The sequence below is a fragment of the Streptopelia decaocto genome, assembly GCF_964273445.1.
Source record: "Streptopelia decaocto genome assembly, contig: HAP1_SCAFFOLD_147, whole genome shotgun sequence".
NCBI lineage: Eukaryota > Metazoa > Chordata > Aves > Columbiformes > Columbidae > Streptopelia > Streptopelia decaocto.
This window is the reverse complement of record NW_028116874.1, coordinates 46,162-187,775: the sequence shown is the minus strand read 5'-3', so window position 1 is coordinate 187,775 and position 141,614 is coordinate 46,162. Positions and strand designations below refer to the sequence as shown.

Here is a 141,614-nt window from a genome sequence, read left to right as displayed (position 1 = left end):
CATCCTAAATACAGTATCTCGTATACAGCACCCCAGAAACAACATCCCAGATACAGGATCCTAGATACAACATCCCAGATACAGTATCATAGATACAGTATCCCAGATACAGTATCTCAGATACAGCACCCCAGATACAGTATCCCAGATACAGTATCCCAGATATAGCACCCTAGATACACGATCCTAGATACAGCATCACAAATTCAGCATCACAGATACAGCATCCTAGATACACCATCTTAGATATAGCAACTTACATACAGCATCCCAGATACAGCATCCCAGATAGAGCATCCCAGATACAGTATCCCAGATACCGTATCCTATATATAGTATCCCAGGTACAATATCCCAGATACAGCATCCTAGCTACAGCATCCCACATGGAGTATCCCAGATACAACATCCTAAATACAGCATTGAGATACAGCATCCCAGATAAAGCATCCTAGATACAGTATCCTAGATAGAGTATACCAGATACAGTATCGCAGACACATCATCCTAGATACAGCATCCTAGATACAGCTTTCCAGATTCATCATCCCAGATACAACATCCTAGATACAGCATCCAAGATACAGTATGCCAGATACAGCGTCTTAGATACAGCATCCCAGATACAGCATCCTAGAACAGTATCCCAGATACAGTATCCTAGAAAAAGGATCCTAGATACAGCATCCCAGATACAGCATCCCACATATAGCATCCTAGGTATAGTATCCCAGACACAGTATCCTAGGTACAGTATCCCAGGTACAGAATCACAGATACACCATCCTAGATACACCAGCATAGATACAGCATCCCAAATTCAGTATCCTAGATACAGCATCCCAGATACAGCATCCTAGATACAGTATCCCAGATACAGCATCCCAGATACAGCATCCTAGATACAGTATCCCAGATACAGCATCCCTTATACAGCATCCTAGATACAGCATCCCGGATACAGCATCCAAAATGCAGCATCCCAGATACAGCATCATTCATACAATATCCCTGATACAGTATCCTAGATACAGTATGTCAGATAAAGTATCCTAGATACACCATCCCAAATAGAGCATCCCAGATACAGCATCCTAGATACAGCATCCCAGATACAGCATCCTAGATACAGTATCCCAGATACAGCATCGTAGATACAGCATCCTAGATACAGTATGGCAGATACAGCATACAAGATACATTATACTAGATACAGTATCCCAGATACAGCATCCTAGATACATCATCCCAGATAGAGTATCGTAGATACTGTATCCCAGATATAGCATCCTAGATGCAGCATCCCAGATACAGCATCCTAGATACAGCTTCCTAGATACAGTATCCTAGATACAGCTTCCCAGATTCACCATCCTAGATACAGCATCCCAGATAGAGCATCCTAGATATAGTATCCCAGATACAGTGCCCCACATCCCAGATACAGAATCGTAAATACAGCATCCCTGATACAGCATCCTAGATACAGCATTCCAGATACAGCGTCCTAAATACAGTATCCCAGATAAAGTGTCCTAGATACAGCATCCCAGATACAGCATCCCAGATACAGTATCCCAGACACAGCATCCGAGATACAGCATCCTAGATACACCATCCTAGATACAGCATCCCAAATTCAGCATCCTAGATACAGCATCCCAGATGCAGCATCCTAGAGACAGTATTCCAGATACAGTATCCAAGATATAGTATCCCAGATACAGAAACCCAGATACAGCATCCTAGCTACAGCATCCTAAATACAGTTTCCCAGATTCAGCACACTATATACAGCATCGCAGATACAGTATACTAGATACAGTATCCTAGATACAGTGTCCCAGATACAGCATCCTAGATACAACATCCTCGATACAGCTTCCCAGATACAGCATCCCAGATAAGTATCCCAGATACAGCATCCTAAATACAGAATCCCAGATACAGCATCCTAGATATAGTATCCCAGATACGATATCCCAGATACAGCATCCTATGTACAGCATCCCATATACAGCATCCTAGATACAGCATCCCAGATACAGCACCCTAGATGCAGTATTCAGATACAGCACACTAGGTACAGCATCCCAGATACAGTATCCTAGATACAGCATCCTAGATACAGTATCCCAGATACAGCATCGTAGATACAGCATCCCAGATGCAGCATCCTAGATACATTATCCCAGATACAGAATCCTAGATACAGCATCCTAGATACAGTATCCCAGATACAGCATCCCAGATACAGCATCCCAGATACAGCAACCTAGATACACCATCCTAGATACAGCATCCCAAATTCAGCATCCTATATACAGCATCCCAAATTCAGCATCCTAGATACAGTATCCCAGATACAGTATCCTAGATACAGCATCCTAGATACATCATTCTAGATACCATATCCCAGATAAAGCATCCCAGATACAGCATCCTAGATACATTATCCCAGATACAGCATCCTAGATACATTATCCCAGATACAGTATCCTAGATACAGTATCCGAGATATAGTATCCCATATACAGTATCCCAGATTCAGCATCCCAGATACAGCATCCCACAGACAGTATCCCAGATACAGTATCCCAGATACTGCATCCTAGATACATTATCCCAGATACAGCATCCTAAATACAGCATCCCAGATATAGTTTCCTAGATACAGCATCCTAGATACAGCATCCCAGATACAGCATCCTTGATACAGTATCCCAGATACAGCATCCTAGATACAGCATCCCAGATAGAGCAACCTAGATACAGCATCTGAGATACAGCCACGTGGGCGCCTGCACAGTGGAGCTCAGCGGACTTGAGAACCACTGGGCCGTGTGAGGATCAGACACGTACAGAGCAGCTTTGCGTCTCCAATGCCGAGGGTGATGTGCTTTGTTCTGCAGACATCAGATTGGGATGTTAAGGAAGCTGGACCTGCCTTGGTGTTTCCTCCTCCCGCAGTCGCATTTCTGGTTCTGTCTGTCCAGCTGTGCTCCTCTCCCGCACCAAGTGCTGATCGTGGGGCTCGGGGTGGGGGGGGCAGGGAGGCCGGGGGGTCCGTGGGCTTCAATAACTTTTGTTTGGGGTTTTTCAAACGCCTCTGTTCACACATATAAAAACTGATTGCTGCAGTGCTAATGAATGAACAGGAGGATGAGCAACAGGCTGCAGAAACTGTTTGGGTTTTGGTTTATTGAAAAATTATTGTTGAACTCAAAACACAATACGATCTTGCAGTGGTCTTCTAATACCTAGTGACAGCTTTTTAATGTACTGGTTTGGAACTTTGAGATGATACTGGATATGGAGCGGCTGTTCATTGTGGAATATTGCAGGAGCAAACTCTTGCATTTCAGCATTCCTGGCAGATCTGCAGCTCGATCAAGACCTCAGGCTGTTTGGTTTAATCAGACTTTTGTAGATCCCACCTTCCCTGGTCAAAGCACCGGCTGCCAATGTGTTTGCTGGTGTTGTCACTGTTTCTGAACAAAGCCGGCAGAGGCGGCAGCTCTACTGGTGGTGTCTGTTTATTGAAACATGGGTATCTACAGGAACTTTAACCTGAGAGCTCAGAAAGCTGTGGGCCGTGGTGTATCTTTGTAAAGTTTGTAGATTCTTCCGCAGATATTCTTCCGCCAACGAGCACGGAACGTTTGTGAGTGTGACCTGCCGTGCGGTGAGAAGGAAGAAAGATGTGTGAGCTAAAGCAGCAGGAGGCTGCAGCCGTGTGAGGGGGGCGGGGCCCGGGGCGGGCGCGGACGGGATTGGCTCCTGCGCGGGATGGGCGGGGCCACGCTGCAGAAGCGCGCGGGCCGAGGAGCGCGTGCCGCCGGTGCGGCGCGGGAGCGGCGCGCGAGGAGGGGCGGGGCCGGCGGTGAGCGAGGGGCGGGCGGACACCGGGGAGACTGGGCGGGGCCGCCCCGGTCCCGGCGAGGGGGGAGGCTGGAGGGGGAGGGACGGGCTGGTTTGGGCAGGAGGAAGGCGAGGGGCAGGCAGCCGCGACAGCGCGGCCCGGGCCGGGCCGAGAAAGGGCCGAGGGGGAAACACGCGGCGGCGGTGAGGGAAGGAGCCCCGGGCTGAGCGCTGCGCGGGGCTCGGGCGGGGCCGTGGGGCGGAGGGGGAGCCCGTGGGGACACCGGGCAGAGGGAGGAAACGAGCGGGAGGGGCAGCGCCGGGGCGGAGCGGCGCGGGCGGGGCCGGGGCCGCCGGGGGGGCGCCAGGGGCGCGAGGGGCGGGGGGGAGGGGCCGGGAACGGGGGGAGCGGCGGAGGAGCCGGAGGGCGGGACGGCGCGGGGGGAGCTTGGGCGGGAAAGGCTGAGGGACCGCAGGGAGGGGGGACATCGGGGAGGCTTTGGCGGGAAAGGCTGAGGGACCGCAGGGAGGGGGGACATCGGGGAGGCTTTGGCGGGAAAGGCTGAGGGGCCGCAGGGAGGGGGGACATCGGGGAGGCTTTGGCGGGAAAGGCTGAGGGACCGCAGGGAGGGGGGACATCGGGGAGGCTTTGGCGGGAAAGGCTGAGGGACCGCAGGGAGGGGGGACATCGGGGAGGCTTTGGCGGGAAAGGCTGAGGGACCGCAGGGAGGGGGGACATCGGGGAGGCTTTGGCGGGAAAGGCTGAGGGGCCGCAGGGAGGGGGGACATCGGGGAGGCTTTGGCGGGAAAGGCTGAGGGGCCGCAGGGAGGGGGGACATCGGGGAGGCTTTGGCGGGAAAGGCTGAGGGGCCGCAGGGAGGGGGGACATCGGGGAGGCTTTGGCGGGAAAGGCTGAGGGGCCGCAGGGAGGGGGGACATCGGGGAGGCTTTGGCGGGAAAGGCTGAGGGACCGCAGGGAGGGGGGACATCGGGGAGGCTTTGGCGGGAAAGGCTGAGGGGCCGCAGGGAGGAGATGGCGTCGGGAGGCTGCAGTGGGCAGTGCTGAGGTAGCTCAGGACGGGGTGGCACTGAGGTTGGTTTCAAAGGGAAATGCTGAGGTACCTTGAGGAATGGACGCTGGGCTGGGAACTGTGAACACAGCAGGCTGGTTCAGAGAGTGTTCATGACAGAAATTTGTGCAGTGAAGTATTCCAGCAAAGAGAGGGAGAAGAGCAGAACAGATCAGGGCTCCCAGGACGCCTGCAGGTTTGGGGACAGGGATGACGAGGTTGTTAATCCGGTCCTAACTGTTTCTTTTCTGTCCCTCTCTTGCAGCACCGCACTGAATGGAGGAGCAAGTGGACGGGAAGCTCCTGGCCACACACAGATCACATTTGTTACTGTCGCCCTCAGAGACCCGGAGATCCAAACCGTTCCCATGGTGCCTTGAAGCAGCCTGTGCTCATGCGCTTCTCCAGGGAGAAGGCGGAATGGCAGTGACGGCCACGTTAAGCCACAGGGTGCACACTCTGCAGCTTTAAGCCCAGCTCTGCGTTAGCTCACACCTGCGATTTTGCGCCGCACACGCAGATTTGAGTTGTCGCTGGCTGTTGCAGCGTTTGGCTTTGGTGAGGACAGCGTGTGTTTGTCAGCAGTTGGTGTAGGTGGAATCTTGAGGAGACAGCGATATTTCCGTGCCAGAACTGGTTGGTGTTTGCACGGTATTGTGGCGGTTGTTCCCGCAGGCGATCAGTGCTGGAGTGTTATTGCAGGATGAGGGCATTTTGGAGGCTTGTCTGTGAGATGCACTAGAGGCAGCAGCTGAAGGCGAAAGGCTGAGGTTTGGAGAGTTTGTCGGTGGGTTTTGGGTGGTTGTCAGCTGAAGAGTTGGCTGTTTGCAGGTGAGGTGTAGGCAGAGGGTGAAGCTGACTTTGCTTGTGACATCTCTAACCCGTGACATTGGGGTCCAGCAAGTACCAAAGAGCAGGTGAGGACCGTGGGCATTGGTGCTGAGCTGTGACATCTCTAACCCGTGACACTGGGGTCCAGCAAGTACCAAAGAGCAGGTGAGGACCGTGGGCATTGGTGCTGAGCTGTGACATCTCTAACCCGTGACACTGGGGTCCAGCAAGTACCAAAGAGCAGGTGAGGACCGTGGGCATTGGTGCTGAGCTGTGACATCTCTAACCCGTGACACTGGGGTCCAGCAAGTACCAAAGAGCAGGTGAGGACCGTGGGCATTGGTGCTGAGCTGTGACATCTCTAACCCGTGACACTGGGGTCCAGCAAGTACCAAAGAGCAGGTGAGGACCGTGGGCATTGGTGCTGAGCTGTGACATCTCTAACCTGTGACACTGGGGTCCAGCAAGTACCAAAGAGCAGGTGAGGACCGTGGGCATTGGTACTGAGCTGTGACATCTCTGACCCGTGACACTGGGGTCCAGCAAGTACCAAAGAGCAGGTGAGGACCGTGGGCATTGGTACTGAGCTGTGACATCTCTAACCTGTGACACTGGGGTCCAGCAAGTACCAAAGAGCAGGTGAGGACCGTGGGCATTGGTGCTGAGCTGTGACATCTCTAACCCGTGACACTGGGGTCCAGCAAGTACCAAAGAGCAGGTGAGGACCGTGGGCATTGGTGCTGAGCTGTGACATCTCTAACCTGTGACACTGGGGTCCAGCAAGTACCAAAGAGCAGGTGAGGACCGTGGGCATTGGTACTGAGCTGTGACATCTCTGACCCGTGACACTGGGGTCCAGCAAGTACCAAAGAGCAGGTGAGGACCGTGGGCATTGGTGCTGAGCTGTGACATCTCTAACCCGTGACACTGGGGTCCACCCTGAGCAGGACACGTGCGGAAGCTGTGCTGCAGGGAGGGCAGAGCTGAGGGGAAGGGCTGTGCGAGGGGCTGGTGCCAAGGCAAGGCGGGCGCGCTGTGGGTGTGGGGAGGTGTCAGCCCCGGACTCAGCCCCTGTCTGACTGTAGTGCCCTTGGGCTGGTGTAGCTCAGTCCTCCCTGTGTTTCTCTTCAGGGGAGCAGCGTGCAAAGGAAAAGCAAGGAAGGAGGTGAACCTGTGAGGAAGAGTGATGGATAAAGAGGGTTGGAGCGCACCTGCCAGTCAAGAGGGATCAAGAAAGAAGACACCGGCGGTGGAACCGCAGGTCAGGAGAGCTCAAGGAGGGAGAAAGGTGATTGTGGCCGTGTGGGTTTTTCTAGCTCACACACCAATGAAAACAGTTTGGATAATAAAAGAAATGTATGCAAAACCAATAATTAAAGGCAGAGAATGTTTATATGCTATGTATGGGGTAGACCTGAAGGTATATTTCTTCCTACAACAAAGGAGAATTCACAATGGTAATTAACTGAAGATGTGAATTTCCAGATTGCATTGGCAACATACGCAGGGAACATATCAGTTTATTACCCTCAGCATAAACTGTGGGCTGAAATTGGTAATTTAGTGTTGTACAGCAACTGCTGCTGTCAGCAACAACCAGTAAGCGACAAGACTGTATTTACTGATGCCTCTGGTCGCTCACGTAAAGTTGTAATGACGTGGCTAAACTCAGATACCCAGTGCTGCAAACACAAGGTAGGAAAAGAGACCAAGGGTCCAACAAGTTCTTGAGCTGACAGCTGTTGGGATCGCTTTGAGGTGTTCTGTAACAAACCTCTGAATGTTGGAACTGGCTCATATTATGCAGCTGGCGTACTTAACCGCCTGGAAGCTTCTTTTCTTAAGGAAGAGGATAATCCTCTTTTGATGGCTGAATTGAGAATGCTATGGTTTCTAATAGACCATAGACATCATGGTTATTATGCAATGCACACCCGCTCTCGCACGGCCCTTCCAGGACCACTTGCGGAAGGCAATAGGAGGGCCGATGCACAAGCTGTGCCGCTCACTGTGCCTCAAGCCTTGGAGCAAGCTAAATGATCACATAAATTCTTTCACCAGAGTGCAAAGGCGTTAAAACGGCAATTTCAAATTACAGTGGATCAGGCCAGGAGCGTTCTTTTGTCCTGCCCTGATTGCCAACACTTGGCCCCCGTGCCATCCACAGAGGGTGTTAATCCAGGAGGGGTTACTGCCAATGAAGTACGGCCAACTGATGTAACGCATTGTTCTGAATTGGGTAAATACGTACGTGTTTCTGTAGACGCTCATTCCAGATTTCTCGTTGCTGCTGCACGCGCTGGTGAAAGAGCACGAGACGTCTGTAACACTGGTTGACATGTTTTGCTGTTTGAGGAATTCCACGATATGTAAAACCAGAGGAAAGCGGAACGCACGCTCAATTAGAGGAGGGATTCCCCGAGTGCCCAGTGCGCTGTAATAAAAGTGCCTGCTTTTTAACACTTTCAAAACAGTGTTAAAGAGTCTGTTTGCCGACTTTTCGGTATCGTTTTCTGGCGACGAGGATGGGATAATCTGCCTGACCTCCCGTGGATCCCAGGATCTCTGGGACCTTGTGCCGGCACCGGGGAATTCCCGGAAGGGACCACGGATCCTCGGACCAGCTCGGGACGCGGGTAAAACCCCATCAGTGAGATACGGCACTTTCATTGTCTGGTTGGGTTGGTGCTGCCTGCGCGGGACGTGGGCGACACCAGCGCGTTGGGTCTGCGCATCCGCGTCTGCGCATTTTGTAAACTGGGTAACTTGAAAAAAGAAAGAAATAAACAATTAAAGAGAAAAGTGAGAAAACAATAAATAAAAGAGAAAAACGAGGGAACAGTAATTTGCTAAAGGTACCGTTAGTGATTTTGCTGTTTGTGCCTTAGCAATTGTATAATTGTTTGTGTCTTTAGTGGTTTGTTGTTGTTGTTACTTGTGTCTTGGGTGATTTTACAGTCCAGTACTTACGGTTCACCAATCCTCTGTTATTGTGATTGTGAAGTAGGTCGTGGACAATCGGCAGGAGGATTCGGGAGAAATCCCCCCCGGGCTGTGTTTTCTGACATTGGAAAAGGATCGTTTGCTGTTCAACAGGGCGTCAACCAGGGAGAATCTGATTGAATACTGTAATTAATGGCGGCCACTGTAAATAATATTAATATGCTGCGCAGGTCTAGGTGGGTATACTTTGAGATGCATAGTACAGTAATGTGGTACATGTAGTATATAGTAAGATATATATTTTAAATCATATATTGCCCATTACATAAGGCATATTACACAATACATAATGTTACATATGCATTGTCTTTATCCCCTTCAGATCCATTTGTTTTGAAAAAGGATAATCAGGGAAAGAAATGGAAACCAGTAAGAGGTTTGTTGAAGAACAGCTATTGGTGTAGAATACACAGAGAACATGAGATCAGAATTGTCCCTCGGTCAGTCCAGGGTGGACGATTGAGACTGTATTTACCATTGTAAAAACAAAGCTTTCCCCCCTTAATTTTTGTCACGTGTTGTAATTAGAATTAATAGAGATATTGGAGCCCGTCCTAGCTAAACTGGAAAAAAGACAGCAGCCATGTGTATTTTTAAATAAAGATTAAATCAAATCTGCTCCCTCATTATCTTTAAGTGTTTTACTGTGCTCACCTCCCTCCCAAGGTTTTGTGTCTGTTGTATCAAGGCCTGACACCCACGGCCACAGTGGATGAATCACCGTGGGCACAACACCAGAACCCGCCTGTTCGTGTCCAGGATATCCACTGCAGCAGACACTGTTAGTAAAAGAGCACGTCATGGAACTGAAAAACCATCTAATTGTGTCATTATGCACATTCACTGCTCTTTTTTGTACTTTATACCCATTGTAGCTTTTTAAAATGAAACAGTTTGAAAAGGGTTTCTGTTTTGGCTCTGCACACGGAGCCTGATTTTCCTTCTCTAGGGCCTTTCACCCGGTTCACCACACTCGTGTGATCATTGTGCTGCACGTGGGCAAAATCAGCCGTGCCCTGTGTTTCTCCTGGAAAATAGTAAGAACGCTTTTATCCTTTGCTATACAGGAGGTGGTTGGACTTTTCTATAGCAGATTCGATCACTTGTTGTAAAGCAATGAAATAAATAACTTAGGCTTTTTCTATGGATAAACAATGTTTAATCCAATTCCTTAATTGTATTCCTTAAACACATGTTCATTAGAGCATAAGCAAAACAGCGCTGGGTGTGCGGAGGATTCGCTCCGCCCAACACGCACACCTTTAAACAATAAGAGGTGTGCTTAAATACAGTAAGGTGTTACATATTCATAATGACCCCAGGAACGCCTGTACATATTCATAACCTTTCCCGCTTCTTATTAAAATGAGTCTCAGAACCATTTCCATAGTCTCCTCCTTGACCCTCCCCTGCTCGCCTGCGCAGTGTCACTTGGTGGCTTTGAGGAGGGGTCTCTATGGGACTCTATGGGTCTCTATGGTCTCTGTGCTCTCTATGGGTCTTTATTGGACTCTACAGATCTCTATGGGTCTCTATGGGTCTCTATGGTCTCTATGGGTGTCTGTGGGTCTCTATGGTCTCTATGGGTCTCTGTGGTCTCTATGGGTCTTTATGGGACTCTACAGATCTCTATGGGACTCTATGGTTTCTGTGGGTCTCTATGGGACAATATGGTCTCTGTGGTCTCTATGGGTCACTATGGTCTCTATGGTCTCTATGGGTCTCTCTGGTCTCTATGGGTCTCCCAAGCTGCCAAGTCGACCGAAACCAGACTGGCCCCCTTTTGCTGTAACTCTTGGCTGTCTTGTCTCCTCAAGGTTACAGCTGGTGCTGTAAAACTTCTGATCTCAGCATTCGATGAGGTTCTGGTTTTTCTTAACACAACTGGTTACATACAGCTCTAAACTAGATACGCATTATGTGGCTTAAAGCGTTAGTTCGTTAGTAGGCCCTTATTATGTGGTTGGTTAACCCTGAAAATGTTAGCTCCCTCTGTCAATATAACCTCATAAACAAGTTTCAGAACTTTTTACATAGAACTTACCCACCTTTTCCTTTTCCAGGTTCAGAGCCCGAGCCTCATTTGGTTGTATCTGTAAACATGAAACATCTCAGCACGAATCACAACTGCATTTCTCACCGACAGAAGTGCCTGAACTCCACAGCTTGCCTGGCAGTGCAGAGAGCAGGAACTGCGGTGAGTCCTGGGCCCTTGGGGACATTTCACCCTGTTTTGTGTGCCAGTCCCTCCCTGCTCCCTCCTCTTTCCTGCTGTGCCCTTCTTCCTCTTCATCTCTTCTCCCTCTGTCCCTCTGCTGCTTCCTCACCTATTCCTCCACCCTTCTGAATCTCTGTGCAGGGTTTCTCGTATCTCCCTCTCCATCTCCACCCCTCTGTGTTCTCACCATCCCTGGTTTCTCTTTGTCGTCATTCTGGTCTGTTGCTCTGTCCTGCTCCGTGCCCCATCATTTCTCACTGTATCCCTCTGTCCTGCTCCGTGCCCCATCATTTCTCACTGTATCCCTCTGTCCTGCTCCGTGCCCCATCATTTCTCACTGTATCCCTCTGTCCTGCTCCGTGCCCCATCATTTCTCACTGTATCCCTCTGTCCTGCTCCGTGCCCCATCATTTCTCACTGTATCCCTCTGTCCTGCTCCGTGCCCCATCATTTCTCACTGTATCCCTCTGTCCTGCTCCGTGCCCCATCATTTCTCACTGTATCCCTCTGTCCTGCTCCGTGCCCCATCATTTCTCACTGTATCCCTCTGTCCTGCTCCGTGCCCCATCATTTCTCACTGTATCCCTCTGTCCTGCTCCGTGCCCCATCATTTCTCACTGTATCCCTCTGTCCTGCTCCCTGCCCCATCATTGCTCACTGTATCCCTCTGTCCTGCTCCGTGCCCCATCATTTCTCACTGTATCCCTCTGTCCTGCTCCGTGCCCCATCATTTCTCACTGTATCCCTCTGTCCTGCTCCGTGCCCCATCATTTCTCACTGTATCCCTCTGTCCTGCTCCGTGCCCCATCATTTCTCACTGTATCCCTCTGTCCTGCTCCGTGCCCCATCATTTCTCACTGTATCCCTCTGTCCTGCTCCGTGCCCCATCATTTCTCACTGTATCCCTCTGTCCTGCTCCCTGCCCCATCATTTCTCACTGTATCCCTCTGTCCTGCTCCGTGCCCCATCATTTCTCACTGTATCCCTCTGTCCTGCTCCCTGCCCCATCATTTCTCACTGTATCCCTCTGTCCTGCTCCGTGCCCCATCATTTCTCACTGTATCCCTCTGTCCTGCTCCGTGCCCCATCATTTCTCACTGTATCCCTCTGTCCTGCTCCGTGCCCCATCATTTCTCACTGTATCCCTCTGTCCTGCTCCGTGCCCCATCATTTCTCACTGTATCCCTCTGTCCTGCTCCGTGCCCCATCATTTCTCACTGTATCCCTCTGTCCTGCTCCCTGCCCCATCATTTCTCACTGTATCCCTCTGTCCTGCTCCCTGTGCCTGTTCCTGCCCCTCTTCTTTTTCACTCCCTCTCCATCTTGCTGCTCACGCCAGGATTTTTCCCCAATCTCCATCCTGCCCCCAACCCTTATTGTTGTTTGTCTCTCCTGCTCCCTCTCTGTCTTTCTGCCTGTCTTCCCTTTCCCTGTTCTTCTTTCTCCATCTCTGTCCAGATTACTGCCCCTTTGCCTTCTTGATGTCTTTCTATCCTGTTTGTCTTTCTGTCCTGGTTTTCTTTCTGTCTTCCTTGCCTGTTCCCAGTCCCATCCCCTCTCACTATATCTCCCCTGTCCAGCTGGCTCTGCCTTTTCTTTGTCTTCTCTTCCTCTTTCCTGCTCCTCAGCCCTCTTTTCCTCTTCCTCCAGCTCATTGCTGCATGTTTTCCCTTTCCAGTCTCTTCATTTTGATCTGAACTTTGCTTTGTTTCTCAGTCCCTTTGTTCTGTTCCCTACCTTTCTTTTTGTCTCTCCATCTGTACATCCCCCTCCCTGTCTTTCTCTACCCCCTTCCTGCTTCTCCTCCTCCCCCCTCCCCATCCCTCTGTCCTGCTCCTCAGCGCTGCTGTTTCTTCCTCCCTGTCTCATCAGCTCCTTGTCCCTTTCTGCCTTGATCTCTCCATCTCTCCATCCTTGTCCCTGTGTGTTTCTTTCTCTCTGGGCTCCTCTGTCTTCTCTCTTGTCTCATTTGTCTCTCTCTAGTCCTCTGTCCTTCTCCCCAGCAGCTTCAACGGAATGACCAGGTGTCCGTGCACTCTGGTGTTTCCTCATCCCTGCCCTGGGGAAGATCTGTGTCTGTAGGGCTGGGGATCATTTAGGAGCTGGTCTCCTTGTGCAGACAGCAGAGCTGGGTGCAGCTACAGCAGAGGTTGTTCTCAGCTGCTGCTTATGCAGCTTGTTGGAAGAGCGGCTGTGGTTCTTCTTTGGAAGGGAGGTTTCTTGTTCTGTGCTTACTGCTCCTCGGGACCCTGCACAGGATGGTGTTGGGGTCTGCAGGGACGGGTGGGACCTGCTGTGGTTCCTGGTGAATGTGAACTCAACTTGTCCTGATGGCCTCGAATGAAACCAGACTGACTGTAGGTGGATTTCTTCCCAGATCCTGTTCCAACCTCCGTGCTCAGTGCTAAAGAACAAGAGACCTTGTGCTCTTTTCCAGACGTCAGTGGCTGTGAATCAGCTGAGAACATCCTGCCTTAGGTAACGGGCAGGTGGTCTGTGATCAGGGCTGTGGACTTGAATGGCCGTGCTTTCATGAACGTTTCCTGGTCTTGCCGTTTCAAAGCCCTTCCTTCTCCTGGAAATTTAAGACGGCATTTCTTATTCTGAGGTTCAGACGGGAGTTGGACTTACTGTTGAACGGCTGATATAATGTGCTCCCTGAGGAGCACATCTTGCTGTTTTGTTGTTTTCCAACACCGTCTGACCTTTGGTCAGCAAGAGGAAGAGTGGTTGACAGAGTCTGTTATCTGAGAGCAACGTGTTCCTGTACCTTTCCCTCTTTCTGTGGTGAAGGATTCCTTCCCTTGCAGAGAGGACTGCGAGACCCGCTCCTGTCAGGTGGGACTTTGCCTCCAAACGAGGTGCAGCCTCTTCCATTGTGACATCACCCACTGCCGTTGTGTCACAAAGCAGCATCAGCGCTGAGGTCGGCACAGCAGGGGATGAGACCAGGGGTCTCCCTGCGCCTTGGTCACTCTCGATCTTGAGGGAACTGAGATCGCAGAGTTTCTGGCTCACTCCCGAGCGAGCGAGATGCTTGTTACCTGCACCTCAGCAGGTACCCAGAGACACCCAGAGATGGCTGAACGTCTGAACTGGTATGTTGGGAATATTTTCTGCTCCTTCCCCAGGTGTTTTTTCCACCTCGTCAGCTGGGTGGGTGGAGGGTGGACAGGAGAGGAACACGAGGGCAGCCTGAGAGCTGGGTCTGGAGCTGCTGGAAGGCAGCAGCCGCCTTTCAGTCTCTTCATGAACGCGAGGGCTGGGCCCAGAAAGCCTTTGATCTCTGCAGAATGAGGGACAGGTCCATTTTGGATGGGACAGAGAGAGTCCCAGGGGTGGCCCAGACACAGCCTGCCGCAGTAATTGTGAGAGCTCAGCTCCGTCCTGCATTGTGCTCTGCAGGGTGGGTTCTGTCCCTGAGCCTGCTTGGTTTTCCTCTCCACGGGGACCAGAAGGACACCCCCGTGTCCTCTGTTGGCCGTGGGTCTGACTTGTGTTCCTGACAGAGGAGGTTTCCTTGGGAAACCTGGTCAGCTCCTCACCAGGGCTCTGCCTCAGGAAAGGGGCTCAGGATCCTCTGAGGGGTGCAAGGAGTTCTCTAGGAGAACAAAAGGGGTTGTTTATTCCTGATGAGTGTCGCTGTGAGCCTGTTGAGAGCCTCCTGGAACAGGCAGGAGGAATTTCCCCCTTGCAGAGCGGTGTGTGCTGTGTCTTGGCAGATCAGGCTCAGGGCAGCAGGGCCCAGACACCAGAGTTTCTTTGGCGCTTCCTTGGTGCCCGTTGCTTGCCAGCACACACTGACATTCAGCCACCCTCCCTCTTTCCAGTCTGCATTTGTCTGCAGTTCTGCCAAGAGAAGGGCCAGAGATAACCCGGCTGCTAAAGAAACGCTGCGAGAGGGGAGACACACACCCCCCTGGCAGCTGTTGGACTGTAGGGGCACAGGCTGAACCTTCTCTTGAGAGGGTGGAGAACAGGAGCAGCACAAGTGTCCATCGGACGCTGGGCAGGAGAAACAGGCGTCTGTTATGTCCTTCCATTTCCAGTGAATCCCTCTCCAGCCCCACAGATGTGAAGTGTGGACACAAGTCCTGTTGCAACTCCTGCTCTTAGTCCGGAGTCAACCTTGAGCCCTTTGTCCCTAAGGAAACAATCTTGCCATGACAAATCCCGCACTGGTGCAGCTGGTGACACCTCCAGCAGTGACTGGAGCTGGTGCAGGACCAAGCCAATGCACACGGCAGGAACGCCAGGCTCCAGGGCTGCAGTCCCTGCTGCTGCTCTCCAGTCTGCTGCTGACCTGCACGGGAACCGCCAGCTTCACCAGCCTTTTCTTTATCTGCTCTGCAGGACGATGAAGGCTCTCAAGGCAATGACCCTTGTGCTTCTTCTCGGTCTATGCTCTTTCGGTGAGTCTCTGCAGATCTCCAACCTGAGGACGGTGCTTTAGGAGGCACTCGGGGCTCCATCCTGCCCTGTTCCACTTCCCCCGCTGTGAGCAGAGGGGCTCAGCCAAGAGCAGAAAGTCCCCACAGAGCTGTGCCGGTCCCTGCTCCAGCGGGACGGGTGTGGGTGCGGAAGGGCTGAGTTGCCTTCTCCAGGAGGGCTGAGCCAGTTCCCTTCAGCCCAGGGAGAGGCCGTGGCTGAGCTCTCCTGCCCCAGGGGCTGAGAATCTTCTGCAGGACAAGGAGCACAGTCCAGGGCAGGGAACGTCCGTCTATTGCGGAGCCCGTACGCCATGATGGCCACTGTCAAAGGCAGCAAGAGGAGAGACAACTATGGCACTTGGGAGAGACACAGAAAGGGGAGCGGGCAGGCCGAGGCACAGCCCAGCCTTAGACCGAGTTCTAAGCTCTGGTGTGTTTCCACAGGTGTTTACCACGTGGGACGACTTGGTGCCTTAACCCCCTGGAGCACTGCAGACCTGAGCGAAACCCTGCCCCTGCCAGACCAGCTCCGTAAGCTCCAGGAACAGCTTTATCATCTGCGCTGGAGCGCAAAGGATGTCACTGAGCGGGCTCTGCAGGAAGGACTGAAGCAGGCAAAGCTCCCAGGCGTTACCGGACGGGTAAGGGCACAAGGCAGAAGGATCTGCTCAGGGGTTTTATCCTCCCTCCAGCATGTATCCTACTCCATTCCCTGTCACAGCCAACAGGCTGGTGCTGCTGGAACAAGTGCTGTCATGGCCATGCTCCCTTTTCCTGTTGCTCCACACTTCCTTATGGGGAAGAGAGAGCGTGACGGGAATGCCAGCTGTCTGAGTCGGACCTTCCTCTGTGCCCAGATCTCGGGTCCTCCTCAAGGGAGGGCTGGAAAGAAAGAATGGTCTCAGAGGTCCAGAGTTAAGCCAGGCCTATCTCATGCCCAGAAGGCTTGTCTGTCCGTGCTGCCTGGCCTGGGGCGTCTCCACAGGAACAGCCCCTTCCCGCAGCTCCAGCATTCAGAGCACTGGAGTGACCAGCCCCCCCTTTCTGATCCCGACAATCACAGCAGAGCAAACCTGGGAGGCTTCCAGGCAGTGTGGGCGTTCCCTCCATCTGAAACGGGCCTTGTCCCCGCTCACCTTGGCTGGCCTTGCAGGGAGCTGCTTGCCCCGGTCCTTCTCCTTCCAACAGGCGCTCTCCTTTGTGTTCCCTCCCAGGCTGTGCACGAGATCATTAATCAAGCTTTGGAGAAGCTGGAAGAAATGCAGGTCCCGATGCCGGATTATGCCCTGAAATCAGCAGGTATTGTGAGATTGTACAAACAAACCAGTTCCAAAGCGCCTCCTGTCCCGATTGACAAGATGGGCATTGGAACGTGCCCAGGGGCAGGAGAGAAGGGGCAAGAAGTCAAGGGTCAATTTGTGCCCTATAAGTGACACTGACAGAGCCTGTAACGGGCCAGACCCCATGGGAAGCACAGAAAGGCTGGTTCACAGTCTTGTCTTTTGCCACGGCCAAATCCGACAGTTTGATGACCCCTACCGTGTGTTCCAGAGCGGTCGAGCCAGTAAGAATAAGGGGAACCCACTGTAGGACATGGATGACAACTGAGAAGCCTTTTTCAAGTCAAGAGTGTAATATTCCTCCTGACACTGCCTGATGATCATGCTCATCTTTCAATTTCTAGGGGCAGCCATCATTCATCCCAAGACTTCTCCATCCTTCCGGACTGGCAAAGCAAAGTTCTTCTTTTATTCGCTGCCGGTGATGGATTACATGAGGTCTCCTGAGCTGATTCTGGAGGTAGGAGCACCAAGAAGCAGTAACACAAAGGTTGGGAGAATGAACCACACACGCTGCTCCGAATGTTCTTTCCCCGTCTTTGCTCCTCGAAGCTTCTTTTCCTTCCCCCTTCCCGCATGGACCTGCTCTCCGCCTGTGTCTCCCTGCTGAGTGTTTCTTGTCCTTTCAGCCGGACAATCATCCTGGCAACTGCTGGCCCTTCCCAGGGAGTCAGGGACACGTGTTCATCAAGCTGTCCGTGCCGGTCATTCCCAGAGCCGTCACCATGGCCCATGTCTCAGGGACAGCGTTCCATGGAGAAAGCATCTCCGGAGCTCCCAAGGACTTTGCTGTCTATGTAAGTGATTTCTCTGGAGTCGGGGGCAGGCGGTTGCACAGCATTTCTGAGCAGGGGTTGAAGATGGGTCAAAGAGTCCAGGGGCCCGAAGCTTCCTCCTGGCTCTCAGAACAAACAGGCTCCTTGGAGTCACTCCCTTCCCATTGTATTCCTCTTTTATTCAATGTACCACTCGAAAGGAAGCTTCTGGGGCAAGATGCTACTCCAGGAGGCACAAGGCAAAGGAGCTGGACAGTGCATGGTCCTAAACCTTCTTGTCTTCCAGTCCCAGTGCATTTGTGATCCTCAGGTCACCTCCCTCTCACTGGGAGCGTCTGCTCCTTTTCTGACAGGCAGCCTGGACTCGCTGAGTGGGCAAGTGTGACGTGCTGCCCACCTGCAGCTCTTCGTCTTGTCCTGTGCTCACGGTCCTTGGACTCCGTAGCTGAAATAACCCCGTACTTCACCGGCTGAAGTTCAGTCTCCCGTGGTGCACCAGACGCTCTGTTTTCTCCACCCATCTTTCTGTAGGGCTTCAAGGAAGAACACGAGGAGCAGGGAACGTTCCTGGGACAGTTCACTTTCCTGGCGGCGCTGAATCCCAGTCAGACCTTCCAGCTGAAGGTATGGGGACACAGAGGGAGGAGAACTGCAGGAGAGGAGGAGAAATGCGGCTGCATGGGGAGAGGCTTCCCTGCCAAAGGGTACAGGCAGCCCCGTCCTTGAGCGAGTGCCACGCTGCCTTTCTTCTGCTTTAACTTCCTGGTGGCGGATGGCTGCACTGCCATCTTCTCTTTCATTTTGGGGTTAAACTTCAGTGCTTAGAAGCGCCACAGTTGAAGCTGGAATCAGCTTGACTGTCTGGACCCCAAGTGCACACAAGCGGCCGCATCCCGTAGGATGCAGGACTGCTGGTCTGCCAGTTAGACACAGAAATACTGGGCTTCCTGAGGGTTCTGTTGGTGCTGGCAGTGAGCAGTGACAGGGAGGCCATTCTGTTTCCGTGGCTTTCTGGAGAAGGCAATGAGACATGTTGGGATAAAAGCCATTTTTGAAGCTCCCCATTGGGATTAAAAGGCATTTGGGGGCTCCCCATTGGGATTAAAGGCAGTTTTAAGGTTCCCCATTGAGCCCCATTGACTCCAATTGACCCCCATTGACTCCCATTTGTCCCCATTGACTGCCACTGACGGCCATTGACCCCCATTGACTCCCATTGACCCCCACTGACTCCCATTGATCCCCATTGAAACCGATTGATTCCCATTGACCCTCACTGACCCTCATTGACTCTCATTGATCCCCATTGACTCCCATTGACCCCCATTGACTACCATGGAACCCCATTGACCCCCATTGAGAAATTTGTTGGTTTTGAGTCTTCCCAGAGCAAAAATTGTCAAATTTAAGGTGAAATTTGTCAGTTTTGAGGTGAAATTGTACACCAGCACTGGGTCTTCTGACTGTGGAAGCCTGTGCCCCAAAGCAGGCGAGAGCTTTCCAGTGTATTTGCTGAGGCACCTGGTCGCTGTTGCTTCCTTGGCTGTTCTCATGGCCCAATGAGGGAACATCTGGACCATGACAGGTCAAAAGCCCCGCGGGGCAGCAGGAAGGAAGCTGCTGGTCAAGGCCGTCGCTGCGGCACTTCTGTCAGTGCTCACGGGCCAGAGAGGAAAAGGCGACTCATTTCTTCTTGTCCTTGCAGAACGAGCTCCCTGGGGTCGTGAATTACATCAGGCTGCAAGTGCTGAGCAACTGGGGCCACCCGGACTACACCTGCCTGTACCGGTTCAGGGTGCACGGTGATCCGCCCAAAGACGGGGGAGACACGGCAGTTTCACCTGTCAATAAATTCCATTAATGTTCACCCAGTCGAGTTCCCTTCTGCTTTGCCTGTGATGCTGCCTGGTCCTCCCTGAGCTCACTGGAGCTCCCCATCCTTCTCTCAACCACCAGCTTATGGGAGACTTCAGGAGTGCACAGCAAGATTGTCATTATTAGGGAAAATAAGAAAACTGAGTCACAAACCTGCAGAAAGCCTGACATGCACACACTTGCTGCGACACAGGAACATCAGCAAGGCCCTGCCTGGACACCAGAGATTAAATTAATGGACAGGTTTCCTGTGCAGGAATAAATTATGGATCGACTGAATGGAACCATCTGTTGTTACCTGTTTTCACAAGAGGCACATGGTGCTTCAGCTGCCATCTTTCAGCCTGTTGCCGATGAGAAAATGGAAGTGTGGTTTTTTGTAAGAAGGAAACCTTAATTGGAAAGTTGGTTCATGGACTTTTTTGCCTCTCTGGGCATGTATGGACTTAATAGCCCAGGAACCGTTACAGAGTGATTAGCAAAGCAATCCCAGGACACTTAAAGATCCCATACCCACCCCAGTCTGTCCTTCCTTTTGACCCCAGCTCCCCAAGGCAGGAGCAGGCAGGGCAGTCGTGCGCTCGGGCCGCACCAGGGAGGAGAGAGCAGGACCAGCGCTTGGCAGCCGGGGCTGGGAACAGCAATCTGTGCTCTGAGCTGGGGCTTAGTCCATGTGCAAGCCCAGCACGGGTCCAGATACCAAACTGAGGGTGTCGGTTCACCCTGGTGCCACACACACGGCACCTTCTTCCATCGCCTCCTCCGATGAGCTGTTTTGCAGCCCCTTCCAGCTCAGCCCAGCTCAGACACCTGCACTCTGGCTCAGGGCTGCCTGGGGCTGGTGACCCTCGGGGCAGCAGCAGGAACTGCTCTGACCCTGGTTGTGGGGCTGTCCCTGGGCTGAGCCCTCGGGCCCAGGGCTGCTGAACTGGGCCATGCTGGGGCCCAGGGTGCTGAGGTCAACAGGTCCCCCTGTCGATTTTCTCATAGATACCCACAGGGACCAAAGAGACCATAGAGACCCACAGAGAGCCATAGAGACCCACAGGGACCATAGAGACCCATAGAGACCATAGAGATCCATAGAGACTCATAGAAGCCACAGAGAGCCATAAACACCCATAGGGACCCACAGAGACCATAGAGACCCATAGAGACCCATAGAGATCCATAGAGACCCATAGAGACCCATAGAGATCCGTAGAGACCCATAGAGACCATAGAGACCATAGAGACCCACTCTGCGACTGTTGCTGTTCTCCGTGGGGCAGCGTGGTGCTCAGCAGGCACAGCCAGAGCTGTTCCTGTGCCAGGAGAGGACTTCACACGGAGCCTTGGCTGATGGTGACAGTTCCCACCAGCCGTCCCGCTCTGGAAGGTCGAGGGGACACTGACTGGTTGTCACTTGCCTTGCAGGAACAGGATTGACCAGCAGGAGGGAGGCAGGACCGGAGGGTCCATGAGGTCAGAAAGCACATCAGACAGCTGGTACAGTCATGGTGACAGCAGAGGGAGAACAGAAAGAGATGTAGTGACCTGGCTGGGCCAATGCTGCTGATGTGACACCTGCCACACAAACACAGACACAGATCCATCACCACATGATGGAGAAGGCAGAAGTTAAAACACATGAAGCACCGTGGATCAGCTAGAAACCATCCAGATTACACGTGGGAAGGACGATCTACCTGGTGACAAGAACATCACCTGACAAAGGATGCAACAGGGGAGCACTGGCAAATGAAAGATTAGTTAATTTGGATTAGCAGCTGACCTAACAATATCAAAACTAAATACAAATTCTGGATGGCTCCCTATCAGCATAACAAGACATGTGCAGAAAGAACTGAACAGGAAGAATAAATAAATTGGTATAATATGTGTGAAATGTCAATGGCACAAAAATGCACCCTCCCGGCAGAAACTAAAGCTGCACTATTTTTCTAAAAATGCAGTACATTTATTATAAACATTCAGCCAGGGAAAAGTTGGGGTGACCCTTCCCATTAAAAATGTTTTTATTTCATGTGGCTGTTTGATGGCGTCAGTGTGGAAAGTTTTTCTGTCCCTTTAGTCTCTGTAGACAGACAGAGGCCTCGGTGGGTCCTGAGGAGGCGGGAAAGGTGCCTGGGAGGGAGGAGAGCACGGGGAGATGGGGACAGAGGGGCAGACAGAGCAAAGAGCCGGTGCTGGCACTGAGGACACTGCTGCTGTGCAGGGGCTGCTGGGGTCACAGCCCCAGAGCAGTGACAGACATGAACGGGCCACTGGCTTGTGCTGGTCACAGTATCACACAGTATATGGTCCCTTGTGGAGCAGAAATCCCCCTGCAGCCTCTGGAGCTCCACGCAGGAGCAGGTTCGCCACCACGACGGTCCTTTCTGCACCCCTTGTTCCACCCCACGGGCGTCGGGCTCAGGTCCCACACGATCCAACACGTCCTCACCAACCACCGCTCCCCTTCCCGCCCTTTGGTGTCACACACAGACAGTTGCCCGCAGTCCATGGGCCACCCCTGTGAAACGCCCATGAAATGTCACAACAGCCGTTGAGCTCCTGGAGCCCGTGGCTTTGGGCTCCGTCTGTTCCGTGGCCACTCCGGACAGCACTGGTGTCTGTTCATGGGGTCACGGGCACCAAACCCAGCTCAGGTGGGAACCGAGAGGGTCCCCTTGTGTTCAGGCCCAAAGCGCCACCTGTAGCATCTGCCCACCCCTTTGAGTGCCCAGAGCCTCCTTCCTGGGGCCAAATCCTCATGTTTAGGGTCCCAACGTGTCTTTTATCACCCATGGCCTTTGCTCAGGGCCCACAGCTTCATTTTTAGGTGGGCTTCGTTGCCTGGCAACAACCAACCAGAAGTCTATGGGGAGTCAGTGGACCCAGGACAGCCAATCACATTTGAGGAGGCGGGGTGAGTCATATGACTGATAGGTAACCAGCCAATCAAGCTTTGAGGTCTGCAGGAAAGGCGGTGAGAGTTGAAGGAGCTGAGGAGTGTTCAGGGCCGGGCTGTGCTGGCTGCACCAACCACATCTGGTGGGAGTGCAGTACATAGATGATTGACATGCAGACTGACCCATCACTTGATAGGAGGAGCCAATGGGAAATCCCAGACAGCCAACCAGAGGAAACAGGGCCTCAGGAAAGGCGGAAAATGTGGGGGGGAGTAACGCCTCAGGCAGCCAATCAGAGAGAGCATCACTTCAGAGCAGGGTGGGCCCCAAACCAGGGCAGAGTCACAGCCCAGGCAGCCAATCAGCTGCAGGATCAGCTCAGGGGAGGAGACTGACAGCCGTCCCGACCAATGGTGTCGCAGCCCAGGCTGAGCTTTGCCGTGGCCACCCTGGAGCTGCCCCACGGCTGAGCAGCCCCGGCCCAGCCCTGGGGCCCTTTTTCCTCCCTCTGGGGCCCTGGGGCTGTTGTTGCTGCCTCTGGCTCAGGTGTGCGTGGGCTGCTCTGGCCTTGTTCTCCTGGGCGGGGGAGGGGGCAGGGGGCACTTGCTGGAGAGGAGCTGCTGGGGCTGGAGCTGGAGAGAGCAGGAGAAGGGGAAGCAGCTGGAGGGTGAAGTGCAGGGATCCCCACAGCTGCTGCTGCAGCTGCACAGAGACAGCTGCCCCTCTGGTGAGGAAGAGTCCCTGTGAGCAGCCTCAGCAGAGCAGATCACAAACGTGCCCCGCAGGGTCCGTGTCAGTGAGGAAAATTACTGTACGGCCGTAGAGTGTGTGTGTGTGCGTGTGCGTGTGTGTGTGTGTGTGCGTGCGTGCGTGTGTGTGTGTGTGTGTGTGTGTGTGTGTGTGCGTGTGTGCGTGTGTGTGTGTGTCTGGGAAGCCTCGTGCGGTGAGAGCTGTTGGACACCCGTGTGTTCCTTGGGTGGAGGACGGGCAAGAGACTGGAGCTACAGCAGAGGAAGGGAGGAAAGGACAGACAGACACAGACAGGAGGGCCTGAGCTCCACAATTTGCCTGGCCATGCAGAGAGCTGGAGCTCTGGTGAGTCCTGGGTCATGTCACCTCTTCTGTGTCCCCGTCCCTCCCTGCCCGCTCCCCTTTCCTCCTGCTTCCTCTCCCTCGTTCTGCCACTCTTCCTATTTCTCGGCTGATTCTTCTTCCATCTCTGTCCACATCCCTGTCCCTGTTTCCCTCTTGCTGTTCATAGAGACATAGATGTCACAAATTCACACTCATAGTCACAGAGCCACAGCCACAGAGTCAAAGAATCACAGTCATAGAGTCACAGTCACAGATGTCACAGTCACGGATGTCACAGAGTTACAGTCACAGCCACAGGGTCAGAGTCCCAATCACAGAGTCAGAGTCATAGAGTCACAGAGTCAAAGAGTCACACTTAGAGTCACAGAGACACAGAGTCACAGTCACAGGTTCAGAGACACAGAGTCATAGTTGTGGTCACAGAGTCAGAGTCACATATGTCACAGAGTCACAGGCACAGGTTCAGAGTCACAGAGTCACAGATGACAGAGTCTCAGATGTCACAGAGTCACAGAGTCACGGTCACAGGGTCAGAGTCAGAGAGTCGTAGTTGTGGTCACAGAGTCACCGTCACAGAGTCACATATGTCACAGAGTCACAGTCACAGTCCCAGAATCACAGTGTCACAATCACAGAGACAAAGTCACAGAGTCCCAGTCACACCATCACAGTAAGAATTTCACATTGTCACATAGTAACTGAGTCACAGGGTCACAAACAGAGAGCAGAATCACAAAGTCCCAGAGTCCCAGTCACATAGTCCCAGAGCCCCAGAGCCCCAGATGTCACATAATCACATAGTCACATAGTCACAGGGATACAGTCAAAGAGTCACGGTTACACAGTCACACTCACAGAGTCACAGACAACACAGAGTCACAGACTTCACGGAGTCACAGAGTCACAATCATGGGGTCAGAGTCAAAGAGACATAGTTGTGGTCACAGAGTCACAGTCACAGAGTCACAGATGACACAGAGTCTCAGTCACAAAGTCACAGATGACACAGAGTCACAGATGTCACAGAGTCACAGAGTCACAATCATGGGGTCAGAGTCACAGTCATAGTTGTGGTCACAGAGTCACAGAGTCACATATGTCACAGAGTCACAGTCACAGAGTCACAGTCACAGAGTCACAGTCACAGAAGACACAGAATCACAGATGTCACAGAGACACAGAGTCACAATCACAGGATTAGAATCACAGAGACATAGTTGTGGTCACAGAGTCACAAAGTCACAGAGTCACAATCATGCGGTCAGAGTCACAGAGTCATAGTTATGGTCACAGAGTCACATATGTCACAGAGTCACAGTCACAGGGTCAGAGTCACAGAGTCACAGTCACAGAGTCACAGATGACACAGAGTCACAGATGTCGCAGATTCACAGTGTCACAATCATGGGGTCAGAGTCACAGAGTCATAGTTGTAGTCACAGAGTCACAGTCACAGTCACCTGCTGATCGTCAACCGTCAGCAGTCCTACAACAGAAGGGTCATCTGAAAGACCAGGCAAATCAGACAGCTGTTCAATTTTCTCAGTGTCCACAGCTGCTGTACCAAATGCCCACCTATACCCTTTTGGGTCCTTAAAATGCCCTCTCCTGAGGTAGTCTATGCCAAGGATGCACGGAGCATCTGGACCAGTCACAATGGGATGCCTTTGCCAGTTTTTTCCAGTTAGGCTCATTTCAGCCTCTACAACAGTCAGTTCCTGGGATCCCCCAGTCACTCCAACTATATTGATGGATTGTGTTCCTTTATAATTAGAAGGAATTATTGTGCACCGAGCACCAGTGTCCACTAAAGCTTTGTACTCCTGGGGGTGTGTTGTACCAGGCCATCGTATTTGTACAGTCCAATAAACTCTGTTATCCCTTTCCTCCACCTGGTTGGAGGCAGGGCACCTCTAATTTCTGTTTTGCACAGTCTCTGGGTGTGAATTAGAGGTTCCTTCAAGAGCATCAGAATCTCTTCTGCTCCTTTTGTAAACTGGAGCAGCCACCTTCCTAGGAGTTTTTCCTTTGATCTCACGTACTCGTTCCTGAAGTTCTGAGGTAGGTCTTCCATGCCACTTATTCATGTTTTCTCCTTGCTCATGTAGGAAGAACCACAGTGAACCTCTTTTTGTGGGCTGCCTCTGTCCTCTCTCTCGAGACTGGAAACACCTTTTCCTAACAGCTGAAACACAGGTTTGTGCAGGTCGTGAATGGTATGTGTCTTCTCTGAGTTCTTTGATTTCTTGCAATAGCTTTTCAAACCGGTCATCAGATTTTTCACAGTTTCTCCACAGCAGAGACACAAGCCCATAGAGAACCAGCAAGGCTGTCCTCAAAGTTCCGGAGCTGCTCAATCACTTCAATAATACAAAATATACAAACCCAATCTTGAAAGTCTCAGCAACTGCAGAGCCGGCACCCAAAGTCCTGGATTAGACTCTGCAGCCAACCGGAGCTGGATTCAGTCTCTCACTAGGCCTCAGTTCGCAGGGACGACTTGCAAGGTCCTCTCCTAATGTCGGTCATAAGCAGAAGGGAAAAGGCAAAAAAAGGGACGAGATCCTCGTGATCTCCCACTTTTATATGAAGTATTCACGTGAATGGAATGTTATACACAGTTGGTCAGTTTCTTGGTCACTTGTTTCTCGTCGCCCCTCTCGCGAGATGTCCATCCGTGCTTATCAATAAGTTTGCATTCCATTGCTATATTTACCAAAACATGTGTCTGGTGCTCCAGGAAAATGCAGCTAATATGAAAGCTTTAGCTGACAGGCAAATTCACTAAAAGAGTAACTTGTTTTAAAAAACAACAGGACAAGTCGTTAGCAGTGCAGGTCAGAGCGGCTTCCAATCATCTCCTTCTTTAGAAGTGCTGTTTCGTCTTAAGCTTTCAGACTTTTTTTCTAATTTTTGGTGCATGCTTTCTTCTACCTCTCCCAAAATCACTGAGTCGTGTATGAACTAGTGGCACATCATGCTGGGGGATGGTGGGGACACGTTGGCCTTCCACTTAGGGTGGTGTAGATGTTGAGACTTTGGGATTTTCTTCTTTTCCTGTGCTGACATAGGACATGAAAAGAATGCCTACTTTTTCCAAGGATTTGTCTGCTCCCTAGGCTGAAACCAAACTGCATGGAGGGGGGAAGAAGTGTGCTAGGGGAGCAAAAGGAGATGGAGAGCTTGCAAGGACCTTGTTAGGGTCCACTCAGCGATGGACTCGTGATGGTTCATTTACGTTCTTCTCGAGGCACAAAATTAAGGCATCTGAAACGCCAAGGGCTTAGAATGCAATCAAACAGTGTTACTTTATTATTTTGCCCGTAAAGCGGCACGTGATAGCGAGAGAGTAAGAAAACAGGAAAGGAAAAAGAAACAGGGAAAGAAGAAGGCAAAGAGGGGAATGAGGACTGGTTTACCAGCAGATGAGTTCCAAAGGTGTCCGTCCCTCTGGGGTCCAGTCCCGTGGAGTCCTGCCGGTCCTCCATGGTGGTTTGGGATCCTCTGGTGGGGAGATCTCAATGACGTCCAGTCAGGAACCATCTTTATACTTCTTCACCCCCCCTCGCTCCCATTGTTTCAGGCCAATCTCCACCTTTGGTTCTCAATCCGGGCTTAACTGTGCAGGCTCGAAAAGTCTTTGCCTCTCTTGCCAGCGCTTGTCTGCGCCTGCGTGGCCTGCACTCAGGGCTATCTCTCTGGTCCATTGGGTGACCTCAGGACCCTTGGCCAGCTTCTGGGCATGCTCTTTTTTGTTGTCCTTTGTTCGAGGGAGCGGGTGAGGGACAAGGTGTGACTGAGGCTGCAGGTAAGAATCCATCTTCTGGACGGCAGCGATTGTCCCTGGGTCAGAGAGACCCATCTAACAACCCCTTTTAGGAGGTGGGGGCTAGCTTGGCTGAAGCAGCAGGCAAACTCCACACAGCAGCCATTGTTAGCAGTAGCCTTCCAGGCTGGAGACCCCTGTGCAACACAATGCTTCTCCTCAGGCCTCTGTCTAAGTCACTGTCAGTCTGTGCTGGATGGCGATGTTCAGGCAGATCCTGGTTTTGGACCGACTCTTACAGACCTGGAGCAGATTCTGAGAGTTTGCTGTTCCAGAAAGGTTTGGCTGGTGCAGCAGCTGAGAGGAAATGGCCAGCTATGATGGGTCCCCAGAGCGATGCTTTGGGACCGGTGGCACGTGCATCTCCCTAACCAGGCAGTAGAATGCACTTTGGGCCCGGTAGAAGGAAGGTGGCAGAGGCAATGCATTGGAGAGCTGGCAGGATGAAACTGGGAGTTGGATGAGGCCACCTCCTTTAGCAAGTGAGTCAGTGAACAGCTCACAAGTACTGTAAAAGCGCACCTTGGGAGAACCCTGGTTGTCACTAAAGGGGGAAACGGTAGATTCGATTGCTGAAAACGGACTGTGTGGTTTTGTGGATGTGGCTTCAGCCTTCTTCTTGGAAGGAGGCTCATACCTACTTAAGAAAACTCATGACGATCGTGTTGAAAACAAAGTATCAGTGTGGTGAGGCTGTAGAGTGGCCCTTGGTTTGTACTGCAAACAAGCTCTGAATGCGGATTCTTGCAGGTGCAGCGGAGCAGGCAGCAGCATCTGAGCAAAGCTCTGGGGGACGGGGTCCTGTGTGCTGGGGACAGCTTCCCTCGCCATTCTCTGCTCCCTCCTCCTTCAAGCAGGGGCTGCCCCACGCCGCGCACAGCCAGTCCCAGCCGGGCCCGGAGGTGGGTGTCTCCGTGGCGACCGCCGGGCTCTGTGATGTGGGCACCTCGTCATAACCAGAGGCCATTGTTACATGGGGTTGTCATAGCCAGAGGCCATTGTGACACGGGGGTCCCCGCCCTGACCGTGGGGGTATTTAAGGAGCGAGAGCCCTGGGGTGCTCACTCCCAGGAGAGCAGCTTCTCAGGAGCAGCAGCTTCTCAGGAGGCAGCATCTCCCCTGGGTGCCCGTTGCAGCTCTTTGGTAGACGAGACCCAAGATGCCCATCGACGAGGAGGCGAACGCCCACTCCCAGCCCTTGGGGCTTCCCCCCTTGCTCCACAGGCCACAGGGGAGGGACGGGACAGGGCAGGAGGGAAAGGCCGGTGGTTGGACGGGGCCGCAAGCAGCTGCTGCAGTGCCGGGACTGCCACCTCCATCCCCTGTGTCCTGCTCCTCCTCCTGCTCGGAGGTCAGACACAGCCTGGGCCAGCACAGCATCCAGAGCACCTCGGTCACCACCTCGGTGCGGGAGCGCGTCCAGGACCACCGTGAAGGTCCCCAGGAGGGGTCTGGCTGGCCTCGCAGCACCAACACCGAGGCAGCAGCAGAGGCAGAGTGCCCAGCACCTGCCCCACAGGGCCCCACAGCCTACGACGCAGCTCTGTGGGACACAGCCCAGCGCATCTTCAAGGAGAGCTTGCGCAGGGCTGTGGCTGAGATCATGGGAGCTGGCCAGGAACCGCAGGAACAGCAGGACCTGGCCCAGCGCATGGATGTGGAGGATGAGAACAACAAAGAGGGGTGCGAAGGCGGAGACATCTTCATCCCCAGCATCTGGATCAACCCCTTGTTCCAGGAGCACCTCCAGGACACCCCTGCAGGTCCCCAGGAGGGGTCTGGCTTGCCCAGCTGCACAGACACGGAGGCGGAGGCAGAGGCAGAGCGCCTGGAACCTGTCCAGCAGAGCCCTGCAGAGGACGATGTGGACCTGTTAGACATTGTGGAGCACATCATCAGTGAGGCCGTGCACAGGGCTGAGGCTGAGATCCAGGGACCTGGCCAGCAAGCGGTGGAACAGCGGGACCTGGCCCAATGCGTGGATGTTCCAGTGGCAGCACCAGCACCTGCAGGACTTGAAGCCACTGAGGCTCGTTTGGCAGGAGACAATGAGGGACAGGCCAGCACAGCCCCTCTCGTCCCAGCTGCAAAGGACAAAGAAGAGAACACAGTTTCTCCAATGTCTGCAGAGCATGGAGGAGAGACCAGCACAGACATGGCCTGCCCAGCGCAGGGCCCAGCTCCACGGCGACGGCCTTCCCGGTTCCGGAGGGCGCTGCGGGCTCTGCGCAGGGCTTTCCGCTGCAGCTGCACCGCGGGACAGCAAGAGGAGTAGAGCCCGGCTGCCAGCGCCACGCGGGTGCCTGCGCAGCGTCCACGCCAGGGATGGGTGCATGGACAGTGACCGCGGGATTCACCTGCCCTGAGGACATGGTGCTGCCAGCCTCTGCTCGGCCTTGCATTGTTTTTAGAAATCATTAAAGCCAATTAAAAAAATGACAGTTTTCCCCCTGTGCTCATCTGTTCCTGCTCCACCTCGGGACAAAGAAGGCTGCAGGAAATCTCTGTCCTCGGGGTGTCCCGGCATTGGTTGCGGGAAGCCCTGGGCTGGTGCTGCCGCAAGCCGGCGGTTTGGCTGGATCCCCCTCAGGCTCCCTTCCCACCCGCCTGTCTCCAATTCCAGTCAAGGACTTGGAACATTTGAGATCTACTGCCGACTTGGCCTGGTTGACCTGCACCGTACGGCATCCCCTTCGTCTCACAAGGAACCTCCCCATTGCGGGGGTGTTTCGGAACACCTCCATGAGCCAATTGCCCCTCCATTTTTAAGTCCCTCGCCTCCATGGTGCTGGTGCTCTTCCATCAACGGCAGCAAGTGCAGCACTGTACCCTGTTAGTGAGTCCGTCCCGGCAATGCATAATCTTGGCTTTCGTTCCAGTCCCACCATCAGGGCATTCCCACTGCCCTTGGTCTCTCCTTTCACAGCCATGTCAATAACTTGCCAGGAGCAATCACAAGCCTTGTGTCTCTCATTCTCTGGACCACCACACAGCTCGGGGATGCCAGCAGCCCCTTCCCTTAGGGACTGCTGCATGGCAGGGTGCTGAGCTCTTTCATGGATTCTCTGAATTAGTTTCACTTGTTTTTCTTCACAGCTGATAAGAATTTTCTCTGTACAGCCCATCCAGGGTCCCTTGCCCTAGAGACTGGAGGTCGTAGGTGTGCTCTGCTTCCCCTAGCCCAGCTGTGGGGCCCAGGAACAGCTGCACTGTGTGTCCTTCTGCACTTGCCTGACTTTTTTTCCTCCAAAGCTCAGCTGTTTGCCCCTCTCCCACAGGCTCTAGTCCCTGGAGGCTCTGCGCTCCAGGTGGAGCAGCAGCAGCTGGGTGTTACACAGTATCACAGTTTCACAGTATGTTTGGGATTGGAAGGGACCTCAAAAGATCATCTAGTCCAATCCCCCTGCTGGAGCAGGAACACCCAGGTGAGGTCGCACAGGAACATGTCCAGGCGGGTTTTGAACGTCTCCAGAGAAGGAGACTCCACCACTTCCCTGGGCAGCCTGTTCCAGGCTCTGCCACCCTCACTGAGAAGAAGTTTCTTCTCAAATTTAAGTGGAACCTCTTGTGTTCCAGCTTGATCCCATTACCCCTTGTCCTATCATTGTTTGCCACCGAGAAGAGCCTGGCTCCATCCCCATGGCACTCACCCTTTATATATTTATAAACATTAATAAGGTCCCCCCTTAGTCTCCTCTTTCCAAACTAAAGAGACCCAGCTCCCTCAGCCTTTCTTCATAAGGGAGATGCTCCACTCCCTTAATCATCTTCGTTGCCCCACGCTGGACCCTCTCCAGCAGTTCCCTGTCCTTCTTGAACTGAGGGGCCCAGAACTGGACACAATATTCCAGATGTGGTCTCACCAGGGCAGAGTAGAGGGGAAGGAGGACCTCTCTCGATCTACTAACCACCCCCCTTCTAATACACCCCAGGATGCCATTGGCCTTCCTGGCCACAAGGGCACAGTGCTGGCTCATGGTCATCCTGTTGTCCACCAGGACCCTCAGGTCCCTTTCCCCTACACTGCTCTCTAATATGTAATCTCCCAACCTATACTGGAACCTGGGGTTGTTCCTGCCCAGATGCAGGACTCTACGCTTCCCCTTGTTAAATTTCATTAGGTTATTCCCCGCCCAACTCTCCAGCTTTCCAGGTCCCGCTGGATGGCAGCACAGCCCTCCGGCGTGTCAGCCACTCCTCCCAGCTTGGTGTCATCAGCAAACTTGCTGATAGTACACTCTATTCCCTCGTGTAAATCGTTAATGAATATATTGAATAATATTGGCCCCAGCACTGCCCCCTGAGGCACTGCACTAGATACTGGCCTCCAACTAGACTCCGCACCATTGACTACCACTCTCTGGCTTCTCTCCCTAAGCCAGTTTGCAACCCACCTCACAACTCTATTGTCCAGACCACACCTCCTCAACTTAGCTGTGAGGATGCTGTGGGAGACTGTGTCAAAGGCTTTACTGAAGTCAAGGTAGACCACATCCACCGCTCTGCCATCATCCATCCACCTTGTTACATTCTCATAAAAGGCTATGAGGTTGGTCAAGCATGACTTACCCTTGGTAAAGCCATGCTGACTGCCCCTAATAACCCTCTTATCCTTGATATGCCTTGAGATGGCACCAAGGACAAGCTGTTCCATTACATTCCCAGGGACAGAGGTGAGGCTGACCGGTCTATAATTACCCGGGTCCTCCTTCTTGCCCTTTTTGAAGACTGGAGTGACATTTGCTTTCCTCCAATCCTCGGGCACCTCTCCCGTTTCCCAAGACTTGGCAAAGATGATGGAGAGCAGTCCAGCAATGACTTCAGCCAGCTCCCTCAGCACCCACGGGTGCATCCCATCTGGACCCATGGATTTATGGATGTCCAGACTATTTAATTGCTCCCTAACCCAGTCCTCATCGACTAAAGCAAACTCCTCCATTGACCTGGCTTCATCCGGGGTCTCAGGGGTACGGGGCTCCCCAGGACAGCCTCCGGCAGAGTAGACAGAGACAAAGAAGGCATTCAGCAATTCTGCCTTCTCTGTATCTTCTGCCACCAGGGCACCCACCCCATTCATCAGTGGGCCTACATTGCCTCTGGTATTAGTTTTATCTGCTATGTATTTGAAAACATTCTTTTTGCTGTCCTTGAGCCCTCTCACCAGCTGTAATTCTAAGGAGGCCAATTTCATCCCCAAAGGGCTGTGGGGCATTGAACAGGCTGCCCAGGGCAGTGCTGGAATCACCATCCCTGGAGGGCTGGACAGACGGACATGAGGTTCTCAGGACATGGGGCAGTCCAGGGTGGGTTATGGTTGGACTCGATGATCTTGGTGTCTCTGCCAACCAATATGATTCTGTGATTCCGTTCTCCAGTTCTCTTGTTGGCTGCTTGAGCTTTTTCACCCCCTGCTGTAATCAGGTCACACCAGGGTTGGACACAAGGAGCTGTGAAACCTGCGTTGCGGTGCTGGACGATTGTTGGTGGTGAGTACAGCGCTTGGGTCACCAGAGCTGTCCCTTCATCCTCCTTCAGCAGCACTCAAGCAGTTTGGAGGAAGCCAATCCTCAAGAACTCGCTGGGAAAGGCCAAGCCAGGAAAAAGGAAAGGTTGATTGCAGGAAAGGATGAAATATATATGCAGGGAGCACTAAGTCAGAAAAGGCTTCCCACGGATGTGCGAGCGAGATGCCCTGGAGCTGTGCAGCACTGTGCGAGGAGGACAGCCCATCCAATGGACCAAATTCCCGGCTAAACCTGAATAGCAAGAAACGGGTATCAAATGCTCAGGCCTGTTCAAGGATTGTTGAGGTCCCATTTCTTCTTTAGTCACTAAAAGGTGTCGGGCGGATGCTGCAGCACTGGGGGGAGATGCAGGGTCTGGTCTGATTGAAGCGGTTTTGGCCGGGGATCCGGTGCGTGCAGGGAGGTGCATTCACTGCAAAACGGCGGCTGTTTTTGGGGGTGAGACCAGAATCCATGGAGTGGGAGATGGGGCTGCAAGAAGCATCTTGTAATATTGCTTCCAGACTGATTGTGGAGGATGGGAGCAGGACAGAGGGACGTGACCAGCGACGGCTCCTTCCTGCTGGTAGAGCTCAGGAGGGGGAAGGTGTAGCCTCAGCCTCTCCCTCTGCACCCTTTTTCGCTCTCCCTCTGCATTGTGCCAGTCGTGCAGGGGTGGCTGGACCAGCCTGAGCCTCTTCCTTCAGATGCCAAGTCTCAGGGCCCAAACAAGGGGGTTATTTCCTGGGGGGCTCAGCAGCACCTCCTGACCCTGAGCAAGAGGTGGTGGGTGAACCATCCCTGAGACATCCCAGGCCAGGCTGGACGGGGCTCTGAGCACCCTGAGCTGGTGAAGATGTCCCTGTCATGGCAGGGGGGCACTGGGTAGCTGGGAAAGTCTCAACCCAAATCATTCTATGATTTCCACTTCACAGCAGCAGTTCACTGTTGTGCCGGGTGCCGATAGCTCTGTCCCTGCCCCTCCACCTGCTCTGGGTCACCGCAGGCCGGCCCGGCTGCTCCCAGGCTCAGCTGGGGCTGTTTAACCCTGACAGGTCTCACCTGGAGCCTGGTGGGTCCATAAGCACCCACTGGGCTCTTTGTGGGCAGCTCCCCTTATAAACCAGCAGCCTGCTTGTGCTGAGGGCTTTTTCTTTCTTTCTTTTTTCCCCCTTTCTTTTTCACTTTGTCTTTCAGGAACCTCACCTTGGAGGTGGGGAGGGTTGGGCTTTGCTGCCTGTGGGTCTCTAGGATGTAGTATCAGGATTTTCTACCCTTCCCAGCACTGCCAAGCAGGTAAGGACACAGCAATGAGCTGCTTCTGCTCCCCCATGGCTGGGCTGGGCTCGGGGGCTCTGCAGTCAGGAGGTGTCCCAGCCCTGTCCTCCTCCTGTTTGCCATCCCAGATGAAGGACGATGTCGTCACGTAGCTCTGGAGTGGCCCTGGGGCTCGGTTCCCAGCCCAGCTGCAGCAACTCTCTGATAGCGCAAAGAAACTCTGTCCTGGCGCTGAACGTCCGTGCGTCCCGGAGCCGCTCGCTCACCCTGCTCAGCCGCGAGGGATTCGGCAAAGGCTTCAGCGGGTACGTGGCTGTTGGGGTGTGCACAGGGTCTCACCTCGTGTTTGTCCCCAAGGGAACGTGTCTCCTCTCTGGGATGGGTGTAGATTCACGGTCTCAGCACCGGGAGCCTCGCAGGGTGCGGGCTGCTGTTCCCCTGTGTTCAGGGCAGAGCTGGTGTCCCTGCTGTCCCTACTGCCCTTGTGGCTGAGACTGGGCAGTGCTGACATCCCAAAGGCCACCAGCTCACGCCTGTGTCCCCGCTGCTCTGCCAGGAGCTTCTGCAACGTGAGCGATGTGTTGGGGGCTGATCTGTTGGACCGCAGCTGCTCCATCCCCGACCCACAGCTGGTCCGGAGGATCGTGTCCCAGGTGGAGTTCTACCTTTCCGATGAGAACCTGGCCAAGGACGCTTTCCTGCTGAAACACGTCCAGAAGAACAAGATGGGCTTTGTCAGCATCAAACTGCTGACGTCCTTCAAGAAGGTAGGTGGTTTCCGGTGCCGGCCAGCGGGGCTGGAATTGGCCTTCATGTGGAGGGTGTCCGTGTGTCTGGGTGTCCTCTGGCTGCTTCTGCTGGGGTGTATGGGGAGGTCCAGGTTGCCATTTCCAGAGCCCATTGGGAATGTTCTCCTGCAAACCCCTAAGATGCTCATGTGGCATGGGGACGTTGCTTTGCTGTGGTTTCAGGTTGATGGGGTCGCAGCCTGCCCAGACAGCAGGCTTAGGGTGGTCCCTGCCTGAGACGCTCATGGGGACGTGGTGACCCCCGTCTCTTCCACGGGTGAAATACCTGACGCGCGACTGGCGGCTCACGCTCTACGCCCTGCGGTTCTCGGAGCTGCTGGAAGTGAACGAGGAGGGCACCAAAGTGAGGCGGCATGTCCCCATCCCCAAGTCCCTGCTCAGCATCCCCCCCAGCAAACTGCTGCTGGCCTGGGAGCTGCTGCCCCGCGAGCAGGACGCGCTGTTGCCGCTGCAGAAGAACTTCCTGGAGACCATCATGAGGATGTTCAGCCCCTTTGGCGCCATCGCCTCCATCCGCATCCTGCGCCCGGGCCGCAAGCTGCCCTCGGCTGTGCGCAAATACGCGTCGCGCTTCCCCGAGCTGCTGAGCCGGTGCTGCGCGCTGGTGGAGTACGAGAGCCCGGAGAGCGCCCGCAGAGCCCTGGAGGAGCTCGGCCACCCGGGCAGCCAGAGCATCAGGGTGGTCCAGCTCAGAGGGAAGGGCTCCAAGAAGAAACCGGAGGCGGTGGAGGAGCTGGTGGATCATCTGGGTTGGAAAGCGCAGGCGACAGCCGCGACGTTCCCCTACGGCCTCGATGGCTCCCTGCTCGGCAGCGCTCGGGAGCTGAACGGTGCCTCAGCGTTGCCATCGCTCCTCCTGAACAAGGAGCCCTCGGAACCCACCTGGCCCAGCAGTGACTTCAATCCCAGCGACTGGAGCGACACCTTCACCGGATCGCTCCTCTGCAGCGACCTCTTCCCTCCCTTCGACGCCAACGTGGGCAGCGGCAGCTGCTCCAGCCCCGAGAGCCCCCGCGGTGCCTGGGGCAGCGGGGCGCCCGCCGGGGCCCCCTGGGCCGGCAGCTCCTCTCGGGATCCCAAACCCCGCCCGGGATCCCCCCAGCAACAACCGGGGTGTCCGAGCTCCTCGGGCTCTGCGACGGGGTCCTGCGCCTGCCCTGCGGCCACAATGGCACCGGCGGCTTCTCCAGCAGCATTGGGAGGGGAGAGCTCGTCCTGCAGCGCTGAGGCTTCTCTACATTTGGGTTTGGGGATTCTTTTTTTCTCCTTTTCTCTGTGCCCCCCCAGAGCTGTGGTGGGTGCTGCAGCTGCTCCAGGGACCCGAGTTTTGGGCCAGGATGAAGCTCGGGGTGCTGAGCGGCAGCGGGGGCTGCACCGGCTCCAGCGTCCGGGATGGGGACTCAGTGCAGCTGCTGCCGGCCGGACCCGCGGAGCTGGGTCGCCGGGTGCTCCATGGGCCCCAGGTTGTGGAGCTGGGGTGGGAAATGAGCAATAAAGGGAGATGAGATTTCCAGGCAATTTCTGGCCAGTGTAGTGATAGTTTGGTTGGTTGCAGGACCAGGGAGGGGAAAAACAGCTGCCCAAGGTGCAGCCAGACAAGGGCAGGAGGGTCCCTGCCCTGCAGCGCCTCCCTCGCCATTCTGGGGCTGATTTGGGGTTATTTTGCTGCAGCAGGGAAGCAAAGCTGGGTCTGTGGTTCCCAGTGCCCCTTCACCCCACCCCACACAGGCACAGAGCAGATCCAGAAAAACAGCATTTAATTGAAAGCGAAAAAGAAAAAAGGTCCCATGAAAGCCACGCCAGCCCCCCTCCCCCCTAATGCAGCATCCCGCCCTCCCAAACCCCTCCAGACCCCCCCAATGTAGCATCGTATCCTCCCTAACCCCTCCAGACCCCCCAATGTAGCATCGTATCCTCCCTAACCCCTCCAGACCCCCCCAATGTAGCATCGTATCCTCCCTAACCCCTCCAGACCCCCCCAATGTAGCATCGTATCCTCCCTAACTCCTCCAGACCCCCCAATGTAGCATCGTATCCTCCCTAACCCCTCCAGACCCCCCCAATGTAGCATCGTATCCTCCCTAACCCCTCCAGACCCCCCAATGTAGCATCGTATCCTCCCTAACCCCTCCAGACCCCCCCAATGTAGCATCGTATCCTCCCTAACCCCTCCAGACCCACCCCCAATGTAGCATCGTATCCTCCCTAACCCCTCCAGACCCCCCCAATGTAGCATCGTATCCTCCCTAACCCCTCCAGACCCCCCAATGTAGCATCGTATCCTCCCTAACCCCTCCAGACCCCCCCAATGTAGCATCGTATCCTCCCTAACCCCTCCAGACCCCCCCAATGTAGCATCGTATCCTCCCTAACCCCTCCAGACCCCCCCAATGTAGCATCGTATCCTCCCTAACCCCTCCAGACCCACCCAATGTAGCATCGTATCCTCCCTAACCCCTCCAGACCCCCCCAATGTAGCATCGTATCCTCCCTAACCCCTTCAGACCCCCCCAATGTAGCATCGTATCCTCCCTAACCCCTCCAGACCCCCCAGTGTAGCATCGTATCCTCCCTAACCCCTCCACCCGCCTCCCTAATGCAGTATCCTGTCCTCCCTAACCCCTCCAACACCCCCCCCCCCACCCTGAACCCCATCCCCTGCTCATGTTCTAATCCCCCCCTCCCACGCCCGTCCCACGCTTGCTGGGGGGCTCAGATTCGGGGCTTTGTCCCCGTTCGTGGCCCCGTTTGCAGCCCCGCTGCTCTGCTGGGGCAGCCTGGGACTGCGGCTGCTCCACGTCTGCCCTGCGCTTGCTGGGGGGCTCAGACTCAGGGCTGTGCCCCCGTTTTTGGCTCCGCTTGCGGCCCCGCTGCTCTGCCGGGGCAGCCTGTGGCAGCTCCACTGTTGTGCTGCGCTTGCTGGGCGGCTCGGGGCTCTGCCCCCGCTCGGGGCTCCTTTTGCGCCCCAGCTGCTCGTTGGTCGTTGGCAGGTGCTGGGGCCGCGCCAGTGAGCTGGAGTCCCGCTGGGGCACGGCGGCCATGGTGACACCGGGCTCATCGCGCCTCGGGACATTCTGCTTCAGGGCATCTTTTTGAGGGCTCTTCTTGGGGTCCCCAGGGGCTTTGTTGCTGGGGGCAGCCGAGCAGCTGGGGCGGACATGGCCGCCCGGGGTTGTCCCCGCAGCGGTGGCCTTGTCGGAGATGCTGAGTTGTGCAAATTGCATCTCCAGGTTTCGGATGGCAATTGGCAGCACCGGAGTGACTGCGGCCACCGCTGTGCCCTGGTGGTTGTACCATTGTATGCGGAAGACACGCGGGTCGAAGCAGCACCCACATGGTGCCCTCAGCAGCCCTGTGAGGGGGAGAGGGAGTTGTCATGGGCTGGGGGACCCTCCATGGGCTGGTCCCCATCACCAATGTCCCCTGGGTCTGCTGGTGGCCGGGACATCCCCATGGGGTGAGCTGCTGTGCAGGGAACGGGGCTGCAAAGCGGGAGGAGACTCGGTTCTGGGAGGGGAAATGGGAGAGATGGCCCTGGGTACTGGGGAAATGCTCAGAAAATGGGATTTTCTGGGCACACATGACCCAGGGCAGGGGTGGTGGGTGCTGGGAGTGCCCGGGGTCGGGATGGCGAAGGGGCCGAAGGTGCCGGGTGTCCGAGCAGACGGGGAGCCAGGGGTGCCGTACCTGCTGGTGGGGCCTGGCGGGGCGCCCAGGCTGCAGGGCTGGGCTGCTGCTGCATGGTTGGTGGGCGCAGCGGGGCTGAGCCTGCAAGAGAGACAGGAGCCATGGCCGGCGCTCGTCTCCGCTCTTGCCCCCATGAGCGTCCTGGGCTGCAGGGGTCGGGGTGGGTTCCTACCTGCGGGAAAGAAGTTTTGGGGGAGCACAAACGGCTGTAGTAGCTGCAGGACCAGGGGAACGCGGGAGCTGTTCGCTCGGAGCACCGTGGTCGCTCTGACCGTTGGTAACTAAGGACTCTTTGGGGTGTCCCAGGAGGGAATGTTGGGGCTCCCCGTGTTCCGCCCCAGCCCAAGAGCCTCCCCAGCTCCTCCTGGGCAGGGAAAGGGTTCAGGGGGTTCGGTGGGTGGTGGGTACAAATGCTTTTTGCTTCAAATATTATTTTCCCGGGGGAAAAGGAACAAGTCGATGCAGCCGAGCTGTGTGTGGGGACCAAGCTGCACCTTGTGCCACACAGTGAACACGTTTGTGACCATTGCCTTTAATTCTGTGTGCTGCAGTGATAGTGAACACGTTTGTGACCATTGCCTGCGTTTCTGTGCAGTGATAGTGAACACGTTTGTGACCATTGCCTGTGCTTCTGTGCGCTGCAGTGATAGTGAACACGTTTGTGACCATTGCCTGTGTTTCTGTGCAGTGATAGTGAACACGTTTGTGACCATTGCCTGTGTTTCTGTGCGCTGCAGTGATAGTGAACACGTTTGTGACCATTGCCTGCGTTTCTGTGCGCTGCAGTGATAGTGAACACGTTTGTGACCATTGCCTGTGTTTCTGTGCGCTGCAGTGATAGTGAACACGTTTGTGACCATTGCCTGTGTTTCTGTGCAGTGATAGTGAACACGTTTGTGACCATTGCCTGCGTTTCTGTGCGCTGCAGTGATAGTGAACACGTTTGTGACCATTGCCTGTGTTTCTGTGCAGTGATAGTGAACACGTTTGTGACCATTGCCTGTGTTTCTGTGCAGTGATAGTGAACACGTTTGTGACCATTGCCTGCGTTTCTGTGCGCTGCAGTGATAGTGAACACGTTTGTGACCATTGCCTGTGCTTCTGTGTGCTGCAGTGATAGTGAACACGTTTGTGACCATTGCCTGTGTTTCTGTGCAGTGATAGTGAACACGTTTGTGACCATTGCCTGCGTTTCTGTGCGCTGCAGTGATAGTGAACACGTTTGTGACCATTGCCTGCGTTTCTGTGCAGTGATAGTGAACACGTTTGTGACCATTGCCTGTGCTTCTGTGCGCTGCAGTGATAGTGAACACGTTTGTGACCATTGCCTGTGTTTCTGTGCAGTGATAGTGAACACGTTTGTGACCATTGCCTGTGTTTCTGTGCGCTGCAGTGATAGTGAACACGTTTGTGACCATTGCCTGTGTTTCTGTGCGCTGCAGTGATAGTGAACACGTTTGTGACCATTGCCTGCGTTTCTGTGCGCTGCAGTGATAGTGAACACGTTTGTGACCATTGCCTGTGTTTCTGTGCGCTGCAGTGATAGTGAACACGTTTGTGACCATTGCCTGTGTTTCTGTGCAGTGATAGTGAACACGTTTGTGACCATTGCCTGTGTTTCTGTGCGCTGCAGTGATAGTGAACACGTTTGTGACCATTGCCTGCGTTTCTGTGCGCTGCAGTGATAGTGAACACGTTTGTGACCATTGCCTGTGTTTCTGTGCAGTGATAGTGAACACGTTTGTGACCATTGCCTGCGTTTCTGTGTGCTGCAGTGACAGTGAACACGTTTGTGACCATTGCCTGTGTTTCTGTGCGCTGCAGTGATAGTGAACACGTTTGTGTCCATTGCCTGTGTTTCTGTGCAGTGATAGTGAACACGTTTGTGACCATTGCCTGTGTTTCTGTGCAGTGATAGTGAACACGTTTGTGACCATTGCCTGTGTTTCTGTGCAGTGATAGTGAACACGTTTGTGACCATTGCCTGTGTTTCTGTGCAGTGATAGTGAACACGTTTGTGACCATTGCCTGTGCTTCTGTGCAGTGATAGTGAACACGTTTGTGACCATTGCCTGTGTTTCTGTGCGCTGCAGTGATAGTGAACACGTTTGTGACCATTGCCTGCGTTTCTGTGCGCTGCAGTGATAGTGAACACGTTTGTGACCATTGCCTGTGTTTCTGTGCGCTGCAGTGATAGTGAACACGTTTGTGACCATTGCCTGTGCTTCTGTGCGCTGCAGTGATAGTGAACACGTTTGTGACCATTGCCTGTGTTTCTGTGCGCTGCAGTGATAGTGAACACGTTTGTGACCATTGCCTGCGTTTCTGTGCAGTGATAGTGAACACGTTTGTGACCATTGCCTGCGTTTCTGTGCGCTGCAGTGATAGTGAACACGTTTGTGACCATTGCCTGTGCTTCTGTGCGCTGGAGTGATAGTGAACACGTTTGTGACCATTGCCTGTGTTTCTGTGCAGTGATAGTGAACACGTTTGTGACCATTGCCTGCGTTTCTGTGCGCTGCAGTGATAGTGAACACGTTTGTGACCATTGCCTGCGTTTCTGTGCGCTGCAGTGATAGTGAACACGTTTGTGACCATTGCCTGTGCTTCTGTGCGCTGCAGTGATAGTGAACACGTTTGTGACCATTGCCTGTGTTTCTGTGCGCTGCAGTGATAGTGAACACGTTTGTGACCATTGCCTGTGCTTCTGTGCGCTGCAGTGATAGTGAACACGTTTGTGACCATTGCCTGCGTTTCTGTGCGCTGCAGTGATAGTGAACACGTTTGTGACCATTGCCTGTGTTTCTGTGCGCTGCAGTGATAGTGAACACGTTTGTGACCATTGCCTGCGTTTCTGTGCGCTGCAGTGATAGTGAACACGTTTGTGACCATTGCCTGTGTTTCTGTGCAGTGATAGTGAACACGTTTGTGACCATTGCCTGTGTTTCTGTGCAGTGATAGTGAACACGTTTGTGACCATTGCCTGCGTTTCTGTGCAGTGATAGTGAACACGTTTGTGACCATTGCCTGCGTTTCTGTGCGCTGCAGTGATAGTGAACACGTTTGTGACCATTGCCTGTGTTTCTGTGCGCTGCAGTGATAGTGAACACGTTTGTGACCATTGCCTGTGCTTCTGTGCGCTGCAGTGATAGTGAACACGTTTGTGACCATTGCCTGTGCTTCTGTGCGCTGCAGTGATAGTGAACACGTTTGTGACCATTGCCTGTGTTTCTGTGCAGTGATAGTGAACACGTTTGTGACCATTGCCTGTGTTTCTGTGCAGTGATAGTGAACACGTTTGTGACCATTGCCTGTGCTTCTGTGCGCTGCAGTGATAGTGAACACGTTTGTGACCATTGCCTGTGCTTCTGTGCGCTGCAGTGATAGTGAACACGTTTGTGACCATTGCCTGTGTTTCTGTGCAGTGATAGTGAACACGTTTGTGACCATTGCCTGTGTTTCTGTGCAGTGATAGTGAACACGTTTGTGACCATTGCCTGTGCTTCTGTGCGCTGCAGTGATAGTGAACACGTTTGTGACCATTGCCTGTGCTTCTGTGCGCTGCAGTGATAGTGAACACGTTTGTGACCATTGCCTGCGTTTCTGTGCGCTGCAGTGATAGTGAACACGTTTGTGACCATTGCCTGTGTTTCTGTGCAGTGATAGTGAACACGTTTGTGACCATTGCCTGTGCTTCTGTGCAGTGATAGTGAACACGTTTGTGACCATTGCCTGTGTTTCTGTGCGCTGCAGTGATAGTGAACACGTTTGTGACCATTGCCTGTGCTTCTGTGCGCTGCAGTGATAGTGAACACGTTTGTGACCATTGCCTGCGTTTCTGTGCGCTGCAGTGATAGTGAACACGTTTGTGACCATTGCCTGCGTTTCTGTGCAGTGATAGTGAACACGTTTGTGACCATTGCCTGTGTTTCTGTGCAGTGATAGTGAACACGTTTGTGACCATTGCCTGTGTTTCTGTGCGCTGGAGTGATAGTGAACACGTTTGTGACCATTGCCTGTGTTTCTGTGCGCTGCAGTGATAGTGAACACGTTTGTGACCATTGCCTGTGTTTCTGTGCGCTGCAGTGATAGTGAACACGTTTGTGACCATTCCGTGCGTTTCTGTGCGCTGCAGTGATAGTGAACACGTTTGTGACCATTGCCTGTGCTTCTGTGCAGTGATAGTGAACACGTTTGTGACCATTGCCTGCGTTTCTGTGCGCTGCAGTGATAGTGAACACGTTTGTGACCATTGCCTGTGCTTCTGTGCGCTGGAGTGATAGTGAACACGTTTGTGACCATTGCCTGTGTTTCTGTGCAGTGATAGTGAACACGTTTGTGACCATTGCCTGTGCTTCTGTGCGCTGCAGTGATAGTGAACACGTTTGTGACCATTGCCTGTGCTTCTGTGCGCTGCAGTGATAGTGAACACGTTTGTGACCATTGCCTGTGTTTCTGTGCGCTGCAGTGATAGTGAACACGTTTGTGACCATTGCCTGTGTTTCTGTGCGCTGCAGTGATAGTGAACACGTTTGTGACCATTGCCTGCGTTTCTGTGCGCTGCAGTGACAGTGAACACGTTTGTGACCATTGCCTGTGTTTCTGTGCAGTGATAGTGAACACGTTTGTGACCATTGCCTGTGTTTCTGTGCAGTGATAGTGAACACGTTTGTGACCATTGCCTGTGTTTCTGTGCGCTGCAGTGATAGTGAACACGTTTGTGACCATTGCCTGTGTTTCTGTGCAGTGATAGTGAACACGTTTGTGACCATTGCCTGTGTTTCTGTGCGCTGCAGTGATAGTGAACACGTTTGTGACCATTGCCTGCGTTTCTGTGCGCTGCAGTGATAGTGAACACGTTTGTGACCATTGCCTGTGTTTCTGTGCGCTGCAGTGACAGTGAACACGTTTGTGACCATTGCCTGTGTTTCTGTGCGCTGCAGTGATAGTGAACACGTTTGTGACCATTGCCTGTGTTTCTGTGCGCTGCAGTGATAGTGAACACGTTTGTGACCATTGCCTGCGTTTCTGTGCGCTGCAGTGATAGTGAACACGTTTGTGACCATTGCCTGCGTTTCTGTGCAGTGATAGTGAACACGTTTGTGACCATTGCCTGTGTTTCTGTGCGCTGCAGTGATAGTGAACACGTTTGTGACCATTGCCTGTGTTTCTGTGCGCTGCAGTGATAGTGAACACGTTTGTGACCATTGCCTGTGTTTCTGTGCAGTGATAGTGAACACGTTTGTGACCATTGCCTGTGTTTCTGTGCAGTGATAGTGAACACGTTTGTGACCATTGCCTGCGTTTCTGTGCAGTGATAGTGAACACGTTTGTGACCATTGCCTGCGTTTCTGTGCAGTGATAGTGAACACGTTTGTGACCATTGCCTGCGTTTCTGTGCGCTGCAGTGATAGTGAACACGTTTGTGACCATTGCCTGTGCTTCTGTGCGCTGCAGTGATAGTGAACACGTTTGTGACCATTGCCTGTGTTTCTGTGCAGTGATAGTGAACACGTTTGTGACCATTGCCTGCGTTTCTGTGCAGTGATAGTGAACACGTTTGTGACCATTGCCTGTGCTTCTGTGCGCTGCAGTGATAGTGAACACGTTTGTGACCATTGCCTGTGCTTCTGTGCGCTGCAGTGATAGTGAACACGTTTGTGACCATTGCCTGTGTTTCTGTGCAGTGATAGTGAACACGTTTGTGACCATTGCCTGTGCTTCTGTGCGCTGCAGTGATAGTGAACACGTTTGTGACCATTGCCTGCGTTTCTGTGCGCTGCAGTGATAGTGAACACGTTTGTGACCATTGCCTGTGCTTCTGTGCGCTGCAGTGATAGTGAACACGTTTGTGACCATTGCCTGTGCTTCTGTGCGCTGCAGTGATAGTGAACACGTTTGTGACCATTGCCTGTGTTTCTGTGCAGTGATAGTGAACACGTTTGTGACCATTGCCTGCGTTTCTGTGCGCTGCAGTGATAGTGAACACGTTTGTGACCATTGCCTGTGTTTCTGTGCGCTGCAGTGATAGTGAACACGTTTGTGACCATTGCCTGCGTTTCTGTGCGCTGCAGTGATAGTGAACACGTTTGTGACCATTGCCTGTGTTTCTGTGCAGTGATAGTGAACACGTTTGTGACCATTGCCTGTGTTTCTGTGCGCTGGAGTGATAGTGAACACGTTTGTGACCATTGCCTGTGCTTCTGTGCAGTGATAGTGAACACGTTTGTGACCATTGCCTGTGCTTCTGTGCAGTGATAGTGAACACGTTTGTGACCATTGCCTGTGTTTCTGTGCAGTGATAGTGAACACGTTTGTGACCATTGCCTGTGTTTCTGTGCGCTGCAGTGATAGTGAACACGTTTGTGACCATTGCCTGTGCTTCTGTGCGCTGCAGTGATGCAGAGACAGGAAAAAGGGACGCGAGGGGGTGTCACACAGCCGTGTTGCCCAGACCTCACTCCAGCAGTCCCCTGATCAGGAAACCCGAGCAGCCCTGGATCCCCCTCGGAGGGGCTGAGCTTTCGTGACACTTGGGAGGAGACGGAACCCACCACTGTGTGCTCCCCAAAAAAAGGGCTGGATGCTGCACATCTGCCCAGGTGCTGGGACTATTTGTGCTCTGCAGGACCCCGGGGATCGGGTCAGTACACCGTACATGGACCATTTGGCACCACCAAGGACATCATGGGAGGAACAAGAGGGCTTTTGCTCCCGCTATGTGAGCCAGGACAAGCGAGCAGGAGGCCAGAGCTCTGCGGTGGCCCGTATGCTGTTAATTAATCGCACTGTTCTCTATTAGCGAGGCACCGCTGGCCGCGAGGCTGGCTGAGCCCGTGTGCCCACTCGTGGCGAGGACTCTCGTTGGGGGCGTGAAGACAACCGGGCTTCTAAAAACATCGACCTTTATTTCATTTTGGAGCCAACCCGCCCCTCGACGCCTCCGCTCGACTCGCAGCCGCGGGAAAGGGCTCCTCAGCCCTGTCTGTAGGAATTGGCCTTGTGTTTGGGCAGGAAGGGGAAGCTGGTAGGTACAGGGCCCAGAAGCATCTCGCTGGAAGAAAGAGAAGAATAAAACAAAAAAATAAGGAGAGGTTTGTGTTCAGTGTGTTAGTAACAGAACCAGTTTTACAAAATGTTCCTGAAAGGATGAATCAGTTTTGTAAACTGTCCCTGAAAGGATGTTCGAGCATATCGTCTTCGAGTATACTCTTATCTTAACAACCTAGCTTTTATCTTAGCCTAAATACACATAGAGTGAGGAGAAGTACATGCAGTATCTCCGGAGGTTGAGCAAGTCAGCAGTTATCTAGCTATAGAAGTAGTACGCCTGTGCAGTACCCAAAGGTGAAAGGGACAGAAGTGATAAAGACTACTTACTTCATCCTGAAGACCCCCTGCAGGACCACCAGAGGACACTGCACATGATCAAAACAGTTCCAAGATGTTGCAATCGATGTTGCAATCAATGTTGAGTAACCGTTACGTATCTTAATGAATATATGACTATGTATGTGAATGGACTGTATAAATACTGTGTAACTTAAACTAAGCAGGGAAGCCAGCTTTGGGTGCGAACCCCTGGTTTCCCAGCGCTGAAATAAAGCACCACATATAACTATGCCCGTGGTTATGTGTCCTGATTGCTAACAAGTGCACCATACACAGTTGTTTGATGGCCCCGTGGCTCTATAGCGATGGTGACTACACTCAGGTTTCTCAAATCAAGACTTTAATCTCCCTGAAAATGAAGGCTGCTGCACAAAAGCACCCACAGTGCTGAGCTTCAGCCCCAAACCACAGCCCCGGAGGGACGAGCCCACCCGGTCAGGGCAACGTCCTTCTCGCCGGGGAGTCCCCAGGGTCGGTGCCGGGTTTGGTGACCTGACCGCGGCGTCACCGCTGGCCGGGACGTGCCAAAACCAACACGAGCCTCCGAAAAGCTGCTCCCAACCTCTCGCTGTGCGTGTGCGGAGCCAGAACCCTGCTCGTGCCAAACCGCATTAAGGTCAGGTCCCAAAATGATGTAAGTCAGCGCTAGCGCGATCACATTTGGCCTCGCTTAAGACTTGAACTATCTCACACTTTGGAACACGCTGTATTTTCAGTGCACAGTAATTTTCTTTAGAGTTGAGGTGGTTTAACATATTTCCTGGTTGCTGGTTCAACTAAAACTTTCCATAAGGTGACTTTGTGCTCTGCCTTGTCCCTTCCCACCCATTTTACTGAAATTCAACGCTTTCTTACCTTATTTTAATCCAACCATCCACGTTCTGGCTTGCCATCAGCGTCTCCAGATAGTCTCTCCCATGTAGTAAGGCGGTCGCTCGTTAATTTTCTGAGGTAGGTGTTCTAATAAGCCCACTGGGATGTACCTGCAGTGAAACGCAGCAGCGGTGGGTGCGGTGGGTGGACAACGCGGGTTCCTGTGCTGAGCGACCCCGGCCGGCAGAGTTACCTGCAGAGGAACGAGAGCCATTCCAGCAGGAGCTTCCTCGTCTTCTCCACCCCCTGCGTGTCCGAGCCCCAATGCTCGAGGCCGTAGCTGGTGAAGTCCTTGAGGAACCCAAATCTCTCACTGGAAGAGATATCCCAGTGGCGCTGCTCCTTAATTTCAGTGAAAAGCCACGGTTTGATGAGCGCCCCTCTGCAGCAAAGAAGTGCATTGTTATTCCCCTCACTGATGCTTCTGAACACGCCAACTAATCTAAGAGGCTTTCCAGCACTCATCTGCCCGCCAGCGCCGCTTGAATCTTTATCTCAATTTCAACAGGAACCTGCTGGACGTTCCCACAGATGCAAAGTGATTTTACCAACTTTCAAAGAGTACTTTCACCAAGAAGAAACTTCTGGTGTTTCGGGTCTGTTCAGGTATTTAATTCCCTTTTTACTCTTGCACTGATGGAGCTCAGAAGCGAGGGGGGAACACAAGCACTTGCCTTGCGATCATGATTCCCGAAACGCCCATCTGCAGGGCTAGATTAGCATCTTCATAAGACAAAATATCACCGTTTCCTGTCCAGAAGAGAGAAGCCGGAGGTCAGAGCGATACAGAGGGCAAGTCAAGCTGAGCGAATCCAGGCATGGGAGAAAATTCACAAAGGACACGGGGTCCAAGAGCCAGACTGGCCAAAGAGGCCCCGCAGCTCACGTTCTGAGCCCCCCAGGGATGTTGCTGACACTCCACCTCCCTCAGGCTGATCCTCTTGAATTCAACACGCAGCACTTCTACTCCGGCCGTGGAGCTGGCGGAGAAACCTGCAGTGAGACCCCAAAAAACGCCCGGAGGAGGCAGAGCAGACTGGGAATAACGGGCTTCAGCAAAGGAAATGACACGGGCAGGGGTCAAGGATCCCTCTGGAATGAGGTTTATTGGGCTGAAAGCTCCCTCCCAGAGCACCGCAGGGACCATCTCCCTTTGTCATGCACGCAAAGCTCAGAAACACCCACGAAGACGCTCCCCGCACCTGAATTTTTCACTGTCATGAGCAGAAAACACTAGAAGCTCGTACGCAGCTCGGCAAGGTGTTTAAAAGAGCCGCTGGGCTGCGGGGAGTGGTAAAGTCACCCCCGTGTTGCGCAGAGTTCCCGGACACCGGCCAATGATCCCTGTACCGTGACCATGGACGCTCCCCACTCGTGGATCTTGGGGGTTATTTTGTGAGCAATGTTCATCTTCTCTTGCACCCCCGTCCGTATCTCCACAGTCAGCGGGACGTCCGGCACCTGCAGAAATGGAGGGTGAGGCAGGAGTCGGCTCCATCAGCTCATCCCCCGCTGCCGGCAGATGCGCCGACTCACCGAGTTCATCCCTCGGACCATCTGTTCAAACCTGTTGGTCCGAGTCATCAGGGCGCAGCCTCCTCCCTGGGGGACAAAAAGCGGGAGAGTCAAGATTTTCTGCCTCCTCGCATAGTGAAGATGCTGCTTGGAGCTGCTCCACAGCAGCTCTCTGCTCAGGGGATGCAGCTGAGACTTGGAGCATCCCAAGACTTTTGGAGCACCTCAAGACTTTTGGAGCATCTCAAGACTTTTGGAGCATCTCAAGACTTTTGGAGCATCTCAAGACTTGGAGCACCTCAAGACTTTTGGAGCATCTCAAGATTTTGGAGCATCTCAGGACTTTTGGAGCATCCCAAGACTTTTGGAGCATCTCAAGACTTGGAGCATCTCAAGACTTTTGGAGCATCTCAGGACTTTTGGAGCATCTCAAGACTTGGAGCATCTCAGGACTTTTGGAGCACCTCAAGACTTTTGGAGCACCTCAAGACTTTTGGAGCATCTCAAGACTTTTGGAGCACCTCAAGACTTTTGGAGCATCCCAAGACTTGGAGCATCTCAAGACTTTTGGAGCACCTCAAGACTTGGAGCATCTCAGGACTTTTGGAGCATCTCAGGACTTTTGGAGCATCCCAAGACTTTTGGAGCATCTCCAGACTTTTGGAGCATCTCCAGACTTTTGGAGCACCTCCAGACTTTTGGAGCACCTCAAGACTTTCGGAGCACCTCAAGACTTTCGGAGCACCTCAAGACTTTTGGAGCATCTCCAGACTTTTGGAGCATCTCCAGACTTTTGGAGCATCTCCAGACTTTTGGAGCACCTCAAGACTTTTGGAGCATCCCAAGACTTTTGGAGCATCTCAAGACTTGGAGCAACAGGACTCACAAAGTGTGCTAGAGAACATCTTACCTTCTTGTAGACCAGGTCAATGGGACACCCCACGTTGATGTCTACAAAGTCTACTTCAATTGTCTGGATCAGGAGCTCTGCACATTTGGTCATTGTGTCTGGAAACGCCCCTTCCAGCTACCAAAGAGGGGACAGGTTGCCTGAGTTCAAGAAGCAGCTTTTCTCTTCAGAAGCGAGTTATCATTTTTTTAGGTTATCAAGGTGGCAGCACTCACCTGCACCCCAAAAATACCTTCAGTGTGATGGCGTTTGAGGAGAGCCCACTCGGAGGACTGGCCCTGGAGCAGGTTGGTGCACACAGCCATCTCTCCGCAGGTGACGTCCACCCCAAAGCGCTTGCAGATCCTTCGGAAAGGGAGGTTACCACACTGGGAGAGACAGCAGAGACGTGGTTCTTCAGATCTGCCCTGCTCCAAATGTGGAACAGCAACATTTGACAAGAGGAGAGAATGATCTACTCACCGTGGTGAGTGGAGCCAAGTAGAGCTGGCCTTGGATTTCCAGCTGGGAAACAAGAGGGATGGAGGAAGATATTCCAGTCAGCAAGTTTATCACTTGCCGTGAGTATAACTCAGTGGGAAAACCAGAAGATCACCATTTTTGTTCAGGAACCTCGGATATTCCCTGAGAACGTATCGTTTGGATGAAAGAAGCAGAAACTGAACCGCTCCAGTTGTTTTCACTGCTCGGCTTGGAGAAAACTCAAAGCAGTTACAGACCGAGGGATGCGAGACTGGCTAACGGGTGCAAGGACAGAGGTGACGAGGAGGAGAGGCGGGAGGTGACAAGGAGGAGAGGAGGGCATCGTGCAGTGCAAACCAACCAGCCCCAGCCTCCACTCTTCCAGCAGCTCGTTTCCACCCTCACCAACAGCTCAGCTCCTCCACGTGCAAGGAGCCGCAGCTTCTCTTGCTTCTCCCCCTCCAAGGACACCACCACGACCCCAAGAGCCCACCTTCCCGCATCCCGCCCCTCACAGCAGTAACACGGTCCCCAGGCAGCTCTGTCCTCTGCCTCTCACCCAGCCCAGAGCTCCCTCCTGTCTTCCCAAGCACAATCTCAGCCACTTGACAAGAGACGGCAGCCCTCAACCAAACTCTCACCTTCTTCTTCTCGCATGCCCGCAGCTTTATAAGATCTTCATCTGTCACCGGGCCGGCTGTTTTGATGGAGGAAGGCTCCTCGCCACTCTGCCAGGCGTCTGGTTTGGGATCTTCTCCCTGCTCTGGTCGCACAGGACATTCGGGGCCGTCTCCCCGGCCCTCCTGGGTTGTTGTGCAGTTGGGCACCTCTTGCTCCTCTGCAGAGCACCCGGTGGCTTTGCCGCCCTTCCCACCGTCACCGTGGGGTTTGGCCAGACCGCGGAGATACTCATGGGCCTTCTTGAAGTTAAACTTCTTCTTGTGCAGCTGGTGCTGGAGGTCCTTGGAGAGGTTGTTCCTCACCAGCGTCTTCCCTTCCCACTGCTTGGCCAGGTCCGCGTTGACGATGTTCTGGTAGCCGGCGCTGAGGTGGGACTGGGCAAAGCGGCAGGTGACACCGTAAACGCACTTGCCGAAGGTTTGGAAGAGCACGCAGCTGCGGCCCAGGTCACCTGGCTTCGCGGCCACATACTCGCCGACATAGTGGAGGAAGCGGCACCGCGCGCTGAAGTAGCACTTCTCTGCACAGCCCTTAAAACGATAAAGAGCGGGGTGAGACCTCTGCCCTCTGCTTCCCCACCCAGGCATGCCAGGGTTGGAGACACACGAGCCATAGAGACAAAGGGGGTGAACTCCTGGAGAGGAGACCTCAAGAGACAGGCCTGACTTGTCTCTGGATTTTTTTGCCCAGGGCTGGTCTTCAGCCTCACTTGCCATGGGACGGGTGCCCTGGTCTCCCTGTGGACACGTCTGCTGAGTGTGTCCGTCTTTGCCGTGTACATAGCGCAGGTTTCTGCTGTGGACGGGGGGAAGGGGATGTCCAGGGCCAGTGCAAGCAAAGGGGAGAACAGGGCGTGTTCCCCAGCCCAGACATGAGGGAGAAATCGTTGGCCCTGAGGGTGGTGAGAGCCTGGCCCAGGTACCCAGAGAGGTGGTGGATGAACCATCCCTGGAGACACCCCAGGCCAGGCTGGACGGGGCTCTGAGCAGCCTGATCACGGTGAAGATGTCCTTGCTCATGGCAGGAGGTTGCACTCGATGTGCTTTGAAGGTCCCTTCCAAACCAAACTATTCTGTGATTCTATGTGAGAACAATCCTGGTTTCTCAGCCGAAGAGAGAGCGAGGTCCACACCACAAGGCTGCTGACAGGAGTCTTCATTTGCTCTTTATGGATTGTTTTCCTTCTCTTTCAGAAGGTGCTCCTGCAGCTCTTCCTCTGCAGAAGAGCTGCCAGTAGTGTTGAGCAGTGTGGACAGAAATCAGGTTCCTCCAGCTTTTCAGCCTAAGAATGCAAATCCAGCTGTGAAGGGGTTCGCTCAGCACTTGGTTCCCTGACAGCCCCTGGACTCTCTTTTTCAGGCACAAGATGGCCCCAAAAAGAACTGGTTTGTGATGGACAGGCAGAGGATGCAGTTCTTGAGGGACACGAGGTGCTTCCGAGTCATCCTCCTGTTGCTCCTGGTGGCTCTTGGCATTTACTCTGCGACCTCCATGCCAGGGTGGACAACACGGGCAAAGGGATGGATGGAGGTGGGTGGCTCCTGCAAGGGAGCGCTGCTGACAGCGGCTGGAGAAATCACGGCTCTTCTGCTTCCGTGCAGGGCGACCCAAAGAAAGAGCAGCTTGTGCCGTGTCTCCTGGGGAAGCCTCCCCGGGGAGCCCCGGCAGCTCTGGTGGTGGAGACTCTAACGGGGAATTGTTCCCTTTCAGGAGCAGATCTGTGGGTCTGCGATCGAACAGAAGACCCGGAGGTAAGAGCTGTTTCCTGAGCTGGAACTGGGTCTGTGCAGAAGCCTCAGCCAACACCTCGTGCTACCTGCACCCATTTTCCTAAAGCCAGGGCTCCCGTCCTTCCCTCTGGCCTTTGCATTGCTCAGCCTGGTGAGGAGGGAAGCGCTGGCAAAGCCGGGCGAGCACCCGTGTCTGTGCTCCGTGCTGAGCTCCGACGCTCCCCAGAGGGGATGGACATCTCTCTGACGAGATCTGCTTTCCTGGTCCTTCAGCGATTACCAGGCTTTGCTGGCAGCACAAACTCACACTATGCGGCGTCTGCTGCGGGAGGTGGCTCAGCTGAGGGTGCAGCTCGTCAGCGCGAGGAAGGTGAGCGTGCATTTGGGGAAGGAGGTCTGGCTGGGCAGAAGCCCCGAGAAAGCCTCCTTGGGGCTGTTGGTGGGCTTGGACTGCTGACCGTGCTGTTCCTCAACCAGGCAGCGTCCGAGGCGGCTTCGCAAGTCTCCGTGGAGACGTCTGACTGGGCCCTGCAGAGCGCTGGTACGGACACAAGCAGCCCAGCCGTGCTCCCGGCGCTGCTCTCCAGACTGGTGATGAGGACAGGACTGAAAAACGAGGACCTGGCAGCGGCCCCACGGGTCGCGTCTGAGCACCGAGTCCTCCGCTCGCAGTCATCTGCCCCCCCGTCCTTCCAGGTGCCGCCATCGACACGCGGAGAACTTCCCAGACCTACAGCTGCCAAGGGAATTGGATCTGCAGCGTTATACAGCTGTTTCATGCTGCCAGCCCTCCTGAGGCTGTTCTGCAGGTAGGGCAGCAGAAATCCTCAGTGCTGGTTTCCTTCCTTCCTGGGAAGTTGGGGTCTGATCTCAGGGGCATTTCCCAGCTGCAGCAGACCCCACAGACACCCGGTGCCTGCGCTGCAAGCTCCAGGAGCAGTTGTGTTGGCCCCAGCGCTCTCTCACGCTTCATTTCTCTGCTGTTCTGGGTGCAGCCGGATGTTTCCCCAGGGAACTGCTGGCCTTTCCAAGGGCGTCAGGGCCAGGTGCTCATCCGGTTGCCAGCACGAGTCCACCTGAGCGCCGTCACCGTGCAGCACGTCTCCAAGGAAGCCTCTCCCTCTGGGTCCGTCATCAGCGCCCCCAGAGACGTCGCCGTCTTTGTAAGTGTCTGCTGGGCGCCTCTGCCATGGGGCCAAGCCGTGACAGTGACTTTGTGCATCCCCGGAGGTTTGTGTCCCGCTCTCTCCTGAGCCCAGCCGTGCCCTGGCGTGATACTTCAAGGGCTCCAGAGGTTTCCTTGCTCTCAAGACTTAGTCTGGCCAGGGCACCTCAGGGTTCTTCACCAAAACTCCAGGCGGAGACTGAGCTCCAGCCCAACCAGTACCAGACGAGTGCTGGGCTCCCAGGAGAGGCTGGAGCGGGACGGGGCTGATCCAGCGCGTGCGTCCCCGCGGTGCTGGGATGAGTCTGAGCTGCTCTCCTTGTGCTTTGCCCCTGAGGGACTGGATGCGGATGGAGAAGAGGAAACTCTGCTTGGGACGTTCATGTACAACGTGGCGAAAGAGCCCATCCAGACGTTCCCGCTGCAGGTACGGTCCGTATGCAGGGGAGAGATGCCGGGAGCAAAGCAGGTTTGCCCGCACGTCCGCAGCAGGAAGAGCGTGAACGCTTTCTCGCTGGGCACGGGGGCCCGCAGCACTTTTGGGAGCTGGTTCCTGCGCCGGAGCCGGGCTGGCAGGGGCACATCCATTGACTGCACTCTGGCTCTTGACGCCTCCGTTTCCTTTTGCCTCTTTTCTTCACAGGCTCTTCCCAGAGCCTCTTCACACGTCAAATTTCTTGTCAAGAGCAACTGGGGAAACCCGAAGTATACCTGCATTTATCGAGTGCGGGTTCACGGGAAGATGGCGAAACCAGAAAGCCTCAGCTGACACCAGAGCAGAAACAAAGGCAAAAAATAAAAAATGCTGTGTCTGTTCAGATCGGTGTAGAAGATTTGCAAACCCGATTCCCCACCCCATGAACGTTCCTGTTCTTGATCTGGCTCATCTGTGTCAGAGGTTCGTTTGTGTCGGGTTAATGAGTGTCGACGTGGAATTTTGAGGCGTTTTGCCCCTTGCTGTTCTGCCCTCCCTCGGCACTGGCATTCCAGGGCTGGGAGGGTTGGAACTCTGTGTTCCTGGAGCTCCAACAGCGTGTAGGATGGGCAGGGGCTCGGGGCAGCTCGCTGACGGGCAAGAGCGTTTCCTGGGGGTTGCTGGAGGATTCCGAGGGGCTCCTGAGAGACGGGGCTGGTGAGTGGGCGTCCCGGGATGCCGTTGGGGTTCTCCTGCCATTGCATGCCACTTGTGCCACGCTCAGGTGCCACGCTATCCAGTGCATCCTCAGTAACTACCCCTCCTCCTCTGTACTTCCATGTGTGCACCGCTATAATCCCCTTCATCTATTGGCCAGGGTTTGCCCTTCGTAAATTATTTGTTACATGAATTAACAAATGAATTTATTAATAAATGAATTTAACTCCAGCTAGCAACCACATCCATAGTAGCTGCTCTCTCACTCCCCACCTCCAAATCGGGGTGAGAATCAAAAGGGAAGGGACGATCTTGTGGATTGACATAAATAGAGAAATAACCTCAAGACCACTGGAAAGTTACCTGAAGAACAACTGCAGCCAGTTATTAGTAGCATCCCTCAGCGACCAGCACTCGGGCCAACATCTTTATTCTCCTTCTCAATGGTGTGACGCAGTGCACTTTCAGTTCCTTTGTGGGAGATGCAACGTTGGGCAGAGGCCCTGAAAACATTCCCCTGGTTCAGCCGGCCTTGAACAGGAGAGTGAGACAAGGTGATGTTCAGGGCTCTCTTCAAACCCGAGTTATTCTGTGATTCCATGAATCTTCACCTTGGAGAGGGTTTTGAAAATGGAACGTGTGGAGGAAGAAGGAAGAAAAACCCCAAAAAATAAACAGAGGAAGAGAACTAAAAAGTGTCAACATAAATACAGCAGTTCCTGTGAAGAATGTTTCTCCACTCCAATCATTTGCAGGAAATAGATTTCATCAAATCCATAAAACAAACATACTTCTATCTGGTCAGGTCCTGGGCCATACGGAGGGTGGTGTACGAGGTCAGCTGTGTCTCAGAAACTCTTAATCCTGTAAGATGCATGTGGCTGCGAAGGGGACTGTGCGGTCAGTTCTGTCTCTGGAGGTGACAGCCCAGCAGCAGGGACACGGCTGGGAAAGAACCTGCCCAAGGGCCCAGGGACATGGTCGTGTCTGTCAGAGAAGCTGAAAGGCCAGCAGCACTCGTGGGATCTAGAAGATCATGCCGAGGTTACTTCTCTCTGGTCAAGTGGAAGACCAGAAAAAGCCTAAACAGGTTGGGTTCCCTGTTTGAAGGGCAATTTCTGAGGTGGGCGAGCTTTCCTTGGTAGCCGCAAAAAGCAGGAGAGAGAAGGAAAAGCCACCAAATGCAGATTGGAAGGTGGAGACTGGGTATCAGGAGGAAGAAATGTCGCTGGAAGGGCAGTGCTGTGGGGCAAGATGTCACCAGGAGGGAGCTGGATCAGCCCACGGTTTGTGTGCCAAAGAGCAGCCGGTGAGGGTGCAGACACAGCAGTGAAGGTGCAGAAATGCTGGGTGAGAGCAGGTGGGGAGTGAGATGGGGTCTGCAGCCTGAGGGAAAGAGGGGCAGGGGTGGGACCATAAAGAACAGCCTGAGGTGGAGATGGCAAAGGGCTGGAAGGCTGGAAGGGACCCACAGGACCAGGGCTGTGTCCCTTGGCCAGGGCAGTTGTCTGTGCCACCGAGGCCCAGGAGAAGACAGTGGACACGGAGGAAGGTTCCACAGAAGCCACCCCGTCGCCCTTTTGTGCCTTTTTCCACCGAGGAGGGAGGTTGGCGGGGGGGCCGCTGCTCGGGGCCTGGCTGGGCATCGGTCGGTTGGGGGGGAGCAATTGTTTTCAGCTGCATCCCTTGTCTTTCTTGGGTTTTATTTCTCCCTCTATTTGCCTTTTCATTACAATTTGTAATTATTATCATTATTTCACTTTGATTATTAAACGCTTTTGATCTCAACCCACAAGTTTTCTCAGTTTTATTGATTCTCCCCCCACATTTCCTGAGCCCATGGACCACCCCTGTGAAATGTCCATGAAATGTCACAACACCCCGCTGAGCTCACGGAGCCCGTGGCTTTGGGCTCCGTCTGTTCGTGGCCACTCCGGACAGCACTGGTGTCTGTCCCGTGGGGTCACGGGCACCAAACCCAGCTCGGGTGGGAACCACCCGTTTCCCCTCGTGTTCAGGGCCCAAAGCACCAGCTGTAGCATCTGCCCGTCCTTTTGAGTGCCCAGAGCCTCCTTCTTAGAGCCCAAACCCTCAGTTTTAGGGTCCTGCCATGTCTCCCATTACCCACGGCCTTTGCTTAGAGCCCCCAGCTGCATTTTTAAGTGGAGCTCGTTGCCTGGCAACAACCACCCAGAAGTCGGTGTGGGAGTCAGGACAGCCAATGGCATTTGAGGGGGTGGGGAGAAGGTCTGTGATTGATATGTAACCAACCAATAAACTTTGAGGCTGCAGGGGAGGTGGCAGGGGTTGAAAGGCTGGGCACTGTGAAGGGCGGGCCATGCTGGCTCCACCAATCATACCTGGAAGCAGAGTGGCACATGGATGACTGACAGGCTTTCTGACCAATCTTTTGATGGGAGGAGCAAGGGTTCAGTCCCAGGCAGCCGCTCAGAGGAAAGGCCAAGCAGCCCCGGCCCCAGGGCCTCTGTGCCCCCTCCCTCCTCTCCCCTCGGCCACCCCCATGTTCTAGAGCCCCCGTCTCCAGGGCAGCCGCCCGCTCACACAGTCAGGATCCCGGGCCGTGCCACCAGACGGCAGCCACGTGCCACCCGGCTTTGGTAGGAATGAGTTCCAGGAAAAGAGTGCTCATTGACAGGAATTCAACCCGTTAGAGCAGAAATCTCAGCAGAGCACTGCCAGCAGCTGCCCTGGCGCTCCAGCACGCTCTAACTGCAAATACTTCATTGCCAGCTGCAGCAAACAGAACTCTGGGGAAAAGCAACTCACGGTGCCCCCGCGGCGGTGGCCGTGCCAGAGCTGTAGGGCTGTGCCCGTTGCCCCTGGACGTGCCTGTTAGCATTCAAGACACAGAACCACGGGCGCAGTTCTATGCGGTGCTTTATTTCAGCGCTGGGAAACCAGGGGTTCGCACCCAAAGCTTCGACCACTGATTTGAACTTTACTACATTTATACAGTTTGGTTACATCCATATTCATTAGAGTTACAACGTGTATACTGCATATTCATTAGGTTACACAATTATTTCACAATATCAGTTGCAACACCTTGGAACTACCCTAAGCATGCGCAGTGTCCTCTGGTGGTCGTTTTGGGGGTCTTCAGGATGAAGTAAGTAGTCTTCATCACTAGTGTACTTTTCACCTTTCATCACAGCACATGCGCACTCTTCACAAAATTATATAAATTCTTGGATGATAGTAAATGTACCTTCTCAGCACATCCTATCTTCGCGAGATAAGATAAGTACTAACTTTTAGTTCTCTAAAATATGAAACTCATATACAACCTGCATAGTTTTTAAGATAAGGTAAGAATCTTGGATACAGTTTGCGAAGCAAAGTGCAGCTAACTGTAACAGGGGGACCCAGGAGTTCGGGAGGGACCCAGGAGTTCGGGGGGACCCAGGAGTCCGGGAGGGGACCCAGGAGTCCGGGAGGGGACCCAGGAGTTCGGGAAGGACCCAGGAGTTCGGGAGGGGACCCAGGCATCCGGGAGGGGACCCAGGCATCCGGGAGGGGACCCAGGAGTTCGGGAGGGGACCCAGGAGTTCGGGGGGACCCAGGAGTTCGGGGGGGGACCCAGGAGTTCGGGGGGACCCAGGAGTTCGGGGGGACCCAGGAGTTCGGGAGGGACCCAGGAGTGCCCCAAGGGACCCAGGAGTTCGGGAGGGGACCCAGGAGTTCGGGAGGGGACCCAGGAGTTCGGGAGGGGACCCAGGAGTTCGGGAGGGGACCCAGGAGTCCGGGAAGGACCCAGGAGTCCGGGAGGGGACCCAGGAGTCCGGGAGGGGACCCAGGCGCCCAGGGTTCATTTTTGGGGCGCTGACCTCAGGATTTTGGGGGCGGTGACGCCATTGCCCCTTCCGGTCCGACTGGTCCAGCGGGCAGCTCGCCCGGATGCCTGGGTCCCTTCCGGCGCCGGACGCCTGGGTCCCCCGGGGGTCACCCGTGTGTCCCCCCCCCGTCCCCCCCACTCACGGAGCAGCAGCAGGAGGGCGGGGCCGGGGGGGCGGGGCTCCGCATGGGGGTCCTGGGGGGACACAAGGGGTTGGGGGTCAATGGGGGGCTGGGGGGTCCCTGTGGGGCTAAGGGGGGGGAGTCTGGGGGTCTGTGTGGGTCTGGGGGGGTCATTGGGGGTCAATGGGGGCTGGGGGGTCCCTGTGGGGCTAAGGGGGGGGAGTCTGGGGGTCTGTGTGGGTCTGGGGGGGTCATTGGGGGTCAATGGGGGGCTGGGGGGTCCCTGTGGGGCTAAGGGGGGGGAGTCTGGGGGTCTGTGTGGGTCTGGGGGGGTCATTGGGGGTCTATGGGGGGATCTGGGGGTCTGTGTGGGTCTGGGGGTACATGGGGTGCTATGGGGGGGTCCTGTTGGTCTGTGGGGGGTCATTGGGGGTGTATGGGGGGATCTGGGGGTCCCTGTGGGTCTGGGGGTACACAGGGTCTCTGGGGGGTCCCTGTTGGTCTAAGGGGGCCCTGGAGGGTCCCTGCAAACCTGGGGGGTCCGGAGCGGTCCTGGGGGTGCCCGGGGGGTCTCTGAGGGACCCCGTGGGTACCTGTGTGTCCTGTCCGTGTGTCCTGTCCGTGTGTCCCCGTGGGTACCTGTGTGTCCTGTCCGTGTGTCCTGTCCGTGCGTCCCTGTCCGTGCGTCCCTGTCCGTGTGTCCTGTCCGTGCGTCCTGTCCGTGCGTCCCTGTCTGTGTGTCCCCGGGGTACCTGTGCGTCCCTGTCCGTGCGTCCCTGTCCGTGTGTCCGTGTGTCCGTGTGTCCGTGCGTCCCTGTCCGTGTGTCCTGTCCGTGTGTCCTGTCCGTGTGTCCCTGTCCGTGTGTCCGTGTGTCCGTGTGTCCGTGCGTCCCTGTCCGTGTGTCCCTGTCCGTGTGTCCGTGTGTCCTGTCCGTGCGTCCCTGTCCGTGCGTCCCTGTCCGTGTGTCCGTGCGTCCCCGTCCGTGCGTCCCCGTCCGTGCGTCCCCGTCCGTGCGTCCCCGTCCGTGCGTCCCCGTCGCTGTCGCCGCCTCCTCTGCCCGCCCGGGCCCCGCGGCCGCTTTTAACCCCTCGGCCCCGCCCGGACGCCTGGGTCCCTTTTCTGTGGGTTCCCCCCTCAGCGCGCACCACAGTTCCCAGCAGACCCCGCGGCCGCGCCGGGGCGGGGCGCGGCGGCCGGCCAATCAACGTGCGGGCCGCCTCGGCGAGGGTGGGAGGTGCGGCGGGCGCACCGGCCAATCAGCGCGCGGGGCAGTGGGAGGAGCGGCGGGAGCTTTGGCCCAATGGGCGGGCGCGGCGGGGCGGGTCGGACCAATGGGAAGGGCGGCGCTGGCGGCGCTGTCGATGTACGCGCTGCGCGTGGAGCGGGAGCACGCGCGGGACCCCGCCTACCGCGCCGCGTGCGACCTGGCGCCCGCCGTGTCCTGCACGCGCGTGTTCGGCTCCGGTAACCGGGAAATGGGGGGGGGGGGAGGCGGGGGCGGGAACCGGCGCGCGGGTAAACAGCGCCACGCGGCGCGGGGGGCGGGGCTTTGGCGGCGGCCAATGCCGGAAGGAGCGGGGGGAGGGCTTTGGGCGCTAAGGGGGCGGGGCTTGCGGGGGCGTGGTCACGCTCACTCTATGGGCATGTGGGCGTGTCTCGGCGGGTGGGGGCGTGGTCACGCTCACTGTATGGGCATGTGGGCGTGTCTCCGCAGGTGGGGGCGTGGTCACGCTCACTGTATGGGCATGGTGGGCGTGTCTCGGCGGGTTGGGGCGTGGCCTCGGGCTGGTGCAGCAGCCCGATCAAATCTATGGCGCCCGGACGCCTGGGTCCCTCCCCGTTCAAATCTATGGGGCCCGGACGCCTGGGTCCCTTTTCAGTGCAATATCTATGGGGCCCGGACGCCTGGGTCCCCCCTCAGTCCCATCTATGGAGCCCGGACGCCTGGGTCCCTTCGCTATCAAATCTATGGGGCCCGGACGCCTGGGTCCCTCTTTGTTCAAATCTATGGGGCCCGGACGCCTGGGTCCCTCCTCAGTCAAATCTATGGGGCCCGGACGCCTGGGTCCCTTCTTGGTCTAATCTATGGGGCCCGGATGCCTGGGTCCCTCCTCGGTCAAATCTATGGGGCCCGGACGCCTGGGTCCCTCCTCGGTCAAATCTATGGGGCCCGGACGCCTGGGTCCCTTCTTGGTCTAATCTATGGGGCCCGGACGCCTGGGTCCCTTCTTGGTCAAATCTATGGGGCCCGGACGCCTGGGTCCCTGTTTGGTCAAATCTATGGGGCCGGACGCCTGGGTCCCTTCTCTATAAAATCTATGGGGCCCGGACGCCTGGGTCCCTCCTCGTTCAAATCTATGGGGCCCGGACGCCTGGGTCCCTCCTTGTTCAAATCTATGGGGCCCGGACGCCTGGGTCCCTTATTGGTCAAATCTATGGGGCCCGGACGCCTGGGTCCCTCTTTGGTTAAATCTATGGGGCCCGGACACCTGGGTCCCTCCTCAGTTCAATCTATGGGGCCCGGACGCCTGGGTCCCTCCCCATTCAAATCTATGGGGCCCGGACGCCTGGGTCCCTCCCCAGTGAAATCTATGGGGCCCGGACGCCTGGGTCCCTCCCCGTTCAAATCTATGGGGCGCGGACGCCTGGGTCCCTCCTGAATCAAATCTATGGGGCCCGGACGCCTGGGTCCCTCATCCATCAAATCTATGGGGCCCGGACGCCTGGGTCCCTCCTCGGTCAAATCTATGGGGCCCGGACGCCTGGGTCCCTCCTGAATCAAATCTATGGGGCCCGGACGCCTGGGTCCCTCCTGAATCAAATCTATGGGGCCCGGACGCCTGGGTCCCTTCTCTATAAAATCTATGGGGCCCGGACGCCTGGGTCCCTCCTTATTCAAATCTATGGCGCCCGAACGCCTGGGTCCCTTTTCGGTCAAATCTATGGGGCCCGGACGCCTGGGTCCCTTCGCTATCAAATCTATTGGGCCCGGACGCCTGGGTCCCTCCTCGGTCAAATCTATGGGGCCCGGACGCCTGGGTCCCTCCTCATTCCAATATCTATGGGGCCCGGACGCCTGGGTCCCTCCTCGGTCAAATCTATGGGGCCCGGACGCCTGGGTCCCTTCTATATCAAATCTATGGGGCCCGGATGCCTGGGTCCCTGTTTGTTCAAACTATGGGGCCCGGACGCCTGGGTCCCTCCTTGGTCAAATCTATGGGGCCCGGACGCCTGGGTCCCTCACCAGTGTAATCTATGGGGCCCGGACGCCTGGGTCCCTCCTCGGTCAAATCTATGGGGCCCGGACGCCTGGGTCCCTCACCAGTGCAATCTATGGCGCCCGGACGCCTGGGTCCCTTGGTCGAATCTATGGGGCCCGGACGCCTGGGTCCCTCTTCATTCCAATATCTATGGGGCCCGGACGCCTGGGTCCCTCCCCGTTGAAATCAATGGGGCCCGGACGCCTGGGTCCCTTCTCACTCTAATCTATGGGGCCCGGACGCCTGGGTCCCTCCTCGGTCAAATCTATGGGGCCCGGACGCCGGGGTCCCTTCTTTTTCAAATCTATGGGGCCCGGACGCCTGGGTCCCTTCTTTTTCAAATCTATGGGGCCCGGACGCCTGGGTCCCTCCTCGTTCAAATCTATGGGGCCCGGACGCCTGGGTCCCTCCTCGGTCAAATCTATGGGGCCCGGACGCCTGGGTCCCTTATTTCTCAAATCTATGGGGCCCGGACGCCTGGGTCCCTCATCCGTCAAATCTATGGGGCCCAGATGCCTGGGTCCCTCCTCAGTCTAATCTATGGGGCCCGGACGCCTGGGTCCCTCCTCACTGCAATTTATGGGGCCCGGACGCCTGGGTCCCTCCCCTTTTCAATCTATGGGGCCCGGACGCCTGGGTCCCTCCTCGGTCAAATCTATGGGGCCCGGACGCCTGGGTCCCTCCCCATTCAAATCTATGGGGCCCGGACGCCTGGGTCCCTCATACGTGAAATCTATGGGGCCCGGACGCCTGGGTTCCTTTTCAGTCAAATCTATGGGGCCCGGACGCCTGGGTCCCTTTTCAGTCAAATCTATGGGGCCCGGACGCCTGGGTCCCTTCTCGGTCAAATCTATGGGGCCCGGACGCCTGGGTCCCTCCTCAGTCAAATCTATGGGGCCCGGACGCCTGGGTCCCTCCTTGGTCAAATCTATGGGGCCTGGACGCCTGGGTCCCTCCTTGGTCAAATCTTTGGGGCCCGGACGCCTGGGTCCCTCCCCATTCAAATCTATGGGGCCCGGACGCCTGGGTCCCTCCTCAGTCAAATCCATGGGACCCGGACACCTGGGTCCCTTCTATATCAAAACTATGGGGCCCGGACGCCTGGGTCCCTCCCCAGTACAATATCTATGGTGCCCGAATGCCTGGGTCCCTCATACGTCAAATCTATGGGGCCCGGACGCCTGGGTCCCTCCTCATTCAAATCTATGGGGCCCGGACGCCTGGGTCCCTCATCCATCAAATCTATGGGGCCCGGACGCCTGGGTCCCTTTTCGATGAAATCTATGTTGGCCCGGACGCCTGGGTCCCTCCTCAGTGCAATCTATGGGGCCCGGACGCCTGGGTCCCTCCCCATCAAACCTATGGGGCCCGGACGCCTGGGACCCTCCCCTTTTCAGTCAAATCTATGGGGCCCGGACGCCTGGGTCCCTTCTCAGTCAAATCAATGGGGCCCGGACGCCTGGGTCCCTCATCATTCCAATATCTATGGGGCCCGGACGCCTGGGTCCCTCCCCGTTCAAATCTATGGGGCCCAGACGCCTGGGTCCCTCTTTACTGCAATAATCTATGGGGCCCGGACGCCTGGGTCCCTCCCCATTCAAATCTATGGGGCCCGGACGCCTGGGTCCCCTTTTTGTCAAATCTATGGAGCCCGGACGCCTGGGTCCCTCCCCATTCAAATCTATGGGGCCCGAACACCTGGGTCCCTCCTCGGTCAAATCTATGGGGCCCGGACGCCTGGGTCCCTCCCCATTCAAGTCTATGGGGCCCGGACGCCTGGGTCCCTCCCCGAATAAATCTATGGGGCCCGGATGCCTGGGTCCCTCCTCACTGCAATAATCTATGGGGCCCGGACGCCTGGGTCCCTCCCCGTTCAAATCTATGGGGCCCGGATGACTGGGTCCCTCCTCACTGCAATAATCTATGGGGCCCGGACGCCTGGGTCCCTCCTCGGTCAAATCTATGGGTCCGGACGCCTGGGTCCCTCCTCAGTGCCATCTATGGGGCCCGGACGCCTGGGTCCATCTTTGGGCAAATCTATGGGGTCCGGACGCCTGGGTCCCTCCTCGGTCGAATCTATGGGGCCCGGACGCCTGGGTCCCTCCTGAGTCAATCTATGGGGCCCGGACGCCTGGGTCCCTCCCGTTTTCAATCTATGGGGCCCGGACGCCTGGGTCCCTTCTATATCAAATCTATGGGGCCCGGACGCCTGGGTCCCTGTTTGTTCAAACTATTGGCCCGGACGCCTGGGTCCCTCCTGTTTCAAATCTATGGGGTCCGGACGCCTGGGTCCCTCATCCATCAAATCTATGAGGCTCGGACGCCTGGGTTCCTTCTCTATCAAATCTATGGGGCCCGGATGCCTGGGTCCCTTATTGGTCAAATCTATGGGGCCCGGACGCCTGGGTCCCTCCTCGGTCAAATCTATGGGGCCCGGACGCATGGGTCCCTTCGCTATCAAATCTATGGGGCCTGGACGCCTGGGTCCCTCCTCGGTCAAATCTATGGGGCCCGGACGCCTGGGTCCCTCATCCATCAAATCTATGGGGCCCGAACTCCTGGGTCCCTCCTCGGTCAAATCTATGGGGCTGGACGCCTGGGTCCCTTCTATATCATATCTATGGGGCCCGGACGCCTGGGTCCCTCACCAGTGTAATCAATGGGGCCCGGACGCCTGGGTCCCTCCTCGGTCAAATCTATGGGGCCCGGACGCCTGGGTCCCTCCTCGGTCAAATCTATGGGGCCCGGACGCCTGGGTCCCTCCCCGTTCAAATCTATGGGGCCCGGACGCCTGGGTCCCTCCTTGGTCAAATCTATGGGGCCCGGACGCCTGGGTCCCTTCGCTATCAAATCTATGGGGCCGAACGCCTGGGTCCCTTAATGGTCAAATCTATGGGGCCCGGACGCCTGGGTCCCTTATTGGTCAAATCTATGGGGCCCGGACGCCTGGGTCCCTCATACGTGAAATCTATGGGGCCCGGACGCCTGGGTCCCTCCTCTATCAAATCTATGGGGCCCGAACACCTGGGTCCCTGTTTAGTCAAATCTATGGGGCCCGGACGCCTGGGTCCCTCCCCATTCTAAATCTATGGGGCCCGGACGCCTGGGTCCCTTCTCGGTCAAATCTATGGGGCCCGGACGCCTGGGTCCCTCCCCATTCAAATCTATGGGGCCCGGACGCCTGGGTCCCTTCTCGGTCAAATCTATGGGGCTCGGACGCCTGGGTCCCTCCCCGTTCAAATCTATGGGGCCCGGACGCCTGGGTCCCTTCTCTATCAAATCTATGCGGCCCGGACGCCTGGGTGCCTCCTCGGTCAAATCTATGGGGCCCGGACGCCTGGGTCCCTCCTCAGTGCAATAATCTATGGGGCCCGGACGCCTGGGTCCCTCCTGAATCAAATCTATGGGGCCCGGACGCCTGGGTCCCTCCCCAGTGCAATCTATGGGGCCCGGACGCCTGGGTCCCTTCTCTTTAAAATCTATGGGGCCCAGACGCCTGGGTCCCTCTCCATTGCAATCTATGGGGCCCGGATGCCTGGGTCCCTCATCGGTGAAATCTATGGGGCCCGGACGCCTGGGTCCCTCCTCTGTCAAATCTATGGGGCCCGGACGCCTGGGTCCCTCCTCGGTCAAATCTATGGGGCCCGGACGCCTGGGTCCCTTCTCTGTAAAATCTATGGGGCCCGGACGCCTGGGTCCTCCCCATTCAAATCTATGGGGCCCGGACGCCTGGGTCCCTCCTTGGTCAAATCTATGCGGCCCGGACGCCTGGGTCCCTCCCCATTCAAATCTATGGGGCCCGGACGCCTGGGTCCCTTCTCTATCAAATCTATGGGGCCCGGACGCCTGGGTCCCTTCCAGATCAAATCTATGGGGCCCGGACGCCTGGGTCCCATCTATATCAAATCTATGGGGCCCGGACGCCTGGGTCCCATCTATATCAAATCTATGGGGCCCGGACGCCTGGGTCCCTCCTCGGTCAAATCTATGGGGCCCGGATGCCTGGGTCCCTTCTCTGTAAAATCTATGGGGCCCGGACGCCTGGGTCCCTCCCCATTACAATCTATGGGACCCGGACGCCTGGGTCCCTTCTCAGTCTAATCTATGGGGCCCGGACACCTGGGTCCCTTCTCTATCAAATCTATGGGGACCGGACGCCTGGGTCCCTCCTCACTGCAATAATCTATGGGGCCCGGATGCCTGGGTCCCTCCTCGATCGAATCTATGGGGCCTGGACGCCTGGGTCCCTTTGCTATCAAATCTATGGGGCCCGGACGCCTGGGTCCCTCCTTGGTCAAATCTATGGGGCCCGGACGCCTGGGTCCCTCCTTGGTCGAATCTATGGGGCCCGGACGCCTGGGTCCCTTCTCTGTAAAATCTATGGGGCCCGGACGCCTGGGTCCCTCCCCATTCAAATCTATGGGGCCCGGACGCCTGGGTCCCTCTTTACTGCAATAATCTATGGGACCCGGACGCCTGGGTCCCTTATCAGTCAAATCTATGGGGCCCGGACACCTGGGTCCCTCATACGTGAAATTTATGGGGCCCGGACGCCTGGGTCACTCCCCAGTGAAATCTATGGGGCCCGGACGCCTGGGTCCCTTCTCTGTAAAATCTATGGGGCCCGGACGCCTGGGTCCCTCCCCGTTCAAATCTATGGGGCCCGGACGCCTGGGTCCCTCCTGAATCAAATCTATGGGGCCCGGACGCCTGGGTCCCTCCTGAGTCAAATCTATGGGGCCCGGACGCCTGGGTCCCTTCTTGGTCAAATCTATGGGGCCCGGACGCCTGGGTCCCTCCCCAGTGAAATCTATGGGGCCCGGATACCTGGGTCCCTCTTTGGTCAAATCTATGGGGCCCGGACGCCTGGGTCCGTTCTCTATCAAATCTATGGGGCCCGGACGCCTGGGTCACTCCTCAGTTCAATCTATGGGGCCCGGACGCCTGGGTCCCTCTTCGGTCAAGTCTATGGGGCCCGGATGCCTGGGTCCCTCCTCGGTCAAATCTATGGGGCCCGGACGCCTGGGTCCCTCCTCACTGCAATAATCTATGGGGCCCGGACGCCTGGGTCCCTCCTCAGTGCAATCTATGGGGCCCGGACGCCTGGGTCCCTCCTGAATCAAATCTATGGGGCCCGGACGCCTGGGTCCCTCATCCATCAAATCTATGGGGCCCGGACGCCTGGGTCCCTTCTCAGTCAAATCTATGGATCCCGGACGCCTGGGTCCCTCCTCAGTGCAATCTATGGGGCCCGGACGCCGGGGTCCCTCCTCGGTCAAATCTATGGGGCCCGGATGCCTGGGTCCCTTTTCAGTCAAATCTATGGGGCCCGGACGCCTGGGTCCCTCCTTGGTCAAATCTATGGAGCCCGGACGCCTGGGTCCCTCCTCCGTCAAAAACATGGGGCCCGGACGCCTGGGTCCCTCCTCTTTCTAATCTATGGGGCCGGACGCCTGGGTCCCTCCTCAGTGCAATCTATGGGGCCCGGACGCCTGGGTCCCTCATCCGTCATATCTATAGGGCCCGGACGCCTGGGTCCCTTCTCAGTCAAATCAATGGGGCCCGGACGCCTGGGTCCGTTCTCTGTAAAATCTATGGGGCCCGGACGCCTGGGTCCATTCTCAGTAAAATCTATGGGGCCCGGACGCCTGGGTCCCTCCCCGTTCAAATCTATGGGGCCCGGATGCCTGGGTGCCTTCTCTATCAAATCTATGGGGCCCGGACGCCTGGGTCCCTTCTTGGTCAAATCTATGGGGCCCGGACGCCTGGGTCCCTCCCCATTCAAATCTATGGGGCCCGGACACCTGGGTCCCTCCCCGTTCAAAGCTATGGGGCCCGGACGCCTGGGTCCCTTCTCGGTCAAATCTATGGGGCCCGGACCCCTGGGTCCCTCCTTGGTCAAATCTATGGGCCCCGGACGCCTGGGTCCCTCTTTAGTCAGATCTATGGGGCCCGGACGCCTGGGTCCCTCTTCGGTCAAATCTATGGGGCCCGGACGCCTGGGTCCCTCATACGTGAAATCTATGGGGCCCAGACGCCTGGGTCCCTCATCCGTGAAATCTATGGGACCCGGACGCCTGGGTCCCCTTTTTGTCAAATCTATGGAGCCCGGACGCCTGGGTCCCTCATCCATCAAATCTATGGGGCCCGGACGCCTGGGTCCCTCTTTGGTCAAATCTATGGGGCCCGGACGCCTGGGTCCATTCTCAGTCAAATCTATGGGGCCCGGACGCCTGGGTCCCTTATTGGTCAAATCTATGGGGCCCGGACGCCTGGGTCCCTTGTCAATCAAATCTATGGGGCCCGGACGCCTGGGTCCCTCCTCGGTCCAATCTATGGGGCCCGGACGCCTGGGTCCCTCCTCATTTCAAAATCTATGGGGCCCAGACGCCTGGGTCCCTCCCCGTTCAAATCTATGGGGCCCGGATGCCTGGGTCCGTTCTCTATCAAATCTATGGGGCCCGGACTCCTGGGTCCCTCCCCATTCAAATCTATGGGGCCCGGACGCCTGGGTCCCTCCCCGTTCAAATCTATGGAGCCCGGACGCCTGGGTCCCTCCTCAGTGCAATCTATAGGGCCCGGATGCCTGGGTCCCTCCTCGGTCAGATCTATGGGGCCCGGACGCCTGGGTCCTTTCTCTGTAAAATCTATGGGGCCCGGACACCTGGGTCCCTTTTCGGTCAATTCTATGGGGCCCGGACGCCTGGGTCCCTTATATGTCAAATCTATGGGGCCCGGACGCCTGGGTCCCTCCTCGGTCAAATCTATGGGGCCCGGACTCCTGGGTCCCTTGTCAATCAAATCTATGGGGCCCGGACGCCTGGGTCCCTTTTCAGTGCAATCTATGGGGCCCGGACGCCTGGGTCCCTCATACGTCAAATCTATAGGGCCCGGACGCCTGGGTCCCTCCTCGGTCAAATCTATGGGTCCTGGACGCCTGGGTCCCTCCTCAGTGCAATCTCCAGGGCCCGGACGCCTGGGTCCCTCCCCATTCATATCTATGGGGCCCGGACGCCTGGGTCCCTCCCCATTCAAATCTATGGGGCCCGGACGCCTGGGTCCCTTCTCTTTAAAATCTATGGGGCCCGGACGCCTGGGTCCCTCCTCAGTCAAATCCATGGGGCCCGGACGCCTGGGTCCCTCCTTGGTCAAATCTATGGGGCCCGGACGCCTGGGTCCCTCCTGAATCAAATCTATGGGGCCCGGACGCCTGGGTCCCTGTTTGGTCAAATCTATGGGGCCCGGACACCTGGGTCCGTCCTAATTCTAATATCTATGGGGCCCGGACGCCTGGGTCCCTCATCCGTCAAATCTATGGGGCCCGGACGCCTGGGTCCCTTCTCTATCAAATCTATGGGGCCCGGACGCCTGGGTCCCTTCTCGATCAAATCTATGGGGCCCGGACGCCTGGGTCCCTCCTCTGTCAAATCTATGGGGCCCGGACGCCTGGGTCCCTCTTTACTGCAATAATCTATGGGGCCCGGACGCCTGGGTCCCTTCTCTGTAAAATCTATGGGGCCTGGATGCCTGGGTCCCTCCTCATTCAAATATATGGGACCCGAATGCCTGGGTCCCTCATCGGTCAAATCTATGGGTCCCGGACGCCTGGGTCCCTCCTCGGTCAAATCTATGGGGCCCGGATGGGGATTTGTCGGGGATTTGAACATGTCGTGAGAATTTCCAAAGTTTCCCTGGGATTTCCCACATTTTGGAGGGAACATAATGAGCCCATCCCAACATACGTAATGAGTCCATCCCAACATGCATAATGAGTCCATCCCAACATACAGAATGAGCCCATCCCAACATACATGATGAGTCCATCCCAACATGCATAATGAGCCCATCCCAACATACATAATGAGTCCATCCCAACATACATAATGAGTCCATCCCAACATACATAATGAGTCCATCCCAACATACATAACGAGCCCATCCCAACATACATAACGAGCCCATCCCAACATACATAATGAGTCCATCCAGATACAGCGTCCAAGATACAGTATCCCAGATACAGCATCCCAGATACAGAATCCTAGATACAGCATACTAGATACAGCATCCCAGATACAGTATCGCACATACAGCATCCTAGATACAGCATCCCAGATTCAGCAAACTAGATAAAGTATCCCCGATGCAGCACCTGAGATACAGCATCCCAGATACAGCATACTAGGTACATCATCCTACATAGAGCATCCCAGATACAGCATCCCAGATACAGCATACTAGGTACATCATCCTACATAGAGCATCCCAGATACAGCATCCCAGATACAGCATACTAGGTACAGCATCCTACATAGAGCACCTTAGATACAGCATCAACGATACAGCATCCCAGATACAGCATCCCAGATACAGTATCCCACGTACAGCATCCTTGATACAGCATCCTAGATACGGCATCCCAGATAAAGCATCCTAGATAAAGTATCTTAGATACAGCATCCCAGATACAGTGTCCCAGATACAGCAGTCTAGATAAAGTATCCTACATACAGTATCCCAGATACGGTATCGCAGATACTGCATCCCACGTAGAGCATCCTTGATACAGCATCCTAGATATAGCATCCCAGATACAGCAACCTAGATACAGCATCCTTCATACCGCGTCCAGATTCAGCGTATTAGATACAGCATCCCAGATGCAGCATCCGAGATACAGCATCCCACATAGAGTATCCCAAATAGAACATCCCAGACACAGCATCTCAGATACACCATCCTAGATACAGCATCCCAGATACAGCGTCCTACATACAGTAACTAAGATACAGCATCCCATACACAGCATCCTAGATGCAGCATCCAGATCCATCATCCGAGATACAGCATCCTAGACACAGCATCTTAGATACAGCATCCAAGATACAGCATCCTAGATACAGTATCCGAGATACAACATCCCAGATACAACATCCCAGATACAGCATCCCAGATACAGCATCCCAGACAGAGCATCCTAGATACAGTGTCCTAGATAAAGTGTCCCAGATATAGTATCCCACATACAGCATCCCAAATACAGCATCCCAGATACAGCATCCCAGATAGAGTATCCCAAGTAGAGCATCCCAGATACAGCATCCAAGATATAGAATCCTAGATACCGCATCTAAGATACAGCAACCCAGATACACCATCCTAGATACAGCATCCCTGATACAGCATCCCAGATAGATTATCCCAAATAGAGTATCCCAGGTACAGCATCCTAGATACAGCATCCCAGATACACCATCCTAGATACAGCATCCCAGATACAGCATCCTAGATACAGCATCCCAGATACAGCATCCTAGATACAGCATCCCAGATACAGCATCCTAGATACACCATCCCAGATACACCATCCCAGATACAGCATCCCAGATACAGCATGGCAGACACATCATCCTTGTTGTGAGACGACGTGGAGAATGCAGAATTGCCGGCAGGAGCTCTCTGAGCACGACGGGCGGGCCGGCGAGAGTAATGAGTCTAATTCAATATGAATTTACCATCAATACCCTTTAATAGCTCTTAACAACACTGAATATCAATGTCCCCGAGACCACGTTTTTCCAGCCCTTATATATGCTATACCAAAAGGCCATGCGGCAAGCACGGGCTACGATTGGTTAGACTTGCAGTCACTCTTCCCCCCCACGATGGTGATTGGCTGCAGGGCACTGTCCACATGCGCAGCGACGGCGCCTCCTGCAGCCTGGGCAGGGCAGAGCAGCTGCTGTTGGCTTCCGCAGGGTCCTAGTGCACCCCAGCCACCCCAACCCTGGCTTGTTCACACCATATGGCCCAACCCAAAAACTCTCCACAAATTCCTCCTTTTTTTTTTTTTTTTTTTTTTTTTTTTTTTTTAACAAGCCAGGCTTGATTAGCTGTGCGTTCTAATTCCTCTTCGATACGTGATATAGAAAACAACTTATACATAACGTATCAATTACAACAACAATCAAGATAAACAATGTACTTTGCAATAAACTCTTAATCCACCCCCCTAGGCCAAGCCAAATTTTTAAACCTTGTAAACCAAAAAATCCTACTTCTTTCTTTTTCCTTTTTATAAAAATACAATAAGAGGTGTTCAAAGAATGAATCAGTATGATTTCCTGTGGCTCTGGCCCTATGGGAAGGCGATCATAGCAATTATCATGGTTGTCAAACCATGTGCTAATATTTTTCTTCTTAGTAAACTTGAGGTATTCCACTGCCGTTTAAATATCGCAATGGATTGATTAAACAAATACCAAGAACTTTGGTTTAAAGGTACTCCTACTTAACATGTAACAAACAATGTGCTGGGTGTTGATAAACTTACTCAGAAGGTAGTGGTGTTTAAAGGCCTACTTATATAACTATATTACACATACATGTCACAGCTAAATTAATGCAAAGGTTACACCTCACTCTGTGTCCTCCGAAGGTTCTGTTGCAGGGAGTTGATTCGGTTGAATTTGTTTCAACTCCGGCTTTACTGCTCGGCTTGGAACCCACAATGGACCTTGATCTGTGGAGAGACACATATACCCTCTGCCATTAAAAATAACAGGTACTGGTCCCTTCCACATTCCAGTGGTGGGATCACGATATCTCACCATGAATTCCGGTAAAGTGTTCTTCCTTCCTAGTCTGATCTGATAATGATGAATGATCACAGGAGGTTCCTCATGGTCTCCAGTTAAACATAAATGATTCAAGGTAAACACCACCTTTGCTAAACGCTGTTGACAATCTAACTCTTCCTGCTTCTGTTTGTTCAAATACCCCTTAATCATTTGATGTGCCCTCTCGATGATTCCTTGGCCCGTTGGAGAATGAGGTATACCTGTAACATGTTTCACTCCCCATTTCATCAGAAAAGTTCTAACTTTCTGGCTAACATAGGCAGGGCCATTGTCTGTCTTAATCTTTTCTGGGACACCCATTACAGCAAAGCAAGCTGTGAGATGTTTACATACATGTTGTGCTTTTTCCCCTGGTAAAGCAGTAGCCCATATCATTTTTGAAAAAGTATCAATTGTGACATGCACATATTTAAGTCTTCCGAATTCTGGCACATGTGTCACATCCATTTGCCATACTTCTAAGGCTTTTAAACCTCGAGGATTGACACCGATTCCTATACCTAACATCTGGCCTCCACACTGAGGACATGCCTGTACAATACTTCTTGCTTCATTTAAAGTTAAATCAAATTGTCTTTGCAGACCTCTGGCATTTTGATGAAAGCTCTCATGACTTTGTCTCGCTTGTTGGAATTTATCTGTTGGAGGCATGTGCTGTACTGAACTTACTAAACTATCTGCAATTTGATTTCCTTCACCTAGACCAAGATTCCATTGATGACTACGAATGTGAATCACACAGCAGGGTTCTTTTCTTTGATTTAAAATAGCTCTCAACTGTACAAACAATTTTCCTAATCGAGGATTATTCGATTGTCTTAGCAGAGCATTTTCCATTCTGGGTATTACACCTGCTACATACAAAGAATCTGTGACAACATTTAAAGCAGATTTCAGCCAATTATTTAAGGCCCCTATTACTGCCGTGAGCTCTAAAGTCTGCAATGAATCCTCTTTTGAACCTTCAATTCAATGCTGTTTCCACTGACTATTCTCTTGCCAGACACATGCTGCCTGGTGTCTTCATTTTCCTGCATCTGTATATACTGTAAGCCCTTCAACAGGTTTTGCTTTTACTTTGCTTCTCTCTAACCACTGATTTGTTCTAAGGAATTGCCATAGCTTCCCTTTTGGTTGTCGTGAATGTACCTTGCCTATAAATCCTAATAATGCATTCTGAATAGGCACCGAATTTCTCAGCCACCATTCTAAATCAGCTCCATTTACTGGAATACTGATGTCATCTGGTTCCTGACCGCTAATGTCTAATATTCGAGATCTTCCTTTTCGAATCAATTCTCCAACTGCTTCTGGTCTTGTCTGAATGCTGAATTTTGGTTGGACACTAAGAAAAACCCATTCTAATAATCGTAAATCATTTTCTGTTTTCAATCTGACAGTGGCACAAAAGGAAGAATCGGTAGCAAGATCTATGGGGAATTCCCCGTCTTTGTTTTGCCACTGGCAGATGATTGCACATGGATGTTCTAGATTGCTAATAAGAAGAGAAATTGGTTGATCAGAAAGTCTTCGGCTAGACCAATTTGTCTGTACCTTTTGTATAATATCAGAAAGACATTTGAGATGCACGGACTCTAAGCTTATTTTCTTAGCTGGATCACCTCCTTTCAGAAGTGAAGTAAGAGGTGCTATATCATTGTTAGTAATGCCTACGTAATTTCTAATCCATTGTATGTCCCCTAACAATTTTTGTACATCATTTAATGTCTGTAAATCAGTATGTAATTCGATTTTTTGTGGACGAATCTGTGCATCACAAATGGACCAACCAAGGTATTTCCAAGGTGTGGACCTTTGAACTTTCTCTGGAGCTATGACCAATCCCTTTTCTTTGAGTTTGATTGTAATTTGGACTATGGAACTTTCTGTGAACTCAGCTTGTTGACAGAACAGAATATCATCCATATAATGATAAATAATTGTTTGTTTCCATGATGCACGAATAGGTTGAAGTGCCCATGCAACATACATTTGGCACAGTACAGGAGAATTTTTCATACCTTGCGGTAGCACTACCCACTCATACCTTTTAGCTGGTTCCGCTTTGTTTACAGAAGGCAGTGTAAATGCAAAACGCTGTGTATCTTGTTCATGTAAAGGAATGGTAAAGAAACAATCCTTTAAATCCACAATTAGAATATGCCAATTTTCTGGTAACATTACAGGTGATGGTAATCCAGGCTGTAATGCACCCATGGCTTGCATTTGATCATTTACCTTTCGCAAGTCATGTAATAATCGCCACTTTCCACTCTTTTTTGGTATGACAAAAATCGGGGTATTCCATGGACTAGTAGAAGGCTTGATATGGCCTGCAACTAATTGCTCTTCTACTAATTCATGTGCCTTTTGCAGTCGCTCTTGCGTTAATGGCCACTGGTCAACCCAAACTGGGCTATCTGTTAACCAGGTCAATGGAGGGTTGGGCGACTGCTTTCCAGTGAGCACTAATGAAAAGGTGAAGTAGTTAACACGGCACCAAGTTGCCCCAAGACGTCACGTCCAATAAGCGCCTCAAGGCTGCTTGGCAATTCCATTACATACACCCTAAGGGTTACACATTGACCTTCAGGGAAATTAATGGAAATGGGATCAACACTTATATTTGGAATAGTTTGACCCCCTACTCCAGCTACAGTGGAAGAGATTGATTTTTGAAGTTTCCATTTTCGTGGCCATTTGAATTGACTAATGATGGAGACATCAGCTCCAGTATCAAGCATTGCATTTACATCTACAACAACAGTAGAATCAGATCGAAATAGTTGTACACGTAACATGGGACGCTGAGTCATTGATGAGGTGAAGCAAACTGCAGGACCTGTCGATCCAAATCCTTTATCACGCCTTTCTATTGAGGATTCTGGAGGGACTCCTGGAAGTGTTGGTAGGCAGTTTTCCAATGCTACTACCTGAGCTATTTTACTCCCAGAAGGAATAAAAATTGGCGGATGCAGAGTGTAGGCCAGGATTTGAACAGTTCCTGTAAAATCTGCATCAACTATCCCTGGTATTACTGTAAGACCCTTGATACTAGCAGAAGAACGGCCAATCAATAGGCCTCCAATGAGACTACCTTGTCGAAATAAAGGTCCTTTAGCATTTGTTGGTATTCTATGAACTGCAGTACTGGTCAATGTTATATCTACTGCTGTCTCCACATCAACTCCGAGGCTTCCTGTGGTGCTTGGCTTGTTGAGGTGAAAGAAACCTGTTTCACGGTTGGTCGCTGATTGTAATACAGGTTCGGAGATGTTCTTTGTGTCCTCGCGCGCACTCCGTTCGCGCTCACTTGACCGTTTCCCGATCTCCGGCAAGTCTTTGTAGCATGATTGTTAGACTGGCATTTGTCACACCAAACTGCTGCAGTGCAATTCGTTCGGACATGTTCTTTACTTCCACAGCGATAACAAGAATTGTATGATGGTTTATATAATTTATTTTTAGATCGCTGAACTGCTGCTACAACTGGTTGTATTGTAGATGAGACTTGCTGGCTAACTTGTCGAAGAGATCTCTGCATGACCCCTTCAAAAGCGGCAGCCATCACTTCCGCACTTTGGTGTTCTTCTGATCTGGCTACTCGCGTTAGCATTTGTTCTACTGAAGATCCTGGTGGCAGAGTTGCTAATATTTGTTTAGTCTTTAAATTTGCATTATCAAAAGCTAGCAACCGAAACATTTGATTTTTCATTTCTTCTGACAAGTCCGGGTTTTGCATTACTCCTTCATGTAGCCGGTCAATAAAATGCGAGAAATTTTCTGTAGTTCCTTGGCGTATTCCGCTGAATGAGGGAGCTAAGGGTCCTGGTAAGGTTAAGAAAGCATCTAGGGCAAGTTGTGCAGCTTTTCGGTGAACTTCAGCACCAAATCGCAGTTGGACTTCTATTGTAGCATACTGTCCACGACCCGTATAGGCGTCGGGTACCACATTGGTTAATGGGTCATTTGGACTCATGTGTTTGGTTGTTTCTTGCTGCACTCGTTGATACCAGGCCGATTCCCACAGGAGGAATTGTGCCGGAGTTAGTAATAAGCGCATTAAATTTTGGCAGTCCATGGGACACAATAAGTCAGCAGTAAAAATCCAATGAAGTATTTGTCTGGTCGCTTCTGAACGTATGCCATAGTTGGTGATTGTTTGTTTTGCTTGCTGTAGAATTTTCCATTCATGTGGTTCCCATACCGCTGTCTGGGTGTTCATATTCTGAATTACTGGTAGGGCTAATTTTGCTGGAGACCAATAACCTTCTAGGATGGCATCTTTGATGACCCCTGACCATCTGCCAGGTCGGGGCTGTGGTTGGTCAGTAGAATCTATAGGTACTCTTGGTTGCATTGTTTGAGGAAGGCAAGCTGGTTTTTGAAACTCTATTTGTCTCTTATTTTTCTCTACATCTGACATTCGCAGGTCAAGTTGTTCAAGCTTACTGGTAATCTCTTGCAGTAACTGCTCTACTACTTGGGGTGAGCGCAATGATGTAGAAGGAGGCTCACAAGAAACTTCCACAGGTGTTTGTGGAGGCACGTCGTGGGGCGGCCCCGGCCCCGACGGCCCGGCCGCGCCCCGCCCGGCTGACCGATGGTCTTAGAGGGGGGCGTGTCTGGCTCGGGGCAGGGCAGAGGTGGAGCTGTAGGCGGAGGGCGGCACTCAGGGCCTGCTACCATTTGCCGTGAGACGACGTGGAGAATGCAAGATTGCCGGCAGGACCTCTTTGAGCACGACGGGCGGGCCGGCGAGAGTAATGAATCTAATTCAATATGCATTTACCATCAATACTCTTTAATAAGCTCTTAACAACACTGAATATCAATGTCCCCGAGACCACGTTTTTCCCAACCTTATATACTCTATACCCAAAAGGCCATGCGGCAAGCATGGGCTACAATTGGTTACACTTGCAGTCACTCTTCCCTCACCATGATGGTGATTGGCTGCAGGGCACTGTCCACATGCGCAGCGACGACGAGGGCACTCTCCTGCAGCCTGGGTCGAGGGCAGACCAGCTTCTGTTTACTTCCGCATGGTCCTAGTGCACCCCAGCCACCTCAAGCCCTGGCTTGTTCACAGCATATGGCCCAAAACTCTCCACAAGTGATGTACATCTAGAGATGCCCATATCGTTTTGTGGGAAGCATCTGTTTCCTCGGCATGATTTGGAACACTTTTGGCACACGGGACTTGCTGGGCCCCAAATCACAGCTGCGTTGACTCCTCTAAGCCTCCCAGCTCCAATTCAGCAGGTGCCCAGTTCAAGGTGTTGACACAGCAATGTGTACTTCTCTTGAATCTGTATTATATGTTCTCTCTGAAATCAACCCTTCCTTCCTCGGAGCAATCTGGGTCCCAATGTAGGCTACTAAGCCATTGGACTTGTTGACAGTAGTTTACCAACAGTAATTTGCCAACAGGAGGAGTTCTTGCTAAATTAACAGCAAAAGCCATGCTGAAAAGTGCAAGGGAGCAATCAGGGAGGGCTGGAGTCGTGCTCGGGAGCTGTGTCCGTGCGTGAAGGTTTACGTGTCTCGCTGGATAGTGCCCAGAGAGTTGGTCTGATCACGCTGCAGAGCTCCAGGAGACATCAATCTGTTTGCTTCTTTCCTACACCAAGCTTTAAAGGCTGGTTTGGATAGTCCAATGGGATTCAAACGTAACGTTCCTCCAAGAAGGCCTTGGGTAACTCATCTCCCAAAATTCAAACTTCTTTTCCCAGGGAGGCTGAATTTCCTCCATAGCAATCAAATGATCAGGTTTTGCACAGAAGAGCTGCTGTGGTTCCAAGCGTCTTTATTTTGTCTATGCTGCCTTAAAGAAGCAGGCTGTTCTGCCTTTTGCTTTTGGCGATGGAAGTCGGGAATGGCCAGCGCTGTGCTTCATGTCAGGATGGTTTCGTTCTCGTCTTATTGAAACGTTTGCTGGATGCAAAGAAAAGAACAACACCTCCGTCTCTTCCAGGGCCCTGCTCTTTAGTCCGCTCTCAACATCACCGGCAAAGAGCTGCTGCTTCTCTTCTGCACTGGATGTTTGGACATCTCTTTGCTAGAGGGACAAGGTCCCTTCGATCAAGAGACTGAAGCAGAAGCATCAGAAATTGACATTCCTCCAAGTTTTCGCCCAGTGCCTCAAGTTCCAAAGCAAAGAGAAGGGCATGGCGATGGTGCCATTTTCTACCTCAGGGATAAAGTCGTGGCAGGAATCGTAGTATGGACCATCTTCTACAGGATGCCTATTGGCGGCAAGGTCAGTGCAGGACTGGTGTGCTGAACAGTGAGTCTTGCTTAGATTGGGGATATTCTTGTGGAAAAATCCATCTGCCCATTTAAAATGATGAAAAAGAGATGGAGATGCTCTGTGTGCGTTGGGACGAGATGTGCAAGAAACTTGTAGGTTGGTTGTGCTTTAGTTGTGTCGAGGGTTAAGATTGCGGGGTGACAATAAAACCCTGGCAGATGTATTGTTAAACTCCTCTCCCCCACGCACTTCCCCCTTGTGCCCCTCCCTCTCCACTTTTCCCACTCAGCACAGGCGATCGGGAGGGAAAGAAGGACAGGGAGAAGAGAGTTGGAAAAATGAACAATGTTTTACTAATGCTACTAATAAGAATAGAGAAAATAATTGAAAATATACAAAACCAATCTTGAAAGTCTCAGCAACTGCAGAGCCGGCACCCCATGTCCTGGACTGGACTCTGCAGCCAACCGGAGCTGGATTCAGTCTGTCACTGGCCTCAGTTCGCAGGGACGACTTGCAAGGTCCTCTCCTAATGTCGGTCATAAGCAGAAGGGAAAAGGCAAAAAAAGGGACGAGATCCTCGTGATTTCCCACTTTTATATGAAGTATTCATGTGAGTGGAATGTTATACACAGTTGGTCAGTTTCTTGGTCACCGGTTTCTCGTCGCCACTCTTGCGAGATGTCCATCCGTGCTTATCAATAAGTTTGCATTCCATTGCTATATTTACCAAAACATGTGTCTGGTGCTCCAGGAAAATGCAGCTAGTATGAAAGCTTTAGCTGACAGGCAAATTCACTAAAAGAGTAACTTGTTTTAAAAAACAACAGGACAAGTCGTTAGCAGTGCAGGTCAGAGCGGCTTCCAATCATCTCCTTCTTTAGAAGTGCTGTTTCATCTTAAGCTTTCAGACTTTCTTTCTAATTTTTGGTGCATGCTTTCTTCTACCTCTCCCAAAATCACTGAGTCGTGTATGAACTAGTGGCACATCATGCTGGGGGATGGTGGGGACACGTTGGCCTTCCACTTAGGGTGGTGTAGACGTTGAGACTTTGGGATTTTCTTCTTTTCCTGTGCTGACATAGGACATGAAAAGAATGCCTACTTTTTCCAAGGATTTGTCTGCTCCCTAGGCTGAAACCAAACTGCATGGAGGGGGGAAGAAGTGTGCTAGGGGAGCAAAAGGAGATTGAGAGCTTGCAAGGACCTTGTTAGGGTCCACTCAGCGATGGACTCGTGATGGTTCATTTACGTTCTTCTCGAGGCACAAAATTAAGGCATCTGAAACGCCAAGGGCTTAGAATGCAATCAAACAGTGATACTTTATTATTTTGCCCGTAAAGCGGCACGCGATAGCGAGAGAGTAAGAAAACAGGAAAGGAAAAAGAAACAGGGAAAGAAGAAGGAAAAGAGGGGAATGAGGACTGGTTTACCAGCAGATGAGTTCCAAAGGTGTCCGTCCCTCTGGGGTCCAGTCCCGTGGAGTCCTGCCGGTCCTCCATGGTGGTTTGGGATCCTCTGGTGGGGAGATCTCAATGACGTCCAGTCAGGAACCATCTTTATACTTCTTCACCCCCCCTCGCTCCCATTGTTTCAGGCCAATCTCCACCTTTGTTTCTCAATCCGGGCTTAACTGTGCAGGCTCGAAAAGTCTTTGCCTCTCTTGCCAGCGCTTGTCTGCGCCTGCGTGGCCTGCACTCAGGGCTATCTCTCTGGTCCATTGGGTGACCTCAGGACCCTTGGCCAGCTTCTGGGCATGCTCTTTTTTGTTGTCCTTTGTTCGAGGGAGCGGGTGAGGGACAAGGTGTGACTGAGGCTGCAGGTAAGAGTCCATCTTCTGGACGGCAGCGATCGTCCCTGGGTCAGAGAGACCCATCTAACAATCCCTTTTAGGAGGTGGGGGCTAGCTTGGCTGAAGCAGCAGGCAAACTCCACACAGCAGCCATTGTTAGCAGCAGCCTTCCCGGCTGGAGACCCCTGTGCAACACAATGCTTCTCCTCAGGCCTCTGTCTAAGTCACTGTCAGTCTGTGCTGGATGGCGATGTTCAGGCAGATCCTGGTTTTGGACCGACTCTTACAGACCTGGAGCAGATTCTGAGAGTTTGCTGTTCCAGAAAGGTTTGGCTGGTGCAGCAGCTGAGAGGAAATGGCCAGCTATGATGGGTCCCCAGAGCGATGCTTTGGGACCGGTGGCACGTGCATCTCCCTAACCAGGCAGTAGAATGCACTTTGGGCCCGGTAGAAGGAAGGTGGCAGAGGCAATGCATTGGAGAGCTGGCAGGATGAAACTGGGAGTTGGATGAGGCCACCTCCTTTAGCAAGTGAGTCAGTGAACAGCTCACAAGTACTGTAAAAGCGCACCTTGGGAGAACCCTGGTTGTCACTAAAGGGGGAAACGGTAGATTCTATTGCTGAAAACGGACTGTGTGGTTTTGTGGATGTGGCTTCAGCCTTCTTCTTGAAAGGAGGCTCATACCTACTTAAGAAAACTCATGACGATCGTGCTGAAAACAAAGAATCAGTGTGGTGAGGCTGTAGAGTGGCCCTTGGTTTGTACTGCAAACAAGCTCTGAATGCGGATTCTTGCAGGTGCAGCGGAGCAGGCAGCAGCATCTGAGCAAAGCTCTGGGGGACGGGGTCCTGTGTGCTGGGGACAGCTTCCCTCGCCATTCTCTGCTCCCTCCTCCTTCAAGCAGGGGCTGCCCCACGCCGCGCACAGGCAGTCCCAGCCGGGCCCGCAGGTGGGTGTCTCCGTGGCGACCGCCGGGCTCTGTGATGTGGGCACCTCGTCATAGCCAGAGGCCATTGTGACATGGGGTTGTCATAGCCAGAGGCCATTGTGACACGGGGGTCCCCGCCCTGACCGTGGGGGTATTTAAGGAGCGAGAGCCCTGGGGTGCTCACTCCCAGGAGAGCAGCTTCTCAGGAGCAGCAGCTTCTCAGGAGGCAGCATCTCCCCTGGGTGCCCGTTGCAGCTCTTTGGTAGACGAGACCCAAGATGCCCATCGACGAGGAGGCGAGCGCCCACTCCCAGCCCTTGGGGCTTCCCCCCTTGCTCCACAGGCCACAGGGGAGGGACGGGACAGGGCAGGAGGGAAAGGCCGGTGGTTGGACGGGGCCGCAAGCAGCTGCTGCAGTGCCGGGACTGCCACCTCCATCCCCTGTGTCCTGCTCCTCCTCCTGCTCGGAGGTCAGACACAGCCTGGGCCAGCACAGCATCCAGAGCACCTCGGTCACCACCTCGGTGCGGGAGCGCGTCCAGGACCACCGTGAAGGTCCCCAGGAGGGGTCTGGCTGGCCTCGCAGCACCAACACCGAGGCAGCAGCAGAGGCAGAGTGCCCAGCACCTGCCCCACAGGGCCCCACAGCCTACGACGCAGCTCTGTGGGACACAGCCCAGCGCATCTTCAAGGAGAGCTTGCGCAGGGCTGTGGCTGAGATCATGGGAGCTGGCCAGGAACCGCAGGAACAGCAGGACCTGGCCCAGCGCATGGATGTGGAGGATGAGAACAACAAAGAGGGGTGCGAAGGCGGAGACATCTTCATCCCCAGCATCTGGATCAACCCCTTGTTCCAGGAGCACCTCCAGGACACCCCTGCAGGTCCCCAGGAGCGGTCTGGCTTGCCCAGCTGCACAGACACGGAGGCGGCAGCAGAGGCAGAGCGCCTGGAACCTGTCCAGCAGAGCCCTGCAGAGGACGATGTGGACCTGTTAGACATTGTGGAGCACATCATCAGTGAGGCCGTGCACAGGGCTGAGGCTGAGATCCAGGGACCTGGCCAGCAAGCGGTGGAACAGCGGGACCTGGCCCAATGCGTGGATGTTCCAGTGGCAGCACCAGCACCTGCAGGACTTGAAGCCACTGAGGCTCGTTTGGCAGGAGACAATGAGGGACAGGCCAGCACAGCCCCTCTCGTCCCAGCTGCAAAGGACGAAGAAGAGAACACAGTTTCTCCAATGTCTGCAGAGCATGGAGGAGAGACCAGCACAGACATGGCCTGCCCAGCGCAGGGCCCAGCTCCACGGCGACGGCCTTCCCGGTTCCGGAGGGCGCTGCGGGCTCTGCGCAGGGCTTTCCGCTGCAGCTGCACCGCGGGACAGCAAGAGGAGTAGAGCCCGGCTGCCAGCGCCACGCGGGTGCCTGCGCAGCGTCCACGCCAGGGATGGGTGCATGGACAGTGACCGCGGGATTCACCTGCCCTGAGGACATGGTGCTGCCAGCCTCTGCTCGGCCTTGGATTGTTTTTAGAAATCATTAAAGCCAATTAAAAAAATGACAGTTTTCCCCTGTGCTCATCTGTTCCTGCTCCACCTCGGGACAAAGAAGGCTGCAGGAAATCTCTGTCCTCGGGGTGTCCCGGCATTGGTTGCGGGAAGCCCTGGGCTGGTGCTGCCGCAAGCCGGCGGTTTGGCTGGATCCCCCTCAGGCTCCCTTCCCACCCGCCTGTCTCCAATTCCAGTCAAGGACTTGGAACATTTGCGATCTACTGCCGACTTGGCCTGGTTGACCTGCACCGTACGGCATCCCCTTCGTCTCACAAGGAACCTCCCCATTGCGGGGGTGTTTCGGAACACCTCCATGAGCCAATTGCCCCTCCATTTTTAAGTCCCTCGCCTCCACGGTGCTGGTGCTCTTCCATCAACGGCAGCAAGTGCAGCACTGTACCCTGTTAGTGAGTCCGTCCCGGCAATGCATAATCTTGGCTTTCGTTTCATCCCACCATCAGGGCATTCCCACTGCCCTTGGTCTCTCCTTTCACAGCCATGTCAATAACTTGCCAGGAGCAATCACAAGCCTTGTGTCTCTCATTCTCTGGACCACCACACAGCTCGGGGCTGCCAGCAGCCCCTTCCCTTAGGGACTGCTGCATGGCAGGGTGCTGAGCTCTTTCATGGATTCTCTGAATTAGTTTCACTTGTTTTTCTTCACAGCTGATAAGAATTTTCTCTGTACAGCCCATCCAGGGTCCCTTGCCCTAGAGACTGGAGGTCGTAGGTGTGCTCTGCTTCCCCTAGCCCAGCTGTGGGGCCCAGGAACAGCTGCACTGTGTGTCCTTCTGCACTTGCCTGACTTTTTTTCCTCCAAAGCTCAGCTGTTTGCCCCTCTCCCACAGGCTCTAGTCCCTGGAGGCTCTGCACTCCAGGTGGAGCAGCAGCAGCTGGGTGTTACACAGTATCACAGTATCACAGTATGTTTGGGATTGGAAGGGACCTCAAAAGATCATCTAGTCCAATCCCCTGCTGGAGCAGGAACGTCCAGGTGAGGTCGCACAGGAACATGTCCAGGCGGGTTTTGAATGTCTCCAGAGAAGGAGACTCCACAACCCCCCTGTGCAGCCTGTTCCAGTGTCTGTCACCCTTACTGAGAAGAAGTTTCTTCTCAAATCTAAGTGGAACCTCTTGTGTTCCAGCTTGATCCCATTACCCCTTGTCCTATCATTGTTTGCCACCCAGAAGAGCCTGGCTCCATCCCCATGGCACTCACCCTTTATATATTTATAAACATTAATAAGGTCCCCCCTTAGTCTCCTCTTCTCCAAACTAAAGAGCCCCAGCTCCCTCAGCCTTTCTTCATAAGGGAGGTGCTCCACTCCCTTAATCATCTTCGTTGCCCTACGCTGGACCCTCTCCAGCAGTTCCCTGTCCTTCTTGAACTGAGGGGCCCAGAACTGGACACAATATTCCAGATGTGGTCTCACCAGGGCGGAGTAGAGGGGAAGGAGGACCTCTCTCAATCTACTAACCACCCCGCTTCTAATACACCCCAGGATGCCATTGGCCTTCCTGGCCACAAGGGCCCAGTGCTGGCTCATGGTCATCCTGTTGTCCACCAGGACCCCCAGGTCCCTTTCCCCTACACTGCTCTCTAATATGTAATTTCCCAACCTATACCGGAACCTGGGGTTGTTCCTGCCCAGATGCAGGACTCTACACTTGCCCTTGTTAAATTTCATCAGGTTATTCCCCGCCCAACTCTCCAGCCTGTCCAGGTCCCGCTGGATGGCAGCACAGCCCTCCGGCATGTCAGCCACTCCTCCCAGCTTAGTGTCATCAGCAAACTTGCTGATAGTACACTCAATTCCCTCATCTAAATCGTTAATGAATATATTGAATAATATTGGCCCCAGCACTGACCCCTGAGGCACTCCACTAGATACTGGCCTCCAACTAGACTCCGCACCATTGACTACCACTCTCTGGCTTCTCTCCTTAAGCCAGTTTGCAACCCACCTCACTACTCTATTGTCTAGACCACACCTCCTCAACTCAGCTGTGAGGATGCTGTGGGAGACTGTGTCAAAGGCTTTACTGAAGTCAAGGTAGACCACATCCACCGCTCTGCCATCATCCATCCACCTTGTTACATTCTCATAAAAGGCTATGAGGTTGGTCAAGCATGACCTACCCTTGGTAAAGCCATGCTGACTGCCCCTAATAACCCTCTTATCCTTGATATGCCTTGAGATGGCACCAAGGACAAGCTGTTCCATTACTTTCCCAGGGACAGAGGTGAGGCTGACCGGTCTATAATTACCCGGGTCCTCCTTCTTGCCCTTTTTGAAGACTGGAGTGACATTTGCTTTCCTCCAATCGTCGGGCACCTCTCCCGTTTCCCAAGACTTGGCAAAGATGATGGAGAGCGGTCCAGCAATGACCTCAGCCAGCTCCCTCAGCACCCACGGGTGCATCCCATCTGGACCCATGGATTTATGAATGTCCAGACTATTTAATTGCTCCCTAACCCAGTCCTCATCGACTAAAGCAAACTCCTCCATTGACCTGGCTTCATCTGGGGTCTCAGGGGTACGGGGCTCCCCAGGACAGCCTCCAGCAGAGCAGACAGAGACAAAGAAGGCATTCAGTAATTCTGCCTTCTCTGTATCTTTTGCCACCAGGGCACCCACCCCATTCATCAGTGGGCCTACATTGCCTCTGGTATTAGTTTTATCTGCTATGTATTTGAAAACATTCTTTTTGCTGTCCTTGAGCCCTCTCGCCAGCTGTAATTCTAAGGAGGCCAATTTCTTCCCCAAGGGGCTGTGGGGCATTGGAACAGGCTGCCCAGGGCAGTGCTGGAATCACCATCCCTGGAGGGCTGGACAGATGGACATGAGGTTCTCAGGACATGGGGCAGTGCCAGGACTGGGTTATGGTTGGACTCGATGATCTTGAGTGTCTCTGCCAACCAATATGATTCTGTGATTCTGTTCTCCAGTTCTCTTGTTGGCTGCTTGAGCTTTTTCACCCCCTGCTGTAATCAGGTCACACCAGGGTTGGACACGAGGAGCTGTGAAACCTGTGTTGCGGTGCTGGATGATTGTTGGTGGTGAGTACAGCGCTTGGGTCACCAGAGCTGTCCCTTCATCCTCCTTCACAGCACTCAAGCAGTTTGGAGGAAGCCAATCCTCAAGAACTTGCTGGGAAAGGCCAAGCCAGGAAAAAGGAAAGGTTGATTGCAGGAAAGGATGAAATATATATGCAGGGAGCACTAAGTCAGAAAAGGCTTCCCACGGATGCACGAGCGAGATGCCCTGGAGCTGTGCAGCACTGTGGGAGGAGGACAGCCCATCCAATGGACCAAATTCCCGGCTAAACCTGAATAGCAAGAAACGGGTATCAAATGCTCAGGCCTGTTCAAGGATTGTTGAGGTCCCATTTCTTCTTTAGTCACTAAAAGGTGTCGGGCGGATGCTGCAGCACTGGGGGGAGATGCAGGGTCTGGTCTGATTGAAGCGGTTTTGGCCGGGATCCGGTGCGTGCAGGGAGGTGCATTCACTGCAAAACGGCGGCTGTTTTTGGGGGTGAGACCAGAATCCATGGAGTGGGAGATGGGGCTGCAAGAAGCATCTTGTAATATTGCTTCCAGACTGATTGTGGAGGATGGGAGCAGGACACAGGGACGTGACCAGCGACGGGTCCTTCCTGCTGGTAGACCTCAGGAGGGGGAAGGTGTAGCCTCAGCCTCTCCCTCTGCACCCTTTTTCGCTCTCCCTCTGCATTGTGCCCAGTCGTGCAGGGGTGGCTGGACCAGCCTGAGCCTCTTCCTTCAGATGCCAAGTCTCAGGGCCCAAACAAGGGGGTTATTTCCCCCTGGGGGGCTCAGCAGCACCTCCTGACCCTGAGCAAGAGGTGGTGGGTGAACCATCCCTGAGACATCCCAGGCCAGGCTGGATGGGGCTCTGAGCAACCTGAGCTGGTGAAGATGTCCCTGCTCATGGCAGGGGGGCACTGGGGAGCTGGGAAAGTCTCAACCCAAATCATTCTATGATTTTCACTTCACAGCAGCAGTTCACTGTTGTGCCGGGTGCCGATAGCTCTGTCCCTGCCCCTCCACCTGCTCTGGGTCACCGCAGGCCGGCCCGGCTGCTCCCAGGCTCAGCTGGGGCTGTTTAACCCTGACAGGTCTCACCTGGAGCCTGGTGGGTCCATAAGCACCCACTGGGCTCTTTGTGGGCAGCTCCCCTTATAAACCAGCAGCCTGCTTGTGCTCAGGGCTTTTTCTTTCTTTCTTTTTTCCCCCTTTCTTTTTCACTTTGTCTTTCAGGAACCTCACCTTGGAGATGGGGAGGGTTGGGCTTTGCTGCCTGTGGGTCTCTAGGATGTAGTATCAGGATTTTCTACCCTTCCCAGCACTGCCAAGCAGGTAAGGACACAGCAATGAGCTGCTTCTGCTCCCCCATGGCTGGGCTGGGCTCGGGGGCTCTGCAGTCAGGAGGTGTCCCAGCTCTGTCCTCCTCCTGTTTGCCATCCCAGATGAAGGACAATGTCTTCACATAGCTCTGGAGTGGCCCTGGGGCTTGGTTCCCAGCCCAGCTGCAGCAACTCTCTGATAGCGCAAAGAAACTCTGTCCTGGCGCTGAACGTCCGTGCGTCCCGGAGCCGCTCGCTCGCCCTGCTCAGCCGCGAGGGATTCGGCAAAGGCTTCAGCGGGTACGTGGCTGTTGGGATGTGCACGGGGTCTCACCTCGTGTTTGTCCCCAAGGGAACGTGTCTCCTCTCTGGGATGGGTTTAGATCCACGGTCTCAGCACCGGGAGCCTCGCAGGGTGCGGGCTGCTGTTCCCCTGTGTTCAGGGCAGAGCTGGTGTCCCTGCTGTCCCTACTGCCCTTGTGGCTGAGACTGGGCAGTGCTGACATCCCAAAGGCCACCAGCTCACGCCTGTGTCCCCGCTGCTCTGCCAGGAGCTTCTGCAACGTGAGCGAGGTGTTGGGGGCTGATCTGTTGGACCGAGCTGCTCCATCCCCGACCCACAGCTGGTCCGGAGGATCGTGTCCCAGGTGGAGTTCTACCTTTCCGATGAGAACCTGGCCAAGGACGCTTTCCTGCTGAAACACGTCCAGAAGAACAAGATGGGCTTTGTCAGCATCAAACTGCTGACGTCCTTCAAGAAGGTAGGTGGCCCCTGGTGCCGGCCAGCGGGGCTGGGAAGCGGCCTTCATGTGGAGGGTGTCCGTGTGTCTGGGTGTCCTCTGGCTGCTTCTGCTGGGGTGTATGGGGAGGTCCAGGTTGCCATTTCCAGAGCCCATTGGGAACGTTCTCCTGCAAACCCCAAAGATGCTCATGTGGCATGGGGACGTTGCTTTGCTGTGGTTTCAGGTTGATGGGGTCGCAGCCTGCCCAGACAGCAGGCTTAGGGTGGTCCCTGCCTGAGACGCTCATGGGGACGTGGTGACCCCCGTCTCTTCCACGGGTGAAATACCTGACGCGCGACTGGCGGCTCACACTCTACGCCCTGCGGTTCTCGGAGCTGCTGGAAGTGAATGAGGAGGGCACCAAAGTGAGGCGGCATGTCCCCATCCCCAAGTCCCTGCTCAGCATCCCCCCCAGCAAACTGCTGCTGGCCTGGGAGCTGCTGCCCCGCGAGCAGGACGTGCTGTTGCCGCTGCAGAAGAACTTCCTGGAGACCATCATGAGGATGTTCAGCCCCTTGGGCGCCATCGCCTCCATCCGCATCCTGCGCCCGGGCCGCAAGCTGCCCTCGGCTGTGCGCAAATACGCGTCGCGCTTCCCCGAGCTGCTGAGCCGCTGCTGCGCGCTGGTGGAGTACGAGAGCCCGGAGAGCGCCCGCAGAGCCCTGGAGGAGCTCGGCCACCCGGGCGGCCAGAGCATCAGGGTGGTCCCGCTCAGTGGGAAGGGCTCCAAGAAGAAACCGGAGGCGGTGGAGGAGCTGGTGGATCAGCTGGGTTTGAAAGCGCAGGCGAGAGCCGTGACGTTCCCCTACGGCCTCGATGGCTCCCTGCTCGGCAGCGCTCAGGAGCTGAACTCGGGTGCCTCAGCGTTGCCATCGCTCCTCCTGAACAAGGAGCCCTCGGAACCCACCTGGCCCAGCAGTGACTTCAGTCCCAGCGACTGGAGCGACACCTTCACCGGATCGCTCCTCTGCAGCGACCTCTTCCCTCCCTTCGACGCCAACGTGGGCAGCGGCAGCTGCTCCAGCCCGAGAGCCCCCGCGGTGCCTGGGGCAGCGGGGCGCCCGCCGGGGCCCCCTGGGCCGGCAGCTCCTCTGGGGATCCCAAACCCCGCCCCGGGATCCCCCCAGCAACAACCGGGGTGTCCGAGCTCCTCGGGCTCTGCGACGGGGTCCTGCGCCTGCCCCGCGGCCACAATGGCACCGGCGGCTTCTCCAGCAGCATCGGGAGGGGAGAGCTCGTCCTGCAGCGCTGAGGCTTCTCTACATTTGGGTTTGGGGATTCTTTTTTTCTCCTTTTCTCTGTGCCCCCCCAGAGCTGTGGTGGGTGCTGCAGCTGCTCCAGGGACCCGAGTTTTGGGCCAGGATGAAGCTCGGGGTGCTGAGCGGCAGCGGGGGCTGCACCGGCTCCAGCGTCTGGGATGGCGACTCAGTGCACCTGCTGCCGGCCGGACCCGCGGAGCTGGGTCGCCGGGTGCTCCATGGGCCCCAGGTTGTGGAGCTGGGGTGGGAAATGAGCAATAAAGGGAGATGAGATTTCCAGGCAATTTCTGGCCAGTGTAGTGATAGTTTGGTTGGTTGCAGGACCAGGGAGGGGAAAAACAGCTGCCCAAGGTGCAGCCAGACAAGGGCAGGAGGGTCCCTGCCCTGCAGCGCCTCCCTCGCCATTCTGGGGCTGATTTGGGGTTATTTTGCTGCAGCAGGGAAGCAAAGCTGGGTCTGTGGTTCCCAGTGCCCCTTCACCCCACCCCACACAGGCACAGAGCAGATCCAGAAAAACAGCATTTAATTGAAAGTGAAAAAGAAAAAAGGTCCCATGAAAGCCACGCCAGCCCCCCTCCCCCCTAATGCAGCATCCCGCCCTCCCAAACCCCTCCAGACCCCCCCAATGTAGCATCGTATCCTCCCTAACCCCTCCAGACCCCCCAATGTAGCATCGTATCCTCCCTAACCCCTCCAGACCCCCCAATGTAGCATCGTATCCTCCCTAACCCCTCCAGACCCCCCCAATGTAGCATCGTATCCTCCCTAACCCCTCCAGACCCCCCCAATGTAGCATCGTATCCTCCCTAACCCCTCCAGACCCCCCCAATGTAGTATCGTATCCTCCCTAACCCCTCCACCCGCCTCCCTAATGCAGTATCCTGTCCTCTCTAACCCCTCCACCACCCCCCCCCCCCACCCCGAACCCCATCCCCTGCTCATGTTCTAATCCCCCCCTCCCACGCCCGTCCCACGCTTGCTGGGGGGCTCAGATTCGGGGCTTTGTCCCCGTTCATGGCCCCGTTTGCAGCCCCGCTGCTCTGCTGGGGCAGCCTGGGACTGCGGCTGCTCCACGTCTGCCCTGCGCTTGGTGGGGGGCTCAGACTCAGGGCTGTGCCCCCGTTTTTGGCTCCGCTTGCGGCCCCGCTGCTCTGCCGGGGCAGCCTGTGGCAGCTCCACTGTTGTGCTGCGCTTGCTGGGCGGCTCGGGGCTCTGCCCCCGCTCGGGGCTCCTTTTGCGCCCCAGCTGCTCGTTGGTCGTTGGCAGGTGCTGGGGCAGCGCCAGTGAGCTGGAGTCCCGCTGGGGCACGGCGGCCATGGTGACACCGGGCTCATCGCGCCTCGGGACATTCTGCTTCAGGGCATCTTTTTGAAGGCTCTTCTTGGGGTCCCCAGGGGCTTTGTTGCTGGGGGCAGCCGAGCAGCTGGGGCGGACATGGCCGCCCGGGGTTGTCCCCGCAGCGGTGGCCTTGTCGGAGATGCTGAGTTGTGCAAATTGCATCTCCAGGTTTCGGATGGCAATTGGCAGCACCGGAGTGACTGCGGCCACCGCTGTGCCCTGGTGGTTGTACCATTGTATGCGGAAGACACGGGGGTCGAAGCAGCACCCACATGGTGCCCTCAGCAGCCCTGTGAGGGGGAGAGGGAGTTGTCACGGGCTGGGGGACCCTCCATGGGCTGGTCCCCATCACCAATGTCCCCTGGGTCTGCTGGTGGCCGGGACATCCCCATGGGGTGAGCTGCTGTGCAGGGAACGGGGCTGCAAAGCGGGAGGAGACTCGGTTCTGGGAGGGGAAATGGGAGAGATGGCCCCGGGTACTGGGGAAATGCTCAGAAAACGGGATTTTCTGGGCACATATGACCCAGGGCAGGGGTGGTGGGTGCTGGGAGTGCCCGGGGTCGGGGATGGCGAAGGGGCCGAAGGTGCCGGGGTGTCCGAGCAGACGGGGAGCCAGGGGTGCCGTACCTGCTGGTGGGGCCTGGCGGGGCGCCCGGGCTGCAGGGCTGGGCTGCTGCTGCATGGTTGGTGGGCGCAGCGGGGCTGAGCCTGCAAGAGAGACAGGAGCCATGGCCGGCGCTCGTCTCCGCTCTTGCCCCCATGAGCGTCCTGGGCTGCAGGGGTCGGGGTGGGTTCCTACCTGCGGGAAAGAAGTTTTGGGGGAGCACAAACGGCTGTAGTAGCTGCAGGACCAGGGGAACGCGGGAGCTGTTCGCTCGGAGCACCGTGGTCGCTCTGACCATTGGTAACTAAGGACTCTTTGGGGTGTCCCAGGAAGGAATGTTGGGGCTCCCCGTGTTCCGCCCCAGCCCAAGAGCCTCCCCAGCTCCTCCTGGGCAGGGAAAGGGTTCAGGGGGTTCGGTGGGTGGTGGGTACAAATGCTTTTTGCTTCAAATATTATTTTCCCGGGGGAAAAGGAACAAGTCGATGCAGCCGAGCTGTGTGTGGGGACCAAGCTGCACCTTGTGCCACACAGTGAACACGTTTGTGACCATTGCCTGTGTTTCTGTGCGCTGCAGTGATAGTGAACACGTTTGTGACCATTGCCTGTGCTTCTGTGCGCTGCAGTGATAGTGAACACGTTTGTGACCATTGCCTGTGTTTCTGTGCAGTGATAGTGAACACGTTTGTGACCATTGCCTGTGTTTCTGTGCAGTGATAGTGAACACGTTTGTGACCATTGCCTGTGTTTCTGTGCGCTGCAGTGATAGTGAACACGTTTGTGACCATTGCCTGTGTTTCTGTGCAGTGATAGTGAACACGTTTGTGACCATTGCCTGCGTTTCTGTGCGCTGCAGTGATAGTGAACACGTTTGTGACCATTGCCTGCGTTTCTGTGTGCTGCAGTGATAGTGAACACGTTTGTGACCATTGCCTGTGTTTCTGTGCGCTGCAGTGATAGTGAACACGTTTGTGACCATTGCCTGTGTTTCTGTGCGCTGCAGTGATAGTGAACACGTTTGTGACCATTGCCTGTGTTTCTGTGCGCTGCAGTGATAGTGAACACGTTTGTGACAATTGCCTGCGTTTCTGTGCGCTGCAGTGATAGTGAACACGTTTGTGACCATTGCCTGTGTTTCTGTGCGCTGCAGTGATAGTGAACACGTTTGTGACCATTGCCTGTGTTTCTGTGCGCTGCAGTGATAGTGAACACGTTTGTGACCATTGCCTGTGCTTCTGTGCAGTGATAGTGAACACGTTTGTGACCATTGCCTGTGTTTCTGTGCAGTGATAGTGAACACGTTTGTGACCATTGCCTGTGTTTCTGTGCGCTGCAGTGATAGTGAACACGTTTGTGACCATTGCCTGTGTTTCTGTGCAGTGATAGTGAACACGTTTGTGACCATTGCCTGCGTTTCTGTGCGCTGCAGTGATAGTGAACACGTTTGTGACCATTGCCTGCGTTTCTGTGTGCTGCAGTGATAGTGAACACGTTTGTGACCATTGCCTGTGTTTCTGTGCGCTGCAGTGATAGTGAACACGTTTGTGACCATTGCCTGTGTTTCTGTGCGCTGCAGTGATAGTGAACACGTTTGTGACCATTGCCTGTGTTTCTGTGCGCTGCAGTGATAGTGAACACGTTTGTGACAATTGCCTGCGTTTCTGTGCGCTGCAGTGATAGTGAACACGTTTGTGACCATTGCCTGTGTTTCTGTGCGCTGCAGTGATAGTGAACACGTTTGTGACCATTGCCTGTGTTTCTGTGCGCTGCAGTGATAGTGAACACGTTTGTGACCATTGCCTGTGCTTCTGTGCAGTGATAGTGAACACGTTTGTGACCATTGCCTGTGTTTCTGTGCAGTGATAGTGAACACGTTTGTGACCATTGCCTGTGTTTCTGTGCGCTGCAGTGATAGTGAACACGTTTGTGACCATTGCCTGTGTTTCTGTGCGCTGCAGTGATAGTGAACACGTTTGTGACCATTGCCTGTGCTTCTGTGCGCTGCAGTGATAGTGAACACGTTTGTGACCATTGCCTGTGTTTCTGTGCAGTGATAGTGAACACGTTTGTGACCATTGCCTGCGTTTCTGTGCGCTGCAGTGATAGTGAACACGTTTGTGACCATTGCCTGCGCTTCTGTGCGCTGCAGTGATAGTGAACACGTTTGTGACCATTGCCTGCGTTTCTGTGCAGTGATAGTGAACACGTTTGTGACCATTGCCTGTGTTTCTGTGCAGTGATAGTGAACACGTTTGTGACCATTGCCTGTGTTTCTGTGCGCTGCAGTGATAGTGAACACGTTTGTGACCATTGCCTGTGCTTCTGTGCGCTGCAGTGATAGTGAACACGTTTGTGACCATTGCCTGCGTTTCTGTGCGCTGCAGTGATAGTGAACACGTTTGTGACCATTGCCTGTGTTTCTGTGCAGTGATAGTGAACACGTTTGTGACCATTGCCTGTGTTTCTGTGCAGTGATAGTGAACACGTTTGTGACCATTGCCTGTGTTTCTGTGCAGTGATAGTGAACACGTTTGTGACCATTGCCTGTGTTTCTGTGCAGTGATAGTGAACACGTTTGTGACCATTGCCTGTGTTTCTGTGCAGTGATAGTGAACACGTTTGTGACCATTGCCTGTGTTTCTGTGCAGTGATAGTGAACACGTTTGTGACCATTGCCTGTGTTTCTGTGCAGTGATAGTGAACACGTTTGTGACCATTGCCTGCGTTTCTGTGCGCTGCAGTGATAGTGAACACGTTTGTGACCATTGCCTGTGTTTCTGTGCGCTGCAGTGATAGTGAACACGTTTGTGACCATTGCCTGTGTTTCTGTGCGCTGCAGTGATAGTGAACACGTTTGTGACCATTGCCTGTGTTTCTGTGCAGTGATAGTGAACACGTTTGTGACCATTGCCTGCGTTTCTGTGCAGTGATAGTGAACACGTTTGTGACCATTGCCTGTGTTTCTGTGCGCTGCAGTGATAGTGAACACGTTTGTGACCATTGCCTGTGTTTCTGTGCGCTGCAGTGATAGTGAACACGTTTGTGACCATTGCCTGTGCTTCTGTGCGCTGCAGTGATAGTGAACACGTTTGTGACCATTGCCTGCGTTTCTGTGCGCTGCAGTGATAGTGAACACGTTTGTGACCATTGCCTGTGTTTCTGTGCGCTGCAGTGATAGTGAACACGTTTGTGACCATTGCCTGTGCTTCTGTGCGCTGCAGTGATAGTGAACACGTTTGTGACCATTGCCTGCGTTTCTGTGCAGTGATAGTGAACACGTTTGTGACCATTGCCTGTGCTTCTGTGCAGTGATAGTGAACACGTTTGTGACCATTGCCTGCGTTTCTGTGCAGTGATAGTGAACACGTTTGTGACCATTGCCTGTGTTTCTGTGCAGTGATAGTGAACACGTTTGTGACCATTGCCTGTGTTTCTGTGCAGTGATAGTGAACACGTTTGTGACCATTGCCTGTGTTTCTGTGCAGTGATAGTGAACACGTTTGTGACCATTGCCTGTGTTTCTGTGCAGTGATAGTGAACACGTTTGTGACCATTGCCTGCGTTTCTGTGCAGTGATAGTGAACACGTTTGTGACCATTGCCTGTGTTTCTGTGCGCTGCAGTGATAGTGAACACGTTTGTGACCATTGCCTGTGCTTCTGTGCAGTGATAGTGAACACGTTTGTGACCATTGCCTGTGTTTCTGTGCGCTGCAGTGATAGTGAACACGTTTGTGACCATTGCCTGTGTTTCTGTGCGCTGCAGTGATAGTGAACACGTTTGTGACCATTGCCTGTGTTTCTGTGCGCTGCAGTGATAGTGAACACGTTTGTGACCATTGCCTGTGTTTCTGTGCAGTGATAGTGAACACGTTTGTGACCATTGCCTGCGTTTCTGTGCGCTGCAGTGATAGTGAACACGTTTGTGACCATTGCCTGTGTTTCTGTGCGCTGCAGTGATAGTGAACACGTTTGTGACCATTGCCTGTGCTTCTGTGCGCTGCAGTGATAGTGAACACGTTTGTGACCATTGCCTGTGTTTCTGTGCAGTGATAGTGAACACGTTTGTGACCATTGCCTGTGTTTCTGTGCAGTGATAGTGAACACGTTTGTGACCATTCCGTGCGTTTCTGTGCGCTGCAGTGATAGTGAACACGTTTGTGACCATTGCCTGTGTTTCTGTGCAGTGATAGTGAACACGTTTGTGACCATTGCCTGCGTTTCTGTGCACTGCAGTGATAGTGAACACGTTTGTGACCATTGCCTGTGTTTCTGTGCGCTGCAGTGATAGTGAACACGTTTGTGACCATTGCCTGTGTTTCTGTGCGCTGCAGTGATAGTGAACACGTTTGTGACCATTGCCTGCGTTTCTGTGCAGTGATAGTGAACACGTTTGTGACCATTGCCTGCGTTTCTGTGCGCTGCAGTGATAGTGAACACGTTTGTGACCATTGCCTGTGTTTCTGTGCAGTGATAGTGAACACGTTTGTGACCATTGCCTGCGTTTCTGTGCGCTGCAGTGATAGTGAACACGTTTGTGACCATTGCCTGTGCTTCTGTGCGCTGCAGTGATAGTGAACACGTTTGTGACCATTCCGTGCGTTTCTGTGCGCTGCAGTGATAGTGAACACGTTTGTGACCATTGCCTGTGTTTCTGTGCGCTGCAGTGATAGTGAACACGTTTGTGACCATTGCCTGTGTTTCTGTGCGCTGCAGTGATAGTGAACACGTTTGTGACCATTGCCTGTGTTTCTGTGCAGTGATAGTGAACACGTTTGTGACCATTGCCTGTGTTTCTGTGCAGTGATAGTGAACACGTTTGTGACCATTGCCTGTGCTTCTGTGCGCTGCAGTGATAGTGAACACGTTTGTGACCATTGCCTGTGCTTCTGTGCGCTGCAGTGATAGTGAACACGTTTGTGACCATTGCCTGTGTTTCTGTGCGCTGCAGTGATAGTGAACACGTTTGTGACCATTGCCTGTGTTTCTGTGCGCTGCAGTGATAGTGAACACGTTTGTGACCATTGCCTGTGTTTCTGTGCAGTGATAGTGAACACGTTTGTGACCATTGCCTGTGCTTCTGTGCGCTGCAGTGATAGTGAACACGTTTGTGACCATTGCCTGCGTTTCTGTGCGCTGCAGTGATAGTGAACACGTTTGTGACCATTGCCTGTGTTTCTGTGCAGTGATAGTGAACACGTTTGTGACCATTGCCTGTGTTTCTGTGCGCTGCAGTGATAGTGAACACGTTTGTGACCATTGCCTGTGTTTCTGTGCGCTGCAGTGATAGTGAACACGTTTGTGACCATTGCCTGCGTTTCTGTGCGCTGCAGTGATAGTGAACACGTTTGTGACCATTGCCTGCGTTTCTGTGCAGTGATAGTGAACACGTTTGTGACCATTGCCTGTGTTTCTGTGCGCTGCAGTGATAGTGAACACGTTTGTGACCATTGCCTGTGTTTCTGTGCAGTGATAGTGAACACGTTTGTGACCATTGCCTGTGTTTCTGTGCGCTGCAGTGATAGTGAACACGTTTGTGACCATTGCCTGTGTTTCTGTGCGCTGCAGTGATAGTGAACACGTTTGTGACCATTGCCTGTGCTTCTGTGCGCTGCAGTGATAGTGAACACGTTTGTGACCATTGCCTGCGTTTCTGTGCGCTGCAGTGATAGTGAACACGTTTGTGACCATTGCCTGTGCTTCTGTGCGCTGCAGTGATAGTGAACACGTTTGTGACCATTGCCTGTGCTTCTGTGCGCTGCAGTGATAGTGAACACGTTTGTGACCATTGCCTGTGCTTCTGTGCGCTGCAGTGATAGTGAACACGTTTGTGACCATTGCCTGTGTTTCTGTGCAGTGATAGTGAACACGTTTGTGACCATTGCCTGTGCTTCTGTGCGCTGGAGTGATGCAGAGACAGGAAAAAGGGACGCGAGGGGGTGTCACACAGCCGTGTTGCCCAGACCTCACTCCAGCAGTTCCCTGACCAGGAAACCCGAGCAGCCCTGGATCCCCCTCGGAGGGGCTGAGCTTTCGTGACACTTGGGAGGAGACGGAACCCACCACTGTGTGCTCCCCAAAAAAAGGGCTGGATGCTGCACATCTGCCCAGGTGCTGGGACTATTTGTGCTCTGCAGGACCCCGGGGATCGGGTCAGTACACCGTACATGGACCATTTGGCACCACCAAGGACATCCTGGGAGGAACAAGAGGGCTTTTGCTCCCGCTATGTGAGCCAGGACAAGCGAGCAGGAGGCCAGAGCTCTGCGGTGGCCCATATGCTGTTAATTAATCGCACTGTTCTCTATTAGCGAGGCACCGCTGGCCGCGAGGCTGGCTGAGCCCGTGTGCCCACTCGTGGCGAGGACTCTCGTTGGGGGCGTGAAGACAACCGGGCTTCTAAAGACATCGACCTTTATTTCATTTTGGAGCCAACCCGCCCCTCGACGCCTCCGCTCGACTCACAGCCGCGGGAAAGGGCTCCTCAGCGCTATCTGTAGGAATTGGCCTTGTGTTTGGGCAGGAAGGTGACGCTGGTAGGTACAGGGCCCAGAAGCATCTCGCTGGAAGAAAGAGAAGAATAAAACAAAAAAATAAGGAGAGGTTTGTGTTCAGTGTGTTAGTAACAGAACCAGTTTTACAAAATGTTCCTGAAAGGATGAATCAGTTTTGTAAACTGTCCCTGAAAGGATGTTCGAGCATATCGTCTTCGAGTATACTCTTATCTTAACAACCTAGCTTTTATCTTAGCCTAAATACGTATAGAGTGAGGAGAAGTACATGCAGTATCTCCGGAGGTTGAGCAAGTCAGCAGTTATCTAGCTATAGAAGTAGTACGCCTGTGCAGTACCCAAAGGTGAAAGAGACAGAAGTGATGAAGACTACTTACTTCATCCTGAAGACCCCCTGCAGGACCACCAGAGGACACTGCACACGATCACAACAGTTCCAAGATGTTGCAATCGATGTTGCAATCAATGTTGAGTAACCGTTACGTATCTTAATGAATATATGAATATGTATGTGAATGGACTGTATAAATACTGTGTAACTTAAACTAAGCAGGGAAGCCAGCTTTGGGTGCGAACCCCTGGTTTCCCAGCGCTGAAATAAAGCACCGCATAGAACTACGCCTGTGGTTATGTGTCCTGATTGCTAACAAGTGCACCATACACAGTTGTTTGATGGCCCCGTGGCTCTATAGCGATGGTGACTACACTCAGGTGTCTCAAATCAAGACTTTAATCTCCCTAGAAATGAAGGCTGCTGCACAAAAGCACCCACAGTGCTGAGCTCCAGCCCCAAACCACAGCCCCGGAGGGACGAGCCACCAGGTCAGGGCAACGTCCTTCTCGCCGGGGAGTCCCCAGGGGCGGTGCCGGGTTTGGTGACCTGACCGCGGCGTCACCGCTGGCCGGGACGTGCCAAAACCAACACGAGCCTCCGAAAAGCTGCTCCCAACCTCTCGCTGTGCGTGTGCGGAGCCAGAACCCTGCTCGTGCCAAACCGCATTAAGGTCACGTCCCAAAATGATGTAAGTCAGCGCTAGCGCGATCACATTTGGCCTCACTTAAGACTTGAACTATCTCACACTTTGGAACACGCTGTATTTTCAGTGCACAGTAATTTTCTTTAGAGTTGAGGTGGTTTAACATATTTCCTGGATGCTGGTTCAACTACAACTTTCCATAAGGTGACTTTGTGCTCTGCCTTGTCCCTTCCCACCCATTTTACTGAAATTCAACGCTTTCTTACCTTATTTTAATCCAATCATCCACGTTCTGGCTTGCCATCAGCGTCTCCAGATAGTCTCTCCCCATGTAGTAAGGCGGTCGCTCGTTAATTTTCTGAGGTAGGTGTTCTAATAAGCCCACTGGGATGTACCCGCAGTGAAACGCAACAGCGGTGGGTGCGGTGGGTGGACAACGCGGGTTCACTGTGCTGAGCGACCCCGGCCGGCAGAGTTACCTGCAGAGGAACGAGAGCCATTCCAGCAGGAGCTTCCTCGTCTTCTCCACCCCCTGCGTGTCCGAGCCCCAATGCTCGAGGCCGTAGCTGGTGAAGTCCTTGAGGATCCCAAATCTCTCACTGGAAGAGATATCCCAGTGGCGCTGCTCCTTAATTTCAGTGAAAAGCCACGGTTTGATGAGCGCCCCTCTGCAGCAAAGAAGTGCATTGTTATTCCCCTCACTGATGCTTCTGAACATGCCAACTAATCTAAGAGGCTTTCCAGCACTCATCTGCCCGCCAGTGCCGCTTGAATTTTTATCTCAATTTCAACAGGAACCTGCTGGACGTTCCCACAGATGCAAAGTGATTTTACCAACTTTCAAAGAGTACTTTCACCAAGAAGAAACTTCTGGTGTTTTGGGTCTGTTCAGGTATTTAATTCCCTTTTTACTCTTGCACCGATGGAGCTCAGAAGCCAGGGGGGAACACAAGCACTTGCCTTGCGATCATGATTCCCGAAACGCCCATCTGCAGGGCTCGATTAGCATCTTCATAAGACAAAATATCACCGTTTCCTGTCCAGAAGGGAGAAGCCGGAGGTCAGAGCGATACAGAGGGCAAGTCAAGCTGAGCGAATCCAGGCATGGGAGAAAATTCACAAAGGACACGGGGTCCAAGAGCCAGACTGGCCAAAGAGGCCCCGCAGCTCATGTTCTGAGCCCCCCAGGGATGTTGCTGACACTCCACCTCCCTCAGGCTGATCCTCTTGAATTCAACACGCAGCACTTCTACTCCGGCCGTGGAGCTGGCGAAGAAACCTGCAGTGAGACCCCAAAAAACGCCCGGAGGAGGCAGAGCAGACTGGGAATAACGGGCTTCAGCAAAGGAAATGACACGGGCAGGGGTCAAGGATCCCTCTGGAATGAGGTTTATTGGGCTGAAAGCTCCCTCCCAGAGCACCGCAGGGACCATCTCCCTTTGTCATGCACGCAAAGCTCAGAAGCACCCACGAAAACGCTCCCCGCACCTGAATTTTTCACTGTCATGAGCAGAAAACACTAAAAGCTCGTATGCAGCTGTGCAAAGGTGTTTAAAAGAGCCGCTGGGCTGCGGGGAATGGTAAAGTCACCCCCGTGTTGCGCAGAGTTCCCCGGACACCGGCCAATGATCCCTGTACCGTGACCATGGAGGCTCCCCACTCGCGGATCTTGGGGGTTATTTTGTGAGCAATGTTCATCTTCTCTTGCACCCCCGTCCATATCTCCACAGTCAGCGGGACGTCCAGCACCTGCAGAAATGGAGGGTGAGGCAGGAGTCGGCTCCATCAGCTCATCCCCCGCTGCCGGCAGATGCGCCGACTCACCGAGTTCATCCCTCGGACCATCTGTTCAAACCTGTTGGTCTGAGGCATCAGGGCGCAGCCTCCTCCCTGGGGGACAAAAAGCGGGAGAGTCAAGATTTTCTGCCTCCTCGCATAGTGAAGATGCTGCTTGGAGCTGCTCCACAGCAGCTCTCTGCTCAGGGGATGCAGCTGAGACTTGGAGCATCCCAAGACTTGGAGCATCTCAAGACTTTTGGAGCATCTCAAGACTTTTGGAGCATCTCAAGACTTGGAGCATCTCAAGACTTGGAGCATCTCAAGACTTTTGGAGCATCTCAAGACTTTTGGAGCATCTCAGGACTTTTGGAGCACCTCAAGACTTTTGGAGCACCTCAAGACTTGGAGCATCTCAAGACTTTTGGAGCATCTCAAGACTTTTGGAGCATCTCAAGACTTGGAGCACCTCAAGACTTTTGGAGCACCTCAAGACTTTTGGAGCACCTCAAGACTTTTGGAGCACCTCAAGACTTTTGGAGCACCTCAAGACTTTTGGAGCACCTCAAGACTTTTGGAGCACCTCAAGACTTTTGGAGCACCTCAAGACTTTTGGAGCATCTCCAGACTTTTGGAGCATCTCAAGACTTGGAGCACCAGGACTCACAAAGCATGCTAGAGAACATCTTACCTTCTTGTAGACCAGGTCAATGGGACACCCCACGTTGATGTCTACAAAGTCTACTTCAATTGTCTGGTTCAGGAGCTCTGCACATTTGGTCATTGTGTCTGGAAACGCCCCTTCCAGCTACCAAAGAGGGGACAGGTTGCCTGAGTTCAAGAAGTGGCTTTTCTCTTCAGAAGCGAGTTACCATTTTTTTAGGTTATCAAGGTGACAGCACTCACCTGCACCCCAAAAATATCCTCGGTGTGATGGCGTTTGAGGAGAGCCCACTCGGAGGACTGGCCCTGGAGCAGGTTGGTGCACACAGCCATCTCTCCGCAGGTGACGTCCGCCCCGAAGCGCTTGCAGATCCTTCGGAAAGGGAGGTTACCACACTGGGAGAGACGGCAGAGACGTGGTTCTTCAGATCTGCCCTGCTCCAAATGTGGAACAGCAACATTTGACAAAAGGACAGAATGGTGTCTGTCCCGTGGGGTCACGGGCACCAAACCCAGCTCGGGTGGGAACCACCCGTTTCCCCTCGTGTTCAGGGCCCAAAGCGCCAGCTGTAGCATCTGCCCGTCCTTTTGAGTGCCCAGAGCCTCCTTCTTAGTGCTCAAACTTTCATTTTTAGGGTCCTGCCATGTCTCCCATTACCCATGGCCTTTGCTTAGAGCCCCCAGCTGCATTTTTAAGTGGAGCTCGTTGCCTGGCAACAACCACCAGGAAGTCGGTGTGGGAGTCAGGACAGCCAATAGCATTTGAGGGGGTGGGGAGAAGGTCTGTGATTGATATGTAACCAACCAATAAACTTTGAGGCTGCAGGGGAGGTGGCAGGGGTTGAAAGGCTGGGCACTGTGAAGGGCGGGCCATGCTGGCTCCACCAATCGTACCTGGAAGCAGAGTGGATGATTGACAGGTTTTCTGACCAATCTTTTGATGGGAGGAGCAAGGGTTCAGTCCCAGGCAGCCGATCAGAGGAAAGGCCGAGCAGCCCCGGCCCCAGGCCCGGGGCCTCTGTGCCCCCTCCCTCCCCTCCCCCTCGGCCACCCCCATGTTCTAGAGCCCCCGTCTCCAGGGCAGCCGCCCGCTCACACAGTCAGGATCCCGGGCCGTGCCACCAGACGGCAGCCACGTGCCACCCGGCTTCGGTACGAATGAGTTCCAGGAGAAGAGTGCTCATTGACAGGAATTCAACCCGTTAGAGCAGAAATCCCAGCAGAGCACTGCCAGCAGCTGCCCTGGCGCTCCAGCACGCTCTAACTGCAAATACTTCATTGCCAGCTGCAGCAAACAGAACTCTGGGGAAAAGCAACTCACGGTGCCCCCGCGGCGGTGGCCGTGCCAGAGCTGTAGGGCTGTGCCCGTTGCCCCTGGACGTGCCTGTTAGCATTCAAGACACAGAACCACGGGCGCAGTTCTATGCGGTGCTTTATTTCAGCGCTGGGAAACCAGGGGTTCGCACCCAAAGCTTCGACCACTGATTTGAACTTTACTACATTTATACAGTTTGGTTACATCCATATTCATTAGAGTTACAACGTGTATACTGCATATTCATAAGGTTACACAATTATTTCACAATATCAGTTGCAACACCTTGGAACTACCCTAAGCATGCGCAGTGTCCTCTGGTGGTCGTTTTGGGGTCTTCAGGATGAAGTAAGTAGTCTTCATCACTAGTGTACTTTTCACCTTTCATCACAGCACACGCGCACTCTTCACAAAATTATATAAATTCTTGGATGATAGTAAATGTACCTTCTCAGCACATCCTATCTTCGCGAGATAAGATAAGTACTAACTTTTAGTTCTCTAAAATATGAAACTCATATACAACCTGCATAGTTTTTAAGATAAGGTAAGAATCTTGGATACAGTTTGCGAACCAAAGTGCAGCTAACTGTAACATGCCGGTAGCCGGGGATGGAGCTCGGCAGCACCGGAGGGCTGGGGCCACCGCTGTGCCCTGATGGCCACAGGGACTCGTGCACTGTATGTGGAACACCCCGGGATCGAAGCAGCAGCCGCACGGTGCTCTCTGCACTCCCCCTGTGTGGGGGAGAGGGAGCCGTGCTGGGCCGGGGGGACCCTCCATGGGCACCCCCCAAGCACCCCCCATCACCAACAGCCCCCGGCTCTGCCCAGGCACATGGGCATCCCCATGGGGTGAGCTGCTGAGCAAGGAACGGGGCTGCAAGGGGGAGGAGACTCGCTTCTGGAAGAGGAAACAGGAGAGATGGCCCCAGGGATGGGGGATGTTCTCTGGAAATGGGATTTTCTGGGCACGCATCAGCCAGGCCAGGGCAGGGGTGGTGGGTGCTGGGAGTGCCCGGGGTCGGGGATGGCGAAGGGGCCGAAGGTGCCGGGTGTCCGAGCAGACAGGGGTGCCGTACCTGCTGGTGGGGCCTGGGGGGCCGGGGGTGCCCCCCCCGCCGGGGTGCCCAGGCTGCGGGGAAGGGCTGCTCCTGCCCGGGCAGTGGGCACAGGGGGGCTGAGCCTGCAGGAGAGACAGGAGCCATGGCCGGCGCTCACCTCCGCTCTTGCCCCCAGGAGCGTCCCGGGCTGCAGGGGTCGGGGTGGGTCCCTACCTGAGGGGCAGAAGCTTTGGTGGAGCACAATCGGCTGCAGGGGGTGCAGGAGCCGAAAAAATGGGGGGGCCCGGGGGAACTAGGGACTCTTTGGGGTGTCCCAGGAGGGAATGTTGGGGCTCCCCGTGTTCCGTCCCAGCCCAAGAGCCTCCCCAGCTCCTCCTGGGCAGGGAAAGGGTTCAGGGGGCTGGGCTGCCCCGGCCCCCACGGGCGGCTCCCAGGGGCTGGGGCTGCAAGTGCCTTTGGCTGGAAGCCTTGGGCCGTTCCCAGAGCTGGGACATCCTTGGCATGGGGGGACTTGGTGGGGCAAGTCCAAGGTCAGACGTCAAGCGAGCGGCAGAAGAGCAGCTTGGCTGAGCAGGGAACTCCTGGCAGAGCTCCAGAGTCGAAGTGCCGGATTCCAAGTGACACAGTGACCAGTGGGCAGAGCCGAGCAGGACAGAGCGGCCGCTGGATTGCTTGCTGCAGTTGCAGTGTCTACTGCAGGTCGTCTACTTTAGGAGCCCTGTCAAGAAGGACAGCGATCCCCGTTTCTGTCTGTAACCCCCCGGAGCAGCGGCCTTTGAGGTCTGGAACATGAATTCTGTCAGGGTGCCCAGGGGACGCTAAACGGCTCTTGGCTGCTTTGGTCTGGACTTAAAATAGGAACGAAGCTCTTCCAGTGTGCGTGTGTCCTGACACTCCCCCTTTCCATATTGATCCCCAGGAATGAGTCCCCCCTCAGTCTCCTCTTGTCCAGCTCCAGAGCCCCAGCTCCCTCAGCCTTTCCTCACACGGGAGATGCTCCACTCCCTCCAGCATCTTGGTGGCAGCGCTGGACTCTCTCCAGCAGTTCCCTGTCCTGCTGGAACTGAGGGGCCACAACTGGACACAAGATTCCAGGTGTGGTCTCCCCAGGGCAGAGCAGAGGGGCAGGAGAACCTCTCTGACCTACTGACCACCCCCTTCTAACCCACCCCAGGTCCCATTGGCTTCCTGGCCACAAGGGCCCAGTGCTGGCTCATGGTCATCCTGCTGTCCCCAGGACCCCCAGGCCCCTTTCCCCTACGCTGCTCTCTAACAGGTCATTGCCCAACTATCCTGGTTTTGTTAAAAACAAGTTTCTCTTTCAGTGAATTTTGCCTGTCAGCTAAAGCTTCATATTAACTGCATTTTCCTGGAGAACCAGACCCATGTTTTGGTAAACCTAGCAATGGAATGCAAACATATTGATAAGCACGGATGGACATCTCGCGAGAGGGGCGACGAGAAACAAGTGACCAAGAAACTGACCAACTGTGTGTAACATTCCATTCACGTGAATACTTCATATAAAAGTGGGAGATCATGAGGATCTCGCCCCTTTTTCCTTATGGCGACATTAGGAGAGGATCTTGCTACTCATCCCTGTGAACTGAGGCCAGTGACAGACTGAATCCAGCTCCGGTGGCTGCAGAGTCCAATCCAGGACTTTGGTTGCCGGCTCTGCAGTTGCTGAGACTTTCAAGATTGGTTTTGTATATTTTGTATTATTTTCTCTATTCTTATTAGTAGCATTAGTAAAACATCTTTAATTTTTCCAGCTCTCTTCTCTCTGTCCTTCTTTCCCTCCCGATCGCCTGTGCTGAGTGGAAGGGGGGAGAGGGAGGGGCAAAAGGGGGAAGTTGGGGGGAGAGGGGGTTAACAATACACCTGCCAGGGTTTGATTGTCACCCCACAATCTTAACCCTCCACAACATGTTTGGAGTTCGCTCCAAAAATTGGGAAATCCCGGGGAAACTTCGGAAAGTCTCCGGAAATGTTCCAAATCCCCGACAAAACGGTGACACTATGGGGACCCATAGATTTGACCGATGAGGGACCCAGGCGTCCGGGCCCCATAGATTTGACCAATAAGGGACCCAGGCGTCCGGGCCCCATAGATTTGACCAATAAGGGACCCAGGCGTCCGGGCCCCATAGATTTGACTGATAAGGGACCCAAGCGTCCGGGCCCCATAGATTTGACCGAGGAGGGACCCAGGCATCCGGGCCCCATAGATTTGACACAAGAGGGACCCAGGCGTCCGGGCCCCATAGATTTGAGAGCGAAGGGACCCAGGCGTCCGGACCCCATAGATTGGACCGAGGAGGGACCCAGGCGTCCGGGCCCCATAGATATGAATGAGGACGGACCCAGGCGTTCGGGCCCTATAGATTTGACCGAGGAGGGACCCAGGCGTCCGGGCCCCATAGATTTGACCGAGGAGGGACCCAGGCGTCCGGGCCCCATAGATTTGACGGAAAAGGGAACCAGGCGTCCAGGCCCCATAGATTTGATAGAGAAGGGACCCAGGCGTCCGGGCCCCATAGACTTGACCAAGGAGGGACCCAGGCGTCCGGACCCCATAGATTTGAATGGAGAGGGACCCAGGCGTCCGGGCCCCATAGATTTTAAAGAGAAGGGACCCAGGCGTCCGGGCCCCATAGATTGCACTGAGGAGGGACCCAGGCGTCCGGGCCCCATAGATTTGACCAATAAGGGACCCAGGCGTTCGGGCCCCATAGATTATTGCACTAAGGAGGGACCCAAGCGTCCGGGCCCCATAGATTTTAAAGAGAAGGGAGCCAGGCGTCCGGGCCCCATAGATTTGAACACAGAGGGACCCAGGCGTCCGGGCCCCATAGATTTGATAGCGAAGGGACCCAGGCGTCCGGGCCCCATAGACTGGACCGAGGAGGGACCCAGGCGTCCGGGCCCCATAGATTTGACGGAAAAGGGAACCAGGCGTCCGGGCCCCATAGATTTGATAGAGAAGGGACCCAGGCGTCCGGGCCCCATAGACTTGACCAAGGAGGGACCCAGGCGTCCGGACCCCATAGATTTGAATGGAGAGGGACCCAGGCGTCCGGGCCCCATAGATTTTAAAGAGAAGGGACCCAGGCGTCCGGGCCCCATAGATTGCACTGAGGAGGGACCCAGGCGTCCGGGCCCCATAGATTTGACCAATAAGGGACCCAGGCGTTCGGGCCCCATAGATTATTGCACTAAGGAGGGACCCAAGCGTCCGGGCCCCATAGATTTTAAAGAGAAGGGAGCCAGGCGTCCGGGCCCCATAGATTTGAACACAGAGGGACCCAGGCGTCCGGGCCCCATAGATTTGATAGCGAAGGGACCCAGGCGTCCGGGCCCCATAGACTGGACCGAGGAGGGACCCAGGCATCCGGGCCCCATAGATTTTGCCGAGGAGGGACCGAGGCGTCTGGGCCCCATAGATTTGACCAAACAGGGACCCAGGCGTCCGGGCCCCATAGATTTGACCAAGGAGGGACCCAGGCGTCCGGGCCCCATAGATTTGACTGACAAGGGACCCAGGCGTCCGGGCCCCATAGATTTGACCAAAGAGGGACCCAGGCATCCGGACCCCATAGATTTTACAGAGAAGGGACCCAGGCGTCCGGGCCCCATAGATTTGACCGAGAAGGGACCCAGGCGTCCGGGCCCCATAGATTTGACTAGAGAAGGGACCCAGGCGTTCGGGCCCCATAGATTGCACTCAGAAGGGACCCAGGCGTCCGAGCCCCATAGATTTGACCAAGGAGGGACCCAGGCGTCCGGGCCCCATAGACTTGACAAATAAGGGACCCAGGCGTCCGGGCCCCATAGATTTGACCAAGGAGGGACCCAGGTGTCCGGGCCCCATAGATTTGAGCAAGGAGGGACCCAGGCGTCCGGGCCCCATAGATTTGACCAAACAGGGACCCAGGCGTCCGGGCCCCATCCATTTTACAGAGAAGGGACCCAGGCGTCCTGGCCCCATAGATTTGACCAAAGAGGGACCCAGGTGTCCGAGCCCCATAGATTTTACAGAGAAGGGACCCAGGCGTCCGGGCCCCATAGATTGTAATGGGGACCGACCCAGGCATCCGGGCCCCATAGATTTGACTGATAAGGGACCCAGGCGTCCTGGCCCCATAGATTTGATAGAGAACGGACCCAGGTGTCCGGGCCCCATAGATTAGACCAAGAAGGGACCCAGGCGTCTGGGCCCCATATATTTCACCGAGGAGGGACCCAGGCGTCCGGGCCCCATAGATTTGACAGAGAAGGGACCCAGGCATCCGAGTCCCATAGATTGTAATGGGGAGGGACCCAGGCGTCCGGGCCCCATAGATTTGACCGAGGAGGGACCCAGGCGTCCGGGCCCCATAGATTAGACTGAGGAGGGACCCAGGCGTCCGGGCCCCATAGATTTGACCGAGGAGGGACCCAGGCATCCGGGCCCCATAGATTTGACACAAGAGGGACCCAGGCGTCCGGGCCCCATAGATTTGAGAGCGAAGGGACCCAGGCGTCCGGACCCCATAGATTGGACCGAGGAGGGACCCAGGCGTCCGGGCCCCATAGATATGAATGAGGACGGACCCAGGCGTTCGGGCCCCATAGATTTGACCGAGGAGGGACCCAGGCGTCCAGGCCCCATAGATTTGACATATAAGGGACCCAGGCGTCCGGGCCCCATAGATTTGATCGAGGAGGGACCCAGGCGTCCGGGCCCCATAGATTTGACCGAGGAGGGACCCAGGCGTCCGGGCCCCATAGATTTGACGGAAAAGAGAACCAGGCGTCCGGGCCCCATAGATTTGATAGAGAAGGGACCCAGGCGTCCGGGCCCCATAGACTTGACCGAGGAGGGACCCAGGCGTCCGGGCCCCATAGATTTGACGGAAAAGGGAACCAGGCGTCCGGGCCCCATAGATTTGATAGAGAAGGGACCCAGGCGTCCGGGCCCCATAGACTTGACCAAGGAGAGACCAAGGCGTCCGGACCCCATAGATTTGAATAGAGAGGGACCCAGGCGTCTGGGCCCCATAGATTTGACCAATAAGGGACCCAGGCGTCCGGGCCCCATAGATTGCACTGAGGAGGGACCCAGGCGTCCGGGCCCCATAGATTTGACCAATAAGGGACCCAGGCGTTCGGGCCCCATAGATTATTGCACTAAGGAGGGACTCAGGCGTCCGGGCCCCATAGATTTTAAAGAGAAGGGAGCCAGGCGTCCGGGCCCCATAGATTTGAACACAGAGGGACCCAGGCGTCCGGGCCCCATAGATTTGATAGCGAAGGGACCCAGGCGTCCGGGCCCCATAGATTGGACCGAGGAGGGACCCAGGTGTCCGGGCCCCATAGATTTTGCCGAGGAGGGACCGAGGCGTCTGGGCCCCATAGATTTGACCGAGAAGGGACCCAGGCGTCCGGGCCCCATAGATTTGACCAAGGAGGGACCCAGGCGTCCGGGCCCCATAGATTTGACCAAGAAGGGACCCATGCGTCTGGGCCCCATATATTTCACCGAGGAGGGACCCAGGCGTCCGGGCCCCATAGATTTGACAGAGAAGGGACCCAGGCATCCGAGTCCCATAGATTGTAATGGGGAGGGACCCAGGCGTCCGGGCCCCATAGATTTGACATATAAGGGACCCAGGCGTCCGGGCCCCATAGATTAGACTGAGGAGGGACCCAGGCGTCCGGGCCCCATAGATTTGACCGAGGAGGGACCCAGGCATCCGGGCCCCATAGATTTGACACAAGAGGGACCCAGGCGTCCGGGCCCCATAGATTTGAGAGCGAAGGGACCCAGGCGTCCGGACCCTATAGATTGGACCGAGGAGGGACCCAGGTGTCCGGGCCCCATAGATTTGAGCAAGGAGGGACCCAGGCGTCCGGGCCCCATAGATTTGACCAAACAGGGACCCAGGCGTCCGGGCCCCATCCATTTTACAGAGAAGGGACCCAGGCGTCCTGGCCCCATAGATTTGACCAAAGAGGGACCCAGGTGTCCGAGCCCCATAGATTTGACATATAAGGGACCCAGGCGTTTGGGCCCCATAGATTTGATCGAGGAGGGACCCAGGTGTCCGGGCCCCATAGATTTGACCGAGGAGGGACCCAGGCGTCCGGGCCCCATAGATTTGACGGAAAAGAGAACCAGGCGTCCGGGCCCCATAGATTTGACGGAAAAGGGACCCAGGCGTCCGGGCCCCATAGACTTGACCAAGGAGGGACCCAGGCGTCCGGACCCCATAGATTGGAATGGAGAGGGACCCAGGCGTCCGGGCCCCATAGATTTTAAAGAGAAGGGACCCAGGCGTCCGGGCCCCATAGATTGCACTGAGGAGGGACCCAGGCGTCCGGGCCCCATAGATTTGACCAAAGAGGGACCCAGGCGTTCGGGCCCCATAGATTATTGCACTAAGGAGGGACCCAGGCGTCCGGGCCCCATAGATTTGAATGGGGAGGGACCCAGGCGTCCGGGCACCATAGATTTGATAGAGAAGGGACCCAGGCGTCCGGGCCCCATAGACTGGACCGAGGAGGGACCCAGGCGTCCGGGCCCCATAGATTTTGCCGAGGAGGGACCGAGGCGTCTGGGCCCCATAGATTTGACCAAAGAGGGACCCAGGCGTCCGGGCCCCATAGATTTTACAGAGAAGGGACCCAGGCGTCCGGGCCCCATATATTTCACCGAGGAGGGACCAAGGCGTCCGGGCCCCATAGATTTGACCGAGAAGGGACCCAGGCGTCCGGGCCCCATAGATTTGACTGAGAAGGGACCCAGGCATTCGGGCCCCATAGATTGCACTCAGAAGGGACCCAGGCGTCCGAGCCCCATAGATTTGACCAAACAGGGACCCAGGCATCCGGGCCCCATTCATTTTACAGAGAAGGGACCCAGGCGTCCTGGCCCCATAGATTTGACCAAAGAGGGACCCAGGTGTCCGGGCCCCATAGATTTTACAGAGAAGGGACCCAGGCGTCCGGGCCCCATAGATTGCACTGAGGAGGGACCCAGGCGTCCGGGCCCCATAGATTGCACTGAAAAGGGACCCAGGCGTCCTGGCCCCATAGATTTGACTGATAAGGGACCCAGGCGTCCTGGCCCCATAGATTTGATAGAGAACGGACCCAGGTGTCCGGGCCCCATAGATTAGACCAAGAAGGGACCCAGGCATCCGAGTCCCATAGATTGTAATGGGGAGGGACCCAGGCGTCCGGGCCCCATAGATTTGACATATAAGGGACCCAGGCGTCCGGGCCCCATAGATTAGACTGAGGAGGGACCCAGGCGTCCGGGCCCCATAGATTTGACCGAGGAGGGACCCAGGCATCCGGGCCCCATAGATTTGACACAAGAGGGACCCAGGCGTCCGGGCCCCATAGATTTGAGAGCGAAGGGACCCAGGCGTCCGGACCCCATAGATTGGACCGAGGAGGGACCCAGGCGTCCGGGCCCCATAGATATGAATGAGGACGGACCCAGGCGTTCGGGCCCTATAGATTTGACTGAGGAGGGACCCAGGCGTCCGGGCCCCATAGATTTGACATATAAGGGACCCAGGCGTTTGGGCCCCATAGATTTGATCGAGGAGGGACCCAGGCGTCCGGGCCCCATAGATTTGACCGAGGAGGGACCCAGGCGTCCGGGCCCCATAGATTTGACGGAAAAGAGAACCAGGCGTCCGGGCCCCATAGATTTGACAGAAAAGGGAACCAGGCGTCCGGGCCCCATAGATTTGATAGAGAAGGCACCCAGGCGTCCGGGCCCCATAGACTTGACCAAGGAGGGACCCAGGCGTCCGGACCCCATAGATTTGAATGGAGAGGGACCCAGGCGTCCGGGCCCCATAGATTTTAAAGAGAAGGGACCCAGGCGTCCGGGCCCCATAGATTGCACTGAGGAGGGACCCAGGCGTCCGGGCCCCATAGATTTGACCAATAAGGGACCCAGGCGTTCGGGCCCCATAGATTATTGCAATAAGGAGGGAGCCAGGCGTCCGGGCCCCATAGATTTGAACACAGAGGGACCCAGGCGTCCGGGCCCCATAGATTTGATAGCGAAGGGACCCAGGCGTCCGGGCCCCATAGACTGGACCGAGGAGGGACCCAGGCGTCCGGGACCCATAGATTTTGCCGAGGAGGGACCGAGGCGTCCGGGCCCCATAGATTTGACCAAAGAGGGACCCAGGTGTCCGGGCCCCATAGATTTGACAGAGAAGGGACCCAGGCATCCGAGTCCCATAGATTGTAATGGGGAGGGACCCAGGCGTCCGGGCCCCATAGATTTGATCGAGGAGGGACCCAGGCGTCCGGGCCCCATAGATTAGACTGAGGAGGGACCCAGGCGTCCGGGCCCCATAGATTTGAATGGGGAGGGACCCAGGCGTCCAGGCCCCATAGATTTGACACAGGAGGGACCCAGGAGTCCGGGCCCCATAGATTTGAACGAGGAGGGACCTAGGCGTTCGGGCCCCATAGATCATTGCAGCAAAGAGGGACCCAGGCGTCCGGGCACCATAGATTTGACCAAACAGGGACCCAGGCGTCCGGGGCCCATAGATTATTGCAGTGAGGAGGGACCCAGGCGTCCGGACCCCATAGATTTTACAGACAAGGGACCCAGGCGTCCGGGCCCCATAGATTTGACTGAGAAGGGACCCAGACGTCCGGGCCCCATAGATTTGATGGATGAGGGACCCAGGCGTCCGGGCCCCATAGATTTAACTGAGGAGGGACCCAGGCGTCCGGGCCCCATAAATTGCAATGTGGAGGGACCCAGGTGTCCGGGCCCCATAGATTTGACCAATAAGGGACCCAGGCGTTCGGGACCCATAGATTGTAATGGGGAGGGACGCAGGCGTCCGGGCCCCATAGATTTGACCGAGGAGGGACCCAGGCATCCGGGCCCCATAGATTTGACCGAGGAGGGACCCAGGCATCCGCGCCCCATAGATTTGACCGAGGAGGGACCCAGGCGTCCTGGCCCCATAGATTTTACAGAGAAGGGACCCAGGCGTCCGGGCCCCATAGATTATTACACTGGGGAGGGACCCAGGAGTCTGGGCCCCATAGATTACACTGAGAAGGGACCCAGGTATCCGGGCCCCATAGTTTTGACCAAGAAGGGACCCAGGCGTCCGGGCCCCATAGATTTGACCAAGGAGGGACCCAGGCGTCCGGGCCCCATAGATTTGACATTTAAGGGACCCAGGCGTCCGGGCCCCATAGATTTGACCGATGAGGGACCCAGGCGTCCGGGGCCCATAGATTTGACCGGAGAGGGACCCAGGCGTCCGGGGCCCATAGATTTAACCAATAAGGGACCCAGGCGTTCGGGACCCATAGATTGTAATGGGGAGGGACCCAGGCGTCCGAGCCCCATAGATTGCAACGAGGAGGGACCCAGGCGTCCGGGCCCCATAGATTTAAGCGAGAAGGGACCCAGGCGTCCGGGCCCCATAGATTTGACCAATAAGGGTCCCAGGCGTCCGGGCCCAATAGATTTGATGGATGAGGGACCCAGGCGTCCGGGCCCCATAGATTTTGCCGAGGAGGGACCCAGGCGTCCGGGCCCCATAGATTTGACTGAGAAGGGACCCAGGCGTCCGGGCGCCATACATTTGTTGGATTAGGGAGCCAGGCGTCCGGGCCCCATAGATTGTAATGGGGAGGGACCCAGGCATCCGGGCCCCATAGAGGTGACCAATAAGGGACCCAGGCGTCCGGGCCCCATAGATTTGACAAAGAGGGGACCCAGGCGTCCGGGCCCCATAGATTTGACCGAGGAGGGACCCAGGCGTCCGGGCCCCATAGATTATTGCACTGAGGAGGGACCCAGGCGTCCAGGCCCCATAGATTTGACCAATAAGGGACCCAGGCGTTCGGGCCCCATAGATTATTGCACTAAGGAGGGACCCAGGCGTCCGGGCCCCAGAGATTTGATAGAGAAGGGACCCAGGCGTCCGGGTCCCATAGATTGTAATGGGGACGGACCCAGGCGTCCGGGCCCCATAGATTGACGGAAAAGGGACCCAGGCGTCCAGGCCCCATAGATTTTACAGAGAAGGGACCCAGGCGTCCGGGTCCCATAGATTGTAATGGGGATGGACCCAGGCTTCCGGGCCCCATAGATTGTCATGGGGAGGGACCCAGGCGTCCGAGCCCCATAGATTTGACCAAGGAGGGACCCAGGTGTCCGGGCCCCATAGATTTGACCAAGGAGGGACCCAGGCGTCCGGACCCCATAGACTTGACAAATAAGGGACCCAGGCGTCCGGGCCCCATAGATTTGAACAGGGAGGGACCCAGGCGTCCGGGCCCCATAGATTTGACCAAACAGGGACCCAGGCGTCCGGGCCCCATTCATTTTACAGAGAAGGGACCCAGGCGTCCTGGCCCCATAGATTTGACCAAAGAGGGACCCAGGTGTCCGGGCCCCATAGATTTTACAGAGAAGGGACCCAGGCGTCCGGGCCCCATAGATTGCACTGAGGAGGGACCCAGGCGTCCGGGCCCCATAGATTGCACTGAAGAGGGACCCAGGCGTCCTGGCCCCATAGATTTGACTGACAAGGGACCCAGGCGTCCTGGCCCCATAGATTTGATAGAGAACGGACCCAGGTGTCCGGGCCCCATAGATTAGACCGAGAAGGGACCCAGGCGTCTGGGCCCCATATATTTCACCGAGGAGGGACCCAGGCGTCCGGGCCCCATAGATTTGACAGAGAAGGGACCCAGGCATCCAAGTCCCATAGATTGTAATGGGGAGGGACCCAGGCGTCCGGGCCCCATAGATTTGACATATAAGGGACCCAGGCATCCGGGCCCCATAGATTTGACCGAGGAGGGACCCAGGCATCCAGGCCCCATAGATTTGACACAAGAGGGACCCAGGCGTCCGGGCCCCATAGATTTGAGAGCGAAGGGACCCAGGCGTCCGGACCCCATAGATTGGACCGAGGAGGGACCCAGGCGTCCGGGCCCCATAGATATGAATGAGGACGGACCCAGGCGTTCGGGCCCTATAGATTTGAACGAGGAGGGACCCAGGCGTCCGGGCCCCATAGATTTGACATATAAGGGACCCAGGCGTTTGGGCCCCATAGATTTGATCGAGGAGGGACCCAGGCGTCCGGGCCCCATAGATTTGATCGAGGAGGGACCCAGGCGTCCGGGCCCCATAGATTTGGAGGAAAAGGGAACCAGGCGTCCGTGCCCCATAGATTTGATAGAGAAGGGACCCAGGCGTCCGGGCCCCATAGACTTGACCAAGGAGGGACCCAGGCGTCCGGGCCCCATAGATTTTAAAGAGAAGGGACCCAGGCGTCCGGGCCCCATAGATTGCACTGAGGAGGGACCCAGGCGTCCGGGCCCCATAGATTTGACCAATAAGGGACCCAGGCGTTCGGGCCCCATAGATTATTGCACTAAGGAGGGACCCAGGCGTCCGGGCCCCATAGATTTTAAAGAGAAGGGAGCCAGGCGTCCGGGCCCCATAGATTTGAACACAGAGGGACCCAGGCGTCCGGGCCCCATAGATTTGATAGCGAAGGGACCCAGGCGTCCGGGCCCCATAGACTGGACCGAGGAGGGACCCAGGCGTCCGGGCCCCATAGATTTTGCCGAGGAGGGACCGAGGCGTCTGGGCCCCATAGATTTGACCAAAGAGGGACCCAGGCGTCCGGGCCCCATAGATTTTACAGAGAAGGGACCCAGGCGTCCGGGCCCCATATATTTCACTAAAGAGGGACCCAGGCGTCCGGGCCCCGTAGATTTAACTGAGGAGGGACCCAGGCGTCCGGGCCCCATAGATTTGACCGAGAAGGGACCCAGGCGTCCGGGCCCCATAGATTTGACTGAGAAGGGACCCAGGCGTTCGGGCCCCATAGATTGCACTCAGAAGGGACCCAGGCGTCCGAGCCCCATAGATTTGACCAAGGAGGGACCCAGGTGTCCGGGCCCCATAGATTTGACCAAGGAGGGACCCAGGCGTCCGGGCCCCATAGACTTGACAAATAAGGGACCCAGGCGTCCGGGCCCCATAGATTTGAACGGGGAGGGACCCAGGCGTCCGGGCCCCATAGATTTGAGCAAGGAGGGACCCAGGCGTCCGGGCCCCATAGATTTGACCAAACAGGGACCCAGGCGTCCGGGCCCCATTCATTTTACAGAGAAGGGACCCAGGCGTCCTGGCCCCATAGATTTTACCAAAGAGGGACCCAGGTGTCCGGGCTCAATAGATTTTACAGAGAAGGGACCCAGGCGTCCGGGCCCCATAGATTGCACTGAGGAGGGACCCAGGCGTCCGGGCCCCATAGATTGCACTGAAGAGGGACCCAGGCGTCCTGGCCCCATAGATTTGACTGATAAGGGACCCAGGCGTCCTGGCCCCATAGATTTGATAGAGAACGGACCCAGGCGTCCGGGCCCCATAGATTTGACAGAGAAGGGACCCAGGCATCCGAGTCCCATAGATTGTAATGGGGAGGGACCCAGGCGTCCGGGCCCCATAGATTTGATCGAGGAGGGACCCAGGCGTCCGGGCCCCATAGTTTAGACTGAGGAGGGACCCAGGCGTCCGGGCCCCATAGATTTGACACAGGAGGGACCCAGGAGTCCGGGCCCCATAGATTCACCAAACAGGGACCCAGGCGTCCGGGACCCATAGATTCAACCGAGGAGGGACCCAGGCGTCCGGGCCCCATAGATTTGACTGAGGAGGGACACAGGCGTCCGGGCCCCATAGATTTGAATGCGGAGGGACCCAGGCGTCCAAGCCCCATAGATTTGACCAAGAAGGGACCCAGGCGTCCGGGCCCCATAGATTTGATCGAGGAGGGACCCAGGCGTCCGGGCCCCATAGATTTGATAGCGAAGGGACCCAGGCGTCCGGGCACCATAGATTTGAATGGGGAGGGACCCAGGCGTCCGGGCCCCATAGGTTTGACCGAGGAGGGACCCAGGCGTCCGGGGCCCATAGATTATTGCAGTGAGGAGGGACCCAGGCGTCCGGACCCCATGGATTGCACTGGGGAGGGACCCAGGCGTCCGGGCCCCATAGATTTTACAGACAAGGGACCCAGACGTCCGGGCCCCATAGATTTGATGGATGAGGGACCCAGGCGTCCGGGCCCCGTAGATTCAACTGAGGAGGGACCCAGGCGTCCGGGCCCCATAGATTTGACCGAGAAGGGACCCAGGCGTCCGGGCCCCATAGATTTGACTGAGAAGGGACCCAGGCGTTCGGGCCCCATAGATTGCACTCAGAAGGGACCCAGGCGTCCGAGCCCCATAGATTTGACCAAGGAGGGACCCAGGCGTCCGGGCCCCATAGATTTGACCGAGGAGGGACCCACGCGTCCGGGCCCCATAGATTTGACGGAAAAGGGAACCAGGCGTCCGGGCCCCATAGATTTGACAGAGAAGGGACCCAGGCGTCCGGGCCCCATATATTTCACTAAAGAGGGACCCAGGTGTCCGGGCCCCGTAGATTTGACTGAGAAGGGACCCAGGCGTTCGGGCCCCATAGATTTGACCGAGAAGGGACCCAGGCGTCCGGGCCCCATAGATTTGACTGAGAAGGGACCCAGGCGTTCAGGCCCCATAGATTGCACTCAGAAGGGACCCAGGCATCCGAGCCCCATAGATTTGACCAAGGAGGGACCCAGGCGTCGGGGCCCCATAGACTTGACAAATAAGGGACCCAGGCGTCTGGGCCCCATAGATTTGAGCGAGAAGGGACCCAGGCATCCGAGTCCCATAGATTGTAATGGGGAGGGACCCAGGCGTCCGGGCCCCATAGATTTGATCGAGGAGGGACCCAGGCGTCCGGGCCCCATAGATTAGACTGAGGAGGGACCCAGGCGTCCGGGCCCCATAGATTTGACACAGGAGGGACCCAGGAGTCCAAGCCCCATAGATTTGACCAAGAAGGGACCCAGGCGTCCGGGCCTCATAGATTTGATAGCGAAGGGACCCAGGCGTCCGGGCACCATAGATTTGAATGGGGAGGGACCCAGGCGTCCGGGCCCCATAGATTTGACCGAGGAGGGACCCAGGCGTCCGGGCCCCATAGATTTGAACGAGGAGGGACCTAGGCGTTCGGGCCCCATAGATCATTGCAGCAAAGAGGGACCCAGGCGTCCGGGCCCCATAGATTTGAACCGGGAGGGACCCAGGCGTCCGGGGCCCATAGATTATTGCAGTGAGGAGGGACCCAGGCGTCCGGACCCCATGGATTGCACTGGGGAGGGACCCAGGCGTCCGGGCCCCATAGATTTTACAGACAAGGGACCCAGGTGTCCGGGCCCCCAGAGATTTGACTGAGAAGGGACCCAGACGTCCGGGCCCCATAGATTTGATGGATGAGGGACCCAGGCGTCCGGGCCCCATAGATTTAACTGAGGAGGGACCCAGGTGTCCGGGCCCCATAGATTTGACCAATAAGGGACCCAGGCGTTCGGGACCCATAGATTGTAATGGGGAGGGACGCAGGCGTCCGGGCCCCATAGATTTGACCGAGGAGGGACCCAGGCATCCGGGCCCCATAGATTTGACCGAGGAGGGACCCAGGCATCCGCGCCCCATAGATTTGACCGAGGAGGGACCCAGGCGTCCGGGCCCCATAGATTTTACAGAGAAGGGACCCAGGTGTCTGGTCCCCATAGATTATTACACTGGGGAGGGACCCAGGAGTCCGGGCCCCATAGATTAACACTGAGAAGGGACCCAGGTATCCGGGCCCCATAGTTTTGACCAAGGAGGGACCGAGGCGTCCGGGCCCCATAGATTTGACATATAAGGGACCCAGGCGTCCGGGCCCCATAGATTTGACCGATGAGGGACCCAGGCGTCCTGGCCCCATAGATTGCACTGAGGAGGGACCCAGGCGTCAGGGCCCCATAGATTTGACCGGAGAGGGACCCAGGCGTCCGGGGCCTATAGATTTAACCAATAAGGGACCCAGGCGTTCGGGACCCATAGATTGTAATGGGGAGGGACCCAGGTGTCCGAGCCCCATAGATTTGACCGAGGAGGGACCCAGGCATCCGGGCCCCATAGATTGCAACGAGGAGGGACCCAGGCGTCCGGGCCCCATAGATTTAAGCGAGAAGGGACCCAGGCGTCCGGGCCCCATAGATTTGACCAATAAGGGTCCTAGGCGTCCGGGCCCCATAGATTTGATGGATGAGGGACCCAGGCGTCCGGGCCCCATAGATTTTGCCGAGGAGGGACCCAGGCGTCCGGGCCCCATAGATTTGACTGAGAAGGGACCCAGGCGTCCGGGCCCCATACATTTGTTGGATTAGGGAGCCAGGCGTCCGGGCCCCATAGATTGTAATGGGGAGGGACCCAGGCATCCGGGCCCCATAGAGGTGACCAATAAGGGACCCAGGCGTCCGGGCCCCATAGATTTGACAAAGAGGGGACCCAGGCGTCCGGGCCCCATAGATTTGACCGAGGAGGGACCCAGGCGTCCGGGCCCCATAGATTATTGCACTGAGGAGAGACCCAGGCGTCCAGGCCCCATAGATTTGACCAATAAGGGACCCAGGCGTTCGGGCCCCATAGATTATTGCACTAAGGAGGGACCCAGGCGTCCGGGCCCCAGAGATTTGATAGAGAAGGGACCCAGGCGTCCGGGTCCCATAGATTGTAATGGGGACGGACCCAGGCGTCCGGGCCCCATAGATTGACGGAAAAGGGACCCAGGCGTCCAGGCCCCATAGATTTTACAGAGAAGGGACCCAGGCGTCCGGGTCCCATAGATTGTAATGGGGACGGACCCAGGCATCCGGGCCCCATAGATTGTCATGGGGAGGGACCCAGGCGTCCGGGCCCCATAGATTTGACAGAGGAGGGACCCAGGCGTCCGGGCCCCATAGATTTTAAAGAGAAGGGACCCAGGCGTCCGGGCCCCATAGATTTGACCGAGGAGGGACCCAGGCGTCCAGTCCCCATAGATTTGATAGCGAAGGGACCCAGGCGTCCGGGCCCCATAGATTTGACCAAGGAGGGACCCAGGCGTCCGGGCCCCATAGATTTGAACGAGGAGGGACCCAGGCGTCCGGGCCCCATAGATTTGAGCGAGAAGGGACCCAGGTGTCCGGGCCCCATAGATTTTACAGAGAAGGGACCCAGGCGTCCGGGCCCCATAGATTTGAGCGAGAAGGGACCCAGGCGTCCGGGCCCCATAGATTTGACCAAAGAGGGACCCAGGCGTCCGGCCCCCATAGATTGCACTGGGGAGGGACCCAGGCGTCCGGGCCCCATAGATTTGACCAATAAGGGACCCAGGCGTCCGGGCCCCATAGATTTGACTGAGGAGGGACCTAGGAGTCCGGGCCCCATAGATTTGATAGCGAAGGGACCCAGGCGTCCAAGCCCCATAGATTAGACCAAGAAAGGACCCAGGCGTCCGGGCCCCATAGATTTGATGGAAGAGGGACCCAGGCGTCCGGGCCCCATAGATTTGACCGGGGAGGGACCCAGGCGTCTGGGGCCCATAGATTTGACCAAGGAGGGACCCAGGTGTCCGGGCCCCATAGATTTGACCGGAGAGGGACCCAGGCGTCCGGGCCCCATAGATTTGACCAGGGAGAGACCCAGGCGTCCGGGCCCCATAGATTTGAGCGAGAAGGGACCCAGGCGTCCGGGCCCCATAGATTTTACAGAGGAGGGACCCAGGCGTCCGGGCCCCATAGATTTGACCAAGAAGGGACTCAGGCGTCCGGGCCCCATAGATTGCACTGAGGAGGGACCCAGGCGTCCGGGCCCTATAGATTTGAGCGAGAAGGGACCCAGGCGTCCGGGCCCCATAGATTTGACCAAGGAGGGACCCAGGCGTCCGGGCCCCATAGACTGCAGTGGGGCGGGTCCCAGGCGTCCGGGCAGGAGAGGCGTGGCTCGGGCCGCCCGCCGCTGGCGCGGGACACGCCCGGCGCGGGGGCCTCGCCCGGCACCCTAAGTTTGGTGTCGGCGGGGGGCGGCGGAGCCCGCTCCCCCACCCGCCGGCTCTTTCCCCCCCCGCCTCTTCCGCCGGGGAAGAGGGAGACGAGAAGAGGCGCGGCGGGGACAGGGAGCCGCTGCTGCCGCCGCCACCGTTCGCCGGACCGGACCGGATGGGAAAGGACCGGACCGGGAAATTGGAGTGGAACGGACCGGATCGGATCGGACCGGAGCGGATGGGAAATGACCGGACCGGACCAGGAAATTGGAGTGGACCGGATCGGATCGGACCGGACTGGAGCGGATGGGAAATGACCGGACTGGACCGGGAAATTGGAGTGGACCGGATCGTATCGGACCGGGAAATTGGACCGGACGGGAAAGGACTGGACCGGACCGAAAAATTGGAGTGGACCGGATCGGATCGGACCGGACTGGGAAATTGGAGTGGACCGGACCGGATCGGAGCAGAGCGGATGCGAAAGGACCGGACTGGACTGGGAAACTGGAGTGGACCGGACCGGACCTGGAAATTGGAGTGGACCGGACCGGACCAGGAAATTGGAGTGGACCGGACCGGACCAGGAAATTGGAGTGGTGTCCCCGCCCCCCAAGCCCCCCTCCCCCCCACACGCAGACAGCCCCCTCCCCCGAGTCATCCTGGTAGTGTTTCTGTTCTAGTGGTAACTAAGCTTTGTGAACTGTATCCAAGATTCTTCCCTTATCTTGAGGCTTTGCAGGTTGCATACAAAGAGAGAACTGAAGGTTAGTCCTCAGTGAGTCCTTGTCTTACCTTGAACGGATAGGATGTGCTGAGAACGCACAGCTAAGCAATCGGAGTATTTTACAGGATTTCACACTGAGCACAGGAATAGCGCATGGCGGTGCCAGAAGGTGACAAGTCCACGGGCGCAGCAGACTCCTGACTCCATCCTGCAGAGCCCTGAGCGGCCACCAGAGGGCGCTGCGCATGCTCAGAGCAGTTCCGAGGGGCTGCAGTGATATTGTGAAATGGTGGTGAAATCTGATGAACATGCAACACATACGTTGTAACCCTGATGAATATGTGTGTAACCAAATTGTATAAACGTGGTGGAGTTCGAACCAGTGGTGGAAGCTTTGGGTGCGAAGCCCTGGTTTCCAACTCACACCTGAGGTTTGCACCCAGGGGCACTGAACCAGCCCCAGCAGCATCCCGGGGCTCCGGAGACACTGGTTCAAGCCCAGTTTCCCCAGCCAGTCCCTTCCCCCCGCAGCGCGTGGAAGCCTCCCCCAGGGTGCTGGAGAGACCCTGGTCGGGGCGCCGGGTCCTGGGCTGCGCTCGGCGGTGTCGCCGGGCGCTCGGGCAGCTCCTGGCGGGCTGTTCACGCGGCTCCTCTGCTGAGCCGTGAACAGGGAGAAAGGCGGGAGAGCAGCGTCAGAAATGCTCCAGGGCTCGGGCGCCGCGGCCCCAGGCCCAGTGCGGAGGGTGAGGAGACACCTCCCCGGTGCAGACGCTGCTGCTGCAGGACCTGCTCCTCGTGGGGCCGCTCTGGGTGCAGAGCAGCCGCCCCGGCCCTGCAGGGCGCTGTGTTAGCGAGGGGCTTAAAGGACATGAATCCACGGAGCAGTTGCACGGCCGGAGTTTGTTCTACTAAGAGTTTTGTTCTGATAAGTTGGCGGTTTGGCATGATTTAGGAGCTTAGCCTAACTAGGCCTCAGTGCCTCAATAGCCCTCAGTGGACACTGCTGGTCATGAGGGAGCAGCAAGGACACTGCAGCCTTGGCAGAGTTTCATAGATGACTTTAAGAAAACATGCATAGCTAGCGAGCCGCAAGCTGGAGGACCATGCAAATGTCATCGTTTCATAGATGACTTTAAGAAAACATGCATAGCTAGCGAGCCGCAAGCTGGAGGACCATGCAAATGTCATCGTTTCATAGATGACTTTAAGAAAACATGCATGGCTAGCGAGCCGCAAGCTGGAGGACCATGCAAATGTCATCGTTAGAGCTTAAGCCAATTAGTGAGTGACAAGTAGGCATAATTATTGTAGACCCTATAAGTATGCGCTGTTTGAACTAATAAAGTGAACTATGCTTTATCGCTCACATCGAGCCGTCTCAGCTTGTTCCTCCGCCGCTCGCATCGCTGCACAAGTTCTCCGTGTTCTCGATGAAGACCCAGCGACCTTGGGCAACGGATTTCTGCCCTCAAAGACGGACTCCATCGTTCCAGGTCAGATTTCCAGTTTCTACCACCACTGCATGTTGGTTTTCACATCACAGAATCCCAGAATCCCAGAATGGACTGGGCTGGAAAAGCCCTCAGAGATCATCCAGTCCAACCCTTGGTCCAGCTCCAGCCCATTGACCAGATCCTGGCACTCAGTGCCATGGCCAGTCTCAGTTTAAACCCCTCCAGGACGGCGAGTCCAGCCCCTCCCTGGGCAGCCGTTCCAATCCTGACCACTCTCTGCACACAATTGCTTCCTCATCTCCAGCCTCAGTTTCCCCTGGCAGAGTTGAAGCCCATCAAATCTCCACAATTAACAGCTGCAAAATGCTTTGATATAGTGCTACAGAAATAGGAGCAGTTGAAAGAAGGGCAGAACGTCTGCTGTCAGCATGTGGTTCATTAGTACTGCTTGTTTTTGTCCTCAGAGCAGTATCACTGTCTTCTCCTTTGAGTTCCTATTGACCAAGAGAGCGGTGTGGGTGCTGGGGATGGCACGGAGGCAAAAGGAGTTTCTGCAGGGCAGTGGAGGAGGATGTGCTGGAACACACCAGGATGTCTTCTGGAAAGCTGAAGGAAGCAGAGGCTCCCGAGAAGGACGAGCGACTTCCTGCAGTGTGGGCTGCTGATAGAATGCGAGTAAAGAACCGCGATGGTAAAGCTGTAGGGTTAGTGCAGGACTGGAGAGGAGTCAATAAAATTCAACCTTACACATTGTTCACCAAATTATGGTGACGTTATGGAACCAACATCAGTGAACTCTGTCTTGCAGTACGTTATGGGAAACCATATTAGAACACAGCGAAGCTCACTGGGGAGCTGATGCTCTACCCCAATATCTGATTAAAAGGAAAGAGTGAATTTATGTAGTATTTGGAAACAAGTGACCCAGCAATGTGAACTATGTCTAGAAAACAAGCTTAATATGATAAATATGGTACAAATGCGAACAATTAGAAAAGGAAATGTAGCAGGTCAGCATTAGCAACTAGATTTCTCCAGACTCCCTGGAAAAGGGGGTTTGCTGGTGTTAACAGAGACCTTCTCAGGCTGGCCAGAAGCATCCCCTGCCCAGCTCGTAAAGCTGCAAAAGTATCTAAAGCTTTGTGAGGTGAGACCATACCCCGATTTGGGGTCCCCGCTCTGCTGTCCTCCGCTAGAGGACAGGTAAGTTCGAGCCACAGCAGCACTGACTGGATCTTCAGGCATTAAAGTGCATGACGTTCTGGGGTCACTGAGATCAGCGCTGAGAGAACTGGAAAGCGGCAGGTCCTACTGGCTCCGACGTCTGTTTCTTCTCTGCTGCTTTCTTCACCCTTGAACAGCGAATGCAGGCGGGTTGTTCTCTAATCGTGATGGCAGTAAAGGCGTCAGCAGCAGCTGAACAGCCCATTCCACTTCTCTTCTGGAGGCTGACGTGAAAAAGCTTTCACAGAAACTTCATCTAGTGGGGTGACAGAAAAGACTTCCGTTTTCCTCGGCTCAGGGCTTCCCGCTCATTCTGAGCAGCGCTAAAGGTAGCGCTGGATTCTGCTTCCAGTTAGTTTCCTGGCCAATTCTGTTTGCCTGCTGTTCCATTCAATGATTCGCTTTCTATTCTACCTGCCCACTTGCTTAAGGCTTGTAGGGAGTCCGCAACTGCCAATCGATCTCTAATGCTTCACTGACTTGCAGCACTACCTGTGCAACAAAACGGGGCCTCTAGCAGAGGACATCACGGCGGGTACCCCAAATCGGGGTACGGTCTCATTTAACAAAGCTTTGGTTACTCAACAGTAACAGGACTGGGCAGAGCTGGGTCCTGGCAGAGCAGGGTGTGCCTGGTCCTTACCTTCACTAAGCTGGACAGTAAATGGCTCAGCATAGCGACCCTGCCCATAGCCCTCTCCTGCACACATGCTCTGCTGGAGCTGGTGAAGGTCAAGAGCATCTGGGGAGAGACAAGCTGCTGGAGAGCCCTGGGAGCAGCCACGGCTCCAGCAGAAGCTCAGGTCCTGGGCTGGACTGGCCCAGTCCATCAAGGCTTCCCCTGCTCTTGCACAAAGCCTGTAGGAGGCTCTTGCCCTGGGGTCCCTGGCAGGCTTGGGGCACACGCCCCAGGCCAGCCCTGTGGCCAGGCAGGAAGGCAACCCCGATGTGATCCATATGGAGAATTGACGGCGAGGAGACGACTGCTGGATGAGGGACGAGCCCCGGCTGCATACGGCGTGGCTGGACCGGGACTGGGACGCAGTTTGTGGAGCTGTGGGAAAGCAGAGGATCCGACATCGTGCAGCGGACACCTGAAGAGGGGAGCAGCCGGGAGCGAGAGGAGATGGGGCAGAATACATCTAACGAAGAAGCAGCAGTATTGCAGCGCCTCTCACATATCCTCTCCAGGAGAGGGGGGATGCAAAAATGCCTTGAAAAGACTATGGAGCACGGCGATTTTTCTTTCGCCCTGTGTGTTGCCTTTCTGAAGATCAAGCAGCTTCTCAGGAATGTGAGTTAATTGTTTTGCTGGCTGTTGTTACAGTTTATTTGTGGTATTGCTTGTGTAAGTGCACTGTAAGTCTTCTTCCTCCTTCTCCCACTCGTGCTGCAAGCCTCTCCACGCTTCCCCCTCCTCGCTCCCTTCTCATGGTTTCTGCGTCACGCCGCTGTCCCCAGGGCACTGGCCTGCACGGCCCTGCCCGGCAGCGGGAGCGTCTGCAGCTGCGGCTGGGTCTCCAGCTTTAGGGTCCCCCGCAGCACCCGCTCTCCTCAGCTCTGCACACCCAGCCCGCTGCGCCGCCCAGGCAAAGTCAGCTTCACCCTCTGCCTACACCTCGCCTGCAAACAGCCAACTCTTCAGCTGACAACCGCCCCAAACCCACCGACAAACTCTCCAAACCTCAGCCTTTCGCCTTCAGCTGCTGCCTCTAGCGCATCTCACAGACAAGCCTCCAAAATGCCCTCATCCTGCAATAACACTCCAGCACTGATCGCCTGCGGGAACAACCGCCACAATACCGTGCAAACACCAACCAGTTCTGGCACGGAAATATCGCTGTCTCCTCAAGATGATCGGCGCCGGCGCGTCATTTCCCCTCGAACCCGGTGCCGATGCCGAGAAACCCCCCACCCCGTCCCTTCTTCAAACACACGCGCGGATTCGCCCCTTTTCTCCCCAAAAATCCCCCTCTGGATGCGCCGTCCGATGGAAAAGCTGGCGGTGGTTTCGGCGCGGGGGGTTTCCTAAGGGCGCAAACCTACCCCGGGCGCTGCTCCAGTGCCGGCGCCGCAATCACCGCTCCAGCTGCTTTCTCCTCCATCTTCAAGCGCTTCAGAGGCAGCTCGGTCCCGGCCTGCGGCTCCGGCACTGGAATCACCGTTTCAGCTGGTTTCTCATCAATCTCCGGGCGCTTCAGGGGCGGCTTGTTCACGGCCTGCGGCTCTGGCGCTGCAATCACCATTTCGGCTGGTTTCTCCTCAATCTTCAGGTGATTTGGGGGCGGCTCAGTCCCGGCCTGCGGCTCCGGCTCCGGAATCGCCATTTCAGCTGGTTTCTCCTTAATTTCAAAGCCCTTTGGTGGCGGCTCGATCCCGGCCTGTGGCTCCAGCGCCCGGTGCCTCTTCATGTGGGTGTTCCTGCCTCGAATCGTGGCAAATGCCCTGGAAATGGGGTGGAAAACACCAGTTTTAGTGCTTTTTGGTTTTACCCTCTTCAGGTGCGTTTTGGCGCGGGTACGGCGCCGTTTCTCGGCTCCGCGCCGCCCGGTTTTAACCTCTTCATCCCCAAATAAGCAACAACTCACCTGCTGCACTCGGTGCAGGGAAAGGACTCCTTGGCGCCCTCATTTTGGGGCATTTTCTGCCTCAATTTGGCCTTTTCCTCGGGCGAGAGGCGGCGCTTCTTCTTCGGGCTGCGGTTGGCCTGGAAAGCAGAGATTCCCCTCATTCCCCTTTCAGGAAGATCGAGAGCGCTGAGAATAAACCAGCTTGAGAACAAGACCCTCTAGAGCGGCCCATAAAAACACCTTGGCCGGGCGAGGCTAAAATAGCCAAAAACGGCTCTTTTTGTGACGCAAACCGCCGCTTTTTAGCAGGGAACCCCCAGCAAGTCCCTTCGGCGGAGAAGCCAAACCACAGCATATCCCCAAAACCATTTGAACACCAGCAGGATCTTTAATAGTGTTGAAATTGCAGCCAATCAAGCCCATTTTGGGCCCAAAAAGCCGCTTTTCTGGCCTTAACGCCGTTTTCCCGCGGCGCAAATTCTCACACAAGTGCATTTTCTACCTTCTCCTCGGCCTTTTCCTTGTTTCTCTTGAGCTTTTTGTCCGTCCCTTTTGCTCGGTAGGACTGGAGTTTAGTCTTTTTCTTCCAGATGTAGTAATATTCCACACACTGGGCCACGGTCTTAGTCTGGACCTAACGAGAGAGGACAGAAGTGGTTGAGGATGGAAACGCTGCGGTAAATAACGTAGACGCCTCGTTTTATCTCGTTCCGGCGTCTTTTTTGCGGCGTTAAGCAGCAAAATGAGATTTGGGAAAACGGGATTTTGAGGCGCGACTCAAAAACGTGACTTTTTGGGTTAAAAGCCGCCGGTTTCGGGGGATTTACCCTCTTGTGGATGAGATAAAAGTCCTTCTTGTGGATGGCGAAGGCGCGGTGGAAAAGCTGCTTCTCCAGCGGCGTCCACGTGTCCGACCCTGCGGGGCAGCGAGCGGGTTCGTTATGGGGAACGCAATTAGCAAGCGGGGCGGGGGGGTCGTTATCGGCGCCCAAAGATATTTAAATGAGCACGGAAGGGGCACTGTGGTGTCTGTTTGTGTCCTGGGGAGCAACGAGCCCTGTTCCTCGTTTACCTGCGTAATGATAATTGGCCAGAGGGTCCGTTTCGCGCTTCGGGGTCCCCCCGGAAAGCAGCATCTCCAGCGCCTTCTGCAAGAGGAAAACACTCGGGGTTCCCCTTCCATTCGGCGCAGAACACCCCAAGATGTGATTTTGGGGTGCTGCGGGAGGCGGCACGCGGGTTTTGGGGTGATACGGGGGGTTTTGGGGTCTCTCACCGTGACATCGCCGCGTGCCGCGTGCAGGCAGTGCAGGGCCAGCTCCAGGTTGGGAACGCCGCCGGGGACGCCGCTGGAGCTCGCCAGGGACAGCAGGGTCTCCACTGTACCCAACAGCGGGGGGGGGAAGATGTGGTGTGACAATGGGAATTGGGGGGGTTTGGGGGGGAACAGGGTGATGTGACATGTTGGGGTTTGGGGGGAACAGGGTGATGTGACATGTTGGGGTTTGGGGGGAACAGGGTGATGTGGGGATGTTGGGGTTTGGGGGGAACAGGGTGATGTGACATGTTGGGGTTTGGGGGGAACAGGGTGATGTGACATGTTGGGGTTTGGGGGGAACAGGGTGATGTGGGGATGTTGGGGTTTGGGGGGAACAGGGTGATGTGACATGTTGGGGTTTGGGGGGAACAGGGTGATGTGGGGATGTTGGGGTTTGGGGGGAACAGGGTGATGTGACATGTTGGGGTTTGGGGGGGAACAGGGTGATGTGACATGTTGGGGTTTGGGGGGAACAGGGTGATGTGACATGTTGGGGTTTGGGGGGGAACAGGGTGATGTGACATGTTGGGGTTTGGGGGGGAACAGGGTGATGTGACATGTTGGGGTTTGGGGGGGAACAGGGTGATGTGGGGATGTTGGGGTTTGGGGAGAAAAGATGGGATACGACGTGGAAATGTTGGGGTTTGTCAAGGAAAAGGACGATACGACAATGGGTGCGATAGGACAAGGAAAAGTTGGGTTTTGTCAAGAAAAAGCACAATATGACAAGGAAAAGTTGGGTTTTGTTGAGAAAAGATGCAATACGACAAAGGAAATATTGGGTTTTGTCAAGAAAAGACGTGATAGGAGAAGAAAAGTTGGGTTTTGTTGAGAAAAGACACAATAAGACAATGGAAACATTGGGTTTTGTCAAGAAAAGGTGCAATACAACAACGGAAACATTGGGGATTGTCAAGAAGAGGTGCGATACGATAATGGGTACGATAGGACACGGGAAAGTCAGGTTTTGGGGACAAAATGCGCGATACGGGACAGCGGAAAACGAGCGCAGCAGGTGGAGCGGAGAGCAAGAAAGACATGAAAAAAGGCACTATTTCTACCCAAAACGCAGCGTGGGGAGCCCCAAGTGCAGCGCCGAACCCCCCGGGGCCCCAGGTGGGGTGGGCCAGGCACCGAATGCGTGACAAACCTGGGTCCTGCACCTGGGGGTCAGTGTCCATGTCCCCCCAGGGCTCCCAGAGCAGCGCTGCGGGCTCCTCGTCGCGCTGCGCCTCGGAGGGGTCGCGCAGGGCCGGCAGCTCCGCCTGGAAGCCGCTCCCGCCGTTGATGCGCCTGGAGAAGGGGAGGAGAGGCGCTGACGGCACCGCGGCGGCTCGGCGGGCCGGGCCGGGGGCGTTCGCCAGCACTGACGCCATCACCGGGCTCCGATCGGCGCCGAAACTGCACAGTTCACTCAATAACCACAGGGATTCGCTGCGAGACTCGGCAGAGCGGGAGAGACTCGCTGCGAGTGCTCGGAACGACGGAGCGTTGCCGGGGTTCTGTTGTGACATCAGCCCCGCCGGTGACATCGGCAGCACCGGTGACATCGGCACTGCGAGGGCGCCTCGTGTTCCGCTCGAAATTGATATAAATGGGTCCTAACGGGCCAAACGAGGGGGAGGAAAAGCACGACACACTCGTTTTTGGTGGTTTGGGGACTCACGGCTGGACCCTGATTCTGGTGGCGTCCTTCAGCAGGCACAATCCCAAGTCGCCGTCCATACTGCCTGCGGGATATTGATAAATAGGGGGAAAAACAATGCTCAGAATCAAAACCATCGTGCCGAGGCCGTTTCTCGGCGTCACCACCACAAATTGTCCCCAATTCCCATCATTTTGGTGAAATCAGTCGCTGATGGACCATCCCACCAGGGTTTTGTGGCCAGATCGCAGCACTTGGGTGGTTTTAACACCCAATATCGGAGCGAAATGCTGGGGGGTCGTTTCCAGCCCACGTTGCATAAAATCGCCTGTTTTGGGGGTTTTTGGGAGCACGAGCTCTGCGCTCGTCACCACAAACCAGTGAGGGGAAGCCGAACCCAAAACGGGTTCGCCGGGTGGTTTTACACCGGGATCGCTTGGCCCGGGTTGAGATAAACCCCCCACAAACCACAACCAGGAAACGGGGTGTCACCCCAAAGCGCTACGTGGGAACAGCCGCGTCACACTGGCGCATTAACCCCGCGGGGCGGCCGAAAGTGCTTTAATCCACAAATCAAAGCGTCAAGCCGGGCGGTTTTGTCACCCCACGTGTAGAAATGAGGGGGTTCGTACCTAAAACAGCCCCGAAGAGCCGCGCGGGGTCCCCGCGGCGTTTGGGGGCGCAGAGGGTGCTGAAGTAGAGGCTGGAGCCGCGGCGCAGGGGGCTGAGCATGGGCGGGGGGTGTATGGGGCGCCCCACAGCAGGTGGCGCAGCACCCGCTCCAGCAGGAGCGCCGGGGGGCGCAGGCGGCTCTGGAATCCACCCCCCGGCGCCAGCGCCGGGATGACGATGGGTTTCGGCCGCCGCTGCCTCTTTTGCTGCGAAATCTTCCCGGCTGGAGGCTCATTTTCGGTGACCTGGGCAACGTCAAACAAGAAAAGGATTAAAGGTGGAAAACGCACAAAATCGCACGGGGCATTTATCTGCTTTTCCTCCTTTTTTGGCTCAAAAACAAACAGCGAACCCCAAAACAAGGGGTGCGGGGACCCTCCGGTCCCGCTGACGCTTCCTCCCTTTCACCCAACCCGAGGCAATCGGCAGGTTCCGTATTGCCGATCAATAACCCAGCAGGCGCCTGGAACCTCCCCCAAGCCCGTCCCTGGGGTAGCAGCCACCGTAGCGCTATTTGGGTGTAATTTGGGGTGTTTCGGGGCACATAGGACCCTGGTTCAGCCAGCGAAACACACGGGTGCTCCAGGAAGCGACTCCGGCACCGCCGGTTGGCGAATTATCGCGCAACCATCCAAACTCTCGTCATCCACCTCGTTCCTTGTCACCAGAACCGACACCGGGATCACCAGTGGGATGTTTTTGGACGGTGTCGGGGTTCGGAGGCGCCGTTTCCATCTCCCGGCGATGGTTTCGCGGCGTTTCCGTCTCCCGCATCGCGCACCTGAGCACAAATGAACCGGGAGCGTTGGTGGCGCCGGAGGACGCCGAAGCGCTTTGCAAACTGCTCTTCTGAGTTATTTCTCCGTTAGGTAAGATAACAAGGATAATAAAACCCGCTACGCTAAACACAACCCGAACTGGGTGAGAGCGCGGATCGCGAATCTTTACACCGCAGCAATTCCTTATTTCTCTTATTTCACAAATCATCCAATTGTTCACAATTTGGTAACAACCCCCCAAAGGGCTTTGACGGCACCGCCATCCCCCCCGGGATCCTTTACGGGATCGTCGCCGCCTTCGCTCAGATCCCCGCTCAACGAGCAGCACCCAAGGGTGCCCGTTACCTGCTCCTCCTGCCTTGGCGGCAAACGCCACTGCTCACCGCACCAGCAGCCGCGCGGCCCCGCTCGGCGTCCACCGGCCGCCCGCGGTTCCGGCACATGGAGACGCCGCCGTCGTTGGCCGGAGCAGCCGCCAAGTGCCTAAAGTGACCAAAACCAAGATAAAAGGATAAAAAATCAACGTTACAAAGCCACGGCGCTTTTAGAACAGACGGCGTAGTCGGCATCGAAGCTCCAGGCAGGTGCAGCTCGCCCGGTGGAACCAATGGGCGTTCAGTCTCCAAGGTTTTGAGCCCAAAGGGTTAAATAACAAGGATTTAAAGCAAATGTGCCCTCGAGATCCCACCGCGATTCGCTCACCGCCCGGCGGACGCGATTTCCTCCTGCGCCGCGGTCCGGAGGCGGTAGATGTTCCCACCCTGCAGGAGAGAAGCAACGGGGGCGGGCAGGGGTTGCTCTGCCGTTAATAAATGCTGATCGTTAATGGATACCGATGGTTAATAGATACCGATTGTTAATAAATACTGATCGTTATTAATAAATACTGACCGTCATTAATAAATACTGATCGTCATTAATAAATACTGATCGTTATTAATAAATACTGACCGTCATTAATAAATACTGATCGTCATTAATAAATACTGATCGTCATTAATAAATACTGATCGTTATTAATAAATATTGACCATCATTAATAAATACCGATCATTCTTAATAAATACTGATCGTCATTAATAAATACCGACCGTCATTAATAAATACCGATCGTCATTAATAAATACCGACCGTCATTAATAAATACCGATCGTCATTAATAAATACCGACCGTCATTAATAAATACCGACCGTCATTAATAAATACCGATCATCATTAATAAATACCGATCGTCCTTAATAAATGCTGACCGTCGTTAATAAATACCGATCGTCATTAATAAATACCGATCATCATTAATGAATACTGACTGTCATTAATAAATTCTGACCATCACTAATAAATTCTGACCGTCACTAATAAATACTGATCGTTATTAATAAATATTGACCATCATTAATAAATATCGCTCGCCATTAATAAATACCCATCGTTATTAATAAATACCAATCATTATTAATAAATATTGTCCGTCATTAATAAATACTGATCGTCGTTAATAAATACTGACCGTTATTAATAAATATTGACCATCATTAATAAATACCGATCGCCATTAATAAATACTGATCGCCATTAATAAATACCGATCGTTCTTAATAAATACCGATCATTCTTAATAAATACCGATCGTCATTAATAAATACCGATCGTTCTTAATAAATACCGATCGTCATTAATAAATACCGATCGTTCTTAATAAATACCGATCGTCATTAATAAATACCGACCGTCATTAATAACTAGTGCTCCAGGTGCCGGCGCAGCGAGCGCTGGTCGCGGTAACACTTCCTGCAGGCTCGTTCCGGGCACACCAAAGGCTTTATTTTCCGGTGCCTCAACACGCACCCGTTCCTGTGGCGAGAGGGAGAAGGAAACACCGCGTTAGGAGCGGCTCCTACGCTGCCGCGGCTCCGGCGCCGCTGCTATCGAGCTGCGCTCAACGCGGAGACGCCGCGCGGGAGAGAAATCAAAGCCAAACTCGGTTTCTATTCAAACAAGTTCACTAAGTGCCCCCCTGGCTGCTTCTCGCGCCGGGAACGGCGGCTCCATCACCACGGGAATCGTTTGAGTCCAACCGTAACTCACCAACACCGGCGCCGGGGTCTCCCCAGAAACACAACCCAACAAGAGGGTCCCAGCCCTAACCGCAGAGCAGAAAACGGCGGAGAAACGGGCAGAGAGGCAGGAGAAAAGGATAAATTGGGCAATAACCAGATTTTGGGTGGAAATAGAGGCTTTTTCTGCACCGACCCACCCTGCGAAACTCAAACCGGATTTTCCCATCTGCTCGGGAAATGGTTTTGTGACCCGACTTGAGAGGTTCTAAACGCCTGAAACGCAACTGGAAATCGCTGTGATTTCCAAGATGGGGCTGCGGTGCCGATTTTACCGGCACCGGGTGGAAACCTGACAGGTTCTAAACGCCTGAAACGCAACGGGAAATCGCTGTGATTTCCAAGATGGGGCCGCGGTGCCGATTTTACCAGCACTGGGTGTAAATTTGAGAGGTTCTAAACGCCTGAAACGCAACAGGAAATCGCTGTGATTTCCAAGATGGGGCCGCGGTGCTGATTTTACTGGCACCGGGTGGAAACCTGAGAGGTTCTAAACACCTGAAATGCAACAGGAAATCGCTGTGATTTCCGAGATGGGGCCGCGGTGCTGATTTTACCAGCACCGGCTGGAAACGTCTTAATGGCTTCGCGTTTTGCATCTCCAGCCGGAGAGCAGGTTGCAAAGGCTCTTGGATAAAGGAAAACCCCACATATTCCATCTAGGGTGTCATTTACAGAAGCAAAATCCCTGCGGAAGTGTTATAATTATCGTCATCTCCTACAGGCGGGCAACCCGAGCGTCGCTTCGCAGGTAAAAAGCAACAGGAAACGTTTTCCAAGCGCTTACGGATTAAAAATAAATGCACACCTGCCTCTTTGCCCCCAAAATATTTCCCCGTGATGGGGGGAAATAACGTTAGGGTTTAAGCCGCGCTTTGGAAGTGGAACCTGGCACTCACCGGGCGAGAAGACGCTCAGGTTGGGCTCAAGGCTCAGGTTGGGCTCCAGGCTCAGGTTGGGCTCCAGATTGGGCTCCAGCTTCAGGTTGGGCTCCAGGTCGGGCTCAAGGCTCAGATTGGGCTCCAGGCTCAGACTGGGCTCCAGGTTGGGCTCAAGGCTCAGGTTGGACTCAAGGCTCAGGTTGGGCTCCAGGCTTAGGTTGGGCTCCAGGCTCAGGTTGGGCTCCAGGCTCAGGTTGGGCTCCAGATTGGGCTCCAGCTTCAGGTTGGGCTCCAGGTCGGGCTCAAGGCTCAGATTGGGCTCCAGGCTCAGACTGGGCTCCAGGTTGGGCTCAAGGCTCAGGTTGGACTCAAGGCTCAGGTTGGGCTCCAGGCTTAGGTTGGGCTCCAGGCTTAGGTTGGGCTCCAGGTCAGGCTCAATGCTCAGGTTGGGCTCCAGGTTGGGCTCAAGGCTCAGCTTGGGCTCCAGCTTCAGGTTGGGCTCCAGGTCGGGCTCAAGGCTCAGACTGGGCTCCAGGTTGGGCTCCAGGTCAGGCTCAACACTCAGGTTGGGCTCAAGGCTCGGGTTGGGCTCCAGGCTTAGGTCGGGCTCCAGGCTCAGGTTGGGCTCCAGGTCGGGCTCCAGGCTCGGGTTGGGCTCCAGGCTCGGGTTGGGCTCCAGATTGGGCTCAAGGCTCAGGTTGGGCTCCAGGTCGGGCTCCAGGCTCAGGTCGGGCTCCAGCGCTTCCCCACAGAGCAGCCCGGGACTCTGGGCAAAGACACGCAGCTCATCACCCAAGGGAAATGGGTCCGTGGTCACCGGGCTCCAAACATCCCCCGGAGCAAAAACCAGAGCGGCCCCAGGACAAGCGGGCTCCCAAACAGCCTGCAAAAGGGACAAAAAGAGTTAAATTGGGGGGGGAGTGAAGTGTGGCTGTTGATGCTGAGAAACCCCCCAGGGGGGTCAGGGCTGGGGGGGAAAGGGAGTGATTTGTATAAAAACTGCACTGGGGAAAAGGGGGGAAGGGGGTTGGGCTGCACGGGAATGGGGGGAGGGGCAGGAAAAGGGGTGAGGGAAAAGGGGGTGAGGGAAAAGGGGGGAAGAGAAAAAAGGGGGAAAAGAGGGAAAAGAGGGAAAAAGGGGAGGAAGAGGGAGAAAGGGGGGAAGAGAGAAAAGGAAAAGAGGGAAAAGGGGCAAAGAGGGAAAAAGAGGAAAAAGAGGGAAAAAGAGGGGAAAGAAGGAAAAGGGGGAAGAAGGATAAAGGGGAGAAAGAGGGATCAAGGGGGGAAAGAGGGAAAAGAGGAAAAAAGGGGGGAAGAGGGATAAAGGGGGAAGAGTGAAAAGGGGCAAAAAAAGGGGAAAAAGGAAAAAAGGGGGGAAGGGGGGGAACAGGGAAAAGGGGGGAAGAAAGGGGGGGGGAAGAAAGGGGGGAAAAGGGGGGAAGAGGGGGGAAGAGGGGGGAAGAGGGGGGAAGAGGGGGGGAAGAAGGGGGGAAGAAGGGGGGAAGAAGGGGGGAAGAAGGGGGGAAGAAGGGGGGAAGAAGGGGGAAGAAGGGGGGAAGAAGGGGGGAAGAAGGGGGGAAGAAGGGGGAAGAAGGGGGGAAAAGGGGGGAAAAGGGGGGAAAAGGGGAAAAAGGGGGGAAAAGGGGAAAAAGGGGAAAAAGGGGGGGAAAGGGGGGGAAAAGGGGGGAAAGAAAGAAAAGAGGGATAAAGGGGGAATGAGGGAAAAGAGGGAAAAAGGGGGGAAAGAGGGATAAAGGGGGAAAGAGGGGAAAGAGGGATGAAGAGGAAAAAGGGGGGGAAGAGGGAAAATGGGGGGAAAGAGTGAGAAGAGGAAAAGGGGGGAAGAGGCAAAGGTCTGTGGGAGGGTCGGTGGCGGATCGCGCCGGGCCCGGGGGCTCTGCTGAGGGGAAGGGCGGGGCTCCAGCGGGGGGCGGGGAGCTGAGGGGGCGAGGGGACGCCATCTCCTCACCGCTCGGCTCGCGCCCCGCCCCTTCCCGCCCGCCGGCGCCGCGGCCACTCCCCCTCCCCGCCGGCCACGCCCCTTGCCGGCGTCACGTGACTGGGATGTGTGGCGGGAAAAGGCGGGAAGGAGGAGGAGGAGGCGGCGGCGCCGTTTGGTTGGAGGTTGTGAGGGGAGTTGGGGGGCGGTGTGAGGGAGGATTGGGGGGGGGGGCGTTGGGGGGGTCGCTGTGTGGGGGGGTTGGGGGTCGAGGGTCAGTGTGTGGAGGGGTTGGGGGTCGGGCAAGGAAATTGGGGGTCAGAGTGTGAGGGGGGCATTGGGGGTCAGTGGGAGGGGAATTGGGGGTCAGTGGGAGGGGAATTGGGGGTCGGCGTGGGGGAGCGAATTGGGGGGTCGGTGGGGGGGGGAACGGGGGGTCGGTGGGGGGGGCATTGGGGGTCAGGGTGGGGGGCAGAATTGGGGGTGGGGGGGCATTGGGGGTTGGTGGGGGGGGGGGAACGGGGGGTCGGTGGGGGGGGCATTGGGGGTCAGGGTGGGGGCAGAATTGGGGGTGGGGGGGCATTGGGGGTTGGTGTGGGGGGTCGGTGTGTGGGGGGATTTGGGGGGGCAGAATTGGGGGTCGGGGGGCATTGGGGGTTGGTGTGGGGGGTCGGTGGGGGGGGAACGGGGGGTCGGTGGGGGGGGCATTGGGGGTCAGGGTGGGGGCAGAATTGGGGGTGGGGGGGCATTGGGGGTTGGTGTGTGGGTCGGTGTGTGGGGGGGTTTGGGGGGCCATTGGTCGCTGGGGGGCACTGGGCGTCAGGGGGTGAGGGGCATTGGGGGGCGTGCAGGGACTGTGGGGGGGCAGGAGGTGAACAGCGTGTGTGTGGGAAATGGGTGTTTGGGGCTGGAGGAGAAGGAAACGAGGCCTGAAGGGACTGCGGTGGGAAAGGGGGGGGAAGGTACATTTTGGGGCAGAACTCTGGGAGAAAAGCCCAAGAAAGGACTCGATGCACTTTTAGTGAATGGTGCTAATTAATTTATTAACATGCTTTATTAATGTGCTTTTACTTGGGGGGGGATCACTAACTTTAGGGGTCACCTCGCTTTGCAGGAGGGGATAAAACCCCCCAGCTGCACCATGAGGCTCTTGATGATTATAATCCTCACAATGATGTTTTTAACACTCCCCGCTTGGAAATCGCCCGTTTTGAGGGCAGGAACGAGTCGAGGCAAAAACCACCGTAAGGGGTAATTGAACGAGTGGATTTTGATTGTTTAATTACACCCTAATGCTAACCCCATCCCTAACTCTAACCTCAATCTAAAGCTAAAACCTAATCCTAACTCTAACCCAAACCATAAAACTAACCCCTAACACTAACTCCAACCCTACATTCTAACCCTCTTCTAAACCTAATCTAACTCTAATACTTACCCATAATCCTAACCATAATCCTACCCTTTACACCTAGTATTAAAATCTAACCCTGACTGCTTACACTAACACTATTCACTAACTCTAAAGCCTAATCCTAGCAGTAAGCCTAACCCTAACCTGAAAATTAACCCCTATCCCTATCTCAAATGCCTAACCCCAAGCACTAACCACAGGCCCTTACCCCTAAACCTAACCTGTACTCTAATCCTGACCCTGACTCTAACTCTATTCCCTAACCCTAAACCTTATCCAACACTAACCCTTATCTAAATGATAACCCTAGTGCTAACCCTAACTCTAAATGCAATCCTAACTCTTAAACCTAACTTAACCCTTAAACTAAGCCCTAACTTGTACCCTAACACTAACCTTAACTGTAATTCCTAACCCTAACTCCAAGTCTAACCCTAAACATCTAACGCTAACTCTACCCCTAACCAAAACCGTAACACCAGACCCTAACTCTAACCCTTCCCCCAACTGGTAATGCCAACTCTAACCCTAACCATCATCTAACCCTAGCTGAAATCCTAACCTTAAGTCATAACTGCTAACCCTATCCTTAGCTATAATACTAACTCATTCCCTAATCACTAACCCTTCCCCTAACCCATAAAACTAACCCCTAGCCATAACCACATATATGAACATTCATTGCTAAACCTCAACCCTGATCCTAACCTCTAAACCATAACTCTAACCCTAACCTAATCTCTACCCCCATCCCCAAATCCTAACCCTATTCACAACTTAATCCTAACTGTAAGCCTACCCCTAACACCTATCCCTAAAAAAATCTAACCATAATGCTTAACCCATACCCTCATTCTAATCCTAAATCAAAGCCTGAGTCTAAGCCTAAACTCAAACCCTAACCCTACCTCTAACTTTAATCATAAACCTAAATCTAAATCTAAACTTAACCCTAACCCTATCCCTGTCCCTAGCCCATAAACCTACCCTCTAAACCTAACCACTTCAACTGACCCTAACACTACACCCTAACCCCCAAACCTAACACTATTCCAACCCTTACCCTAACCTTAATCCTAACCCCTACCACTAATTCTAACCATAAATCTAAAACTGAGCCCTAACCCTGACTCTAACAGTAACCCTAAACTCTAACACTAACCTAACACTAACTCTATCACTAACCTAACCTTAATGGTAAGCCGTAACTAACCTAACCTAATGCTAACACAGACCCAACACTAACCCTAATTCTAACCTGAAATCTACACCTAACCCCTAAATTCACCTCTAACTCAAACCTTAGACCTAAACATAACCCTAATCTAATCCTAGCCCCATTCATATCCCTAGCCCATGAACCCAGCCACAAACCGTAAGCACTTAGACTAAAATTAACATTAACCCAACCCCAATATCTAACCCTAACCATTAACTCAACCTCTAAGCCTAACCCTAAGGCCTAACCTAAACCTATCTCCAATCTAATGCTAAATCCTAACCCATCATTCTAAGAATAACTATAACCCTAAACCCCTATCCCAAAAATAACATTAACACTACCTCTAGCCTAACCCAGTGTCCTATCCCTAACCCTTCAATATAAATCTAAAACCGACCATTCAAATAACAAAACTCCCTAAGCCGTAACCCTTACCCTAACCATAATCCTAACCCCTAAACCTAAAACTTACCCTACACCTATCATTCACCTAACCATAACATTCACCCAAACACCACCCTAACCCTACCTCTTGCACAACATCTAACCTAAACCAAACCCCCTCAACCCGAAAACTAACCCTAGTATAACCCAAAACCTAACCCTAAACCTAAGCCTATCCCTACCTCTAACCTTAACCACTTACACTAAAACTAACCCTAACTCTACCCTTCCCCTAACTCGAACCACTGAAATCTTACCCTAATGCGACCTCTAACCCTAACCCATAACCCTAGCCTAACCCTAAAACTAACCCTAACCCATCATACTAACACCAGCCTTAAACCAAACACTAAACTAAAGCAAGCCCTAACCCTAAATCCTAACCTGCAACTCTTACGACTGACTCTAACCCTAAACTAACCCTAATTCAAACCCTAACCCATTATCCTAACCCTAAAGCTATCGCGACCCCTAACCCCTAAACCTAACCCCTTACACTAATCCTAACGACTTACACCAACACTACCCCCTAACCACTAACCAGAACTGCAACCCTTAATGCCAACCCCAACCTCCATCTCCAATATAAATCTAAAACCTAACTCTGACCATTCCACTAACACTACTGCCTAACACTAACCCTAACCCTAGTGCTAACCCCATCCCTAACTCTAACCTAAAGCTAAAGCTAAAACGTAATCCTAACTCTAACCCAAAACATAAAACTAACCCCTAACGCTATCTCCAACCCTAATTTCTAACCCTCTTCTAAACCTAATCTAACTCTAATACTTACCCATAATTCTAACCCTAACCCTAGTCCTACCCTTCAACCCTAATATTAAAACCTAACCCTGACTGCTTACACTAACACTATTCCCTATCTCTGAAACCTAATCCTTAGCCCTAACACTAACTATATTCTAACACTAATCTAATCCTAACTGTAAACCTCATCCAAACCCCTAACTATAAGTCTAACTGGAAACACCATCCCCTAACTCTAATCTAATCTGAAACTTAACCCTAATTCAAACCCTAAATCCTAAAACTAGCCCCTAACCTTAACCACTTCCACTGACACAACTCCCTGGCCCCTAAACCTAACCCTAACTGTAAATCTAAAACTAACCACTAACCCTAACTCTAACCTGAACACTAACCAAACCCAAAATGTAAATCCAAACCCTAACCCTAAATCTAACCCTAGTACCTAAACCTACTCCTAACCACTTCCACTACTCCGTATCCCCAACCCGTAACACTAACGCAACACTTACCAAAAGCCTAATCCTTATCCTAAACCCTAACCCTGAATCTAATCTGAACCCCAAACCCCTGTCCCGAAACCTAACTCCACCCCCAATCCCAAACCCTAACTGCAACATAACCCATCATTCTAACCTTAACCCTATCCCCACCCCTAACCCTACCCCCTTACAGTAATCCTAACCACTTGTAATAACGCTACTCCCTAACCCCTAACCCCAAAATAAACCCCTACCACCAACCCTAACACTAACCTAAAACTAATCTAACTGTAACCCCAAGCCCTTACCCCAATTCTAACCCTAACCGTAACTCCTAACCCTAACCCTAACTGTAAATCTAAAACTAACCACTAACCACCAACCCTAACTCTAACCTGAACACTAACCAAACCAAAATGTAAATCCAAACCCTAACCCTAAATCTAACCCTAGTACCTAAACCTACTCCCAACCACTTTCACTACTCCATATCCCCAACCCATAACACTAACCCAACACTATTCCCTAACCCCTAACCTTAATCCTTACCTCTAACACTAACCCTAATACTAACCTTTACCACTAACCACATCCCTACCCATAAACGCTAAACCTAATCCTAATCAAACCCTAATAATAACCCTAACACTACCTCTAACACCTATCCCTAAATCTAAACCTCTAATGTTAGTCCAATCACTTACTGTAATCCTAAAGCAAAGGCTAAATCTAAGACCAACCTCTAACCCTAACTCTAAAACTAATTCAATGCCCTAACCCTGTTTCTAACCCTAAACATTAATCTAACCCTACCCCTAAATCTAACCCCAAAACTTAACTCTACCCCTAAGACAACTCCGGAACCCCTAATGCTAACCCTAATCCAACAATTACCCTAAACCAAATCCTAAAACTTAAACCTAAATGTAAACCTAAATACTAATCCTAAATCTAATCCTAAAATTTAAGACAAACCCCTAACTCTAACCCTAAGACTAACATCAGACGATCAGAAATCCAAACCCTAACCTAACAATCCAAAATCTAACGCTAACATCAAACACTAACTCTAACCTTTCTCCCTAACTGGTAACACTACCCAATAACTGACTCTAATCTAACCCTAAAAGGAATTATAACCCTAAACCTGAGTCCTAACCACTTATCCTAGCCATAATCTTATCCTTCAATCTAACCCTAATTCTTCTCCCTAATACCTAAGCCTAACACCAATCCCCTAAAGCTGACTCTAAAGCTCAGCCCTAAACCTTAACCCTAACCCTAGCCAGTAACCATCATTCTAAACCTCACCCTTACTCGAGCAATAACCCCTAAACCCTGAAACTAACCCTACCTAACCCTAACCAGTTCCACTAACCGTAACACTGCTCCCTAACACAAACCGAACACTTATGATAACTCTAATGCTAACTCCTAACACTAACTATAACCTTAACGGTAAGCCTAAACCCTAATACTAACTCTAACCCTAACTTGAAACCTAGTCCTAACACTAAACCTAAACCCTAACCTTAACCTAACCATAACCCTATCACTAACCTAACTTTAACCATAACCCTTCGACCAACCTAACCC

The 141,614-nt window shown here is 54.8% G+C and overlaps 7 protein-coding genes across 7 annotated transcripts; 4 read left to right on the top strand and 3 right to left on the bottom strand.

Annotated features, from left to right (window-relative positions):
* Nucleotides 1-15,340: 15,340 nt before the first annotated feature.
* Nucleotides 15,341-19,390, top strand: LOC309452044 (SUN domain-containing protein 3-like; the record flags this gene model as incomplete). The annotated part of the gene is made up of 7 exons (XM_082076720.1): nt 15,341-15,395; nt 15,858-16,054; nt 16,628-16,712; nt 17,098-17,213; nt 17,383-17,550; nt 18,061-18,153; nt 19,235-19,390. The coding sequence occupies 7 exons, from the start codon at nt 15,341-15,343 to the stop codon at nt 19,388-19,390; spliced, it is 870 nt and encodes a 289-aa protein (XP_081932846.1).
* Nucleotides 19,391-34,139: 14,749 nt separating this feature from the next.
* On the top strand, nt 34,140-36,037 carry LOC309452043 (la-related protein 6-like; the record flags this gene model as incomplete). The annotated part of the gene is made up of 4 exons (XM_082076719.1): nt 34,140-34,306; nt 34,558-34,768; nt 35,067-35,826; nt 35,913-36,037. 4 exons carry the CDS (start codon nt 34,140-34,142, stop codon nt 36,035-36,037), a joined length of 1,263 nt encoding a protein of 420 aa, XP_081932845.1.
* A 9,348-nt stretch (nt 36,038-45,385) lies between these two features.
* Nucleotides 45,386-51,111, bottom strand: LOC309452042 (tRNA-dihydrouridine(47) synthase [NAD(P)(+)]-like; the record flags this gene model as incomplete). The annotated part of the gene is given in 14 exon segments (XM_082076718.1): nt 45,386-45,551; nt 46,745-46,808; nt 46,811-46,872; nt 46,956-47,144; nt 47,437-47,535; nt 47,537-47,560; nt 47,562-47,564; nt 48,066-48,223; nt 48,299-48,364; nt 49,188-49,304; nt 49,403-49,555; nt 49,650-49,691; nt 50,291-50,860; nt 51,040-51,111. Coding segments are annotated over 14 exon segments (1,698 nt in total). The 3' UTR covers nt 45,386-45,472.
* A 1,259-nt stretch (nt 51,112-52,370) lies between these two features.
* LOC309452038 (sperm-associated antigen 4 protein-like) lies at nt 52,371-54,069 on the top strand (the record flags this gene model as incomplete). The annotated part of the gene is made up of 6 exons (XM_082076714.1): nt 52,371-52,430; nt 52,538-52,601; nt 52,757-52,869; nt 53,056-53,223; nt 53,563-53,652; nt 53,869-54,069. 6 exons carry the CDS (start codon nt 52,371-52,373, stop codon nt 53,992-53,994), a joined length of 621 nt encoding a protein of 206 aa, XP_081932840.1. The 3' UTR covers nt 53,995-54,069.
* A 5,598-nt stretch (nt 54,070-59,667) lies between these two features.
* On the top strand, nt 59,668-89,156 carry LOC309452041 (uncharacterized protein; the record flags this gene model as incomplete). Its single annotated transcript, XM_082076717.1, has 6 exons — nt 59,668-59,800; nt 60,051-60,073; nt 87,301-87,422; nt 87,724-87,883; nt 88,183-88,915; nt 89,032-89,156. 6 exons carry the CDS (start codon nt 59,668-59,670, stop codon nt 89,154-89,156), a joined length of 1,296 nt encoding a protein of 431 aa, XP_081932843.1.
* Nucleotides 89,157-90,108: 952 nt separating this feature from the next.
* On the bottom strand, nt 90,109-91,728 carry PRR22 (proline rich 22; the record flags this gene model as incomplete). The annotated part of the gene is made up of 2 exons (XM_082076716.1): nt 91,129-91,728; nt 90,109-90,791 (listed from the first exon to the last, which is right to left on the bottom strand). The coding sequence occupies exons 1-2, from the start codon at nt 91,229-91,231 to the stop codon at nt 90,109-90,111; spliced, it is 786 nt and encodes a 261-aa protein (XP_081932842.1). The 5' UTR covers nt 91,232-91,728.
* Nucleotides 91,729-97,590: 5,862 nt separating this feature from the next.
* LOC309452039 (tRNA-dihydrouridine(47) synthase [NAD(P)(+)]-like) lies at nt 97,591-122,573 on the bottom strand (the record flags this gene model as incomplete). The annotated part of the gene is made up of 10 exons (XM_082076715.1): nt 97,591-97,663; nt 98,856-99,036; nt 99,073-99,257; nt 99,550-99,650; nt 100,228-100,338; nt 100,414-100,479; nt 101,057-101,173; nt 101,272-101,424; nt 120,577-120,683; nt 122,456-122,573. The coding sequence occupies 10 exons, from the start codon at nt 122,571-122,573 to the stop codon at nt 97,591-97,593; spliced, it is 1,212 nt and encodes a 403-aa protein (XP_081932841.1).
* Between the last annotated feature and the right edge of the window lie 19,041 nt (nt 122,574-141,614).